Source organism: Chrysemys picta, chromosome 2 (genome assembly GCF_011386835.1).
Source record: "Chrysemys picta bellii isolate R12L10 chromosome 2, ASM1138683v2, whole genome shotgun sequence".
NCBI lineage: Eukaryota > Metazoa > Chordata > Testudines > Emydidae > Chrysemys > Chrysemys picta.
In genome coordinates, this window is record NC_088792.1 from 126,690,098 (window position 1) to 126,818,881 (window position 128,784).

The 128,784-nt window shown below is 45.0% G+C and overlaps 1 protein-coding gene and 1 long non-coding RNA gene across 3 annotated transcripts; one reads left to right on the plus strand and one right to left on the minus strand.

The window, feature by feature from the left end:
* Positions 1-11,466: 11,466 nt before the first annotated feature.
* LOC122172296 (uncharacterized) lies at positions 11,467-19,037 on the minus strand. The gene is made up of 3 exons (XR_006172470.2): positions 18,899-19,037; positions 12,280-12,380; positions 11,467-11,604 (listed from the first exon to the last, which is right to left on the minus strand). It is a non-coding gene; the product is annotated as an uncharacterized LOC122172296 (long non-coding RNA).
* On the plus strand, positions 18,937-110,775 carry CLPTM1L (CLPTM1 like). 2 transcript variants are annotated; one of them, XM_005290064.5, is made up of 17 exons: positions 18,937-19,277; positions 24,098-24,198; positions 26,316-26,505; positions 30,108-30,253; positions 33,855-33,933; positions 37,216-37,333; positions 42,525-42,619; positions 63,335-63,419; positions 66,948-67,051; positions 74,298-74,363; positions 79,000-79,050; positions 96,194-96,276; positions 99,041-99,075; positions 100,173-100,228; positions 100,323-100,367; positions 106,698-106,813; positions 108,118-110,775. In XM_005290064.5, the coding sequence occupies exons 1-17, from the start codon at positions 19,086-19,088 to the stop codon at positions 108,200-108,202; spliced, it is 1,647 nt and encodes a 548-aa protein (XP_005290121.1). In that variant the 5' UTR covers positions 18,937-19,085; the 3' UTR covers positions 108,203-110,775. The 2 variants fall into 2 exon arrangements, with proteins under 2 accessions (XP_005290121.1, XP_005290123.1); XM_005290066.5 differs by lacking the exon at positions 74,298-74,363.
* Positions 110,776-128,784: the final 18,009 nt, after the last annotated feature.

The following is a 128,784-nucleotide window of genomic DNA, read 5'->3' on the forward strand; positions in this document are numbered from 1 at the left end:
GATACCTTCAGAGCGAAGGGAAACTGTGAGTGTGGGCAGGAAGAAGGTTATCGCGTGGAGGGACACTGGAGCACAGGTGTCAGCTATCCACCAATCGTTAGTGGACCCCAAATTCATCAACCCAGAGGCCCAAGTGATGATTCAACCCTTCAAGTCAAACTCTTTTGATTTGCCTACAGACAAGTTGCCTATCCAGTACAAGGTCTGGTAAGGAATGTGGACTTTTGCAGTATATGATGATTATCCCATCCCCATGCTGCTAGGGGAAGACTTAGACAACCATGTGAAGCTAGCCAAGAGGGTGGGAATGGTCACCTGCAGCCAGGCTAAGCAAGCCTTCACACCTATCCCTGTTCCTGAGCTTTCTACAAGGGTCCCGTCTGTGTTACCAGCAACCCAGACTGAGGTGGTGGAACCGGACCCCATGCCAACATCTGCAACAGCAGTAGTGGATCCCGTTGCAGAGACCCAGTCAGAACCAGTCCCAGAACCGGAACTGGCAGACCAACCAACATCAAAACCATTGCCAGCACTGAATCCAGCGCTTGCAACCCTGTCTGCAACTCCAATGCCAGAGGGCACCACTGTGCCTGCATTGGCAGCAGTAGCTAAACCTACATGTAGTGAGGTGGTGTGGCTCCCCGCTGCCCCGGAGGGGGAAGAGCCCATCCGGAGGTCGGAGTGGGCGGAGCTAGGGATCTCTGAGCCCGCCCCTCAGAGGGTCAGGCGGCGACCTGGAAGGATAAAAGCTCACCCTCACAGCTCAGTCAGGCCCCAGCCGCCAAAGACACCAGACGTCTCCAGCCTAGCTCATGGGTGGGAAGACCCCGCGCCCAAGGCGGCCGCCAGGACTGGCCGGGCCTGCCCTGCGCCCGCTATCCGGAGGAGCTGCCGGGCCTGCCCTGCGCCCGCTATCTGGAGGAGCTGCCGGACCTGCCCTGCGCCCACTATCCAGAGGAGCTGCCTGCTGATCAATCCCTGCCCTGATGAACCCATGATCCTGGATCCCGCAGAGACCGACACCAGGACCCAGGTAGGCCCTGAGGGAGAGTGTGGAAGTAGCCCGGGGGCAGCCGACCCCAGTCTGGCTGCAGCACTGCCAGAGCCTATGTCAGTGTGTTGCGGCCAGAATCTCCACTGACATCAGCGGGTCTTCTGCCGCTGCTAGGGCCCCGGGCTGGGACGCAGTGGAGTGGGAGGGCCTGCGTCCCCCCTGCCACCCAACCTGTGGGTGGCAGTCTCCCCCTCTCCCAGGCCTTTTGAGGCTTGGGCCTACTATTGTTGCTCGGGCCTGAGCTTCTGGCTCAGCGTTTGTTGCCCCGCCCTGACCTAGGGCCTGGGGTTAATATTTTGTACTACTGTTACTCAGCTCTGACTGAGGGCCTGAGCCCCTGACGTAGCATTGTTGCCCCGCCCTGAGCCAGGGTCGGGCTTTCTGTGTCTTCTAGGACCGCAAAGGCTGCCGAGGGAGACCCTGCAGCCGGACGAAGTACCCAAGAACCAGTGTGTAGTGAGCCGGTGTGGCTCCCCACCGCCCCGGAGAGGGTCGAGCTCTGGCAAACCCGTGTACACATGGTACCAGAAGTGGGGAGTGATCCCTTCGCCCCTGTGAGAAGAGGTCTGAGGGGGAAAGACTCCCCAAGAGAACAATGGAGATGGAGCAACTGTTTAAGCTGCTGGCCGAGAGTCAAGAGCGATAGCAGGCCGCTCACGTACAGCAGCAGCAGGCCGCTGCCCAGCTCCAACATCAACAACAGCAGGCCGCCGCTCAACTCCAGCAGCAGCAGCAGCTCATTCAGCAGCTTGGAGACCGGCTGCAACAACTCGTGACAGCGCTGCCGCGCCCCGTAGACCTGCGGGGCTGGGTCACCCCGCAGCGCCGTCCCGGTGCGACTAACCAAGATGGGTCCCGACGATGACCCCGAGGCGTTCTTAGTAACGTTCAAACGGGTGGCGCTAGTCGCGGGGTGGCCCAGGACCAATGGGCCACCCTTTTGGCCCCCTACTTAACAGGGACTGCCCAGATGGCATACAGGGAGCTGGCTACGGAAGAGGCAAGGGATTATAGCCAGGTGAAGGCCGCAATCTTGGATGCCTTAGATGTCAGTCCCGAGACTTTTCAGCGGCAGTTCCGAAGCCAGACGTACCCCATGGGCACCAGATCCAGGCTGGCGGCCCAAGCTCTGAAGGAGGTGTGTAGGCAGTGGCTACAGCCGGAAACGAGGACAGCGGAGGAGGTTACGGAATAAGTCATCCTCGAACAGTTTGTGCACATCCTCCCAACGCGAGGACGGGCCTGGGTGCTCCGCCACCGGCCGGCAACATTAGCTGCGGCCGTCGCACTGATGGAAGACTTCCTCGCGGCCGAAACGCCAGTGGGGCCCACCCTCCGAGCTCAAAACCCCGTGCTGGAACGCCCGAACACTGAAAGAAAAAGGGACGCCCCGATCGGACCGCAGAACCTGGCCCGCAGGCAAGAGGCCCACCCAGGACCTCGGCTCAGATGCCCGGAACCTCCCCCTCGGCCCGGACTGTTCAACCCCATGCCGAGTGTCATGAGGGTTTCCTGGAGTCCCCTTAGGAGTCCGAGGGGAGCCCCCCCACGTGGCAGTCGCCCTGAACTCAGGCCCTGCTTCCGTTGTGGGAAGTCGGGACACTTGCAGCGGGACTGCACGGAAATGGACTGCAGCTTCGGTCAGGTCTGTGCAGGGGACACCAGGGCCCGGCTACCACAGGCTCCCAAGATCACGGTCCCAGTAGTTGTCGGTGACCACCCCACCAAGGCCTTGATCGACTCCAGCTGCAGCCAGACACTGGTTCGCCAGGCGGACCCCCACTTGGGAACAATTCACCTGCAGTGCATCCATGGGGATGTCCGGCCTTACCCTAGTGCCTGGGTCTGGTTAACAGTGACTGGCGTAACCCAACAAATTGTTGTTGGCTTAGCCCCTCGACTTGCGTACCCGGTCAACCCAGGCCTTGGAAGGACAGTCCCAGGGGGCCCTACCGGAAGAGGAGCACGGGACCCCAGAACCCGAGGCAGGAACTGGAGAAGCCGACAATCCCCTGCCGGGGCCTGCGGTCGAGCTCCTCCTCCATACCGATTTCTGACGTGACTAGAGAGCTGACCCTACCCTTAGCGGGGCCTATGAACAGCTAGCGGCAGTCGATGGGACCATCATCGATCCCCAACGCGCAACCCAGTGGCCCCACTTCGAACTACGCCGGGACCGTCTTTACCAGATCGTCCGTGACTCCCGCACTAAGGAGCCCCAAACCCAACTGCTGGTACCGCGGTGTCACCGGGTGTGACGTGATGAAGCTGGCACATGACATCCCGGCTGCTGGGCATCTGGGCCAGGAGAAGACCCTCACCCAGATTCTAACGCAGTTCTTCTGGCCTGGTGTTCACCAGGAGGTGAGGGACTATTGTAGCTCCTGCCCGGAGTGCCAGTTAGCCGCTCCGCAACGAGTACCCAGGGCACCCCTGGTCCTCATGCCTATAATAGAAACACCATTTGAACGAGTGGCCATGGACCTGGTGGGCCCCCTCCCAAAAAGTGCGTCGGGGTTCCAGTATGTCCTGGTTATTGTGGACTACGCCATCCGTTTCCCAGAGGCCATTCCGTTGCAGAGCACCACCGCCCGGAGCATCGCTGGGGAACTGGTGAAGGTCTTCGCTCGGGTGGGCTTGCCCCGAGAAATCCTAACAGATCAAGGCACTAATTTCACCTCTCGATTGTTACAGCAGGTCTGCATGCTCCTGGGGGTCAAACAGTTATGGACTCCTGTCTACCACCCGCAGACAGACAGGCTGGTGGAACGATTCAACCGGACCCTCAAGGAGATGCTGTGGAAGTTCCCCCTGGAGCAGCTACACCGGTGGGACCAGTTGCTCCCTCCCCTGGTGTTAGCCATCCACGAGGTACCCCAGTCCTTGACCAAGTTCTCCCCATTTGAACTGTTGAATGGGCGCCGTCCACGGGGCCTGTTGGACCTAATGCGGGAAACTTGGGAGCAGTCTCCCTCTCCAACCCAGGGCCTCCTGAAGTATGTCCTCCAGATGCAGGAGTACTTTGCTCAGGCTGGGGCCCTGGCTCGTGAAAACTTAAAGGCCGCCCAGAACAGGCAGGAACAGACTTATAACCAGGGGACGCAGGTGCGTGACTTTGAACCTGGGGATCGGGACCTGCTCCTCCTGCCCTCGAGCGAATCGAAGCTACTGGCCCGTTGGCAGGGACCCTACGAGGTAGCTCGGAAGGTTGGGCCCGTCACCTACGAGATCCGCCAGCCCAACCGGCGCAAAAAGACTCAGCGGTACTATGTGAATTTGTTGAAACCGTGGCGGGAGCGGGAAGGCCTGCTGATTACTCCTTACCCGCCAGAGCCTGAGTTCGGTCCCCACGCATACCGGACCGAGGACCCTGCTGCTCCCCTGCTCAGCGACACTCTCAGGGAGGAGCAGCGCAAGCAGGCCAAATGTCTCCTGCAGGCTTTTCCGGGGAACTTTCACGGCCCTACCCGGGTACACGACCCTGGTCTATCACTCTGTCCAGACCGAGCTTTATATTTCCATAGAATATCAGGGTTGGAAGGGACCTCAGGAGATCATCTAGTCCAACCCCCTAACAGATTTTTGCCCCAGACCCTTAAATGGCCCCCTCCGGGATTGAACTCACAACCCTGAGTTTAGCAGGCCAATGCTCAAACCACTGAGCTATCCCTCCCCCCCAGGGAGGTAATCCAAGAAACGACCAGACCACTGCCGTACTGGATGTGCCAGGAGGTGGAGGAATTAGTACAGGCCATGCTAGCCTTGGGAGTATCGAGTCATCTCAGAGTGAGTGGCGTAGCCCGGTGGTCCTGGTTCCCAAGCCCGACGGCACCCGACACTTTTGTATACACTTCCGACGGGTGAATGCCATCTCACGGTTCAACGCCTATCCGATGCCCCATGTGGACAAGTTGCTGGGTCGCCTAGGCGAGGCCCGGTTCATCACCACCCTCGACCTCAGTAAAGGGTATTGGCAGATCCCACTCGATGACCCCCTAAGGAAAAGACGGCGTTCGCCACTCCTACGGGAATTTACCAGTTCACCCGGATGCCTTTTGGCCTCCATGGGGCTCCGGCGACGTTCCAGCGGCTAATGGATCGCCTTCTACGGCCCCATCAAGACTATGTGGCAGCCTACCTGGATGATGTCGTGATCTATAGCCGCCACTGGGAAGACCACCTGGAACGGGTGGCAGCGGTCCTGAGATCCCTGTGGCAGGCGGGACTGACAGCCAACCCAAAAAAGTGCCGCATCGGATGGCAGGAGACCACGTACCTGGGATACACTATAGGGGGAGGACGAGTGGAGCCTCTCGTCAGAAAAGTGCAAGCCCTGGCAGCCTGCCCAACCCCCACCACGAAGCGCCAAGTCCGACAGTTCCTGGGGCTCGTCGGATACTATCGGTGGTTCATCCCCCAGTTTGCGTCCATCACAGCACCCTTAACAGGATTGCTGACAAAGGACAGCCCCCGGCAGGTGCGGTGGTCCCCTGACTGTGAAGATGCCTTCCGGACACTCCAGATGTGCCTCTGCCAGGAGCCAGTCCTTTACAGCCCGGACTTCAACCGGGGGTTCATCCTCCAGACAGATGCCTCAGAGGTGGGGCTGGGGGCCGTCCTGTCCCAAGAAGTTGATGGAGAAGATCACCCGGTTCTATACCTTAGCCGGAAACTATTTCCCCGGGAGAAGAACTATGCCGTGGTTGAGAAAGAGGTACTTGCCATGAAGTGGGCCTGTGACGCCCTACGGTATTACCTCCTTGTGGCTCCGTTCACGCTACTCACGGACCATGCCCTCCTCCGATGGTTGATGAGGATGAAAAATAATAATGACCGTTTACTGCACTGGTATCTGACCTTACAGCCCTATGCTTTCACCATCCAGCATAGGGCTGGCAAGGAGCATGCGAACACAGACTTCCTGTCCCGCCTAGAAGGGATGGAAGGGCTTGGCCCCGACGAGCAGGAGCCAGACTTGAGGGGGGGGTGTATGAGGTGGTGTGGCTCCCCGCCGCCCCGGAGGGGGAAGAGCCCATCCGGAGGCCGGAGTGGGCGGAGCTAGGGAGCTCTGAGCCCGCTCCTCAGAGGGTCAGGCGGCGTCCCGGAAGGATAAAAGCTCGCCCTCACAGCTCAGTCAGGCCCCAGCCGCCAGCGAGACCAGACATCTCCAGCCTAGCTCGTGGCTGGGAAGACACCGCGGCCCAATGTGCCCGCCAGGACTGGCCGGACCTGCCCTGCGCCCGCTATCCGGAGGAGCCACCGGGCCTGCCCTGCGCCCGTTATCCGGAGGAGCCACCGGGCCTGCCCTGCGCCCGCTATCCGGAGGAGCCACCGGGCCTGCCCTGCGCCCGCTATCTGGAGGAGCCGCCGGACCTGCCCTGCGCCCGCTATCCGAAGGAGCCGCCGGACCTGCCCTGCGCCCGCTATCCGGAGGAGTTGCCGGACCTGCTGATCAATCCCTGCCCTGACGAACCCATGATCCTGGATCCCCCAGAGACCGACACCAGGACCCAGGTAGGCCCCGAGTGGGAGTGTGGAAGTAGCCCGGGGACAGCCGACCCCAGTCTGGCTGCAGCACTGCCAGAGCCTATGTCAGTGTGTTGCGGCCAGGATCCCCACTGACAGCAGCGGGTCTTCTGCCACTGCTAGGGCCCCGGGCTGGGACGCAGTGGAGAGGGAGGGCCTGTGTCCCCCTGCCACCCAACCCGTGGGTGGCAGTCTCCCCCTCTCCAAGGCCTTTTGAGGCTTGGGCCTACTATTGTTGCTCAGCCCTGCCTGAGGGCCTGAGCTCCTGACTCAGCGTTTGTTGCCCTGCCCTGACCTAGGGTCTGGGCTAAATACTCCTGCCTGTTGCTCAGCCCTGACTGAGGGCCTGAGCCCCTCACGTAGCTTTGGTGCCCCGCCCTGAGCCAGGGTCGGGCTTACTGTGTCTTCCAGGACCGCAAGGGCTGCCGAGGGAGACCCTGCAGCCGGACGAAGTACCCAAGCACCAGTGTGTAGTGAACCAATGTGGCTCCCCACCGCCCCGGAGAGGGTCGAGCCCTGGCAAACCCGTGTACACTACACAAGAGGCTCAGCCAGAGCCTGAAATATAACCTGGTGCACCTGCGAAAAGCGGTTCACAGACAATGGAAACGACCCCATCGTCTACATTGCTGTCAAAGGGACCAAGTCCAGGTTCACTATCCAGTGGGGAACTGATGTCTCCAGCATCAAAGGAACAGTTCCAGGCCAAGCAAGAAGCAGATGACAGTCTCCAGGGAGCTTGGATGGCAGCACAGAGCAAGCCACTCATCTCTTCTAATCGATCCTGGTTTGTTATAGAAAGAGGACTTTTATACAAGGAAACTCTTTCTGGTGGGCACGAGGAGAACTGGCATCCTCAAAGACAGTTGGTAGTTCCAACTAAGTACTGGGTAAAGCTCTTAAGCTTAGCCCACAGTCATCCTAGTGGCCATGCTGGGGTGAACAGGACCAAAGACTGTTTGGGGAAGTCCTTCCACTGGGAAGTAATGGGCAAGGATGTTTCTACCTATGTGAGGTCTTGTGAGGTGTGCCAGAGTGTGGGAAAACCCCAAGACCAGGTCAGAGCCCCTCTCCAGCCACTCCCCATAACTGAGGTTCCATTTCAGCGAATAGCTGTGGATATTCTGGGTCCTTTCCCAAAAAAGACACCCAGAGGAAAGGAATACATACTGACTTTCATGGATTTTGCCACCCAATGGCCGGAAGCAGTAGCTCTAAGCAACACCAGAACTAAAAGTGTGTGCCAGGCATTAACAGACATTTTTGCCAGGGTAGGTTGGCCCTCTGACATCCTTACAGTTTCGGGAACTAATTTCCTGGCAGGGACCATGAAAAGCCTGTGGGAAACACATGGGGTGAACCACTTGGTTGCCACCCCTTACCACCATCAAACAAATGGCCTGGTGGAGAAGTTTAATGGAACTTTGGGGGCCATGATACGTAAATTCATAAATGAGCATTCCAATGATTGGGACCTAGTGTTGCAGCAGTTGCTTTTTGTCTACAGGGCTGTACCACATCCCAGTTTGGGCTTTTCACCATTTGAACTTGTGTATGGCTGTGAGATTAAGGGGCCATTACAGTTAGTGAAGCAGCAATGGGAGGGGTTTACGCCTTCTCCAGGAACTAACATTCTAGACTTTGTAAACAACCTACAAAACACCCTCCGAAACTCTTTAGCCCTTTCTAGAGAAAACCTAAAAGATGCTCAGGAAGAACAAAAGGCCTGGTATGATAAACATGCCAGAGAGCATTCCTTCAAAATAGGGGACCAGGTCATGGTCTTGAAGGCGCTCCAGTCCCATAAGATGGAAGCATCGTGGGAGGGGCCATTTACGGTCCAAGAGCACCCGGGAGCTGTTAACTATCTCATAGCATCCACCACCTCAAACCTAAAGCCTAAAGTGTACCATGTTAATTCTCTAAAGCCCTTTTATTCCAGAGAATTAAAGGTTTGTCAGTTTACGGCCCAGGGAGGAGATGACGCCAAGTGGCCTGAAGGTGTCTACTATGGAGGAAAAAGTGATAGTGGCGTGGAGGAGGTGAACCTCTCCATGACCCTCAGACGTATGCAGCGACAGCAGATCAAGGAGCTGTGCACTAGCTTCATGCCGATATTCTCAGCCACCCCAGGATGGACCAAACGGGCATACCACTCCACTAACACAGGTAATGCTCACCCAATTAGAGCCCAACCTTACCGGGTGGCCCCTCAAGCCAAAACTGCTATAGAACGGGAGATCCAGGATATGCTACAGGTGGGTGTAATCTGCCCATCTAAAAGTGCATGGGCATCTCGTGGTTCTAGTTCCCAAACCAGATAGGGAAATACGCTTTTGCGTGGACTACCATAAGCTAAATGCTGTGACTCACCCAGACAACTATCCAATGTCACGCACATATGAGCTATTGACAAAACTGGGATGTGCCCAGTTCATCTCTACCTTAGACTTAACCAAGGGGTACTGGCAAGTACTGCTAGATGAATCTGCCAAGGAAAGGTCAGTCTTCATCACCCATGTAGGGCTGTATGAATTTAATGTGCTCCCTTTGGAGCTGCAAAATGCACCTGCCACCTTCCAGAAACTTGTAGATAGTCTCCTAGCCGGATTGGGAAAATCTGCAGTCGCCTATGTTCACAATGTGGCCATCTTTTCTGATTCATGGGCAGAACACTTGGAACATCTATGAAAAGTCTTGGAGCGCATAAGGGAGGCAGGACTAACTGTTACGGCTAAAAAGTGTCAAATAGGCCTAAACAGAGTGACTTACCTTGGACACCAGGTGGGTCAAGGAACTATCAACCCCCTACAGGCCAAAGTGAATGCTATCCAAAAGTGGCCTGTCCCAAAGACCAAGAAACAGGTCCAATCCTTCTCAGGCTTGGCCGGACATTACAGGCGATTTGTACCGCACTACAGCCAAATTGCCACCCCACTGACAGACCTAACCAAAAAGAAACAGCCAAATGCAGTTCAGTGGACTAAAGAATATCAGAAGGCCTTTAACCAGCTTAAAGTGACACTCATGTCTTACCCTGTGCTAAGGGCCCCAGTAACCCAGATGCAGCCGAGTGTGGTGTGGGAGCAGTTTTAATGCAGGAAGAACCGGATCAAGAATTCCATCCTATTATGTTTCTCAGCAAAAAACTGCCTGAGAGAGAAAGTCACTGGTCAATCACCAAAAAGGAATGTTACGCCATTGTGTACGCTCTGGAAAAGCTACGCCCATAAGTTTGGGGACGGCATTTCCACCTGCAAACCGACTATGCTGCGCTGAAGTGGCTTCATACCGTCAAGGAAAATAACAAAAAACTTCTTCGGTGGAGTTTAGCTCTCCAAGATTTTGATTTTGAAATACAACACATTTCAGGGGCTTCTAACAAAGTGGCTGATACACTGTCCCGTGAAAGTTTCCCAGAATCAGCTGATTAAAATCGTCCTTGAAATGTGAAAAATAGTTAGTTTTTATATAATTAGTAGTATGTCTAGAGGTGCATGTGTCTTATTAACTCTGTTTTCTCCTAGAGCTCCAGGAAGAAATCACAGCCAGTGTGGAACAGGCTGTCCAGCACCGTCTATGATTTGGGGGGGCGTGTCATAAATATACACAGGGCAGCTGTACTGAATTGCCTTACCTGTAAGGGGTTAATCAGTTCAATTAACCTAGTTGGCACCTGACCAGAAGAACCAATGGGGAAAGAAGATACTTTCAAATCGGGGGGTGGGGGGGAGGTTTTGTTTGTGCTCTCTTTGTTTGTTCCTTCTCTGGATGGAGAGAGGGTCCAGGCAGAAAAAACATCTCCTGGAAACATACCTGAAATGAGCATCTAAGATTACAAAAATTGTAAGTAAGGCAAGGAAATGTGTTAGATTATCTTTTGTTTTAGCTTGTGAATTTTCCCTATGCTAAGAGGTGATTTTATTCCTGTTTTGTAACTAGAAAGCAGAGTCAGAGGGGAATCCTCTGTGTTTTAAATCTTTTTATTTACCTTGTAAAGTTACCTTCCATCCCGATTTTGCAGGTGTGATTCTTTTATGGTTTTTTTTTTTAAATAAAATTCTTCTTTTAAGAACCTGATTGATTTTCAGTGTCCTAAAAACCCAGGGGTTTGGTCTGTGTATTATTCTCAAGCCTCCCTAGGAAAGGGGGGGAAGGAGCTTGGGGGAATATTCTGGGGAAACAGGAACTTCAAGTGGCCCTTTTTCCTGAATTTTTGTCTAAATCACTTAGTGATGGCAGCAATACCGTCCAGGGACAAGGAAAGGATTTGTGCCTTGGGGAAGTTTTAACCTAAGCTGGTAGAAATAAGTTTAGGGGGTCTTTCATAAGGGTCCCCACATCTGTACCCCAGAGCTCAGAGTGGGGATGGAACCCTGACAACTCCCTCAGTTGCCTGCTTCCCCTGTGAATCTGGCTGACTTGGAGTGCTGGCCTCTCCCAATTGGCCATGGGGCTGTGTCAGTCTCAGGATCCTAACTTCTCTTCAGCCCTTCCCCTTTCTCCTGGTGTTAGGAGAGCACCAACCAAAAAACCCCACCAAGTTTCAGTAAGAGTCCAATAGCCCACTGACATTCCCCCTTGCTAAAATTCTTCCCCCACTAGAATGTTCATACCAGCACTTCCAGGTCCGATATTAACAATAACACTTACAAGCATCATATTATATATGAAAAGCATTAACAATTAACAAAAGAACATTTATTTAATATTCTATTTTAACTTCTTTATACTGTACATTGTAAGATTAATTAAAACAATGCATAGAACCAATAACATAATCATCTCTAAGATTAACAGGTGGTACACACTGATTAGTTCTCTTGTACCTTCTTAACGCTGGTGGTTCTATTCCCCTGTCCTGGGGTAACACCAGGTCAATTTGAGGGATCTGACCATTTTCATCACGGTTTGGGTTTGCCACACCCTGTTCTCTTCAGTACTCAGTTTGTGGGATTAGAATCATACCCCATTGGTTTCAGTCTCTCCCAGGCATGTGCCTCTGTGCATCCTATGGTCCCTGACTGGAGTAAAAATACAATGTTTTAGCTGGTCCCTATATACTGCTCTCTCAGGAACTCCTTGTCCAGGCCGAATAGTATACATTGGAAGCTCAGGATTGTTGTGAGCAACTACAATGTGTGGATTTGACTCCCACTTGTCCTGTATTTTATTACATCCCTGGTGTGTATGGTTATGAACTAGTACACAGTCACCAGGTCTGATGAGAGCCCCAATGAACTTGCGATCATAAGTCTTCTTCCTACTTTGGGCTGTGTCTAGAGCTGTAGAGCAACTTCACAGGCTGTCTTCAGCTTTTCATGGTAACCTTTGACCCAGTTGTCCAAATTGGTCACCATATCCTCCTCGTGGCCCTCTCTCTCCAGGATATCTAATGACAACCTGGGATCTCTCCCAAACATGAGATAAAAAGTGACATAACTCACTGATGAATGGACATGGCTGTTGTCGGCCAGCACCAACTCAGGGAGATGTTCCTGCCAGGCTCACTTCTTTTCAGGCAGGAGTGTCCTTAGCGTGTGATGCATTGTCCGATTAAATTTCTTGGACTGAAGATTGTCTTGCAGCTGATAGTGTTTTTCAGCTTTCGACTATACCATACAGTTTGCACAGCCTCTGACTCAAAATTCCTCCCCTGTTCTGAGTACAACTTTACTAGACAAGAAGAAGTGACTCACCTTGTGCAGTAACAATGGTTCTTCAAGATGTGTGTTCCTACGGGTGCACCACTGTAGTTTTGACAGTCCTTCTTGATGGGTAGGGGAACCACTCTTCCTGCCTGGGTACACAAGTTCAGAGCAGGCATTTTTACAGTTATAAAGCAAAACTTACATATTACCTTATAGCATGGAACACAGACATTACAAGAAAAATTAATGCATGCAGCAATTTACAAGCATTTTATAGAGTCTAAACACGTTTTTACAAGTCTAACACGTATCTTGGAACAATAACAACATACAGGTGAGCTGGTCTGATTTCCGGCTATGAGTTTGTCAGTGCTCAGCTGATGTATACAGCGTTGGCAAGTGCTAGCACATGGTTTACCGGTGTCACAGGATATCCTGCAGAAGAATCCACTTCAAAGATTCAATGGACTATAAAGAAAGGGGCAGAGAACCTTTCACCTAAGAGGACAAAGGCACCAGCACCTTTGGGCATCTGGAAGAGATCCTGACTGAGGAGAGGGTCAGTCATCATCTTGCTGGAAGACTGTGGGTGAGAAAGGCTATTTTGTACAAAGCCTTGAACCAAAATTTGCTAGATTAAATTTTAGACTTTTAGAGGCATATTTTCACTATTATTTGCTTGTTAGATTTCTAACTTTATCTCTTACATTTGAACTCACTTAATATCCTATCTTCTTTTGTTAATAAATTGTTTTACTATTAACCTAAACCTACAGTGCTGTGTTTGTAATAAAACGAATGTCAAGTCCAGTTAATGTGGCAAACTGGTAGGTTTTGTCTCCTTAAATGAGTAAACGCATCTTATTATTCCTCTGAATGTTGCAGGAGAGCGCTGGACATATCAGAGCACATCGGTATGGAGAAGTTAGGGACTGTGAGTGTGTTGGGGTCACCTGCTAACACTAGCCAAGTCTATTAAAAACAAAAGTGTGTCTGATAACTGCTGGCAGACTGTTGGGTTCAAAGTGGTTGAATCAGAGCCGTAGAGCATACAAAGTGTGTGCTCATTGCTGCCTATATATATGCCCCAACTAAGGAGCCACAAATACAGGTCTGTTGCATCTTATGCACATTTAACATGCGCAATTTCAGCTTTATGCGGTCAGGGGTGGGAGGAAAAGTGCGGGCAATTCCACCAGCGTGAGACGCGAATCTGCTGTTCCCACTAAAATATTTTTGGGGTGGGACTTGACAGCAACAGCATGTCTTTAGGCCTGTGATAAGGTTCTCCCCTATAATAACCCTGGAGGGTTGGCAAAAAAAAAAAAAAAAAGTTTAAATAGTGTGTATGCCCCGGAGTGAGTGGGAGACGTGAATCTGCTGTTCCCACTACAGTACTCAGTCCCCCTGTGCCTCTCATACTGTGCACATCTCTCCGCGCTGAGATTCTACTGTACCTGTACTGTTTCAAGATACAGTATGTATTTTTCGTATAACATGGCCCCCAAACACAAGCCACCTACTTCATCTGGTGCTCAACTGAAGAAACAGCGATCTGTTCAACAACGCTGGAGGAAAAACTGGCTGTGTTGGACTTATTGAGAGACAGTATGTCCATCACCAACGTGGCGCGTAAGTACGGCCGCAACAAATCTAGATTTGAGAGAGAGAAATTCGTCAAGCCATGGCATCAAGTGCTCCAGTAACTGCTAAGGTGACGAGCCAAGTGCGTGATAAGACTTTAGTGAAGACTGAAAAAGCATTAAATTTATGGCTGGAAGACATGAACCATAAACGTGTGCCTAGCAATGGCAACATGTTGCAAGAAAAGGCTCTTAGCATCTATGCGCTGTTCAAATCTCCTGCCGAAGAGGGACAGCCTTCTGATAAGAAGAAATTCAAAGCCAGCCAAGGTTGGCTTAACAGTTTTAGGAACCGCTTCAACCTCAAAAACGTGCAGACTACTGGTGAAGCTGCATCTGCCAATGAGGAGGCAGCAAAAGCCTACCCCAAACAATTAAAGAAAATCATAGAGGAAAGGGGCTATCTTCCAGAACAAGTTTTTAATGCTGACGAGACTGGGCTCTTCTGGAAAAAAATGCGCACCCGCACTGACGTTTCAAAATCAGAAAGACAAGCCCCTGGCTTCAAAGCAGCTAAAGACCGTGTGACTGTGTTGCTTTGTGGCAATGCGGCTGGGCATTTAATAAAGCCGGGCTTGCTCTACAGGGCTACAAATCTCCGTGCCCTAAAAGGCAAGAACAAAAATCTCCTGCCTGTGTTCTGGCAATCAAATAAAAAGGCTTGGGTGACAGCAGCATTATTTCTGGATTGGTTCCACAAGTGTTTCATTTTGGAGGTCAAGCAGTACCTTGAAGAGAAAGGACTTGACTTTAAAGTGTTGCTGATCGTAGACAATGCTTCTGGCCACCCTGCGGCACTCCGGTTTGCGCATAACCACGTTGAAGTAGTCTTTCTCCCCCCCCCCCCCCCCCCCCAATACCACCTCCATCCTCCAACCTCTCGACCAAGGCGTCATTAGCTGTTTCAAGGCCACGTACACGAGGCTTAAATTCTCATGGATCCTTACCGCTATGGATGCTGATTCCAATGTTAATGTGATGGAGTGTTGGAAGTCCTTCAACATTGCTGATTGCATCACTTATATTAAACAGGCAATGGATGCAATCAAGCCTGAAACAGTCAATTCATGTTGGTGAAACCTATGGGAATACTGTGTGAATGATTTTAAGGGTTTCCCAACCATTGACAAAGAAGTGAAACTCATTGTTCAGGTGGCCAGGCAAGTGGGTGGTGATGGCTTCATCGACATCCTCAAGGAATTAATTGAGGGCCATAGAGAAACATTGAATAACAAAGAGTTAAAGGAACTGATAAAATCATCTACAGAAGACGAAGATGATGACAAACAGGAAGAGCTAGCAACTTGGAATCTTCATACATTTTCTGAAGTGTTCTAAGCAGTGAAACACTTGAATGATTTAATTTCTGAATATGCTCCTTCTATGGAGCGAAGCCTCAAAATCACACGTAGTATTACAGATGATTTGAGACCGTACCAAGAAATGTTTGAGGCGCTCAAGAGACAACAGCGACAGTTACCAATCACCATGTTTTTAAAGAAAAAACGACCAGCAGCAGCAGAGCCTACATAATCAACTTCTCGAGCTGAACCAGAGCCAACCACTTCGTCTACGACTCGCTCTCCGTCACCCAAGCCCGGCCCATCGTCTCCTGGATCGACATCAAGCCCTGATGACTCAATGATAGTGGTGTCAGGGGAAGAGGAAGACTAATCATTGGAGTGTGTACAGTACAAGACTAGCAAGAATACCCAGAATGACTGGTGACTGTTCAGGTTTACTGTACTGTACTGTTTTCATTTTTTTTTCTTTCATTCTTCCGTCTCTCTGTTATTTAAAATATGTAAAATTATATTTTGCATATGTAGTCTTTATTATATACTGTACTGTACATTGCTGTATACAATACATAATATGGACAGGGTTGTATACACAAAACTGTACTTTATGGGTGATTTTAAGGGATTTTCAAGGGTCATTTTGACTATACGCAATTTTCGCCTTACGTGCTGACTGCGGAACGTAACCCCAGCGTAAGATGCGACAGATCTGTAGCAGAAGCTTTTAGGGCACTGAGGTTAAAACACAAGTGGTGACACAACCTGTCACTGGTCTGAATTGCATCCCAGAATGTGACAAACTGTTACATCTTCAATGACAAGATTCAACTTTTGAAGGATAACTATTCTTGGTAGCTCCCAAGTCCTCCCAGTCCCCAGATACATGCAGATCTCCCAACACAGCAGCATATTCTGCTCACAGCTGCTGCAACAGCTCTTAAAGAAGTACCATCGTAGCCTGGCTGCCTATGCCCTGGCCCTGATACTTCTGCCCACCTCCAGGCAAGTGCATGTTTAGGTGTAGCTCTCTGTCTGCATGGAGCCAGCCTGGTCAGCTGCTTACAAAGGCAGGCAAGTAGGTGTGCTCACCACAGTGGACAAGGCAAGACTGGGGTTTTAAAGAGTGTATCTGGGACCCCTGTGCATAGGTGAACATGTCAGGGGGCATGCAAGGTCAAGTGCTGCCCCAGATTTCTGCTCGGCCTGCTGAGAGGGGAGGTCTGGAGAGGGGGTCTGTCCTCCTGCTGTACCTGCCCCCTGGCACATATGGCCCCTCTCCCTGGCAGCTGGGCCTGGGAGGGGAGCAGAAAGGGCAGGACTGAGCCGTTTTTCATGCTGACTGAGGGTGGCTGCTCATGGGTGCTGCTCTGTGCAGGGTGGAGGCTGCCTGCCAGAACCCGGTTGGGGAGGTGGTGGCAGCCCACCTCCTCCACTGTCCACCCGGGCCCGACTGTTGGGGGCCGAGCAAACCAGAGCTCCTCTCCCCCCGCCCCCCACACCCCCCAATCACATTTCTGGCTAGCTCAGACCCCATCTCCAGCAGCCAGGCCCAGGCGGGTAGCAGAGGGGCTGGGCCACCGCCATCTCCCCAGCTGGACTCGCTTTCAGGTAGCTGCTGCGCTGCACGGATGCAGTGACCTGGAGCAGCCACCTTCAGCTGGCGTGAGCAGCGGCTCCATCCTGCTCCCTGCCTGGGCCTGGCTGTCAGGGGGAGAGGTTGAACAAGCCAGAAATGTGCCGGGGGGCTCTATCCTCTATCCAGCAGGAGGATAGAGCCCCCACTCCGTAGGTAAATCTGGTGGGGTGTGGAGATCACAGTGGTCTCCGGGTTTGGGTGCAGGGTGTGGGGTTGCTGGGGAAAGCGCCAGGAGCAGGCTCCTTGGCCTCTGCTCAGCTGGAAGTAGGGGCATTGCCTGTGCCCCATGTCTCCCCTGATGAGGTATCTGCGAACGCCGGAGAGACACTGGTGCTGTGAGACTCCGTGGCCAGGACTGGCCGCAGCTGGGCCCAGAGACACATGCTCCCTGCTCCTGTGGCCCCAGCTGTGGGGTGGTCTCATGGCCTCCCCTTTAAATTTTCCCCTCCTCCCCCATCCCCAGTATCAGGGGGCACAAGTCGTCTATGCACCTGGGCAATGGAGTTCAAAAATTGGGCCTGGAGCAAACAATGTTGTGGGTACAGGAGCATCTGCTGGAGGACCGTTAGGGTCAACAAAGCTAATGCAGTGTTTAGACTTGTATTGTGTGGACAGAAGTAAGTTGACTTTCACTCTGCATCATTGGGGAGGTGGTATTATTATGTTGATTAAATGGGGTGTTTATGTTGATAGGAAACTAATTTAGGTGCGGACACATACAAATCTATGTCAAAAAATGTGGATTTAGGATGATCCAACTTTGTAGTGTGGGAGGCTGCATGTGAGCGCAAAGAGTGGAAGACTCTATCTGCATAAACTCTGAGTTTGTGAGACCAATAACTAAACTTGATATCCTTTTTGTAATAATTTGTCTGTAACATATCTTTTCAATGCTACATCCAACCAACTCCAAAATTTCAGGGAACATTTTAGGTATCAATGGCCAAAATTCTAACAATTTTTTGGGAAAATGGGGGGACACAGAAGCCCCCTATCTGTTTAGTTCAGCAACAACTACAAACATTTTTGCAATTGTTTATAGATCAAACAACTGATTGACAGGTCCCATTAATACCTTCCACCATAAAACAATACCCTGCCCATCCTCCCTTCTCTCAGATAAATGATAATAGTGAGGGGGAAGGGTGGAAGACAGTGTGAACACACCCCTTTACATGGGGGAAGGGGAAAATGTGGGAAAGTGGGGACCCTGTTATGGGAGAGGGGGCACACAAAGCCCCTAGCTCAGGGGGCAAACCATCTGCCATGGTGTGGGAATGGGCGGTCTTGGTGTAGGGGAAGGGAGGATGAACCTTTGGCAGGGAGAAATTGGAAGACCCTCATAGTGGGGAGGATGCACACAGAGCCCCTAATAGGAGCTGGAGATGGGAATGGGGGACAGACAGAGCTCCTGGCATCAAGTGAAGTGAGGGAATGGTGGAGACAGGAGGACACATATAATTGCTGACATAGGGGAGCGAATGAGAGACTCTAGTACAGGAGCAGGGGAAAATGCTGGGATGCAGAGAAGCCCGGGTAAGGGGGCAATTAGAGAGCGATGCAAGGAGGCCTCCCACTACAGGTGGCTGGATACAGGAGCATTGTGAGAAAGCTGCATAGGAGGCTGCCTAGCTGTCATGAGTTAATGACCTGGGGCCTCCCCCGACTGGTGGTAACTAGACTTTTGGTGTCAGGTCAATATAGCTGACTGGCCACTATACAAGTCCCCTTTTGACCAGACTTTCCAGACAAAAACCAGGCACCTGGCAAGCCCAGCTGCACAGGGGGTGACTGATCGGGCGCCAGGGCCCAGGCACATAGCGGCCAGCGGGCAAATGCGTGGCGGGGACTGGGCTCGCAGGGAGGGGGCCCGGAAAAGTCTCTGTCCGCCCTACAGACTTTGGTCTGGTCGCGCTGCCGCCAGAGCGGCAGCAGCGGGACCCAGCATGGCACTGTGCGAGGCCCCGCCGCTGCTCCGCGAGCTCGCTGGGTGACGGTGCGGGTGGAACGGGGCGCGTCAGCAGTAGTTGGGGGGTGGGATCGATGCTGGTGGGGGCGGGGCTGTCCTCCCAGCAGGAACCAGTTACCTTTCCCTGAGGCCTCTTGCGGGGAAAGGCAGGTCACGTGTTTCCGCTGTCTCTCGGAAGTCGCGACGCGCGAGGAGGGACCGGGCGGTGCCGGGCGCGCGCTGGGTGCCGAGGATGCCGGCGTTCTGTGGCCAGGGGCGGCTCGGGTGACCCCGGCGGCGGTTGCGCGGACGGTGGCGGCGGGGCCATGCTGAGCCGCAGCTCGTTCACCAGCCTGGTGGTGGGGGTGTTCGCGGTATACGTGGCGCACACGTGCTGGGTGATGTACGGGATCGTCTGTACGCGGCCCTGCCCCGCCCCGGGCCCGGCCAAGGAGGAGCAGGCGGGAGGCGCGGCAGGCTGCATCTGGCCCTATCTGGCCCGCCGGCCCAAGCTGCAGGTGAGACGCGGGCTGGGCTCTCCCTCACCTTCCCGTGCCCGAGGGGCTTGCTGCAGCTCCCCGGCCCTTCGCCTGCCCCCGGGTCGTCGCTTCGCTGGCCACAGATGGTTACCTTCTTGGTCGGCCGGTCTGCGGGCTCCGGCGGGGGTGAACGCGTTGGCTGTGAGCAGCTTAAGGGCTCTGCCGGTGTGTACTTGACGGGCACCAGCTCTGCAGCAGTTAGACGTAGGGCCAGACCCCGTTATCAGGCGAGAGTCTTTTTTGTTTGTAGTTTATAATCTATGCTTCCAGCGTTGTTGTGGGGCGGGGGGGGGGGGAGAGAAATGAGACTAGGGGACATCGACGTGGTATAGAAAAGAATAAGGAGCAAGTGGAATATAAAATACCGTGGAAAAGAGAGTGGCTCAGTAATGAGGCTAATATGTAAGAATCTAAGAATAAGGGAGATCTTGTGTATTGAAGGAAAATGGGATTATGAAAGAGCAATTGAGGAATAAAATAATATGTAGTTGAAGAGAATGAGTGGGAATAAGGAAAGAAGAACAAATAAAGAAATAGAGCAGGTGACCCAGACAGGCACAATTTCATTAAACTAGAAGAACTTTATGTTCCTGTATTTTGTATTTCCCAAACATCTTCCAGTATTGCCAAGGCTAGGAGAAAGAGAGCAAATATTCTAAGTACTTATACAGAATTATGTACCAAAAAGCATTTACACTTAAATAATAGTTGTAATAATAATGGTTGTGAAGTCAAGCCCTCAGAAGATAGTCATTAATTACATAATCATACACTTTGTTTTCTAGGACCTCTGTGTCATACACTAGACTGTATGGTCGGTACTCAGTGGCTTATCTATTCATATGTTGTGTTCAATATTCCCCTATTTAATGTGGTCTTAGGCCTTCATTATTACACACAGGTTAAACCTTGAACTGAATACGGAATTATTAATGTACTCATGGGCTTTTCTGTAATGATCTGAGCATACTGAGGGCTTCACAAACATTAATGAATTTAGCTTCAAAACATTCTAATGAGGTGGTGGCATAGTAGATTCCTCTTATTAGCAATCCCTTTGATTGCCAGCAAAAAATTGCCATTATTCTGTGGTTACTAATAAGTGGAAGACAGTTTGGCAGCCAGGAAAGAAAGCACTTCAATATGCCATCCCTGTCTGCGTGCCTCCAAATGTGCCTATGGGCAGGGTAGCAGCAGAGTAGGAGGTTGCAGCCTAGATGGTGTGGCTTTTTTACAAGGCACTGGGGCCCACAGACATACCTCTACCTCTCTCCAGGAGTCCTGGCTGAACACATCCCAGCACTTCCTTCTTTGACTGCAGCACCCCAGCAGAACACAAGTGGATAGAGCCCTGCAAATCCACGGGTATCCATCCACTTCATATCTGCAAAAAGAACGAGGAGTACTTGTGGCACATTAGAGACTAACACATTTATTTGGGCATAAGCTTTTATGGGTTAAAACCCACTTCATCGGATTCATGCAGTGGAAAATACAGTAGGAAGATATATATCTGTGGACCATTTCTGCGGATACCAGTACGGATGCAGATACAAATTTTGTATCCACGCAGGGCTCTGACGATAAGAGCAGGCGGTTGCGGATCCTCCACCTGCCCTGTGCGGAGGGCTTGGGGGTCAGGGGGAGCTGCTTGGGCCCCATGTCCAGGGCAGGTGGAGGGTCCACTGTGGCTCTCCACAGCTGCCCACCCGGCTCTTATCGTGGCCGGGCTGTGGTTCTGAGCCGCCCCCCTCCCTGAGCAGAGCCTGGTCGGGGAGAGCCATGCTGGCAGCTGTGGGGAGCCTGGGTCCCTCCACCTGCCCTGGGCGGGGGGCTGGGACACTGGGTGGGGGGCTGCTTGGACCCTGCAAATCCACAGATATCTGCAGATAATTTCTACGGATCATAGATTGGATGAGGATAATGTGCAGCTCCTGCATCTGGGCAGCAACCCCCCCCCCTTTCCCACTAATGCCCTGCCCATAGCAGCCTGGCCTGCAGCCCCTTAGCTCATGTAGGCAGGTTAGTGGAGCTGCAGCCTTAGAAGGAAGCACTGGGACATGCCGAATGCTGACCCCTGGCTGTACATCTTAGTGCTTCCTTTCCCGGTTGCAGCCATGCAAACCTGCCTGCATCTGGGATCTTTCTTCCAAACTGCATTCTTAATAAGTAGCATGCCTGGTGCCAGAATCCAAATCCCATTAGCCTTAAAGTCAGTGGGACAGGATTGGTTCCCAGGAAAACACTTCTGTCAATGGGAAGTTGTTAATGTCTAAGCAGAATGTACTCTCTCCATTGTGCTGATGCACAGAGACATTAGGGCCAAAATTGTCAGTACAGTAGAACCCTGTTTAACCGAGTCTCCATTTCCAGCTCTCCATATTAACTGAACCACCAGCTATCTGCGGCTGATAGCAGCTGGGTCTCCTGCTATTAGCAAAAACAACAAGGAGTCTGGTGGCACCTTAAAGACTAACAGATTTATTTGGGCATAAGCTTTTGTGGGTAAAAACCTCACTTCTTTGGATGCAAGTGAGGTTTTTACCCACGAAAGCTTATGCCCAAATAAATCTTAGTCTTTAAGGTGCCACCAGACTCCTTGTTGTTTTTGTAGATACAGACTAACACGGCTACCCCCTGATACTTGCTATTAGCAAGAGCCCTGTCGCCCGGGGCTGACAGCTGGAGCCCCACCGCCCATTCTCCGGTTTATCTGGATTTTTGGTTATCTGATCTGGCCCAATTAGATTGGATAATTGGGGTTCCACTGTATCAACTAATTTGGAGTTCCTCATCTGAGACACCAAGGTCTTGATTTTTCAGAGTAATTAACATTTGTACTTGATATGTTCAAGCACCATTCCAGTTGACTTGTTTTGCAGTTGAGTGCTCAGCACTTCTGCAAATCTGTATGATTCAAGTTGGGCACTCAGAAATGAGGGGCACACAGTTAGCTAAATTTGGTTAAATAACTTGCCCTGTATTGCATAGGACTTGTATAGCAGACAGACGTCTAGAATCTAGCTGCCTCAGTCATGAGACCATCCTTTGTCTGTTCATCTTTCAAGTTCTTTAACAAATAGATTCAGAGATGCCAAGGCCAGAAGGGACCACTGTGATGATCTATTCTGACATGTATAGCACACGCCCTAGTACTTCCCTAAAATAATTCCCAGAGCATAGCTTTTAGAAAAATATCCAATTTTGATGTAAAAATTATCACTGATAGAGACTCTCTGATGATCTTTGGTAAATTGTTCCAATGGTTAGTTGCTCTCACCGTTAAAAATGTACACCTTATTTCTAGTCTGAATTTGTCTAGCTTTCAGTGAAACAGAGGCTGTACACAGATGATAACTTCATTCACTACAAAGCCTTCATTCATTCCTTGAGCGTGGTCCAACCTGTGTACAGAATGAGAAAAGGGTTCTGGGGAGTCAATGTGACCTTGTGGCTAGAGCGCTAGACTTGTACTCAGGGAACCTGTGTTCTCTTCCTTACTCTGCACTTGGCTTGTTGGGTGACCTTGGACAAGTCACTTCTCCTCTCTGTGGCTCAGTTTCCCCATCAGTAAAATGTGGATAATGTTACTGGCATCCTTTGTAAAGTGCTTTGAGAGATATCTCAAAAGTTAATATATTAGAGCAAGGTCTTCTTCTTCTTCTATAGAAAAAGTAGCATGTGATTTAAAATTGTATCATAATGAATACATAAGCACAGGGGGACTGAATTAAAGATGCACAGGCAACATTAATTCTGGCATTTCTAAATTTTGGGTGTTTAATTTTGCAACCTTCGTTTTCTTTAAATGTGTTTTGTTGTTTCCCAATTTTTTAAAAAAGCAATCTAGAAAAATAAATCAGATGGAACCATGGAGCCCAGAAGGGTTGGAACCTTTAGATCTACAGCACAGACCTCTAACAGTTGACTAATGGAGTAACTGTTAGCTGTAGTAGGCTCTATATTTCACCTATAGCAGCAGAGAGTGGTGCACAGCCTGATAATTCACCTGATTTAATGTGAAATGTCTTTCAATTTGGGGGAGAAGGCATCTTTCTGATCCTCCCAGAGGACTGCCCCATGGCCAGTGGTTTTCAAACTACGGGTCTCAACCCAGTACTGGGTAGTGAATGTAACGCACTGGGTCGCGGCAGCTCTGGTCACCACCGCCAACTGGGCCTTTAAAAGCCCCATCGGCGGTGCTGCCCGTCTAAGGCAGGCTAGTCCCTACCTTTTCCAACACCACACTCCGCCCTGGAAGCGGCCAGCAGCAGGTCTGGCTCCTAGGTAGGGGGGCAGTACTTGCGTGCGAGAGCCTCCACCTAGGAGCCGGACCTGCTGCTGGCCGTTTTCAGGGTGCAGCATGGTCTGTGGTGCCAGGACAGGCAGGAAGCCTGCCTTAGCACCACCACTGACCAGGAGTCGTCCAAGGGGCGCCCAAATCCCCTTCCCCAGCCCTGAGCCCCCCCAAACCCTGAGTTGTTAATGTTTTATTTTAGGGTCTGTATTCAATTTCTAGCCTCTCTTCCCCACAAATATTCTGTTGGTATTCTTGTATTATTCCTGTAATGATCAGTGGTGGTCAAGTCATATGTATTTTTATTTGGAAATGTTTTATAATTTATTTTTCTATGTGGATCATATGTCTTCTCTTCTTTATTTTCCTGTGATGATGATTATGCCACCTGATATGGGCAAACTTAGAACAGCTTTGTTAGAGATATGGAATGTGCCCTTGCTAGCATGGAACAAACAGTTCTTTGTCCATGCACTGACTGTTTTATCCTTTTTTTTTTTAGTTAAGTGTATACACTACCACACGGTCAAACATTGGTGCTGAGAATAATATAGATCTGATTTTGAATGTGGAGGATTTTGATATTGAGTCCAGATTTGAAAGGTAAAGTATTATTATAAAGTTCTTTAGTGTTTCTTCAGAATTATTGTATCTAATAGATAATAGTTATGTGATGCATGTTAGTGCCAGTGAATTAAGGTAGATCTGCCATGCACCACAGTGTTTTCACGTTGAAATAGTGATTTGTTGTTATTAACTCTGCTTGGTGGCTTTTCCACCATCAAAGTTAATGCAGTATACAGCATATGGAAATTCAGGCTTTATTTAAAAGAAAATCATAGTGAATAAAAGTTTTAATGTTAAGTCTGTCAAAATGTCAGGCCTTATTGCAAATTTAGTCTAAAGTTGAGAATGAAGTGCTGTTTTACTTTTGATTGCTGTACTGGAAATACATGTACTTCAATCAATGTTGTATCAATGGCAGTTTGAAACTCATCTTGTTTTTGACTGTATACTAGTTTTTCATTTTCTAATACTTTAATATTTTATAATCTCTTGACATCTCCAATTCATTTAAAAATAAAGGGAAACAAAGAAGGGAAAATGTAGTTGTTAAGAAGAAATATAATCCACTCTGGCCCCACTGATGGGCTTCATGTATTTTTGCCTTTATTACAGTCCAGGAACCTTGAAGCTTAGTCGCCTGCTCTGGACCTAAAGTTTTACCAACTTTAATGTCCCTTTATTGTGCAGATTCAATGGTATATAATGTGCCAAATGTTTAAAGTACTTGGATAGTTTGGATTGTGCAGCCAGTATTTAAAACAACTGTTTTCAGCAATTTAAGTAAATATTTTACAAATGCTAATCAAGATGCCTTAAAGTATAGCTCTGCGCTGAATAGTGAGTAAAATTGACATGGAAATCCAGGTTTGTCCTTCAATAACTTCTATAACATATCTGCTCAGTTTACATGTCAGGTGACTTTTTGCAACTTTGCCTAGAATCTGAAAGTCAAGCTATGTTTTTAGCTTGCACATCACCAACTCACTTTTCCATGTCTGTGTTAGTTCTACATTTCTAACAGAGTAATATAAACTAATTCTTTGTTGCTGAAGTAAACAGTTAAGACTCTGTATACTTATGAAGGAACGTCAATTGGACTAGGAAGATGTCCTTTTTATTTCAGAGTAGAATCACACTTTTATGACTTAAAATGTTATGAATTTTTTATATTTAATTTTTCTAGAACTATGTCAATATTCCACTTCAAATCATCAGTTTAAAGAGAAACTATTTCACTTTTTAATTAAAAAAAAAAAAAAAAACAAAAAAAAAAAAACCACCCTGCCATTTTGCTTTTGGGTTGTCTATATCAGATTCTGCTGTGTTTTCAATTTTTTTTTTTTCTTGTAACTCCACTAATTGGAAAGCCTAACCGCTGGTCATATTATGCTTCAGCTCAGATGGGTAGTAAATATGTTTCTTTTACTGTGATGTAATTTGGTTCTGTGATCCATGGAAGTGTTCAGTGAAGTGTTCAGTGCAGTGCTAGTCCCTGGTAGAATTAACAGAAATACAGTTGGGGCTATGTAATCCAAGATAAAGCAAGAATAGCTTTTCCGCATTTAAACACACTGATATTACTATTACTCTGAGTTGAAAGTTTCATTGTCTGACACTGACAAAGTTAGAGAAATATTTAAAATTCGTTCCTGGGGAATCTGAAGAAGTTAGATGGAATAGCTTAACAATACATTGAATTGTTTAGAACTTCAAATTTGTTCGTAATTTGCTGTCATGTTTTATAATGATTACGTTGTGTGGAACTTTAATCCATGCAACTTCAGTAGTAATTGGGAGTAATTTTAAACCAAAGCTTGTCAAAGAAAAGAAAAATTAAGCATTCACAGCTAGTACAAAATGAAAACATGCTGTTTCTTGCTACACTCTTTCCAGAGTTCTGTGTTTGTAATTTACCATGGCTGAAGAGGAATTTCATTGTCACTAAGTACTTGACAAAAGATAAGTTAGTGATTTATACTGAATACATTTTGCTGAAGATTTGTTTGTTACATGATGATGAAATTGACTTTTTTGGTTCACCCTTTCTAAATATTTTTTTAAAGCAAGTTCTAATATAGCATTTAAAAGTAGCAAGAATTCTGTATTTATAATTGACTTCACTATACTATTTTATAATGTATTTTGTATTTTAGAACAGTCAATGTCTCTGTACCAAAGAAAACTCGAAATAATGGCACACTGTATGCATACATATTTCTTCACCATTCTGGCATTTTACCTTGGCACGATGGCAAACAGGTGCATATAGTAAGTCCTCTGACCACATACATGGTCCCTAAACCAGAAGAAGTTAATCTTATCACTGGAGAATCCACCACCCAGGTAGGCTTTTTTCCTTGGTGGTAAAAATGTATAAAAAGAGCAACTGAAAACATCTTTCTTATCATGTCAAGATAGACATAAAGTAGGTTTCTTAAACAGAAAAAAAAAACCTTAATAAAATATCAAATGACTTTTTAAAATGGTATGGGCAGGTGCGGGGTAACATGTAGGAACTAGAAAATATTATTTAGGTGTGTCAGAGAGGAGTGGGCGGAAGAAGGAGGGCTGATCAGAGCAGAAGGGACTCAAAAGGGAGGAGGATGGATGTAGTTGATGTCAGCAATACAGCTAACACCTTTGGATATTATTAATCAGCTTGACCTCTGCGGGCATGGGGAGTCACAAAAAGCAATTTGGGATTGTAAGACTTTGAAAATTGTAGTATAGTCTAAAAGCAAAGAAAATCTCGCTCACTCACACATCCTTACCTTTCAAGATAAAGTATTTTTTGAAAGTTTGACAGTGTTCAAATTATATAGGCTTATTCTTATCATTGGATTTTTTTTAATTTTGTAGTAAATGTAAGGGGTGATTGTGCAAATTTGACTGTGAATAAGGGGTCGCCAATGTGAAAAGTTTGAGAAACACTGCAGATGAGAGGTCTCAACTTGGTGGTTGCAAATAGTTTGGTGGTGATTGTAATCACCTTCCCTTTCTCTGTGAATGGGGACAGGGGAGTCCTGAAACTGTTTATTGTAACATGAGGTCACAGTATGGATAAGGTTAAGAACCACTGCTTTAGCAGAAGGAACTGGACCTGAGGAGCAGAACATTGCTGATCATCTTTTTGAATGTCAGTGCTCTGATTAGAAATGTGTGGGGAGGGGAGAGATTGGGGCTGGGTGTTTCAGCTACAGTCAAGTAGTTCAAAGGCAGTTATTTTTGCCAGAAAGCAGGTAACAGTTGAATTTTCAAAGTAAGCTGTACAGCAACATTTAAAATATTTATTGTAAATTTAACAACATCGGTTTCTGTATATCGCATCTTATTTTGAGGGGGATACTGAAATTTGCATAGGCAAGTGAGTTTAATTTGCTGGCAAAGCCACACTATACTTTGTAGGAGATTCAAAAGTTTGACACTTAGCTTAATCCTGATTATATGATCAGTAAACATCATTTGAATTTTAAAGTTTTGAATAGTTTGCAGGCTGGAAAGAGCCTTTTAATCTTAAATCAAACTGAACTGAAATGTTATAGAGGCACTTACAAGATCTGTAAGGAAGAGTCTCAGAAAGCTAGGTTTATTATTGTGCTTGCTTGCAGACCCATGAATGACTTGGTGTAAATCAGATTTGTGAGGTGTTGGAAATATCATTCTCTTTAATATTGAAGATGTGGAGTCTGGTACAGTGAGTGACATCACACAGAAAATAAAAAATACCTTCAGAAGTTGTGCGGATTAAGGCTGAATTCATCAAGTTAGAACTGGCTGGCCTGATTGTAGATGGTTTAGCAGTGAATATGTGTACAGGCTTACTTTAGGCAAGATACTCCCCATGTTGTTGTTGTGAACCTTGCCAGCTACAACCAAGGAGAACGTCACTGTAATTTTGAAAAATATTTTCAAATTTTACTGGTTAAATCCACAAAACAAGTTCTTACTGACACCTTTCAAGCTATTTGGACACATGCAGCATATGAGAGGGAGCCTGCCTTAGCCCCAGGCCCCTACTGCGCTGCCAACCTGACTTTTAATGGCCCGGTTGGCGGTGCTGACCGGAGCCGCCAGGGTCCCTTTTTGACCGAGCATTCCAGTCAAAAACCGGACACCTGGCAACCCTAGCCACTACCTCCATGGGCAGCTTCTCGGGCTTGGCTGTACTTCCCCCAGCCACACCCACTGGGGTTGGTACCAGGCTCACCAGCAGCTGTCCCTGATCGAACTAATGTGTGCAAGCAGCTCGCACACCTCTGGGCAAGAGATGCAGAGCGCTGCATGGAAGGGACTCCTGTCCGAGAGTGTGCGAGCCGCTTGCACACACTAGTGCAACCAAGGACAACTGCCGGGGGAGAGCCGAGCTGTGAGCAGTACAGCCATGCCCAGAGAGCTGCTGGCGTGGGGTGCTGGTTCCTGGGAGCAGTGACCTGTGATGCGGCTGCTTTCGCCGCCGTGATTCCCAGTAGAGCTCTGCAGCTCCGTGATTTATCTCTGTGCAGAGCTCTACTCTTCGCCCCCTACCCCAAAGCCCTCCTCTCCCCACTAGCGCTTCTTTGCCCCTTCACCCAAGGGTGGCCCCCTGTCGTTCACACTGGAGAGGCGTGAGCGGCAGGTGGGGAGGGACTTCAGGGAAGAGGCAGAGTGAGGGCAGTGCCTGAGGGAAGAGGTGGAGTGGGGGTGGGAAGAGGAGCAGTGCAGGTGGAGCCACGGCCCAAGCACCCTTTCCGCGGCAGCACTGTAAAGGTGGCAGGCCAATGCGCCTCCAAAGGGAGGAGCGCAATATCCTGTTTGGGGAGGCTTAATCTCCTCTGGCCTATTGTACCTGCCACCCATGTTGGACAGCCTGAGTTATCCTTGTTCTTAAGGAAAAAGGACAGGCAGATTTTGTGGGCACAGTGTGTTTCATGATGGACTTAAAATGCACTTGTGATTCAAGTCCTTTTTGAAGAGGGATTCTTTGCAAAAGCTAAAATATACTGTACTGAAACTTACAGCATGAAAGATAAAAGTTAAAAAACGTATGCTTGGTGATGGTATGTTTGAACTTCTGGGTCAGGCCAGAAAGCAATACATCTTTTAAGGATATATTGATTTTGGTGGAAATTTGTTTTGTCCTGTAGCAAAGCAAAATCCAGAACTTGATTCAGATGTTAGTGACTGGCCAAAGTGTAGACTCTTTCCAGCTCCATTAGTCTGCTGTTTATTTGCTTGAAAGCGGACCAAGAAGAAAACAAATCGTAGCAAGTATTCAACATCAAATAAAGAAAGCATTAATGGAGGAAAGACTGAGAGTCTTGCATAATGATCCAAAGCAAAACAAACGGAATGGCAACTGTATCTCTTTAATTTACTTGAGAGAATGAAAAAACAGCCGGAATATTGGTGGGTTTTTTTTTTTTTTTGACACCCAGTTCTGAAGTCTTAGTTGCTTGATAACAAGTGATCAGATTTTTTTTCTTTCCTAATGGAAGCTAAGATCTTTTTACAAATGTCACATGAAAGTGGTGTTGAGACAGCACAAACTCAGTGCAAGTAGTGTTATCCCCACGCTCCCACATCCTTATACAGAGCAAGCAGATGTCAGTGTTCTGGCTGTTTCAAAATAGGCATGGAGAGTAATCAGAAAATCAGTGTTTTTTTTAATTAACTTTTTTCTGAATTGGCTTCAGATTTTTAAAAGTTTAAGTCTTGAACCAGAGAAGTATAATATTTCCTCTTTTCTAAGCATATGTTTTTCAGTTTTAGTTTCAAATAGCAATGGGCATAGGATTCCTTCCAGCACAGTTAGAATAATATTGCTATGATGTCTGGTCCAAGCTGTAATAGTGCTAATTTTCCACATGTTCATGTTTCTGGTGTAGCTAATTGTAATCCAGGGTTTAAGTGACTTATTGTTTATTTTTTCTAAAATGTGTACAGCTTGTTTCCTTTTTATTTAAAAGCAAATTGAAGCAGAAAAGAAACAGACCAATGCCTTAGATGAACCTGTCTCACATTGGAGGTCAAGGTTAACTCTAAATGTTATGGTGGAAGATTTTATTTTTGATGGATCCTCTCTCCCTGCTGATGTTCACCGATACATGAAGATGTAAGTTTACAGAGATTTTATTTTGTTAGACTTAAAGCTATTCAGTTTATAGGGCTAATTTCTCCTTTTAAATAACCTCTCAGTGAAATATTAAAGTTGTACAGTTAAAATCACAGAACTCATTGTTGGGAAAAGGGTATTTTAACATCAGACTTAAACTTCATCAATCACAATGAGCAATATTTAATAGTAGTAGCCCTTACACTATGACCCAAGATTGCACCACATCTTAATTGTGGCTTGCTTGTGCTTATGTATGATGATGTATTCTTTAACTGCATGATCACATCCGGTTTCCATAGAAACCCATCTCATTCAGTGCATAGATTAGACAATTGTGGTGGTTTCCAGGGGTACCCAGGACTGTGAGTCACTTTGTTACCCCCAACCTCCAACAAGAAAGAGTCTTGCGTATGGTGGTGGGGTGTCATTGCCCTACCACCACCAGCCTTTCAATCACTCAAGCATGCTCCTGTGAGCTATGCCAGCCATATCTGCCTTGTAGGCTAACAATACATACACTCCAATCCCTCAGTCCCTTTGAAGAGCTCCAGTCTCAACACTGGCTACTCACAGAATTCCCAAATCCTCTGCTCCCAAAGGTGCAGTGTATCCCAGTTTTCCCTTAAACCACTGTTCTTATAAAGTCTCACAGGACTTGTGAACAATTAAAGACTAGAATTTCTACTAGAAACGAGAAGGTGATGGAAACAAATGGGTACAATATAAAACAAAATCATAAGTGAACCTGGGTCAATGTTTATTAATAGTTACCTTTCCTATCTAATAAAGTAGGTCCCTCCACCCTACTCCACCCCAAAGTTCAGTCTGTTGCAGAGCTGGCTGGCTTCACAGGAACCAGGGTCCAGTTTTTCATGAGAACATTCCTGCTCCAAAGATGTCTTCTCAGTGAATGGAGACAGAGTGCTTTCCTCCCCCTACTCTCTGTTATTCTGAAGTAATCTCTTGTTTTTATTCTATTCTGACTGTTGTAATGTTCCTTTTTTATCTCCAAGTGATTTTGATTGTTTGCATTTGTCTCGGATGGTTTTCTATTGAAAGTCTTGCGTTGGAGCAAGGCTAGACCATTGATCCTTGTATCACATCACCAGCTATGCAGGACAGGATGACTATGAACTCCCTCCTGTTTGAATGGGCCATTACAAAGGAACATCCCCTGGTGACTCACTTCTATTCGAAGTCCATAAAGCATACTTTTAACATAATTATACTATTCCTTATTTGTTACCCGTACGTACATATTGCAATGATTATGCATCTTTGCAAGTTATGAGCTTTCTGTAGCTTTCTTATATGCTGTTCTTCATGGATAAATATCCTGCAAGATATGTTTAGTGTAGTGAGTGAGTCAAGTTTTAGGTCAGTTGTTTGCCACAAAGTTTCTGTGTCACAACAATACACAGGGCATGAGTCAGGAATGTTAGCATGTGATTGTATAGTTAAAATTTTGGATCATAATTCCTACAAAGGGTCAGAATTAAGGTTGCACAGAAACATTTGGCATTTAATGCCCTGAAAGCTTAACATTCTCAATGTAATTTTTTACTTATACAGCTCATCAAAAAAAAAAAATTTTTTTTAAATAATAATAAATGTCTCATATGGTAATTTTTTTTATGCTTCGGCATCTTCACTGCCCTTCTCTGAACCTTTATGCTATATCTGTTTTGAGATGGGAAGATAATAAATGAGTGTTCCTTAAACGTGCCGTTGATTTATGATTGTAATATGCTGCTGGAGATATCCAGAGCTGAGAGCACTATATAACCTCTCTGCCTCAGCAAGAGTTAGTTTTGCTAGCAACAAGACTGGTCAGCTGCCTGCCACAGCAATCAATCTTCCTCACGAGCAAACTTCTCAAGGCTCTCCTAGCCCAAACGATCAGGTTGCCAGGTGTCCAGTTTTTGACCAGACTGTCCAGTCAGATGTACTGACCTGACCACAAAAGTCTGGTTACTATGCATGGGTGGGGTGGGAGCCTCATCAACCTGCACCAGCCCCTGCTCAGCTGGGGCCACCTCCTATCTGCATCTTGTGGCCAGGCAGCAGGCTCTGCGTCAAGCTGCAGCTCATGTCCCAGCCCCAGAGCAGAGGGAGTCCATCTTAGGGGGAAGGGGGAAGGGGGAGGGAGGTGGAGAGGATCAAGTGATTGGGGGGGGGGGGGAGCGAGTGGGGAATAGGGCCTCGAGGGAAAAGGCAGGACAGGTATGGTATCTTTGGGGGAAGAGGCGGAGCAGAAGAAGGCAACTATGTCCTTGATCTTACAGATGCTTAAATCTAGATAAATTGCAAGTGCAGGATAGTTCTTCATAGGGGATCAGCAGCACCAATTCAATGTACTAGAGAGTCAAGATGGTCTTGGGGTTAGGTCAATAGATGGGGACTCCAGAGTTTTAGATTCTATTCGGAACTCTGCCTTTGGCTTCCTGTGTGACTTGGGGTACGTCACTTGGGCCTGGTTCTGTCGCCCATACTTTGAATAGTGTTCTATTCTGCAAGTACTCCCACTGTGTTCAGTGTAGCTGTATTTACTCTGGCAAAGTTTGGACACTCATGGGTGCACTTCTACAGTTCTACCGGCAATTGTAGAAGCTGTAGTCTTGACATGGCACTGGGTTTTTTACCACCATATCATCTAGACCACCTCTGTTTAGATGACCTGGTAGTAAATAGGCCTGTGCCTTGTGTATGGTTTGTCTCCCACCATTACTTACGCCAGTGGAGCTGCCCCAGCGACTAATTATACATGCAGTTTTTCCTAGTGTTTACAAGGCACAGGGACTTCACTAATATTTGTGATTTATAGTGTAGTTGTAGCCGTGTTGGTCCCAGGATATTAGAGAGACAAGGTAGGCAATATCTTTTATTGTACCCACTTCTGTTGATGAAGGAGACATGGTTTTGAGCTACACAGAGCTCTTATTTTGACCTAAAGAAGAGCTCTGTGTAGCTCAAAACTTTCTCTCTTTCACCAACAGAGGTGGGTCCAATAAAAGATATTGCCTCATCCACCTTTTCTCTCTAATGTTTGAGGTATTCAAATTCTGTGGTGAGTGCTATGAAAAACTCTTTAAGCTGCACTGGTTTCATAGACTAACTTATTTTTACAATCAAGTAAATTTTAAATATGGGTAATCCCCAGTCTCTCATTACTGGGATACTGTTTCTTGTCTTCACCAGACATTGTAATGTCTGCTCCCACTTCTGCATGCTGTAGATACCTCACTACCAACTTCAAATGATAGTTTTATCCATCTTTTGTTTCTTTCGTTCTCTATCCTTTATATTGCATGTGTATCTGGAACTCTTCATTTATCCTGTCTTTCTGTATTGTTAACCTTGAAGTTGAAACTGCAAAAAGTGAACTGAAAAGGATGAATTCTCATTTGCACCAAATATACTACTCTGATAGGGTAAAGAGGTCCAGTATGGAAATTTTCATGGCACACATTAAAGTTAAATATGTGTGAAACTATGTATAATTGATTCCAGAAATTTATTTTTTGTGCACTAATATGATTAGAAAAAGTTTTCTCTCTGGAGTAACGTAATCATAAAAATCCATGTTTGAACATCATAGGGTTCAGTTGGGGAAGACTGTGCATTACCTTCCAATATTATTTATTGATCAGCTAAGCAACAGAGTGAAAGATTTAATGGTGAGTAACAAAATGCCTTTTCACTAAATTTTGAATTACAGTTTTACGGAAATCTCTAGTACTGCTGTATTTAAGGCTTTGTCCTTGTTTCCATTACAGCAGCCCACCTCACAGAAATTCAGTGGACACAGCTAATACGTTGCTAATCTAATCTTCAGATTAGATGTTGATTAAATGCCCCCAAAATTTGTTAATGCAGAATTAAGGGTGTTCTTTCAGAATGTGGAAATTGGCTAAACCAGAAAACCTCCAAGTTAAGATACACACTGATTGCCAGGCTGGCTGCATCTCCTGCTTTGAGCAGGGGGTTGGATTAGATAACCTCCCGAGGTCTCTTCCAGCCCTAATCTTCTAGGATTCCTGGTCTCTTTGAGCACCCTCAGTAGGTCTCAAGCCTGTAGCTGGTGCCTCTGATTTAGGGTGGAATTACATGGCCCTTCCATTCTCAGGCCAGGCCCTTGGTTGCAGTCACCTGGTACTAACCATGGTTACCTTAGTAGGTCTAACTTAGCCTCAGACCCTGTTGTTCTGTTTTATCCAGAAGCAGCGACAGTGGTAATCAGTGACCAAACCGCCTCCTTAGAGAAGATTTATTTAGAACAAAAGCATTTCAGGGAAAAACAGATCTGAAAACAACATAGACTAGACATCTGTCTATTTTGCCAGGTAACTAATTATATTCCAGGTGAGGATCCAGGCAGGTCTGTAGACCTCAGAGACCTCTAGGGTCTGACTGGAATAGTCCATTCCCTTAACTCACAAACTGTTTCTCTCCTTTGCTTCAGTGAGAGTCCTCTTTTAAAAGCTGTTCAGTCTTTTTGATCTCCAAGTTCCTAGCCTGGCAAAACAATCTTGCATCTTCCTTGGAGACCTTAAATCTCCTGGCTTTTCACATTCTTTTAAGTGTCCACAGGGCTGTTCTTATCAGGGGCCATTATCATTTTCCTGTTCTTTACATAGCTCCCTATTAAGTTACATCAGTGCGTTCATACAGGAAAGTCTTAACACAGTAACTTCCTCTCATTAACCTGGTCATATATGGTATTCATAAAATTATTACATCTCTGCATTCTTAGATTACATAGCAATTCCACAAATGCTGTAATTTTGTCCACTGTTCACATTTCTGGAAAAGCATGAGGCAACTCTGGGCAAGTTTAACTCTGCACTAACAAATTCTTGGGCATTTAATTTCTCTTTTTTTTTTTTTAATAACTTTTCATCATCTCATGTACCACAGCCCAGCCCTTCCATTCACTTTCTCTGACTCCTTGCAGTGATTACCTTGTACACAGAATGTGTTGGCCATACATCATCTCTTTGTCCTCCCATTTCTGTGCCTGTTTTGAGCACCTGATTCTTCCTCCTCCCAACGTTGGCAGGGATCCCAAAGGTTGAAAAGCTGAGGAGCAAATGCAGGAACTAAAATGGAATCAGTGGGGAAGCTTTTAGAAGAGGGGACCGACATGATGGATGTGGATGATGATGGGGAGGCTTTGTCTCTGTCCCCCCCAAAAAAACCAGCTTTTCAACTCTGATCCCTTCCTTCCCACCCTGCTATTCCCTGCACTGTTCTAATATACTCTCAGATAGCCCCTCACTGCTCCTACTCCCCAAATTTCCTCCAATTGCTCAGACCCCCACCACTGCCTCAACATCTCGTCCATGCTTTCTGTCATGTCCCTGGCTCCAACCCCCCCGCATTACCCCTGCTGCTCTGAGCTACCACACACCAGCTCCTCCTTCTTCCTTGCCACTCCATGCCCCTGGTAAGCTTGGAGAGGCCCTGAGGAGGTAGGAAGGTAGCACTGGTGGAACGGTAAGGAATGCATTCATCAGCAGGAAGCAAGGAGGGGCAGGAGAGTGGAGATAGAGATTTGGGAAGGACCTCTGTGTCTAATGTTCGGGGAAGAGGATCTATACATCCTTCTGCAGTATAGCACACTCAAGAGATATGAAGGGGCCCAGATGTTCTTAAATGAATGAGAACACCCCATGGAGATGAATACAGCCTGAAATGATAGTTCTGAGAGGTGTGAATTGCTTCATTCATCTCAGTGGGTTGTCATGTCTCCCCCACCGCGGGTGCTTAAGATCATAACTAGCAGATGGGGTGGGGGAAGAGGCTCAGGATCCTCTGGATGATGGTTCACATGGGGAGTTAGGGAGAGGGTCACAGGACCCCCAGATCACAGCACAGACATGGGACATGGAGAAGGCCTCAGACTTGATTCCATACAGGGGCGGGGGACCCAGATCTACGCTTACATATGGGAATCCTTAGTTCGTGGGGGTAGGATTGCTGCTGCCCCATTCCCCTCTCTCCCCACTTTGTGAGACACATTCCTTCTCAACCATAGCCCAGAGAGATGGGGTTGTGTGTGGGAGTCATGTCCCTCTATCTGGCCAGGACCAGAGAAGTGGGAAATGGGCAGCAACTTCAAATGGTAGTGGAGAATGTGGGGGAGGGGCCTTGTTAGCTTCAAATTGCCCATTCCTAACCCCATAGTTGACACTGAATTATTATACAGAAGACATCATAACCCAGTCACTGTGTTAGATTATTACCTCACTAAGGCAATAGTTTCAGGGCTTGTCTACACTACCGCGCGGGGTCGATCTAAGATACGCAACTTCAGCTATGTGAATAGCGTAGCTGAAGTTGACATACTTAGATCTACTTACCATGGTGTCTTTACTGCGGTAAGTCGACAGCTGATGCTCTCCTGATGTTGACTCCGCTTGCGCTTCTCGTTCTAGTGGAGTACCGGGAGTCGACAGGAGAGCACTCGGCGGTTAGTTTATCACATCTATACTAGACGCAATAAATGGACCCCCTCTGGATTGGTTGCTGCCCGCCAATCTGGCAGGTAGTGTAGACAAACCCTTAAGGTCAGAGATCTGCCTGCTCCCAGGCAACAAAACAGACCCACATATGCATAAGGAAGTAAGATGGAGACCCTTCCAAAACAAACACAACATTGCATACCCAGTCGCCCCTCTTGAGGTGATGAGAGAATGAGTCATGTGGGAAATGTTAGTTATGTTGCTTAATGCATTTATCAGAGGTGCTTAGATGCTTCAGAGATGAGGGTTGTATAAGAATCTGAATGGAACAAACTACACATTTAGTATATTAACACATGGAGTTTTAAATACTGCTTTATTGATTTTTTTTATGAAAATTAAACAACCCCTAAGTATTAGCTGTTATTTCCATTTGCATTCCTATTTGTATGTATATTAACTTTGTTGTTAAGACTATTTTCTGTCCAAATGCAGATAATAAACCGTTCAACGACAGAGCTACCTCTTACAGTGTCATACGATAAAATATCTCTTGGAAAGCTCCGATTTTGGATCCACATGCAAGATGCAGTGTTCTCCCTGCAGCAGTTTGGTATGTTTACTTTTTCACAGCAGAACTTCTAATTTATAAACTACATATTGACTGCATTTACAGTACTGTAAAATGGTGTAGTTCTTTTGTCTTGTTTGACACACTATCAGAAAAATCTGTGGGTTTCTGCAATATACATCTTGAGTTTGTACATATAGTATGTTGTGGTTAAAATTAAGCAATAAAATCAGCTGAGACTAATATTGCAAGGGAGCAGTGATCCTTCCACTAGTTGTTAGGGGCTTTTGCATGTGAAAGTCCGTAAGTGCTGCTTTTAAAAAAAAGTCACTATTTGGAGTATACTTGTAAAAAATGTTTTATCTTGAACTCTCGAAAAATAAAATCTTAAATAAAAATGGCACTTCATTATATTCACTTAGCTAAAAATAAAGTATACATAAAAGAAATGCCCTATTGCTAACAGGCTGGTAAACTATGGGAGGTAGTTCATGCTTCTATAGCCTACTTTAATTCAAATTACCTCAATTCTCAAGTTGTTAACTTGATACACAGATCCTAATCTTAAGAAATACCTCCGTTCTCCAAATGACTTCATTTGGAGTTGCGTACCTAAGACCTGAATTTAAGCTGCTAGGGATGGATATCCAGAATGAGTGGAAATTTTAGAAATCAAACATTTAACCTCCAGATAGACTGGTCATTGGCAGGCCAATCATGTCTTCTCCATTCCCTTGACTCTGCCCTGTCTGTGGTGTATTTTGCTCACCAGTAATTTTTCTGCCTCACTACAGCAGTGCATCCAACCAGCTTCAGGAACACTGCCTGCCATTCTACTCAGGATTTCTTTTGCAGAGTTTTCAAAATTGTGTCTTTGTTATAACATAAATTCAATAAAATATTTTCAGTAAATATAATACATGAGGTTTTTGTTTTAATGAATAACACCGATAAGAAACTTTCTGTATTTTGTATCTTCAGACGGTCAGATACAAAAGTCAGGACTGTAAATCTCTTTAAAGTAACACAATTTAGGCAGGTAAAAAAGAAAGGGAGAGCCATTCTGGACAAAGAAATAGAAAGTAAAGGGCAGCTGAGTAAATTAACCAGCTTCCCCAGGTTATCTCTTAAGTGAACATTCCAGTTGAGACAATTTTTTTATTAAAATAATTTGTGAAAAAAGCATCTAAACTTGCATGCTTTCTCAAAGAGTAGCTGTGCAAATTTGTACAGAGTCACAAGATTCCAGGCATGCTAAATCTATGCTTTTGTGAAAGGGAGAGTCAGGGAGTTAGATAACGTTTTCACCTCTCAGCTCTATTACACTATCTTCTAAAGGCGCTGCACAAAACTCGCATCTCTGGGAGAGGAAGAACTAAAGTACATTTAAGCTACCTTCTCACATTCCTGGTTCTGGGCTGCAATTGTGGTCCCCAGCGTCTCTTAAGTAGCCTGTCCCCAGCTGCATATGGGTGGAAGTTCCTCTTCATGCCTCCTATCCTGGGACTTGTGGCAGAGGCATAATAGGCAGCATAAATTGCCCTGTGCAAATCCTGCAGCAGGCAGGACTTTCCCAAGCCAGATCTGGGCTGTAAAGAGTCTTCTGCACTACAACAGCAGCATAAAAGGGCCAACAGTGAAGGAGTGAATTCTTCTCAAGGTTTTTTCTCTCTTAAAAATAATAGAAAAAGTATCCAAAACCAAAACCTGAATCAGTATCTGATGCATTCTTTATAGTTCAGAGACCTCAAGATAACAAAATTTAGGAGTTTGTTTTCACTGATGCCCAGTACTACTATTATGATCTTATATTTCAACTCCAATAGATTTGTTGAAACAGGACAAATATGTATGAAACATTTTAAAATCCCATACATCTATCTTGAGAGGATGTGATGGCTCTTTCCCATTTAATAACTAACTTTAATGGGTATAGAAGACACAGAAATTTCCCTGTACAATCGTCCCACAACATTCTGAGTTGCCTTATTTAAAAAGAAAATTTGCTCATTAAGAAAGGGCTCTCTAATACTGGAAACGTTAAATTCTGTTCAATAAGAAAACCCCTTTCCTGAAAATATAGGATAAAGGAAAGGCATGGATTAAGGTCAGAAAGGAAAATTATGATCTAGGCTAATCTGTATAACACAAAGCATAGAATTTCATCAAGTAATTTCTGCATCTAGCTCAGTAATTAAGACTGGATGTAGTTTAATCTTTCTGAATACATCCAGTCTTAATTTAAAGACTGAATGATGGAGAATTTACCACAAACCTTGGTAATCTGTTGATTATCCTCACAGTTAAAAATGTGCATTTTATTTTCAGTTTGAACTTCGTTGACTTCAGCTTCTTGCCATTGGATCTCTTTGTCTTTTTCTGCTGGGTTAAAGAACCTTCTAGTATCAGTGTCTTGTCCCTGTGTTGGTATTTATATACTGTCATCTCTTAACCTTTTGAATAAACTAGATCAATTGACCTTCTTAAAATCTCTCTCTGTAAGCCCTGTTTCTCAGATTCTCAATCATTCTTGTGGCTTTCCTCTGAACTCTTTCCAGTTTTTCATCATCCCATTTAAAATGCTGATAGATGCAGTAGTTTCACAAGAGCCATATGCTGGGATGATATCATGTCCCTCCTCAGTATTCCTGTTTGTCTGATTGTTAGCCCTTCTAGCTAGAGCTGGGAATATATGTTCAGTTGGTTATCCATCATCGTTTCTTAAGTCCTTTTCAGAGTCACTTTTGAGGATTATAGTCCACTATCTTGTAGGTATAACCTACATTGCTTATTCTTTGAGTGGTTGCAGATGGGTATTTCACTCATGTGCATTTGTGCTGAGGGCATCAGAGTTGGAGACTTTTCCCCACCATGGTACCTATTGGAATGGCACGCCCACCCTGTGTTGCCTTTGGCCCCTTCTGAAACAATATAAGGGTGATGCTACCCTAATCCCCCTCAGTCCCTTCATACCGCCAGTATCCTTAGTCGGAGCCCCCCCTGTGCGAGTCTTCTCATGGCTTTTTTTCTCTGCATCACACTTGTCACTGGGACTTCTCTTGTAAAGAATTTTTAATCGTATCTGTAGTGTAGTATAGTTTGTAGCTAATTTAGTTTGTCCTTATAGTAATTTCTGGTGCTCAGCACTATAGGGCATGCAGCGTTGTCCAGGCCTTCAAACGTTGCTTGTTAGGTGGACTTTCTATTCCCAACAGTTGACTCCTACACTTACTGCGTGTAGGTGAAAGTCACATTAAGGAGAATGTATCATTTGTTGGGAGAACACAGATTGCAAGAGACCTTCACCTGAAGCAGCTTTTGTTGGAACAGGCTATGAGTTGCACTAGCACCAAGACCCTCTTCCGCTAGCAGGACTGGCAGTCCTCAGCCAGCCACCTTCCGCATCAATGCTGGTAGACAGACCCCTGGACTCTGACTCTTCCCCACGAAGAGAAAGGGGTCGATATGTGTTCCCTGAGTACCCCAGAAGAGACCTACAAAACAGATCAGGGATGTTCGAAATTGAGGAGAGAGTCGTCCTCTTTATCAAAGATAGTTCCTCAACATTCAAAAGATCCAGGGTACAGCCAAGCTATCGATTCACCTCAAGGCTGGAGATTCCCAGTACTGTACCACTGACTCAAGGCTCACCTGGTGGACAACCATTGAGTCTGGTACCTATGGTGCCACTGCTTTTTGGAATCAACAATCCCACAAGCCTATATGGTAGTAACAGACTTATTCTGCCTGTCTGTACCAGCCTCCCTGCTTTCTCAGGAGGCGGGTGTACTATCAGCACTGCCAGCTGTTTCAGGCCCCTCAAATTCTACAGACTCAGGGTTGAGGCCGCTACTGTTGATGCCCTCAGTACCAGTGAAACCACAGGCACATTCCTCGGTGTAGATGCCTGTGGGGCAGCACCTTTTGTCCTTGGTGCCATCTCTGTCCTCTGTTTAGTCACCATTAATTTCAGTTAACACAGGTGCCCTTTGAACCCCCCAATTCTGTTGTGCTCTTTGGTACTGTCATGGAAGATTTTCTCATACTGACAACAGTCCCATCCCTGATACCAACTTTGCCCTTCTCTCATTGGACTGTGGATAAATTGGGCTATTCTGTGGTCCTGCCGGAGTGGCCACCAAGAGTGCCCAAGGACTTCTGTTACTCTAATATGGAGTCATCCAGTTGGTCTTTGCCTTGGCGAAAAGTCCCAAAGATCTTGCAATGGGCAGCAAAGGGAAAGTGTCTGCACCAAGAGCACAGCTGTTCTAACAGTAAGGGCAGATCCTTGGCATCCTCAATGTATTGAGCCCCTACGCCATACTCTCTCACACAGTGATCACCTTGGGACCTGTGGGGTACTCCCTGCTTGAAGAGGTCTAGATTTCTACTCCAGTCCAGAGAGCGATTCCCTTAATCCTGAGATGGACCAGCCCCAAGAGTGGCCTCTGTTACAGATGCAAGAGGAGGTCTGTCCTCTTGAGACACCTCTTTTTGGGGCAGCCTTTGCCAAAGGAGCAACCTCTACCCCAAGTGATGCCAGCAGTCCCATCCTCTCCTTTCCCGGACAACTCTGTAATCCCAGATTCCTTGTCTTCCCTCCTAGAGGATTTTAAATCTTACCAGGACTTACTTTGGGCAGGTCTACACTAGGATTCTCCATCAGTGACAATTTATAATCAAGATTGGATGTTTTTCTAAAAGCTATGTTTTAGGAATTATTTTGGGGAAGTTCTGTGGCCTGTGTTATACAAGAGGTCAGACTAGATGAGCACAATGGTCCCTTCTGCCTTGGAATCTCTGAATATTCTTCAGGCAGCAATTCTGGGAAGGGTTGCCTTCCTGATTAATGACACCTTATTACAGTCAGCAAAAGCTTTGTGGCATATAGGTGTATAAAATGTTAGTTGCCAAGCTTCCCCTTTCCTTATTCATTTTGGAGCTGATTTTAAAGACTAGACAAACTCTTGTAGGACCAAATTTAGTGACTGGTCAAGATCAATATCTTATAAATTACTAGCTCAAAATGTTTTAGGTAAAACATACAAAAATTGATTTTTTGTCAGCAAAGCTAGCATCTGGTTTTTATTATTTATCCATTTATTATTTTTAATTATTATTATTAAAACTTGTGTCACTTAAAATGGGTGTCCTTTATACTTGAATCTACTATATTAATATCTAGAACACTATTTTTTTGGTACTTTCACATTTTACCTACTCTTTCTTCCAGGCTTTTCAGAAAAGGATGCAGATGAAGTAAAAGGAATTTTTGTGGATACTAACCTATACTTTTTGGCTTTGACATTCTTTGTAGCAGCATTCCATGTAAGTGGATCACTTGCTGTTTTTAAACAGTATACACTTAAGTATAAGTAAATAATAAAAGTAAAGGTACTTTGAGCATTGACACTCACATTTCTCTAAATACCAATAATTGTTTTTGGAAATGTGTGTGTATGTATGTGTGTGTGTGTGTGTGTGTGTATGTGTATATATATATATATATACATACATACATACATACACACACTATGCCAATTTTTCCTTCATAAATACAAATAGAAAATTCAATAGCAAAACGTCATGTTCTGCAAGGGAACATCTATGCAATATGTTTTTAAATTTAGGCCAGAAAAACTGATTTCTACTCCCAAATCCAATTTCAAAATTAGGGGTTAAACCCACCCTGTCCAGTCCTTCCCAGAAAGAGAATTACTACATTTCCTTGTGTGTCTGGCTATCCTCTTACCTGGGCTGTTTGTGGATCACACTTCACCAGTGGATAATGGAAAGGTTAATGACTTCAATGGACAGTGGAATTCTTATTTGCAAGCTGGCTGGCAGCCAGCACTGAAAATTGATCACCCATCCTCATAACAAAACAGCAACTTGATCTGCTGTTGAATATACATATTGGTTTAAAAATTAATGTAGACTGTAATTAGAAATCAGTGAAGGGTTAAAGATACAATTGATACTTGTCTGATTGTTAGAAATAAAAATTTTATCTCCTGGAAAGAATTATTAGTTTATAAATTATCAACTTTTCTATAAAATTCTTAATTGACATGTAAAAATATTTAACTCTTAAGTGAAATAATGTAGTGTCAATTTCTTTATTTAACCTGAGTTAAACTAAAACCTGAAAATCATTGCATATGAATGCTGACTCAGATTTTCTGCTCTGAGATTTTCTAGCAGAGAGGAGGGAACGTAACTGTCAGGGAACAGGTTACAGTTCTGATTCTCTCACTGATTCTGTACAGACCATGTCCCTAGTGGAGTCTGAATAGTCATGGGTCTGCTCTAAACTTGCTAGATGGTACCACCGTCAAGGGCGCTGTCTGCCAGTTCGAAATTGCCAGAGCACGCCGTCTCTGGGTGTCATTCTTCGTGCCATTGACACATCTTATGTCATTGTTACAAGGGCATTTAGGGGCTGGTTATACCGACTTAGTTCCTCTATACCAGGAGAGTCCTCAGCTGGGGAGTTGTGGCCATTTTTTGCCTAATCAGAACAGGGAGAGGAATGAACCAGAGAATCTGGACTGTTTTGTGTTAATACTGTCTTGGCCTTCAAGCAGCAGGAGATTTGTGTTCTCCAAGAGTGGTTTATATCCTTGTTAGAGAAATGTGTGCGCACATTCAGAATTCTCTATTAGGCTAGGTCTACACTACGGGGGGGAGGGGGGCGGGGGTTAGGAGGGCCGACCTAAGATACGCAACTTCAGCTACGTGAATAGCGTAGCTGAAGTTGCATATTTTAGGTCGACTTACCTGGCTGTGAGGACGGCGGCGAGTCAACCGCTGCCGTCGACTCCGCTTCCGCCTCTTGCCGCGGTGGATTTCCAGAGTCAACGGCAGAGCCATGGGGGATTGATTTTTATCACGTCTTCACTAGACACGAGAAGTTGATCCCCAATAGATTGATTGCTACCTGCCGATCCGGCGGGTAGTGAAGACGTGCCCTTAGTTTGTTTACTGTTTCGTGGCTCAGCAACAAACCTTACAAATTCATAAAACTGTCATTAGGCCTTCACCAGGTGGTAATGCTTTCTTTCTTCCTCTGAAACACTGTTCTATCTCTCATGTGACTCTCTGAACTCATTCTCCAATAGTAAAATTCTTTCTGCACCTACCCATTTAACAGTATGGGCCAACTATTCTACTATTCCATTTTGATGTAGTGACCAGTCATCTGAGATCATTACCCTACCCATGAAGCACCTGCACCTTGTTGCTGCCAGCAAGATGCTTATTTCCAAGCAGATGACTTTAATACTTAATGGAGCAAAACATTGAAGAAAAATATCTTTATTATTCATTTGCCCATATTCCTTCAGCAGCAGAAATGTGCAGTGAGGGTGCTCCTCATATTGCCTGTCCTCGTGGGGCTGACCAGAGTCAACTCAGGCTATTGTTATACTTCCAGTCTTGGGGCAATGGCTCCGACAACATGCAGGTCTCCAGCAGCACTCTGGAAGAATCTCCACCTCACCTTCCCAAGCCTTTGGTGGCTAGTTTGTCCACTCTATATAACCTGGTATATAGATGGCCAAACTTCCTGCATGGCATTTCAGGCTACCACACTGCTGCTATTCCTCCCCTTTGCTACTCAGCAGCTGCTGAAGAAAGTGGCCCATCAGGGTTTGTCTGCACTGCAATGTAAGCCCAGAGTTAGTGGGACTCAAGTCAGTGAACCCTAGGTTAGAGAACCCAGGGTTTAAGCCATCTACATTGATTATCAACCCTAAGTAAAGAATTTTCTAACCTGGGCTTGAACCCAGGGCTCTGGCGTCCACACTGTATCATGCAGACCAGATTCCAACCAACCACATCCCAAACTTAGTAGCGCCTTTGCAAAACATGGCCTCTGTAGCTCTTTGACTGTGATTCAGTCTGGGATCCATCCTGCACGTGACAGGAAGTTTGACCATCCTGCAAACATCTTGCCAAGCCATTGTTTTGTCTGTGTGCTCTCAGCAACCAGAGCCAGCAATATCAAGGAGGTGCCACTTGAAGAATTTCTCTTGCTGTTTCAAGAAATGGGCAGAAATTCTGTGAGACGGTGGACATTTCAGCATCATTTTCTGACCAATCAAAGGTGCCTGAGAGAACTTCTGATGGAGCAGGATACAGACATGGCAGACTTGAACTGGATGCTGCTGCTCATGAGTCTCGGGATAGCCACGGATACCCCCTACTGGCACTTCTAGAGCAGGGCCACAAGCTCAGATTGGTGAGCCCAAAACATTTTGCAGATCTGGGATGACCAGTAGTAGGTCCAGAACTTTCACATGAAGAAAGATACAGCCTCTCCTGACCCTCCCTAAAGACACGTGCATGAGGGTGGCCATGCCAGTCGAGACACAGGTTCCTATAACCCTCTGGAAGCTGGCTACCCCACACTGCTGTAGGTCCATTGCCAACCAGTCTGGGATTGGAAAGTAGACTGTGGGTACAGTGGGGATGTAGGCTTCTGAGACGTTCAGGTGTGTGTGGTTTTCCCTGAGGGGACAAGTATAAAAGATATTCCTGAAGTTGCTGGCTGTTAGAGAATGTATTTCCAAAATGCACGAGGGCCATTGATGGGACTAGTGCCTATAGTTTGCCTTCCTCAAAGAGCACATGAGTACGTAAACTGCAGTATTCCATTGTTAGTCAATGCCTCGTGGACCACAGAGGTCGATTTATGAATGTCAATATAGATTATATTGGGAAAATTCTTTTGAGTGCTTGCTCATGTTGATTCCATTCTAGGTGTGTGTGCGCCCACGTGCGTGGTCGTCGGAGATTTTTGCCTTAGTGGTATCCGTAGGGCCGGCTCTGGCGCCCTCTGGAGTGCCGTGCTCATGCGGCGCTATATCAGCTGCTGCCAGCCCCATGTCCTCTCAGTTCCTTCTTAGTGGTTAGTTGGAGCACCTTTTCTTGTCTAGCAAAGGCTAGCATTTTTTTCCTCCTGCGAACTTTGTGACGTAGGGACTTTTGTAAATAATTTGTGCATAGTGTTAACTACTTAATTAAGTGTAGTTGTTAGTAGTAGTCCCAGTGGGGACATCACCCCAGGCGGGGCATGCCCCGATCTCCCGAGTTAAAGCCCTGCTCAGATTGCAACAGGCCTATACCTATTAGCATCCCCTATAACAGCTGTCTTAAGTGCTTGGAGGAATCACATGTTAAGGATCGGTGCCGGATCTGTAAGAACTTTCATCCCCAAACTCAAAAGGAGCGGGATATTTGTCTCAGGGCCATCCTGATGGAGTCCTCCCTTCGCCCAGCTTCGAAGCCATGCAGACAGTTCACACCGAGCGCCTCGGCCTCCGTGCGCAGCATTCCACCGACACCAGTCACCATTGCTGGTGCCAAAAAAGAAAGCAAAAAGACACAGCTCCCCGGCTCTGAATAAGAAGGCCCAAGAGTCATCGGCCAAGGGACCTGTGCCTGGCCGCCAGCCTACTCCGGAGCCATGTCCTCCTGCCTCCCTGGGTGGAGCCTCTAGCGCCCTTAACAGTCCGTCACTGACTTCTGGGAAAGGTATAGGTTCCATGCCCCTGCCAGCACTGTTGTCCTCCCAAGCACAGAGAGCACAGTCTCCACATACTCCCATGACAACTCTGGTGCCGCAGGACTCTGTTAAGGCTCCCCAAGAGAGCAAACCAGCCGCCAAGACCCCTCAAGGATTAGGGGAAAACTGATGATCCCTGGGGAGGGGGTGACGTTCCTCTCCACCGCGCCGAGGATCCCGGGACAGGTCTGAGACTCGTCAGTGGTTGCCCAGACTAGCGTCCAGATCCCCTCAGCATCGCTCACCTGATACTCTCTATGCTATTCCCAGCACCGGTCATCCTCTTGTTTGTCGTCCTCTCGACGTCAGTCCCGATCACCGGCACGGTGTGTTCCCCATCTCGGCACCAGTCTTCCTAGCACCAACACTGGTCTTCCCGCATCTGGTCATCGGTAGCCACGACCAGTAAACAAACCCAGGTGTCAACGGCCCCTTCCTGGTCACTGGAAAGTGATTCCGCTCGCCCGGAGGGACAGTTCAGCCCATCGCACAGGCCCCACTGGTGGGATTGGGCACTGGAACCCACACTGTCGGTGGTGGCACTGCAGTGGCAGCACGGCCAGTGGCCAGCGTAGTGGCCTCATTAGAGCACATGGGGCGTACCGGTCATGAGAATGCCCCCTTCACAGCGTTGTTTGGTCAGCGCATCAGAACACTCGTCGGTGGCACCGGGCTCAGTGCCGGGGGCGCATTCAGAGGTTGCAGTGGAAGAGCCTGTGCCCATCCCTAAGCCTCCCTCTCTGGCGGTAGTGAGGAGCAGAAGAGCCTTGATCTGGTGCATTCCACCTGCTGCGACCTGGTCCTGATGTGTTAACATGGACTTTTCTATGTTTATCAAGTTCAATGCATAGAGTTTATTGAAGCGGTTCTTGACTCCACACAAGCCAGGGCCTTCCTCCTGGAAGCACGTTTTCAGGCCATGTTGGACCTGATCTCCCATGTAAGGAGCCATCTGCTCACCATGGCCCACACCTGCCTGCGACTGATTGGCCACATGGTTGCATGCACGTATGTGGTCAGCCATGCTTGACTTCATCTATGGCCTCTGCAAGCATGGCTGTCCTCAGTCTATATCTCCAGCAGGCACACCCTGGACCGAGTGGTCATGGTGCTGAACCACATCCTTTTGTCCCTGAATTGGTGGCTGGATCCCAAGTCAGTGCTGCAAGGAGTTCCCTTCGCAACCCCGTGCCCGTCGCTTACCCTGCTTTCAGATGCATCGGATCTGGGCTGTGGAGCCCTCCTGGGTGAGCTCAGCACCCAGAGTTATTAGTTTCAACACAACTTAGCCCTTCTAAGGTGCTGGCCTTCTACATAAATAGAACGAAGCTGTTCCGTAAGTCAATGCCGTTGTTCGTTGCTGTCACAGACAGGATGAAGGTGTGACGGGTTCCGCCCACGGTGCCACTTGGAACTGAGATACCACTGAGCCCGCCTGTCCCATCAGCTGGGGTTCCCCTTACTCTGTGCTGCTGTAATAGTCTCTCAAGCCCCCTTCCAGCACACACACAGGTAGAGAGACACCCAGCTGCAACTATATTCCCACAGATGTTGAGATCAGCTCTGCATGGGAGAGCTCAGCTAAGGAATTGCCCAGCATTCAAGTGCACTCCCCCTCTGGAGAGTAAACCCAAAGTTGTATTGTCTTGCACTGCACAGAGAACTGTACAGCGTAAGCTAATTGAAATTCGCCCTCTCCCTCAAAGCTTTCCCGCTCTTCCCCACACACACACACACACGCACACGCCAGTTATTAATTTCACAAACTGGGTTTAAAACAAAAACAAGTTTATTAAGTACAAGAGGTAGATTGTAAGTCAGGGGTCGACAACCTACGGCACACGTGCCAAACACGGCACACAAGCCGATTTTGAGTGGCACGCTGCTGCCTGCCCGGTGAGAGGGAGAGGAGGGGCAGGAAAGCACCACAATGGGGGAAGAAGTGGGGGAGGGGGGAAGCTTGGCTGCCGCAAGACCAAGCTTCTGTCTCCTGCCCCCCCGGGGGAGAGCGGTGTGGAGGAGGGGCACCAACCCTCAGCCCCACCGCTCTCCACTGCGGGGTCAGGAGGCACAAGCTTGGTACTGCGGCACTTAAGCTTTCCCCCTCCCCCGCTTCTTCCCCCAGCGTGGTGCTTTCCTGCCCCTCCTCCTCTCCTTCACTGTGCCGATCAGCTGATGGCCCTTGCGAGGGGGAGGGGGACGAGTGGCAGCGTGTTCCCTGCTCCGTAGAGGAGGCAGAGAAGAGGTAGGGACGGGGGCTTGGAGAAGGGGGTGGAACAGGGCATATCCCTTCCAGCCCCCTGCCCTGAGCCACTCAGGGCAGGGGGCTGGGAGCACACCCACAAGCCGAGCACCCAAGCCTTCTGCCCTGAACGCCCCCCACACCCAGCCTTCTGCCCTGCACCCCCACACCCACCCCAGCCCTCTGCCCTGACCCCTGAATGCCCCACAACCCCACTGTCCTCTGCCCTGACCCCTGAACCACCCCCAGCCTTCTGCCCTGAACCCCCCCACATCCCTACTGCCCTCTGCCCTGAACCCCCTACACCCCCAGCCTTCTGCCCTGCACCCCCACACACCCCCAGCCTTCTGCCCTGAACCGCCCCACATTCCCCCACACACAGCCTTCTGCCCTGCACCCCCCACACACACCCAGCTCTCTGCCCTGACCCCTGAAAAACCCCCCAGGTCTGGGGTCCCAGGCTGGAAGCGGGCTGGCGGCGTAAGATCAGCATTTTAATTTAATTTTAAATGAAGCTTAAACATTTTGAAAACCTTGTTTACTTTACATACAACAATAGTTTAGTTATATAATATAGACTTAGAGAGAGAGACCTTTTAAACGTTAAAATGTATTACCGGCACGCAAAACCTTAAATTAAAGTGAATAAATGAAGACTTGGCACACCACTTCTGAAAGTTTGCCTACCCCTGTTGTAAGTGATTATAAGGGATAGCCAACAGATCAAAGCAGATTACCATAGTAAATAAACAACTCGCAAACTGAGCTTAACACACTAGATAAGTAGGATTTAAATTAGCAAATTCTCACCCTGAGTGATAAACAGGCTGGCAGGGGCTTATGGCACAAGTTGCCAGGGCTTTCCCAGATTTTCATACATAGGCTAAAGATCCATCACTTCCCACAGTTCAATCTTTGTTCCTCAGGTGCTTCCGGGTGTGGTGGTGTAGGGAGAGTGGGTTGCCCCCATGATGTCATTTTTCCCCTCTTATATCTTCTCCCCACTTGCTGGAAAACTCATTTGCTGTGACCTGGGTCAAACAGTTCCCATTGTGTAGTGCTGTCTCTCAGAGCTTTCTGTGGTACACAGTTCCTGGGGTAACCCTTCTGCTTGCAAGCATTTCCACAAAAAGCCATTAGCATTGTTTGGCCTTTTTAGTGTCATACCTAAAAAGCTGCTTGTGGGTGTTTTCAACCTCACAACATGTTTCAGTAACACATACATAGCCAAACTTCATAACTTCACATACGACCATAGCACATACAATCCAACGAGATATTACTATCTAGCACAGGGGTAGGCAACCTATGGCACATGTGCCCAAGGTGGCATGCAAGCTGATTTTCAGTGGCACTCACACTGCCCGAGTCCTGGCCACCGGTCCAGGGGGCTCTGCATTTTAATTTAATTTTAAATGAAGCTTCTTAAACATTTTAAAAACCTTATTTGCTTTACATAGAACAATAGTTTAGTTATATATTATAGACTTATAGAAAGAGACCTTCTAAAACCATTAAAATGTATTACCGGCATGCGAAACCTTAAATTAGAGTGAATAAATGAAGACTCAGCACCACTTCTGAAAGGTTGCTGACCCCTGATCTAGCAGATCAAGACTTTTAGAATGACACCTCATAAGGCATACTTTGTATAAGGCTGTGATGGGTTTGGACCACCTACCCTCCCCCCATCTGGGATGCCATCTGATGTGCTGGAGTCCCACTGGTTCCACCCATTCCACCAGCCTGGGTTTCCTCACCCTGTCCTAGCTGTACCAGGCCCTCAAGCCTTCTCTAGCGCACACACAGGTAAGGCCTCACCCAGTGGCAGATACAGACTGAAATCACTGTGTGGGAAGATTCAGCTCGGGAATTTACTCAGCACTCATGTGCACACCTCCTTTTGAGTGTAAACCCAAAATAATAATGTCTTGCGCTGCATAGAGAGATCTGCTCTGCACAGCACAAGCTCATAAAAATTTGCCCTCTCAATGTGGAGAGAGAGATGCTTCCTCCCACCCAGCCACCCCCATATGAATTGTACAAACTGGGATTTGTAATAAAAAATAAGTTTATTAACTACCAAATGTAAATGTTAAGTGATTATAAGGGATAGCAAATAAAACAAAACACACAAACTAAGCTTAATACACTCAAGAAACAGGTTACAAAATGTAATTTATCATCCTAAATGTTGTTGTAGGCAGGTTGCAGAGTTTCTGTAGCTTAGAGTTCCAGTTATTTTTCTTTACAGACTGGACCAGCCCCTGCAATTCCCTTCAGGTGTTTTTTAGCAATCTTCCTTCTTGGAGGGGGAGGCAATGGACAAGAGTCCTGATTGACTTCCCAGCCTTAAATAGAATTTACATAGAGCAGGAATCTTTTGTTTCCCAGTCTGAATGGAAAAACACTGAAACCCCAATATGGGGGTCTAGTACAAAGTGACCCTATCGTGTCAAAGCAGCAACCCTAGGAGCTTCTCAGGAAGGCGGGAGATTAGTATCTTCCAAGTCTTACTGTTTTTCCTAATGGCCCATTGATGCTGATTGCCTACTGAGTGGTGGGCATTCCCCCAAGCGCGCACACAGTTATAAGTGTTACATTGTCAATATTCCTAACTTCAGCTACAGAAATGATACATCCATACAAATTGGATAAACACATTCAGTAGATCATAACATTTTCAGTGATATCTCACATACCCATATTGCATAAAATAAATCTTAGTTATGCCATATTCGTATCATAACAATATTTCTATGAAGAATATAGGGTGTAATGTCACAAAGGCCTATCCTAATTACATGACAGTGATGAATATTGGGGTGTCAGGGTGTCACAGTGGGTTGCCCAATGTCTGTCCAGATAATATCGTCGTGGATCACAGCCTGCATCCACTACTGTTATGAGTTGGCAAAGGTGCCCCCACCGGTGATGGTGATGGCTCACATGACTAGGGCGCAGGCGTCATCAGCTGCCTTCCTGGCGCAGTACCATCCACACGTTTGCATCTCATTGTGCGCTTACCCAGCAAGCTCGGGATGACACTGGCTTTGGCAGAGCAGGGATGTAAGCTGCAAGACCGTGAACTCCAAGCCCGCCTCCATTGATACTGCTTGTGAGTCACCTAGAATGGAATCGACATGAGCAAGCACTCAAAGAAAAAACTGTTACCTACCTTTCGTAACTGTTGCTCATGTCCATTCCATTACCTGCCCTTCTGCCCCTCTGTCGGAGTTGTCTGCAAGAAGGAACTGAGAAGGTATAGGGCTGGCAGCACCTGATGTAACGCCACATGAGCGCGACACTCCAGAGGGTGCCACAGCTGGCCCTACCGCTAAGGCAAAAATCTCCGATGGCACACGTGGGCGTGTGCACCTAGAATGGAATGGACATGAGCACCACATCTCACAGAACAACAATTATGAAAGTTAGGTAACAGTTTTTTCATGATGCCAGTGTTTTTCACCAAGTGCGAGTCAAGATTCATTAACAAGCTGGGACACTATTTGCACCAAATGACATTGTCATAAATGGAGTTACTGTCTCCACAGTTATTTTGGGGGACCCCGTGTACCTCCTTTTTCTTTGGCTTATGAAACCACACGGATATCAGAGGCCCTGACAAATGAAAGTATAATTACATTCTCAGCAGGTGTTGAATGTGCTTTTGGCAGATTGAAATCCCGTTAGAGATGTCTACAGAACTGTTTGGATGCCAGTGTCATCAATGCTATCTGCATTACTTGTTTCTTGCTGTGCTCTTCACAATCTTTATGATGCCAGAGGTGAGCTCTCTCCCCCTCCCCCGAATGGAAGCATGGCAGTGATGGACTGCTGAATTGGTAGTCATCCAGAAAGTGCCACCCGGGCAGCAGAAGTTAGGGAAGTCAATCAGTTTCTCTGCCCTCCAAGCAATATACTTAGGAATGACCTGACCGCTTATCAAATGAGAGCAGGGGGGTGATTCATAGTATGGTGTGATTGATTGATGAATGGATTGATGTATCTAATTGTGTATGAGGAATAGTATTTGTATATAAATTGCCAGTTGTCCCTGATCATGTGTTTCCATTTATCATCAGAAATACACATGGTATGATAAACTTCCTTGATAAAATAAAAAGCTTTATTTATAAACATTTTTTTTAGAAAAGTACAAAATTAACCCATTGCCCTGCACGCTAGCTGCCACTACCACACCAAAACCTTAAAAAGCAAGATAAAACAAATGCCAACAGTGAAACATGTACAAGACAGAAACTCCCTAATGTTGCATGTCCCCAGCCTCTCCATTCTCCTTTCCCTTTCTTCCATGTTTGCTGCACACTTGGCACCGGGGGAGAGGGTGAGGGGGTCAATATGGAGCACTGCATGGGCACAGCTCTGCCCAGCTGCTCTTAGGGCCCGATTGCATGGGCCACCCAGCCATGGAGTTGTCCAAGCTGTTCCAGGATGGCATCACAGGGTACTTTGGAGGGGACTCAGGCCCTGGTGCATGTGCAGCAGGAGCCAGTACTCTTGCAGCTATTCGTGATAGCAGCTGCTCAAATAGTTGTTTCTGTTGAGCTCTGTCATCCTCCATTCCTGTTCCAGGAACTGCGAAGCAAGTGCCTGCTCCTGCACTGAAGCTCTGTGCTCAAGCTGTGCAGCCAGGCTGAGCCTTTCCTCTAGCTATAAGTCCCTCTGTCTTTGGTACTGGAGGTGCTTGTTGGCCCTCTCTACAACTTCAACTAAGTTCGTCACGGAACTGCTTCATCTTGGAACAGTCTGTACAAGTACATTGACACAGGCTTCTGCTGCATTGTGGGCAAGCGGTGGAGGTACTGTAGCCTGTAGAGGTTGAGGACAAGACACACAGAGTTATTGTCTCAAATAGCTCAGTGCAGGAGCACAGGAAAAGTCCTTGTGGAATTTCAAGGACATAAAATGATACTTTTCCAAACTGAACTTCAGTATATTGTGAGAGGGATGTGACAGACCACAGAAGCTTCTTGGACACAGTCAGGTTAATTGTAGTGACGGAAGTGCAGACATAAGGGTAAGGATAAAAAAATCCCGACTGCTTTTCCACCTCCATCTCCCAAAAAGTGCAGAACAGCTTGGGTTCGGAGGGGGTGGGGGGGTGGAGAAGTTAGTTGACCATCCCAACAAAAGGTTTCTATATCATTTCAGCCATTCCATAACAGTTCTTTTTGGTGCCTAACTGGCAAAGGGAGATGTTATTCTAAGCTGCTAGTGGGAAACCAACAGTGTGTGCAATCGAAGTATTCAAATGTATGGTGACTAAACAGCACATCTATGAGTGGAGTGGGCTAATCAAATACCAAGGTGGCCCTGGAAAATACACGTGTCGCCAAAATGTGACTACCTAGCTGGAGTTCCTGCTACAAGGAAAGTTTACAGCTATCAGCACCCTGGATTCATTCAGGATTCATGAGGGAATCAATTGGATGCTGTGTTAGCTTCCACATGGCTTACCCTGTTATACTTGCATCCAAACACCCAGCACTCAACTGCCATTCTCCTTACTCCCTCCTTCTGGCACATTTCTGGACAAAATTTCAAACCTCAGTCATGTTTGGGAAAAATTATTTTGTCACCTATGGACTATATTTAATTGAAATGGACTAGATTTGTAACTAGAAAATGTTTCTACCTCTTCTCTCCCCAGTTCTGTTTCCTGGTGCCTCATTACAGTGAGTGGTTATAGAACAGTGTACTTCTGGGGATGGCAATATAAAGTTATAATTTTTATGAAACAGAAATCTCTAGCCAAAATGTGCCCCTTTCCAATAAAAATTCACTTTTAAAGGCTTTTTTTACTGTTTGCATTTCCTGGTCGCCATTTTGAACTCCACATGGTGTGAGGAGGGAGGGGGTGGAGGATGTTGAGGTGCTGGCATACAGTTGCCATTAGTGGATATATGCTGCTAGTCAGGGCTTGTAATACCATTTGCATTGGTTCATAGAGGGGAAATGTATATTAATAAATATTCAAATGGAGCCAGAAACTTACCAGGCTCGGGGATGGCTTCTGTCCCTTCCATTTCTGGTTCTGTGGCGAGCTGTTTCTCTGAGGGGGAGAGTGTCAGAAAGTACGATCCCAGGATATACGGCAGTTGCTCTTGCAGCAAAGCCTTCTCTGGGACCAGTGTCCGCAGCACCACTTTGCTGGTCTTATTTGGCACCTGCTGCTGGCTCCCATCAGTCGCCATGCTGTATTCTGGGGCCAGCAGCTTGCCATCCCAGCTGACCAGGTCATCGTGCATCACCGTTCTTCGTTGTTTGCTAATATGCACAGTCATCCCCTGGTACTCTTACTAAAATCCACTGTTTTGCTGGCCTTGCGCCAGAGATTAACTGAAATCTGGCTGTGCTTCGGTGGCCGAGGACTTTTTCTGGTCAGTCTCCATTCCAAATTGCAGAAGGTGGTGTGCTTGCAGCTCATCAGTCAATGAAAACTGCTGCACTACAACAAGGGAAGGATTCCTTCTGTTTCCCTGGAGTCAATTGGTGATTTATGGGATAGAGGAGACAAAGGAAGTTGGCCCATGTGACTGTGGGATACTCATTGTGGGTTCCAAGGACCTGAGTCTGGGGGAGAGAGAGGGCCTGCATCTGCACTGCAAAGCAATAGTGTTTAAACCCTCCACCCCTGCAGTGTCCTAGGATTGTAGGTCCAAGCCCAAGTCAGAGATTTGTGTGTAGATGGAAGTGGAGTTTGTCCTCAAGCCTGAGTCTGAGCCTGGGCTTACATTGCAGTGTAGATATATCCACAATGACCTTGGCTTTGATCATTCAGATCATCTTAATTGTGGTGACAACAGATGACAACTGAAGTAAGAGGAAAGATGCTAGAATATTAGTGGCAGAAGTATTGGAACAAAACTGGTGTATTGCAGCATAAAGACTTCTCAGATTCTCATTCCGTAGTTACGTGGGGAGGTCAAGAAAAGGGTTTTTGCTTCCATAGCATCCACAAAGCCTTGATCATATTTATTCTGGATTGTGGACAGTTTCATAAATTCTAGCTTCAAGAATATTTGTTGGGAGGAAATTGTCAGTTTTGTCAAGGAAAATTGTTCAGATTCAGCCTAAACTTTCATCATCCATGGAAATAGTATTGTCATGGCAGAAGTCTCCAGCTAGCACAGTTAGTTACACTCAAATTGTTTATCTTAAAGTGATTGAACACTGTTCAGTGTTTAAAGAGATTCTTGTATTTTTGTTGTTTTTTCCCCAAAGTTATGGCAAACAGTCAGAGTTGGCTCTCTGCCTTAATCTCTTAACTAAAATATGTTCTTGGGGCCAAATTGCTCCTATAGGTATATTAAGTATTTTGGCTGAAATTCCTGAAAGAGGATTGCCTGCTTATTTTGACTGACAACCTCTGTTCAGACTGGTGTATACAGTGGAAAAATAAACAAGTTATGTTAAAAGAACAGGAGTACTTGTGGCACCTTAGAGACTAACAAATTTATTAGAGCATAACCTTTCGTGGGCTACTGCCCACTTCTTCGGATGCATATAGAGTGGAACATATATTGAGGAGATATATATACACACATACAGAGAGCATGAACAGGTGGGAGTTGTCTTACCAATTCTGAGAGGCCAAGTAAGTAAGAGAAAAAAATTTTTTTGAAGTGATAATCAAGCTAGCCCAGTACAGACAGTTTGATAAGAAGTGTGAGAATACTTACAAGGGGAGATAGATTCAATGTTCGTAATGGCTCAGCCATTCCCAGTCCTTATTCAATCCTGAGTTGATTATATCTAGTTTGCATATCAATTCCAGCTCAGCAGTCTCTCGTCGGAGTCTATTTTTGAAGTTTTTCTGTTGTAAGATAGCCACCCGCAGGTCTGTCATTGAATGGCCAGACAGGTTAAAGTGTTCTCCCACTGGTTTTTGAGTATTAGGATTCCTGATGTCAGATTTGTGTCCATTAATTCTTTTGCGTAGAGACTGTCCGGTTTGGCCAATGTACATGGCAGAGGGGCATTGCTGGCACATGATGGCATATATCACATTGGTAGATGTGCAGGTGAACGAGCCCCTGATGGTATGGCTGATGTGATTAGGTCCTATGATGATGTCACTTGAATAGATATGTGGCATCGGGCTTTGTTACAAGGATAGGTTCCTGGGTCAGTGTTTTTGTTCAGTGATGTGTGGTTGCTGGTGAGTAGCGCGGCAGCGCTGTGAATCCGCAAGTGTAGCCAAGGCCTAAGGTGCCACAAGTACTCCTGTTCTTTTTGCGGATACAGACTAACACAGCTGCTACTCTGAAACCTGAAGTTATGTTAAGAATGTACCTAGACTCTTCATCGATTTATCCTTCAATGGGAAGTCAACCTATAATGTTTCTATGTGTTTTGTTCAGCAGAGCGATGAAAATACATTATATTGGGGTGATAAATAATATGTCTTCATTGAAGTTTCAGCCATTGCCTCTCTGAGGTTCTAGGTATTTGGGACATTTGGGGTGGAAAGAGGTATTTCAAATTGCTGAGAGCTAAGTAATTATCTCCAAAATTACTAAAAATATCTAGAGAAACAAGAAGTGGTAGGCTATCTCTTCCTAATTATTTCTCTTTCTGCCAATTCAGGGATGTGACTCCCACTCTTCTAGTCACAAGGGTTCTTTTATATACTTCAGAGACATCACCACTAAATCCTAGCAAAATCATCAACCATCAAATCTCTTGCATTATTAAAGGACAACATAAAACCGAATACAAATGATAAATGATTACTTCTGTTACTGTCTCTTCTGAGTGCACCTCTTTGGAAAGTTTTTAACAAATATTATATTTTTTTGTAAGTTAAGACCAAAGTATTACTTTCCAAATTGAGTCCAGTCTTAGTATATCATAGATATACTAAAACTGTTTATAGATGAGCAAAATAATTTTAGGGGCAGGTAAGTCCAGTTTGGTTTATTAAGGATAATGGTTTGTGAATGTTCAATGTAAGTAATCTTAACTTAATCCTCTGAAATCAAAGGAAGTATTTAAATCATTTTTTAAAAAAGAAGCCATTTAAGGAGTTGTCTTAATAAGGCCAATTAGTGATTATTAAGAATCTTAAATCCAAATTAAATCCCATTATATTTTTGTTTACCAATATTCAGCCCGTTTCCTTTCCAAGAATACATGGTCTAATGAAGTGGTGATTAATAGGAGAAGCTGCTAATATGTTACAATAAAATTTCAATATTCCAATAAAATCATTTCACAAGGTTTTTTAATCTTGGCAGTTCTCTAGCTATTTTCATATTGTACTGAAGTCTTAATGAAAGGTTTCAGAGTAGCAGCCGTGTTAGTCTGTATCCGCAAAAAGAAGAACAGGAGGACTTGTGGCACCTTAGAGACTAACAAATTTATTAGAGCATAAGCTTTCGTGGACTACAGCCCACTTCTTTGGATGCATATAGAATGGAACATATATTGAGGAGATATATATACACACATACAGAGAGCATAAACAGGTGGGAGTTGTCTTACCACCTCTGAGAGGCCAATTAATTAAGAGAAAAAAAACTTTTGAAGTGATAATCAATCTAGCCCAGCACAGACAGACAGTTAGATAACAAGTGTGAGAATACTTACAAGGGGAGATAGATTCAATGTTTGTAATCTATCTCCCCTTGTAAGTATTCTCACACTTGTTATCTAACTGTCTGTCTGTGCTGGGCTAGCTTGATTATCACTTCAAAAGTTTTTTTTTCTCTTAATTAATTGGCCTCTCAGAGGTGGTAAGACAACTCCCACCTGTTTATGCTCTCTGTATGTGTGTGTATATATATCTCCTCAATATATGTTCCATTCTATATGCATCCGAAGAAGTGGGCTGTAGTCCACGAAAGCTTATGCTCTAATAAATTTGTTAGTCTCTAAGGTGCCACAAGTCCTCCTGTTCTTCTTTTTTTGAAGTCTTAATGATGTCAACTGGGCTAGAAGGTTGCTTTTTGCTACTGTTGTGTGGCTGCTGTTTGCCTTTTTAGCTATCTGTAGCAGTTTGCTCTCAAAGATAAACAGGATGAGTTGTGTTGAGTTCTGTTGAAGTTGAGTAGGTAGTAGACAAGAGTGTGCTGCTTCAGGATCACACCAGAGTTTTTGTACTCTTTTCCTTTCTACTTTCATGAATTCATAGGAAAACACACTTCTCTCGATCTTGTCTAGATTTAAAATTGGATGCTCTCATCCTTTGGTTCAGTGCTGTTGGAGGTTAGCTTTCTTGACATCTTTGTCTTGTGAATATGCGGTCTACTTAATAAATATGCAACACTTCTAATTGCCTTTGTTTTTTTGTGGGAAAGTGTCTGATAATATTTGAAGAGTTTAAAGTCTCTTCCATTTTCTGAGAGAGTTCTTAATTTCATCAGGGTTCAACAGGAATTGACATTCTGATTTCAAAAAATACATACTTTTATTTTCTGTATAAAACGTCTTAGTTCTTAAAGTAGTCCTTTAAAATTAAATAAGTCTTAGAGTGTTCATACAGGAATAGTTATTCAAGATTGAGAAAGGACAACTTCTTTGAAGAGGTGATTCTTGTTCTTCTGAGTTGTATGTGGAGTTGCTCAAGCTGCTAAATAATTTCTAGTTAATGTAAAGATTTCATACTTAAATTGCTGCTTCTATTAGTGATCAGTTTAGCAAAGTCATTAAATTCTATTTTGATACATAAAGCATTTTACCATTGGTTGTATGAAGGAAACTGCACAGATGGTGGATTACTTGGCCTGACTGCCACACCCATGCTGCAGCACACAATAATCCCAAATACACATTTTCCCTCACTGCAGCACACACTCCTCATCTGCCCCCTGCACAGGTCCACACAACTTTCCCAGCACAACACAATCAGCGCATATAATAACCAGAAACATCACTCGGAAGCTGAAAATGTCTGTGTAGTATGAAGTGATGGAAACAGCCACAAGCACGGTTTAGTGCTTTTTGTTTAGAATTGTGGCACCTTAGAGACTAACAAATTTATTAGAGCATAAGCTTTCGTGGACTACAGCCCACTTCTTCGGATGCATCCGAAGAAGTGGGCTGTAGTCCACGAAAGCTTATGCTCTAATAAATTTGTTAGTCTCTAAGGTGCCACAAGTCCTCCTGTTCTTCTTTTTGCGGATACAGACTAACACGGCTGCTACTCTGAAACCTTTGTTTAGAATAACACCAGGTTCAATCATTGGGATTTGTAGTCAAATATCATGCAGTTTTTTTAGCTCTCAGCCATTTTTTATTTTAGTGAAAAGCCATTACGACAACATGGGTTTTCAACTACAAGTTGGTGCTATAAAAACCCACTCAAGTGGTAATACCTGTCCTAATTTTTTTAATACTAAGCATTATTAATTCAGCCCATTAGTGCATTTGAAGTTTTAGCCTTGTCTTCATGAGGAAAGTATTTTTTTATCTGAGTTAGCCAACACATGGTAAAATGTTAGGCTTCATCTAAACTTAAAAGTTATTTCAACATAGCTGTGTCAGTCAGGAGTGTGAATATAATGTACTGACCAACATAGCCATGCTGGCCAAACCCCCAGTGTTGATTCAGCTATGTCAATGAAAGAGTGCTTCTGTTGATGTAGATAACATCATTCAAGGAGGTGGAGGTGTAATACCAATAGAAATAACTTCTTCTATGAGCTGAATCTACAGTAGAACCCACAGAAAGTTGTTGAGGCTGAAAAATTACCAAGATTCATAAAGGGATTGGACACTTACATGGCTAACAAGAATATCCGGAGTTATACTAGATAATGCTTAACAAATTTTGGAAGGTATATTCAATCTCATGATTCAGGAGATAAGTTGGGCTGTTATTATTATAATATTATTATTATAATCGCAGTTAACTCATGCAATTAACTCAAATCGAGATAAAAAAATCACAATTGCACTTTTAATTGCACTGTTAAACAACTGAAATTTATTAAATATTTTTGATTTTCTATGTTTTCATATATATTGTATTCTGTGTTTTAAATTAAATCAACGTGTATATTTTTATTACAAATATTTGCACTGTAAAAATAATAAAAGAAATAGTATTTTTCAATTCACCTCATACAAGTACTGTAGTGCAACTCACAAATGTAGATTTTTTTTTTTTTTGGTATACTATAGAATCATAGAGCATCAAGATTGAAAGGGATCTCAGGAGGTCATCTAGTCCAACCCCCTGCTCAAAGCAGGACCAATCCTCAGACAGATTTTTGCCCCGATCCCTAAATGGCCCCCTCAAGGATTGAACTCACAACCCTGGGTTTGCAGGCCAATGCTCAAAGCACTGAGCTAACCCTCACCCTGTTACATATCTGCACTCAAAAACAAAACAATGTAAAACTTCAGAGCCTGCAAGTCCACTCAGTCCTACTTCTTGTTCAGCCAATCACTAAGACAAATAAGTTTTTTGTTTACATTTACAGGAGATAATGCTGCCAGCTTCTTATTTACAATGTCATCAGAAAGTGAGAACAGGCATTTGCATGGCACTTTTGTAGATGGCATTGCAAGGCATTTAGGTGCCAGATATGCTAAACATTCGTATGCCCCTTCATGCTTTGGCCATCATTCCAGAGGACATGCTTCCATGCTGATGACGCTCATTAAAAAAATAACATGTTAATTAAATTTGTGACTGAACTCCTTGGGGGAGAATTGTACGTCCCCTCCTCTTTTACCCGCATTCTGTCATATATTTCATGTTTAGCAGTCTCGAATGATGACCCAGCACATGATGATGTTCATTTTAAGAACACTTCCACTGTAGGTTTTACAAAACTCAAAGAAGGTACCAATGTGAGATTTCTAAAGTTAGCTGCGGCACTCGACCCAAGGTTTAAGAATCTGAAGTGCCTTCCGAAATCTGAGAGGGACAGGATGTGGCGCATGCTTTCAAAAGTCTTAAAAGAACAACATTCTGATGCAGAAATTACAGAACCTGAACCACCAAAAAAGAAAATCAACCTTCTGCTGGTGGCATCTGACTCGGATAATGAAAATGAACATGTCGGTCTGCACTGCTTTGGATTGTTATTGAGCAGAACCCATCATCAGCATGGACTCATGTCTCCTGGAATGGTGGTTGAAGCATGAAGGGACATATAAATCTTTAGCACATCTGGCACGTAAATATCTTGCGATGCCAGCTACAACAGTGCCATGAGAATGCCTGTTCTCACTTTTAGGTGACGTAAACAAGAAGCGTTATCAGCATTATCTCCTGCAAATGTAAACAAACTTGTAAGAGTGATTGGTTGAACAAGAGGTAAGACTGAGTGGACTTAGTTTTATTTTTGAATGCCTTTTTTTTACATAACTCTACATTTGTAAGTTCAACTTTCATGATAAAGAGATTGCACTACAGTACTTGTATTAGGTGAAATGAAAAATATTTCTTTTGTTTTTTTACAGTGCAAATACTTGTAATCAAAAATAAATGTAAAATGAGCACTGTACACTTTGTATTCTGTTTTGTAATTGAAATCAATATATTTGAAAATGTAGAAAACATCCAAAAATATTTAAATGGTATTCTATTATTGTTTAACAGTGCGATTAATTACGATTAATTTTTTTAATCGCTTGACAGCCCTAGAGATAAGACAGTCTCTAACTAGTAGAGATCAGAATGAGATGGTTTAGGAGAGCACGTTATCCCACTTTTACAAAGTTTTTACATTTTCCTCTCAAGCAGCTGGTATTGGATACTGTCAGAGATAAGATACTGGAGTAGATTGGCTTCAGGGCTGATCCACTATGGCAGTTCCTGTGTTTGTAATGTAAGGCTTTGGAACTCTGCAAGATTCTCAGCCCTCTTTAGTTCTTGCAGTACTGAAGAATTCATGAGCTCTGCAAGTTTCTTAGCTCCGCACATGAGCTACTGTCCTGCAGAATTCACAAGATGCATGGAGTCCCTGGCTCCCTTTGTCTTCCTGTAAGATGAAGCTTTGTAGTTCTGTCAGTCCATGGATTCCCTAGTTAGTTCTTCCTTGCAATGTTTTGTGGAACTTGGGTCTTAACAACAGGGTTCACATCTCTTAGCTTTTCCTTTCTGCATCTAGACTATCTCTCTTTTTTATTTAATGAAATCATCAACTTACATTAAGTATGTAGTTGTAAATGCATGTTTTTATTAACTCAATTGATGTGCCGGAATTAGTGCAGGTTTCAATCAAATTAATGGTGCGTATCTTCATATTTGCAGCTTCTTTTTGATTTCCTTGCATTCAAAAATGACATCAGCTTCTGGAAGAAAAAGAAAAGCATGACTGGAATGTCTACAAAAGCAGGTATGGCATATATGAGGTAAAGAGGGTGTGAATTGATCTTGTTTTTACTCTTGTATATTAGAACACATATGAATATCTGACATGTTTTAGGAGATGTGGCAAAATGAAAACAGTTTTTGTACGATCGTCATGGGAAAGTGTGCTGTGATTTAATCAGTGTTCAGTTATTTAGCAGATTATATATAATCTCTGATTATGACTTTCTTCTAAAGAGGAAAAAGTGTGACCACAAGAAAACTAAGACATTACTTCAAAAGCTTAATTGGGAAAACCTCCCTATTTTTTATATAATGTTATCAAATGATTAAGTATGGGTAATGTGGTTGGTTGTTAGGAATTAAAATTGTTGTATTTGAGAAATGTAAGTTGTCATTTTGTTCTTATGCAAAAATCTTTTATTCTTGGTTACAATTGGAAGTGTCCTCTCACATGTGATCTTAAATCCTTGCTGATCTTAAACGCAAAAAAGAAGCTTACAAGAAGTGGAAGATTGGACAAATGACCAGGGAGGAGTATAAAAATATTGCTCAGGCATGCAGGAGTGAAATCAGGAAGGCCAAATCACACTTGGAGTTGCAGCTAGCAAGAGATGTTAAGAGTAACAAGAAGGGTTTCTTCAGGTATGTTAGCAACAAGAAGAAATCAAGGAAAGTGTCGGCCCCTTACTGAATGAGGGAGGCAACCTAGTGACCGAGGATGTGGAAAAAGCTAATCTACTCAATGATTTTTTTGCCTCTGTCTTCACGAACAAGGTCAGCTCCCAGATTGCTGCACTGGGCAGTACAGTATGGGGAGAAGGTGACCAGCCTTCTGTGGAGAAAGAAGTGATTCGGGACTATTTAGAAAAACTGGACATGCACAAGTCCATGGGGCCAGATGCGCTGCATCCGAGGGTGCTAAAGGAGTTGGCGGGTGAGATTGCAGAGCCATTAGCCATTATTTTTGAAAACTCATGGCGATCGGAGGAGGTCCCGGATGACTGGAAAAAGGCTGATGTGTAGTGCCCATCTTTTAAAAAGGGAAGGAGGAGGATCCGGGGAACTACAGGCCAGTCAGCCTCACCTCAGTCCCTGGAAAAATCATGGAGCAGGTCCTCAAGGAATCAATTATGAAACATTTAGAGGAGAGGAAAGTGACCAGGAACAGTCAGCATGGATTCACGAAGGGGAAGTCGTGCCTGACTAACCTAATTGCCTTCTATGATGAGATAACTGGCTCTGTGGATGAGGGGAAAGCAGTGGATGTTATTCCTTGACTTTAGCAAAGCTTTTGATACGGTCTCCCACAGTATTCTTGCCTCCAAGTTAAAGATGTATAGGCTGGATGAATGGACTGTAAGGTGGATAGAAAGCTGGCTAGATCGTCGGGCTCAACGGGTAGTGATCAATGGCTCCATGTCTAGTTGGCAGCCAGTTTCAAGCGGAGTGTCCCAAGGGTCGGTGCTGGGGCCGGTTTTGTTTAATATCTTTATTAATGATCTGGAGGATGGTGTGGACTGCACTCTCAGCAAGTTTGCAGATGACACTAAACTAGGAGGCGTGGTAGATACACTAGAGGGTAGGGATCGGATACAGAGGGACCTAGACAAATTAGAGGATTGGGCCCAAAAAAACCTGATGAGGTTCAACAAGGAGAAGTGCAGAGTCCTGCACTTAGGACAGAAGAATCCCATGCACTGCTACAGACTAGGGACCGAATGGCTAGGTAGCAGTTCTGCAGAAAAGGACCTAGGGGTCACAGTGGACGAGAAGCTGGATATGAGTCAACAGTGTGCTCTTGTTGCCAAGAAGGCTATGGGCATTTTGGGCTGTATAAGTAGGGGCATTGCCAGCAGATCGAGGAACGTGATCGTTCCCCTTTATTTGACATTGGTGAGGCCTCATCTGGAATACTGTGTCCAGTTTTGGGCCCCACACTACAAGAAGGATGTGGAAAAATTGGAAAGAGTCCAACGGAGGGCAACAAAAATGATTAGAGGTCTGGAGCACATGACTTATGAGGAGAGGCTGAGGGAACTGGGATTGTTTAGTCTCCAGAAGAGAAGAATGAGGGGGGATTTGATAGCAGCCTTCAACTACCTGAAGGGGGGTTCCAAAGAGGATGGAGCTCAGTGGTGTTCTCAGTGGTGGCAGATGACAGAACAAGGAGCAATGGTCTCAAGTTGCAGTGGGGGAGGTCCAGGTTGGATATTAGGAAACGCTATTTCAGTAGGAGGATGGTGAAACACTAGAATGCGTTACCTAGGGAGGTGGTGGAATCTCCTTGCTTGGAGGTTTTTAAGGCCCGGCTTGACAAAGCCCTGGCTGGGATGATTTAGTTGGGAATTGGTCCTGCTTTGAGCAGGGGTTTGGACTAGATGACCTCTTGAGGTCCCTTCCAACCCTGATATTCTATGATTCTATGTGCACATGGTCTACTGCACTCGATTTTCAGTGATACTACACATTTACAATGATGATCCAGTGAGTTTCAAGGATTAGAGTTCTAGGTTAACATGAGAATATTTGCTAGCTGCTACCCGCATAAGTGTGTAAAACCAAAGTAGAAGGATTCTGAGGGACACTGGATAGTTTTGGTTTCTTGGTACTAAAGTAATGCCGTTTTCAAAGTGTCTTCTCGGTTCCAGCATCTCTATAGTTGGGCAGAATGGTTGGGAGTTTAAAGATGTACATTTTAAATACTACTTACAGTTACACTATTTGAAGGAAATTAGAATTGGAGGACATGAGAATTCTCTTTCTTTTCCCAGGAGAAAAGAAGGAATGTCTGTGCTGTGTTTAGCATTTAAATGGGACTGCACTTATTATTTGTCACTCAAATGTTTTTGAAAAACACTCATATCTGTTTGCTTAGCATTTTTTAGTGTCCAGTTCTTGCTCTTTCTTATGCCTTTTCCCTCTTCTCTAATATAAAAATCATTGGGCAGGAAATGGTGCTATATATAATTGCGAAGTTTAACAGAACCTGAGAAATTGCATACATGCAAAGTGTCTTATTTTAATCAAATACCATCAAATGTATTTTGTTCAAGGATTTCATGGCAGTTTTCACAGGCTAAACTTTGAAATTTTCATAGCTAGAAAGTTTTATTGTCTGAGGTTTTCTTCTTAACAAGAATCACTAACATATATTTAGTAATATCTTAAAGTACTGCTGATACGTTGTTGTATTGCTACCAATATTCTATTATAGAAATACTTTTCTTATTGCAAGTTTTTTGTTGATTCAAGAATATTTCACTCCTTATGCATTTTTTTACTTTGCTTACTCTGAATCCCACTGATCAGGTTGTTGGTTCTCAGCAAATTCTTGCTATTCAAAATCATAATTCTGTTGTGACATCACTTCCTAAAATCATCTATAGTCTCACAAGAAGCTTTATCTGGGGAAGCAGCTCATATAGCCTGTTGTCATTCTTCTTTCTATCTTTATCTTATAATAGTTTAACTGTAACATTCTTTAATCAGATATCACTTATTCCTTTAATATCTAAATTATATTAACTCACATTTCTATTTACTTATTCAGTGCTTTGGCGATGCTTCAGTACCGTGGTAATATTTCTTTTCCTTTTGGATGAACAAACCAGTTTATTGGTGCTAATTCCAGCAGGTGTTGGTGCAGTGATTGAGGTGAGTTCATAAAGCTCTGAAGTCTGCTTATGTCTTATAGGTTTATTGCTGACGTTGCTGCTATTTACATCTACAGTCCTATGGGGACGATGTTAAACTGTTCATTTGATATATATATGAGTATGTGTGTGTATTTATCCATCTATCTATATATAAAAATAGTCATTGTCAGTTTAAATTTTAAGTGAACTAATTTAGAACAATTCCAGTTTAGATAGAATACACTTTAAATAACTTATCCTGAATAACTTCTGTTTAATGTGTTCTCTTCAAGGAACTCTAATCATAAAGGGTAAACAGTAAAACTGTCCATATATAAAGTGCTGTAAAGTACACAAAGTAAACAAATTGGAAAAAAAATCTTTTTACCAACTTTGCAGTTCCTGTAATTTTGGAGTATTATTTCTAATTAGAAGCACAAGATTTCAAATGTGACTTTGATCTGGAATCCCTTAAGATTGCAAAAAACACACACACAGGTTAGGTTTCTAACAAACATTAACTAGGGAGCTCACGGTACAAGCATTTAATTGTTAAAGGTTTAACTTCATTATATGTGTCTATGTTCTCCAAAATTACCACATTTACTTTTGGAATTCTGAACTAACTTTCTGAGACTGTTCAAGGAAACCCAGTAATTAGTTTTAAAATGGGTCCTTTAAGAAATTTAGCATTGGGTCCTGACTGTCATTTGTTCTCACTAGAGCTGGTCAAAATTTTCTGACTGAACAGTTTCTGTCTGCGTTGATTTTGTTAAAACATTCAACAAACAAGGCACACTGTATATGGTGGGTGTGCCAGCCTGCCTGGCTGGCAAATAGAGATGAAGTTCAAGAGAGCCTGCCATGCAGGGAGCCAGGAATTCTAGGGACCATATTTCAAAATTTCTGTCCAGCAAAAATTTTAGTTTGACTTTTTACCCTATTCAGAACGAACAAAACTGTAAAAATTCAAATATGTTCACAGGATAAAAACTGTGTCTTGGCTAGCTCTAGTTCTGACTCAGGATCCCATTTTCTACTAATATATAATATTGTGTAAATATTCAATTTAAAAAAAATTGATCAGTAATGAAAAGTAGGACTGCCAGAACTGACTTTCAGATTTCCTGTTTAAAAATGTATGAAGAAAAACTAAACAAAAACTACAAACAAAATTCAGAAGGCATAAAAAGTTCGACTGTGTGAAGTATCATACTGTTAGGGCACTACTTACAAAGACCATAATTTAGGACCCGTTTTTAAGTATTGTCCCATGCAGTCCAAACTGGGGAATGACTTTCACAATACGTATTTACAATCCTTAGCTGAGGTTTTTATTACCTTGAAAGCTACAGTAAAAAGGCGACGAGTGCCTCTGGGTTTATTTGTACTGTTCACTTAAATGCTGATACCTTTATTCACTGATCCAATGAATTCATTTAACTCATTGACTTTAGTGGGACTACTGAAGGAGTAAGATATTGTTCAAGTGATGGTCCCTATATGTCAGGGGTGGTCAAACTGTGGCTCTTTCACAATTAAAGTGCTGCTCGCATTCTCCACCTACCAGCCTGTGGGGAGGGAGGAGTGTGTGGCTGCTCCATCTACCAGCCTGTGGGGGAGAAGGGAGGTTGGTTTCTCCACCTACCAGCATGTGGCAGGGTGATGAGGCTAGGGGCTTCTGCCAGAAACAACTGGTGCCTGCTGAGAGTGGGGGGCACAGTTTACAGGTTTGCTCCCCCAACAGCTTGAATCATGCCCCTCCAAGCACACATTCCCTGTTACCCTCAGCGGCCCCTCCCTCCAACTCCCAGGTGTTAGCTCCTTATGGAGAGGCAACAACAAAGAGCTGGGAGCTGCAGGGAGGGGCTGCTGCTTTAGTTCCGTGGGGAGAAGCAGCAGCAAAAGCAGTGGCTCTCCTTGCAGCTCCCTGCTCTTTGTTGTTGTCTCTCCCCACGGCCGCAGCTCCAAGCTTGCCAGCTCCAGCAACTACCATGCAGGGAGGAGCCTGGTGGCACCATGTGACTGAGTAGGGCCAACTAACCCTGGAAAAAATCGGTGGGGGGGAGAGGGTGACCCCATGTGCCCCCTCCACGTGTCACCTCTGGACATTCTGCCCAGCGGGGAGGGGTGTCCTGGGGCATGCCTGCCGGGGTTCAGGGCTTCAGACCTGCAGGGTGCACCTGCCGGGGCTTGGTGCTTCAGCAGGAGCAGGACTGAAGGTGTGAATCCTGGCAGGTGCGCCCTGACTCTTGAACTTATGAAGATTGTCATATGCATCTCGGATGGTCAGTAAGTTTGGCCACCCCTGCTATATGTATTCCAAACGTGGGTGTGCAGGCGTGCTATGTGTTGGAGCCAGAAAATTTCTGTAGCAGTGTCCGTTGACCCGCATGAGCAATGTCCGTAGCCACATGGTCAGGCAAAGTTATATGAGGCTGTGCGGAGCGACGCCCTCTGTTTCCTTGTACCATCACATGGTTGAAATCAGAATCCCTCTTCCTCTGCGATGGTAGTTTTGGCTAACAAAGCCCTTTCATTCATTTGTAGTAGCCTTCTTCTGTTTTTCTCTTTAGTTTGCTGTGCGTAGTTCTGAGTGTAGTGTAGTCAGTTTTCTGTGTCCTTCCCCAGGGACTATGCCCCATGTTCCAGGGTTCAAAAACTATGCATTATGCCCTCTCTCATTCTCAGTGAGTGACAAGCACCAATGCTGTCTCTACTGTCTTGGGGAGACTCATCTTGCTGCAAGATCTGTTGCTCCTTCCATCTGTAGATTCGGAAAGCGTGCCAACTTCACCTCCACAAATTTCTTATGAAGGATGCGCTCCGGCTGCATGCACAGTCCAACCCCAGAGGGGCGGAACCATCGGTGCAGCACCCTTCACTGGTGGCGAATGCTCCTCCTAGCACGTCCCATGTCCCAGGTCTGGCAGCGCCAGCGGTCTAGGATAAGCCCAAGATTGAGAGCCAGAAGCTCTTGCATGGGTATCGCAGCAGGTCCCCTTTGCAGGCTGCCTCCAAGCACAGCGCTTCCTCCCTGAACTGCCCCAGGTCGGTTGAGACATTGAGCGCAGACCCCGCCACACCACCAGCTAAGCTTCCTCTCTCTGAGGGTAAGGTGAAGAAGGAGAACTCGATGGCCCACCACCCGCCATGCCAGTTACCTGCCTGGAACTCTCCCCAGGGTGCCACCACCTGTCCCACCTGCATTTCAGCATCCGTCGGTCTGTTCACTGCACACACCACCTCGCTCTTCGACTTCTCACAGGGACATTTCCCAGACCTTGGGACAATGTGAGCCCCTTCTCCAGTCAGCACATCTCTAACTGCCCTACCCTCATTCTTCGCTGCTCACTTCGCACGAACCTCCCACTCCAGCAGAGGCACCGCTACTGCTCCAGGAGGGGTGCTTCAAGCCTATGCATCCCACCAGTACCGATGGCCTCACCATTCCCAAAGGCTTATACCACTCATACTCTTACCTCCTGACAATCAGAAACAGTATCAGTACCTACTACAGTGGGTGGCCATGGACCTGGGTGTACCCCTGGAGGAGGTTGCAGGATCAGCACCATCAATTGGTGGACACCCGGCAACCCCAAGGGCCATCTGGGTGGCACTGCCTGTTCACAATGCTATCCTGCAACCTGTGAGAGCGGTCTGGCACACGCCGGCTTCCTGTGTCCCCACACTGAAATGGACAGGACATTGGTACTTTGTTCCAGCTAAGGGGGCAGATTTCCTCTTTTCCCATCCCACCCCCCCGAAGTCATGCAGTGACTGAATGCGTCTGCCAGCACACCCATAAATTCACTCCTCCAGAGCGGGTGGGCAAGCACCTGGACTTTTGGGGCAGGAAGGTGTACTCCTCGGCAGCATTGCAATTTCATATTGCCAACTACCAGGCTCTGCTGGCGAAGTATGATTTCCACAATTATGCCAAGCTCGCAGAGTTCCTGGACGACCTGCTACAGGACAAGCAACAATACTTCTATGCCCTTCTGGAAGAAGACTGCCGACAACTAAGGTGAGCCTCCCAAGTGGCCATGGATGCTGCAGATACGTCCTCTCACTCTTTAGCAACTGGGGTCATTATATGCCGAGACTTATGGCTGCAGTTCTCCTTTTTCCCCTGAGAGGTCCAGAACACCATCCAGGACCTCCCCACTCTCGTTCCATCTGTCATACCTGGGACACCTCTCACTGGGATCTTTTCATTACACAAGACAATCACAAGTTCCCTCTTTACTGCTCCCAGGGAGCCCAGGGGCTCAACTCTCAAGGCAATGCTCTCGTGCCCTGGCAGGGAGAACTTCGTTACGCCTTTCCCCCGTTCCTCTCCTTCCCCAGGTCCTCTGCAAGATCTGCCAGGGCCTGGCTACGGTCAGAGAATCATAGAATATTAGGGTTGGAAGAGACCTCGAGGTCATCTAGTCCAATCCCCTGCTCAGAGCAGGACCAACATCAACTAAATCATCCCAGCTAGGGCTTTGTCAAGCCAGGCCTTGAAAACCTCTAAGGATGGAGATTCCACACCTCCCTACAGAACCCATTCCAGTGCTTCACCATCCTCCTACTGAAATAGCGTTTCCTAATATCCAACCTAGACCTCCCCCACTGCAACTTGAGACCATTGCTTCTTGTTCTGTCATCTGCCACCACTGAAAACAGCCTACCTCCATCCTCTTTGGAACCCCCCTTCAGGTAATTGAAGGCTGCTATCAAATCTCCCTTCACTCTTCTCTTCTGCAGACTAAAAAACCTCAGTTCCCTCAGCCTCAGTTGAACCTCATCAGATTTCTTTTGGCCCAGTCCTCCAATTTGTCTAGGTCACTCTGGACCCTATGCCTACCCTCGAGCGTATCTACCTCTCCCCCCAGCTTAGTGTCCTCTGCGAACTTGCTGAGGGTGCAATTCATCCCATCATCCAGATCATTAATAAAGACGTTGAACAAAATCGGCCCCAGGACCAACCCCTGGGGCACTCCACTTGATACCGGCTGCCAACTAGACATCGAGCCGTTGATCGCTACCCGTTGAGCCTGACAGTCTAGCTAGCTTTCTATCCACCTTATAGTCTGTTCATCCAATCCATACTATAACTTGCTGGCAAGAATACTGTGGGAGACTGTATCAAAAGCTTTGCTAAAGTCAAGTTATATCACATCCACCTCTTTCCCCATATCCACAGAGCCAGTTATCTCATCATAGAAGACAGTCAGGTTGGTCAGGCATGACTTGCCATTGGTGAATCCATATTGACTGTTCCTGATCACCTTCCTCTCCTCCAAGTGCTTCAAAATGGATTCCTTGAGGACCTGCTCCATGATTTTGCCAGGGATTGAAGTGAGGCTGACCAGTCTGTAGTTCGCCAGGTTCTTCCCTTTTTTAAATATGGGCACTATATTTGCCTTTTTCCAATCGTCTGGGACCTCTCCGACCGCCACGAATTTTCAAAGATAATGGCTAATGGCTCTGCAATCACATCAGCCAACTCCCTCAGCACCCCTGGATGCATTAGATCTGGGCTCATGGACTCGTGCATGTCCAGCTAATACTGATAACCCCGTTCTGGTCCTGCCAGTTTTTGTTTCTGGACCTCCTCAGGCTCTCTGCCTGCCCCTCTCCTCTCCAGTTCCACACAGTTCCGGACCATCTCACTCACGACCAAGGCAGTCTGTCATACCAGTCCTGGCTCCCTTTGCCTCATGGCCTGGTTTTTGGTTTGGGCTCCTGTGTATACAATGCTTGTTTGCCGCTGGTGCAGCACATCCTTAAATGCAGTAGGTGGACCTCCATAAGAGCTTACTATGTGGCAAAATGGAAATCTTTCACCTCTTGGGCTCAGCACCACCACCTCCCCCTTGAGGCCATCTCCATCCCTACCATCTTGGAAACTTCCTGGAACTTAAGACCTCAGTCGTTAACTTCAGCTCTGTCCGGGTGCACCTGACAGCGCTGAGAGCCTTCCTTACCCCTGTGGATGGCCGCTCGGTGTTTACCCACTCCACCACCGCCCGCTTCTTCAAGGGCCCGCTTAACAGCTTTCTGCCAGTGTGCAAGCCCATACCCCCCTGGGACCTCAATCTTGTCCTCTCCAACCTCACCATACTCTGTTCCAGCCTCTGGCCACATCCTCCCTCTTCCACCACTCCATGAAAGTCATCTTCCTTGTGCCTATCACTTCTGCTCGGCGGGTCAGCGAACAGGTGGCCATGATGGTCTACCTCCTCTCCCCCCTATCTCCTCAATACAGTTTTCCATAAAGACAAGCTTTCCTTGCACCTCCACCTCAGATTCCTCCTGAAGGTAGTCTCAGAGTTTCACCTCAACCTGTGGATTCACCTTCCGGTCTTCTGTCCTAAGTGTCAGCCCTGCACGCCACTCCTGCAGACAGGACCCCGCATTTCCTAGATGTCCACTATGTGCTGGCGTTCTACCTTGACAGAACCCACACCATTCATGCCTCCCCACATCTCTTCGTGGCCACTGTAGACAGATCCATGGGCCAAGTCCTGCCCTTCCAATGCATCTCAAAGTGGGTCTCTGCATTCATCCACATAGGTATATGCTATCCAATACCCTGCCGCCCAGCACAATTACAGTGCACTCAACGTGGGCACAGGTAGCAACATCTGTCTCCCTGGCAGACTTCTCCTCGCATGACATCTGCTGAGTGGCAACATGGCATTCTGTTCATACCTTCACTACCTATTACGCAATCAACTAGGCGGCAGCAGACGCAGCTGTGGGCCATGCTGTCCTCCAGACTGCAATGCCTCTTGCATCCTCGCACCCGCCTCTGCGCTGATCACTGCTTGATCTTACCCACATTTGGAATACATATAGGGACCATCACTTGAAGAAAAGGCGATTACTTACCTGTAACTGAAGGTTCTTCAAAATGTGTTGTCCCTATTTGTATTCCAATACCTGCCTTCCGTCCCATCTGCTGCGTGCCACGCTGCTCAGCGTTAAGATGGTGACCGAGAGGGCGTCACCCCACACAGCCTCATGTAACCTCACCTGGACCACATGGCTACATACGTGTGGGTCGATGAATACTGCTACTGGAATCTTCTGGCGCATGGCGTCCTACGCCCCCACAGTGGAATACAGATAGGGACCACACATCTCGAAGAACCTTCGGTTACAGGTAAGTAACCTCCTCTTCAAGTCTAAGAACTAGATTTTGATATCCTTAGTCATGATGAATAAGTTGTTCTTGATATATAAGCATTGTATTTTTGTAACTTAAACTACAGCTCTGGAAAGTGAAGAAAGCACTGAAAATGACAGTTATATGGAGAGGCATGAGGCCAACAATCCAGGTACAATACCTTTGCTCTTTCATAATGACTAGAGTTATTGAGCACTCTGCTCCCTCAGAGATTAGTGAACAGCTTACTTTAAAATAAAATTCAAATAAACAAAATATGAAGATGTATAATGTCTAGAAGTATACAAATGGGGGAGGGATAGCTCAGTGGTTTGTGCATTGGCCTGCTAAACCCAGGGTTGTGAGTTCAGTCCTTGAGGGGGCTGCTTAGGGATCTGGGGCAAAATCAGTCCTTGGTCCTGCTAGTGAAGGCAGGGGGCTGGACTCGATGACCTTTTGGGGTCCCTTCCAGTTCTATGAGATAGGTATATCTCCATAATGCTGCTGTGTTCATCCATTTGTATAATATCAGGGGGGTAGCCGTGTTAGTCTGTATCTACAAAAACAACAAGGAGTCTGGTGGCACCTTAAAGACTAACAGATTTATTTGGGCATAAACTTTCGTGAGTAAAAACCTCACTTCTTCGGATGCATCCGAAGAAGTGAGGTTTTTACTCACGAAAGCTTATGCCCAAATAAATCCATTTGTATAATATGATTCAATAAAAAAGTTGCAGAATTAGCTACAGAAAACCACAGATCAGTCTTCCATTATTACTGCTGGAGGATAGAAATGTTATTTGCTACTGAATTGAGAAGATTAAGACATCTTCTGCAAAACAGATAGTTCTTCGAGTGCCCGGTCCCTGTGTGTATTCCACTGTGGGGTGTAAATGCACTTCACATGCCTGAGACCAGAGAATTCTTGCAAGCAGTGTCAATTGGTCTGTCTGCACCCTTGCTCTCCTCATACACCATGGGTATATGGGGTGCTATGGACTAACCGCCTATCCAGTTCCTTTTTACCACTGCATGGCTTAGTTTGCAATTTCCAGTATCTAGAGCCCTTCTTTCTGTCTTCTTTGTCTTCAAATCTGTAAATATTTCAAAGTTGTATAGTTATTTTTACTGTAGTGTACTTAGTGTTAGTAATTTTAAAGTATACTTAGTAACAGGTATAATCCCCACCTCAGTGAAGCGTTTAGCTTTCCCAGTATAGGGTTTAGATTATCCCTAGGATACCAGGCTTCAAAAATTGTCATGTCCCTGATCCTTCTCAGTCAGTGATGCTTCCACTAGGTGCAGTATCTGTCAGTCCTTTCCCACCTGGGCCTGCAGGCACAAGAACTCTGGCTTAAGAAGCAACTCAGGAAGAAAGCAATGAGGCCCCAGTTGGACCCTGCCCCCATACATCTGCCTGAGTTATAGACGAGTGCACCTCCTAGCACAAGATCTGACACAGAAGGGGGAAACAGTAAAGTCAGGGACCCTTCACTGGGCTTCTACCATGAGAGTAAGCGCTGTTTTCATAAGCACAAGAGCAGGGCCCCACTGACAATGCAAACTCAATGTGTTATGTGAACAAGCCAGGAGGAGCACGCTCCCTATCTTTGTCAGCAAGCAATAAAGTTTTGGCAATTGTGCATCATGGAAAACCTCATTTATACAATTGCTTACTTGCCCAGGTGCTCAGAATCACTTAGCCAGTCACCTCAGCAGAAACTTCTCTCAGAAGCATGAGCGATCTCTGAAGAGCGATGTGCTGAGATCCATTTTCAAGGAAGAGGCATTCTGACAGTGGACTTATTTTCAGTGAAAGACAACAAGAAATGCAGTCAGTTTTGCTCTCAAGTGGGTCTCCGTCTAAGGCTCATTAACTGATGCTTTCCATTTCAATTGGGGATCAGTCCTCATGTATGCCTCCCCCCCCCCCCCCGATACCACTCATCCCTCAGGTGATTCTCAGATTGGATCAAACTAACTTAATACTCATTGTGCCAGCTTGGCCAAAAGAGTGTTGCTCCTCTGACCTTTACAGTCTGTCTATTCTACCTCCCAAATTTCTTCCTCTCGTTCCTGCCTGCTGACACAACACCATGATCAGATATGGCATGTAGCTGTGAGCAATATGCACCTAACTGAGTGGATGCTACATGGTTAGATGACCCGGAAGAGCAAGCAGTGCAACAAGTTCTACTTACTAGCAGAAAACCTTCTACTAGGTTTTTCAGTTTGGTTGTTGGCAAGGGGAGTTCAGCCAACGTTAGCATGTATTCAAGACATTTTGGGTTACCAGTGACTTCTCAAGTCCTCAGGTCTATCGCTCAACTCACTGATGAGGGCCCACTTAACGATTTCAGCATTTCACCCTCCAATCTAAAGGGAGATATTATTTTCCATGTCTCCATGGTGGTTAGATTTCTAAAAGGTGCTGTCTTCCTCTTTCTGTCTGTTAAAGAATTGATTCCTTTGTGAGACCTCAGTACCATACTGGCTGCCCTCATGGGTTTTCCATTTGAGTCCCTAGCCAGTTGCGCGCTCTCTCTCCTTTCCCAAAAGACAGCTTTTCTTGTTGCCATAATTTCAGCAAGGAGAACTGGTGAGCGGCAGGTCTTAATGGCAGATCCTCCATATACTCAGTTTTTCAAAGGCAAGATGACCTTAAAGTCATACCCTTAAGTTTTTGTCTACAGTGATGTCACAATTTATCTTAACCAAACAATATACCTACCTGTATTTTTTCCTAAGCCATACTCAAATGCTGATGAGCAGCATCTTCATTCCTTGGATGTGAGATGATCAAAGTTATTCTATCTGGAAAGGACTAAACTCTTTTGGGCATCGCTTTGACTTTTTTTATCTTATGCAGATCGGATGAAGGGTCGGGATGTTTCCACACAGACAATCTCCAGGTGGATTACTTCTGCATTACTACAGCATATGCGGTAGCACAGGCCACACCTCTACAGAGACTGGTGGCTTATTCTGTGAGGGCTCAAACGGCTTTTGTCATGTTTCTTCAGTGACGTTTCTATATTGCATGTTTCTAGGGATGCTACCTGGTCTTCCATATATGCTTTTCGCAAGCATTACGCTATTACGACATCTAGATCAGATGGAAACTTTGTCCAGGAAGTTCTTCAGTCATTATTTAAGTAGACTCAGAGTCCCACCTCCATTGGTTACTGCTTGTGAGTCATCTATGGGGAGCATCTGTCTGCAACCACTCGAAGAAGAAAAAAGGTTATTTACCTGTACTGTAACTGTGCTTCGAGATGTGGGTGCAGACGTATATTCCACACCCCGCCTCCTGTTCCCTCTGCATTGGAGTTTTGAGAGAACTGAGGTGGTTGGGACAGCGCTGCCCTTACTAGCATAGGAGGGGGCATAAGGGCCAGAGGAAGCAAGAGCTGCCCCAACAGGTAATGCTAAGTGAAGTTCTCTGGCTTTGATGCATTGGGCTCATGCACACCTGAGTGAAATACACATCTGCACCCACATCTCAAAGAATATCATCTACTGTACAGGGTAAGTAACCATTTTGTCTCCATCACTTAAATTTTGAGAATAGTTAGTTTTCATTCACAGATTAAAATGAGACTGATATTTCTAGTATCCAAAAACTTCCAAATGTTCCATTAACAAATATTTGAGTATGACAAAATCAATAAAAGGATGGGAGGAAAGGAAGAAACCTGGAAAACTCACCAGATGTGGGATTGTATTTTAAAAACCCACGTTTTTCACAATTCTTTCACTTAGCAAGCCAGTCTTGCTTGCTATGGAGCTAGCAGTGGATATGTCCTGCTGGATAATGCCATTGGCTGGCGGGGAAAAAACATTTTGGTTTCACAAACAATATTGGTTGTATTGAATTTGACCAGCAGAGAATGTTTTACAATGTGGTCTTGCTCTTCTTTATGAAGTATAAAGACTTGAAAAGTGTGTTTTATCAAACCTTTTTTTCTTGCTTATGTTCTACATTAACAGTATAAGAAATATTAACTCTGGTCTGGGCTTCCTTTGCATTTCTGGGGGACATTATTCATGGGTCTCTGTTAACTGAAGGTAGGTGGGAGTGGAGATGTTTAACTTGTAATTGATAATTCTTTTGTCCCAAATAATTATTGGGCATTAAAATAAGACCGGGGTGTGATGCTGCTTTAAGGACCTTTACCTGTTATTTAGGTCTTTAAGTGTAGTTTTGCTTTGATTTAATCAGTTTCTGTATAGGCTATTGTACAGTCAGTGGCTGAAGGGCTCAATTTTCTGTCTGCATCATGTTGAAGAGAGTGACGGTTGTAGCTCTGAGTGCTGTATGCTCTTTTGAAGCATTTGTAGATTTGTATTAACTTTTATATTGTATAAAGAAAATTAGGAGTAAGTTTTTTCATTTTTACAAGCTGAGCTTTAATCAGTGAAACTTGAGCCAACTGCAGTATACCCTTGGGCTCGACAGATCTCTTGAACCTTTGTAGCTTTCTTCTGTCAAGAATGGTATTGAAAAATGAGTTGTCTTATGATGGTTCATGTAGTATTTAGCAAAGAAATTCCAGAGCAAACTCCTCGCCTTGGGATAGTGCTTTATATTACATCTTTTTTTTTTTTCCAGCTTCAAAAATCCTGTTGCTAGTTGTCATCTTCCTTGTATTAGATTGCAGTTAGACCTAATATCATTGGAGTTTCCTTTGAATTTTATGATAATCCTGACCTTTTTTTCCTAACAAAGTACTGTATTTCCCCCTTCTTCTTCTGTTTTATTTGTCTAAACCAATTATGATTTCTTCTCTCTATTAAATCTAATACAGTTTGGTGCATACAATGAATCTGAAAAGAGAACTGAGGAATATGATACCCAGGTAAGACACAATCCTGTAATATTGTTGACATGTGGGTTATTTAATCAAATATGTAGTGGGACTTATTCTCCAACAAGCAGATTGCACCTTTCAGCCTTCTGCTGGACAGCAAAAAGATAGTGTGGAGAATTAGATCAAATATTAACTTGAGTCTTCCTTACCAAAGCAGACAGAAACAAATACAATTATTGTGTTCAGTGTCCATGGAATTCATGTATTTTTTTAGGCTAGCAGGGGCGATAACAGCCTAGTCTGACCTCTTGCACAGTGGAGACCATAGATTTTCACCCAGTAGTTCCTGCATCTATCCCAGTAACTTGTGGCTGAACTAGAGTGTATTTCTTGATTTAAAGGTTATCAGTGATCAATTTTTTTTAATGTCCCTTCATTCTACAAAAACCTGTGTTTTGGTATGCAGTTTTAAAATAGCATTGGTGTAGGTGGTCTTGAGAGTTCATTATAATTTTGAGGTAAATCTTGAATTTTAAGTTGCTTCAGCATGTCACTGCACTTTATTGTGGCAAACCTGAAGAAATTATTTAAGTGGTATGCTCTAAGGCTAGGGATTTTTCCAGTCTGATGCACGCCAGTTGTCTTTTTGTTTTGGGGAAACATATCCTCTGGACAGATGAAGTCTGCCGTGGTTTATCTCCCCAGGGCTGGTAGCTCATGCATCAGATCTTTTTGTTATGGCAGTCCATAAGGATGAAATCTAAAGAGCCCTCAGCTGCTGACTTGGGCACTGCACATGGTCCCCACTGGTCTTTGTCAGTCTCCAAAGATTCCTCTTTAGGGCTTCAAAAGCTGACTTTGGCACTCTCCCTCTTCTCTTTTTGAAAAGACTCTAGTATGGTAGCGAAAACAAATCCTTGGTAACTCGTGATATTTTGGGAGTGGTCTGGTGCTGAAAACTACAAAGGTGCCTTGGACTTCAATTACTTCCTTTGGTTCCCAGTCTCTGCCAAAGAGCTCATTGACTATGAAGTCGAAAAAGACTTTGGTCTCCAGTGCTGAGGCACTCTGTGTACTAATGTTGAGACCTTCAAATCTCATTCCAGTGCCAAAGTCTTAGTGCTGCCTTTACCTACCCTACTGCCAGGAGGTTTGGACATGCTAGTGCCAGTTACCCACACTTGTCTCCAATGCAGACTATTCCATCTTTTCTCTCCCCTGAAATGAAAGGAGAAGAGGAAACACAGTGAAACAGTATTAGCCTCTGTTACCTAGAAGTGTGATTCCACCTCTGACCAAAGCCATATTATATGTTTTCATAGTGGTAGCATTGTCTTGTTCTTTGAATAGGAGCACTGGGAGTCAGGAGACCTGGGTTCCAAGTCATTATAGAATTGCAAATAAATTTGGCTGAATATGTGAATATCTCATCTTCAGTTTTATTTAAGATATGCATGTAAAATGTTTAGCTGTCCTTAATTCTTACGCTAAAGCTAGCCAATTCTTTTTGAACTAATCAAAGTTGTCATTAATTTGAACAGAGAATACACTGTTTTTTATGCAAATGTGCATGTTAGACCATGACTGATTGTAAATTATATCTGAGTCTTCATCAGTTATGAAGACCTAGTCTGTCTGTTTTGAATGACATCATACTGTAAGATCCCTTGGAAGCATCAGAACCTACATCTCCTTCCAGTGATTGTCCATATGCACATTCCACTTCTGATATGCATCCACTGCAAGCACTTGAGACTTTTGGCCAGCATTATCTGTACGGCATGCCTGCACCTTGAAGCTTCTCTGGTTCTCCAGCAAGGGCATGTAAGGGCAGTGTGTGTCAACTGCCATCAGTTCCTCTCAGCTGCTTCCTGACATCGATGAGACGGAGCATTTGTGGTCGGTAACACAGACCCTGCCCCACCCCACACAATCCAGCTTGTAATTGCTAGTTGTTCCTCATTAGCCTCTTAGTTAGCATAGATGATTTTCTGCCTGTTGACCAAAAAAACCTTACAATGACTGTAAGAACTGCCCTTCATGCGAAAGAACTATGCTCATCAATGAGTACTAGAAATGCCTCTGTTGTCTTGGAGAGTCATACGTCCCAAGGAAGTGTTCCACTTGCAAATCTTTTATTTCAAGTATATATGAGGTCAGAGAGGCAAGGCTTCAGGTATTCCTTCTGAATGAATCTGAGACCTGCCTTGGATCAGGCTGTCTAGACCTCTCTCTGTGAGATCCAGCACCAAAGAGCACAAACACTGGTTCGTTTTCATATGCATATGAGCATTTCATGGGAGAGAAGAAGCATTCTGATCAATCCCAGAGAACAAGGATCTCCAAGAGCAGATCACCCACCAGCGGTTGCTTGAGAAGATCCCCCTCTGCATCAAACTGTCAAGATGCCTCAACTCAATGAGGTTTCCACAGAAGGTCACTCAGTTTAAGACACTGACTCAGAGACTAGCCATCATGAGATATCTAGTACCAATTACATCACTGACTGCTTTGGACTTAACGGCAGCACTGCAAACCATGAGCACCACAACCTACCACTTTTACATTGGCACTCTCTGGACTGACAATTTCTGTCACCAGGTGGTCCAAGCACTCCACAACTGCAGCTAGCACTGACAGGATTCATGGCATTGAGAGGTCTAGAGCTTCTACAGGAGCTAGAGTCTCCACCTCGCTCCTGTTAGCAGGATTGTACCCATGGCACTATCCACATCTGCACAGCCACTGATAACACCAAGGCCCTCTGCACACCACCTCTGGATCTACTTTTGTAGGGTCAGAGGAGATGGATCAGCAACACACCACCTCTCCTCCAGCCTCCACTCCGCTGTTGTGTGTGTCCTGCAGGAGTACATGGGGCTGCTCCAGAGACAGACATTGGGACTCAAACTGATCCCAACCCTCCTGGTTTCTGACACCATGGCTATGTAGAACTTACCAGATCAACATATGGTCATACTGGGGCTCCTGGGCCATCCTGAGAAGCTTGCAACTAGGCGGACAGACTTTTATGTCCCCAGGACATCCCATCCACAGATACAGTCCCCCTAGCTGCACCTTCTCTTTTACCACTGCAGCCAGCCCTCCCTAGTTCCAGAGTATAAACAGTGAGAAGACACTCCTCCACAAACAGGGTTCCAGCTGGTGATGGCTCTGTTACCTTCCTCTCCAAACAAGTTGTCTCCTCATTTGGGTCCCCAACCTGATGTTCTGAAGGTGTTCCAAGGCCTTTTAAAGAGGATAGGGGAGGCACTTTAAATGCCAGGACTCAACATGTGTGTATTGATATCCTGCAGTCTACGTCTTCTGGGAGAGTGGCTTTATTCACAGGGTATATAATGGACTCATCCAGGTGCTGTGGTATATCCCTGCAGCAGTACCCACACCTCTCAAAAGGGGGACAGAAAATAACAAGTTCCACCCAAGGGTGCTGAATATTTTTATACGCATCCTGTTCTGTCATCTCTGGTAGTTACATTGGCTAATGAGAAAGCAAGATAAAACAGGGCAACAGCAAAGGAGGGAGAACCAAAAAGATTAGGTTCATTTGGCAGAAAATCTAATCAGCAAGCATGCAGTTCTGGCTTGCTAATTATCAAGCCCTAATGTTGAGGTAAGATTTTTTTTGTATCTTTGAGAAATTCACTGTTTTTCACAAATAACAGTCTGACTGATTTCCAGAAAGAGCTTGCTTCTCTGATCACAGCAGGGCAGTTAGTGGTAAAACCAATCTCCAGGCAGCTCTGGATACAGCTGATATCACTTCCCGCCCTATGGGAAGAGTTTCAAAGGGATCTCACAAAACTGGGTGACCGGGCAATAAAATGGCAGATGAAATTCAGTGTTGATTAAATGCAAAGTTATGCACATTGGAAAACATAATCCCAACTGAACATACAAAATGATGGGGTCTAAATTAGCTATTACCACTCAAGAAAGAGATCTTGGTGTCATCGTGTATAGTTTTATGAAACTGTGCTTAATGTGCAATGGCAGTCAAAAAAAACTTAATGTTAGGAACCATTAGGAATGGGATAGATGGATTATACGACATGAAATATCATAATGACACTATATAAATCCATGGTATGGTGTTAGCCAAGATGGTCAGGGACACTGGGTGTCCCTAAATCTCTGACAGCCAGAAACTGAGAATGGACAACAAGGGATGTATGACTCAATAATTGCTTTATTCTGTTAATTTCCTCTGAAGCATCTGGCACCGTTCTTATTGCCGCAGCCACAATTATGCATAGGTCATCGTGGCTGCAAGGGTCTGGATTTCCCAGAGAAGTTGAATACACTGTGGAGGATCTTCTGTTCGAAGGGGCTGAACTCCTTAGTGCCACAGCAGATGAGGCCTCAAGGGTGGAATTGCTGGGGGTGTACACTCTGGCCCCTAAAAGAAAGCATTACTGAAAGCAGAGATGCACCATAAAAGTCTGAGCTCACTATCCCATGTCTTCCACCAAAGATCTAGCAAGTCTCCAAGGAAAAAAATGACACTTTCACAGGAGAAGGTAGCACTCTGTTGACCCAACCATCTTACACACATACACGTACGCACTGGTCACAAAAGCATCAGTTTTGACAGCCTGGTCAGAGGTGTATTCATTCCCCTAATTCTGAAGTCTACCCCTCTTTTGGGAAATTGTCTTTCTTCTTTGAGTGATTGCTCATGTGTATTCCACAATAGGTGTGTGTGCTCACCACGTGCACCGGTGCCGGAAGTTTTTCCCCTAGCAGTACCCGTAGGGGAGCGCCCTAGCCACCCCTGGAATGGTGCCTCCATGGCATGGTATAAGGGGTGCTGCGCACTCCCCCCACCCTCAGTTCCTTCTTGCCGCCAGTGAAGGTGCTTCAGAACGGCTCTGCTCTAGCTCGTCCCCAGAACTGCTTGTTCGTTCAGTGTATGGTACCTGTAGTTAGTTAGTTGTTTAGTTAGTTTAAGTTAGCTAGAGCGCCTGGGCCAGGGCATGCCCCAGTGCCCCGGGTTTTAAGTCATGCGACACTTGTAGGCGATCTATGCTAGTGAGTGATCTGCATGCGGACTGTTTACGCTGTTTGGGGGAAACCCATCTCAGTGATTGCTGCAAGATTTGCAAGTCGTTTAAGCCTTGGACCAAGAGAGAAAGGGACATTAGGCTCCAGGCTATTCTGATGAAGTCGGTGCTGACCGCAGCTCTGGCACGCCGCTCCGAGTCGGCACTGGGCACCACGGTATTGGTGCACGGCAACCCTTCAGTGCCATTGACTAGTTGGCACCACTCCCTGTCCATGGGGCATGCCAAGAAGGCTAGGAAGAAGCCTTCTTCGCCGCGGCACTGGAGTAAACCAGGGACAGAGGCTAGACTCATGTCGGCAGTCCTTGATCCCCTCCAGACTCTAGGCCTCCAACTCAAGTTGAGCGGAGTAGCCCAGCCTTTTCAGAGCAGGCCTCCCCAGATGTCCAGATGCCCTCCAAACCAGAGGCCCTGCAGGCGGCCCGGGATGTTATGTCCATGCGGGTACCAGGAACACCACTAATGTTGGCCCCGCACTCCAGAGGCAAGCCACCGCTGGGATCTCCGCAGTCACCCCCAGCTCGGTACCGGTCTCGGGAACGTTCTCGATGCTGTTTGCCGCTCAGCGACCATTCAGGGCAAAGTCCACGTGTATCGCCCTCGAAGCCCACCAGGCTGGCTGACTGGGTTCTGTCTGACCGAGACTCTTGGCACCGCTCCGCCTCGAGGAGCAAGCACTGACTGGACCGAGGCAGACGACACCAACGGGCCTCTTCTCAGAGGGGCTATCACAGCCGGTCACAGCACGAACGTCGACGTCGTTCCCGTTCATCATCCCGCTCCAGGACTCCGCCACAGGACTGCCTCCGCAGCCCCAGGCGCTGATCGCCGGCATCTCGCCGTTGCGGGTCTGCCAACTGGAGCCGATCTCAGAGCAGCTGTTACCGACGGTACCAGTCCTCCACCTCGGGATCGCGGTCCTGTGGTCGGCATCGCTCCCGGCGCCGCCGCTCCTCCTGGTCCAGGGACAGCAGCAAGTCGTATGTCAGCCCGGCCTTTCTTCGTAGTTGTCCATCAAACAGCCAGCTCCGCCGGTGCCACAGTAGGTGCAGTAGTGCCAGGCTCCGTGGCCGGCCCAATGGTACCAGTGAGCACTGTGGCCCCTGATGCAGCACCCGGCGGGGAATCGCTCAGTGGCCGGAGCCTCAGAAGGGCCATCGGCCTCCCTCTCCAGACCCCCGAGGAAGGAGTGGTGGGATGTACTTCCTTGGCATCATGCCTGGAGACCAACCAGGTGGTGGACCCTCTCGTGCCAGTGGAAATACAAAGTACCATGCTGGCCTCCTCACAGTCCCCAGATGAGGCGATTAAGGCCCCTCCTCCCTCCGTCCCACAGGAGGACTTTAGGGCATATCAAGAACTCTTAAAAAGGGTGGCACCAAGCAGAGGAGATGGAGGAGCCCTCGGACTCCCTGTTTAATGTTCTGTCCTCCTCGGCACTGGGCAGCGTGGCCTTGCCTCTCCATGAGGGGGTGGCAAACTCAAGTATTTTGTACCTGCCGAGGGGCATGAATACTTATACACCCACCCTACTCCTAACTCCCTGGTGGTCAAGTCAGTCAAACACAGGGAGTGGCAGGGCCAGCCAGCCCCTACCCCAAAAAATAAAGATTCAAGGAGGCTGGACTCATTTGGAAGAAAAATTTATTCGTCCTCGAGCTTCCAGTTATGGGTGGTGAACCACCAGGCTCTCCTGGGCCGGTATGAGTTCAATCTGTGGGGCTCCCTGCCCAAGTTCAAGGACTTCCTCCAGGCGTGCAACAGGAAGGAGTTCAAAGCGCTGGTGAAGGACGGTACACTGGTTGCCAGGGCAACCCTGCAGGCAGCTTCGGATGCAGCGGACACGGCCACGTGGTCCATGGCCTCAGGTGTCCATGAGAAGGGCGTTGTGGCTTCTGCTCTCTGGGCTGTCCAGCAAGGCGCAGACCTCCCTGCAGGACCTCCCGTTTGATGGCAAAGCTCTGTTTGCGGAACTAATCGATACAAAGCTGCATGGCCTGAAAGACTCCCGCACGACCCTGTAGACTCTGGGTCTCTATGTTCTGGCTCCGGCTAAACCTAAGTTCAAGCCGCAGCAGACTCCCGCTCAGGCCACCCATTCAAAATACGAGACTACTTACAGAGACAGTCTCAGCCTACCCCCAGCCTGGGTCCTCCAGGGGCAAGCGGGGAAGAGGCAGTTTTGACAGGATGCCCGGGTGCACCCTGCCAGTTCTCATCAGGGATCCACCCTCAATAAAGCTTCCCTTCTCCAATCAGTTGTATGCTTTCCTCCCGGAGTGGTCGTGGCTGACCTCGGATCGATGGGTCCTCAACACCATATCCCGGGGATACACCTTCTAGTTTACTTCCTCCCCACCCCTCGCCCCCATCCCTCCTGGGGGACCCCTCAATCTGCAAGACGCGTACTTCCACATTTATATATTCGAGGGGCACAGACGCTTCCTCCGTTTCATGGTGGGGCAGGAACACTACCAATTTACGGTCCTCCCATTTGGCCTGTTCACTGCCCCCAGGGTATTCACGAAATGTATGTCGGTGGTGGCAGCCTACCTCAAGCGCCGGGGGGTCCAGATCTTCCCCTATCTGGACGACTGGTTGGTCAAGGGCAGCTCCCGGTCACAGGTGCGGGATCACGTGGCACTCTTTCTGTCCACGTGCACCACTTTGGGCCTGTTGGTAAACAACACCAAGTCCACGTTAGTCCCGGTACAATGCATAGAGTTTATCGGGGCGGTCCTGGACGCCTCGTTGGCCAGAGCCTCCCTCCCACCGGACAGGTTCGAGACCCTGAGGGGGCTTATCGACACGGTCACAAGGTTTCCGGTGACAACAGCCAGAGTGTACCTCCACCTCTTGGGTCATATATCGGCATGCATGTATGTGGTCCGTCACGCCAGACTCAGGATGAGGCCCCTGCAACTCTAGTTAGCCTCTGAGTTCTCCCAGGCCAGGGACGGGATGGACAAAGACCTCACGGTGCCCGAGCCAGTGATCACCTCCCTACGGTGGTGGTCCTCCCTGAGCAATATGCTCCAAGGGGTCCCGTTCAGGGGCAGGGCCCCATCGCTGGAGCTAGTGTCCGATGTGTCAGACCTGGCATGGGGGGCCCATGTGGGGAATGTTCAGACCCAAGGTCTGTAGTCAGCTGACCATCCACATAAACGTCAAGGAGCTCAGAGTGGTATGGCTGGCATTCATGGCCTTCCGCTCGCACCTGGAGGGCCAGGTGGTCAGGGTCCTCGTGGACAACACGGCCTCAGTGTTCTACATCAACAGGCAAGGCAGGGCCCAATCCTCTGCCGCGAATCCCTCAGCCTGTGGGACTGCTGTATAGCCTACGACATCTGCCTGTAGGCCTTCCATCTGCCGGGCACCTGGAACAGATTGCTTGAGCAGGGACTTCTCCTCTCAGTACGAGTGGCCTGACCACCTAGAGGTGGTGCACAGACTTTTCCAAGTGTGGGGAACTCCCCAGGTGGACCTGTTTGTGACTCGACAGAACCATCGCTGTCCCCAGTTCTGGCAAAGTGGTCTCGGTTTTCCAGATGAGCGGACAAGCGGGCGTTTCCCCGGTGGCCGCCCTGATCCAGCTTACTCTGGATTACCTCCTTCATCTTAGAGCCCAGGGTCTGGTGCCCTCATCAGTCAAGGTGCACTTGGCAGCCATATCGGCTTTCCATCCGCCGGTGCAGGGCCACACGGTATTCTCCCATGATATGACTGGCCAATTCCTTAAGGGGTTGGATCGTCTCTTCCCATATGTTAGGCCCCTAGTCCCACCGTGGGACCTAAACCTGGTGTTGGCTCGTCTTACGGGGCCCCCGTTTGAACTGCTAGCCATGTGCTCCTGGTCACACCTCTCGTGGAAGTTGGCCTTCCTGGTTGCGATCACATCGGCTAGGCGGGTCTCGGAACTCAGGGCCTTGACCACCAAGCCCCCGTACACGGTGTTTCATAAAGATAAGGTCCAGCTCCACTTACACCCTTCGTTCCTCCCGAAGGTGGTCGCTGTGTACCACATGAGTCAGGACATTTTTCTGCTGGTCCTCTGCCCCAAGCTCCATGCCTCCAGGGAGGAGCGCCACCTCCACATGCTGGATGTGAGACGGGCTCTGGTTTTTTAACTGGAGCGGACTAAGCTGTTCAGAAAGTCCTCGCAACTGTTCATCGCCTTGGCCGAGCGTATGAAAGGTCGGCCAATCTCCATTCAGCGATTCTCCAACTGAATCAACCCATGCATCTGTACCTGTTTATGACCTGGTCGTAATCCCTCCGCCACCAATTGTGAAGGCACACTCAACTAGGGGGCAGGCCTCGTTGGCTGCCTTTTTGGCCCATGTCCCCCTTCAGGACATAGAGCTGCCATGTGGTCTTCAGTTCACACATTCACCTCACATTATGCAGTTGTCTCTCAGACCAGGGAGCACACTGGGTTCAGCAGGGCCGTTCTCCATCCCAAGAGTTTCTAAACTCCTTCCCACCTCCAGCAGATATAGCTTGGAATCACCTATTGTGGAATACACATAAGGAATCACTCGAAGAAGAAAAGACAGTTACTTTTCCGTAACTGATGTTCTTCGAGATGTGTTGCTCATGTCTATTCCACATCCCGTCCTCCTTCCCCTCTCTGAGTTGTCTGGCAAGAAAGAACTGAGGGTGGGGGGAGCGCGCAGCACCCCTTATACCATGCCATGGAGGTGCCACTCCAGGGGTCGCTGCGGTGCTCTCCTCTGAGTACTGCTAGGGGAAAAACTTGGGGGGGCTCACCTCAGGGAGCACCATACCCAAGGCCTGTGGAGCGCATCCCAACTAGCTCTGCACATCAATGTTCGGGAGCTCATGGCAATACGCCTAGCCTGTCAGGCATTTCTCGGTCTCCTGCATGGCCACTGCGTGTTAGTCCTCACAGACAACACCACGGCCATGTTCTATATCAACAAGCAAGGAGGAGCCCGGTTGTCTCCCCTATGCCAAGAGGCCATTCGCCTGTGGGAGTTCTGCATTGCCCACTCGATACATCTCATGGCATTGTTCCTCCCTGGAGTCCAGAACACTCTGGCAGACCGTCTCAGCAGATCCTTCCAGACACACAAGTGGTCGATTCACCCGGACATCATCTATTCCATCTTCCAGAGGTGGGGATTTCCCCAGGTTGACCTATTCCCCTCATACTCGAGTATCTCCTGTCCCTGAGACAGCAGGGCTTGGCGATATCGTCAGTCAGAGTTCACCTGGCCGCTATATCGGCATTCCACCCAGGAGAACACGCTTCCTCGGTCTTCTCTAACCCGATGGTTGTCAGATTCCTCAAGGGCTTAGACCGGCTATACCCACAGCAGCGCCAACCCGTTCCGGCGTGGGATCTTAACCTGGTTCTCTCCAAGCTCACAGGGCCCCCGTTCGAGCCATTGGCTACCTGCTCACTCCTTCACCTATCTTGGAAGACAGTCTTCCTCGTAGCCATCACTTCAGCAAGACGTGTTTCTGAACTCAGGGCGCTCACGCCTGAACCTCCGTATACAATCTTCCATAAAGACAAAGTGCAGCTTCGCCCCCACTCTGCCTTTCTTCCCAAGGTGGTATCAGCTTTTCATGTGAACCAGGATATATTCCTCCCGGTCTTCCATCCTAAGCCACACTCCACGCGTCAAGACCAGCGTATGCACTCCTTGGATGTGCGCAGGGCCCTTGCTTTCTATATTGAACGTACGAAACCATTCCAAAAGACGACGCAACTTTTTGTTGCACTAGCCGACCGGATGAAGGGCCTACTGGTCTCCTCCCAACGTCTCTCCTCTTGGATCACGTCCTGCATTCGTGCTTGTTATGACCTGGCCGGTGTCCCGACTCCGCGCCTCACTGCTCACTCCATGAGGGCCCAAGCCTCCTCGACTGCCTTCCTGGCTCAAGTTCCGATCCAGGATATTTGTACAGCTGCAGTTTGGTCATCAGTCCACACCTTCGCCGCTCACTACGCGCTTGTACAGCAATCCAGAGGCGATGCGGCATTCGGATCAGCGGTTTTGCACACGGCAATGTCTCACTCCGACCCCACCGCCTAGGTAAGGCTTGCTAGTCACCTAATTGGAATCAATATGAACAAGCACTCGAGGAAGAAAAGACGGTTACTCAACCTTTGTAACTGTTGTTCTTCGAGATGTGTTGCTCATATCCATTCCAAACCCACTCCCCTTCCCCACTGTCGGAGTAGCCGGCAAGAAGGAACTGAGGGGGCGCTGGGTCGGCTGTGGTATATATTCAGCTCCATGAAGGCGCCACTCCAGGGGGCTCCACAGCCGACCCACCGGGTGTTGCTAGGGTAGAAAACTTCTCCGATCGTGCACGCGGCGCACACACACCTAATTGGAATGGATATGAGCAACACATCTCGAAGAACAACAGTTACAAAGGTGAGTAACCGTCTTTTCTTATTGTGACATAGTGAAAAGAGATCTGCCTGCTGTGTTAAAGGTTCATTCTGCTACAGCCCAAGCAGCCTCAATAACTTCCCTGAATGCCTCTATTTTAGACATTTAAGGTGCCACCTAGAGTTCTATCCACATATTTACCACGCACTAGTCACTTAGGGAGGCATCTCACCCGTGTCTCTTCTCCTAGACTCCAAGTTCCTACCTACAGTGTCATGGTCCACTGCTTGGGAGTTATCGTTAGACAATTTCCCAAAGCAGAATGGGAAGTTAATTACCTATACAGTAAAGTGGAGTGCTTTGAGATGTGTTGGTCATATGCACAATCCCTAACCTACCCTCCATGCCCTCTAACTGCTGTTGAGAGGGAACTGATGGTGATATTGCATTCTGTCCTTATATGCTGTTGTGGTGGTGCACAAGGAGAATCAGGGTGCATGTGCACCATAGAAATACTGCTGGCCGGGGAGCATATGCACAGTACAAATACTGCTGGCCAAAAGTGTCTGGTCTTGCGCGCATGAGGTGCATGCACACCAAAAGTGGAATGTGGACAATGCATCTCAAACTCCAGTTACTATATAGGTAAGTAACTTCCCAATTCAGAGTGTTCTGTGCCTCAGCAATGCACTTCAGACAAAGTGGACTCCTGAGTGTAGTGAATTGCACAAATGCCTTTAGACCTTGCACACACGTGGTGAGACTGGGGTTTTCTGAAACATTATATTATATTGGAAACTAATATTTTCTTCAGTTGTCTGATGTGACTTGCCTGGCTGATCTCAGTTAATGCTTGTGTTTGCTTACTGGCAGGTGTTCCAGCTTGATGTCATTCCTCTGTTCTTTTGACATCCTAGGGAAGTGAGATTTTCTTCCTGCTTCTGACTTTGATAATTTATAGTTAAGCTTATTACTTGACTTTCAGTCAACCTAAGGTTGCTCAAACTCTTGAAACAGTATTTCTTAGGCTCTCTTTCAGGTGCCATATACCTGCGTTCTATGAGATTACCTCATTCTCTGACTTACCTTGGCCAAGGTTTGTCCCAGAGATTTTTTTCTAGTTGGCATATTGTTTCTGTATCAAGTCTTCCATTGAAGATAGTTGTCCAGATCACTTCTTTCCAGTATGTAGCATAGAGTTGAGATTTGTATCTTGCTTCTAGCTCAGAAATCCACGCTTCTTGCATCCTGGACAAGTTCTAAAGATTTTTGATTTAGTCCCTAACATTTGTGCAGGAGATGAATTGGTGCACTTGTTGGTGTTATAGTTCTTTCTCTAAGAGAAGGCGTTTCTTTGGTGTCAATGACACTTTTGGTTTAAAAAAAAAACCTACAAAAAGTCACGTAAGTGACTTTAACTGGTGGTACCTAATGTCCTCTTCATGTTTATTCTTCACAGGTATTCTGATGAGGGTATTTGGTGAACTAACCCTTTTTCAAGGCTCATCTTTGGCATTTGAGGCTCCTGTTACAGATACTGCAACCACACAGTGTCTTTGGGAACCATATTGTATTAAGTTTATGAATGTTTTATTTTATCATTGTATGCAACTCCATGTGGGGAGGGTTACCACAGCTCCGCCAAGAACTAAAAACAATAGGGAGTGATTACTACAGTCCCTGAGAATTGTCATCAAATCCAGAGAAGTACGAAACTACATGGTGGTTTACATATACTGGTTCAGACTGCGTTTTCCAGATACTAGGAAAAGGGCTTTTGGTATATTCAGGCTGAGTTTGGGGATACTGTCTTCCTTTTGATTCAATGGACAGGATTTCACCAATCCTTGCCAAAAGTTTGGAAGACTGTCTAATTAAGGCCCCAAGAGATTGATTAATGAGTCCTGGTATATGGAGTGAGCGTATCAGGACTTTTAAAAATGTGTTCTCTGTGTACTTTTTATGTCCTTAAAATAAATGTACTCTGCTGAGAAGGAGTTGTGTGATCACTGATAAAAACAGTGTCATAGCCATTGGAGAGAGAGCAATGCACAGAGGCTGGCCGTTAGGTAGACTGGCTTGCTGGGGATATCACAGTATATAATGGGGCTCCTGAGACTTAAAAACCCAAATCAGGAGGAGGAGATGCAGGTCTCAGCTCGAGAGGTGACAACTGTGAACCTAAAACCTTAAGTGGGACAACAGAGTGGAAAATATAGGTGCAGTTATTGCTAGTGCTGCTGTTCCTGAGCCTCCCATGTTTCTGTATCAGCGTAGATTGTAGGATATTGACTCAGCAGACCTTGATGTTAATCATAAGGAAAGACCATAGGCTCAATTCAGTGGCGAAGGCTCGGCCAGGTTTATTGTCAACAGAGCAGGTTATCAGTGCCCCGGCTCGCTGGTTACAGGTACATTAACATGTATATGCCAGTGACAAGTTATCAACTCAATGAATATAACGTTTTCCCTAGGCCAATACAAATATACTCCTCCTATTACTCCTCTTTTTTACGTTGATCAAAACAAGTTATGTATTGCATTCCAGATGTTATTAGTTACCATTCTTATGCCTTGTACCTGATAGATCAAACAAAACATCCTCATCCATTATCCTGTCATTCCCTCCTTTTCTTATGTCGGGTCTGTGTGTTCCTGAACCATCTTCTCAGGAATGTGCTTACTCGTTTAGCTGATGCCTAGTTCTGTTATTCTATCAAGGTCTGCTTTGGTTCAGTCTCCTTTGATTCATGCCTAGGGCTCCAGCAAGGCCTACAGTAGTTACTCTGATATTGTACCAGCTCCTTTCCAGGATTCTTTTCTGATTACTGAATACAACACATTTTCCGCCTTCTCAACATTTAGACTACATTTCAATAGTCTTGTTAGATGGGGCATCATAATGGATGTATGGATTCATGAGATAGATTAACTGTGGCTGGGTCTCTAGAACCAGTTCTACCAAGTTGTCTGTTGTAATGCTAGAGAGTCTCAAACAATCGCAGTCATTTAGTGTGTTACCTTTCTCAATTGCATGTAGAAGGGAATGGCTACAGAGTGTAAAAGATGTTTATTGTAGTCTTGGTCAATCCTAATTCAGACTGGAAATAAGACACATTTTTAACATTGAGGGAAGTTAACCACTGGAACAATTTACCAATGGTAGTAGCGGATTCTCTGTTACTGGCAGTTTTTAAATTGAGATTGGATGGTTCTCTAAAACATATGGTCTAGTTCAAATGGGTATTATTTCAGGGAAGTCCTATGGCTTGTGTTATCCTGGAGGTCCGACTAGGGGATCACAATGGTCCCTTCTGGTGTTGTGTATGAATCTAATCTGTGAATCAGTTTGAGTCACATACCCTTCCTGAACAAGTCTTTGGGACTTGCTTGCTGTCAGAATTTTAGATAACTTAAGACCTTGATTCTGAAGTTTTTTAGCATCCACCTTATTTCCAAAGAGAAAACACTCACTAGTACATGCAGGAAAACTTGCTAAATCTGTTTAACACTACTAGGTTATTCATATAGTAATACAGACAGATGATTGCACTCCTGTGCAAATTTTGTTTCTTAATATGTACGGGAAATAGACTATATTTTTTCCTCCAAACTCTTTTCCCAGTATGTAACCAGGGTTGTTTTATCCTTGGAACCAATGTTCATTTGACAAGCCTTGCCTAGGACTCTGTGTCTACATTGCATCTGGGAGCAAGCCACCCAGCCCATGTCTACAGACTTATCCTGGTGGGGCTCATGCTAGTGCTCTAAAAATAGCTGTGTTAGATGTTGCTGTGTTAAGATCAGCATGGTCTCTCAACCCACCCCACTGCCCCAGGCTTGAGATCCCAAGTTGCAACTGAGCCCCAAGAACAAAGCAACATCTATACCAGGGGTCTCAAAGTCACCCGGCAGAGTCAGCCATAAAGGCACCGTCACTTTTTTCCACAATGAATATAAACAAGTCGAAATACTGAACACAACTATCTGATGCACACCTTGCTGCAATCCTGAAGGTTTCAATTGGTCAGTCACTGAGGCCAAACATCAGCAAACTGACAAAACTAAAGCGTTACCAGGTGTCTGGTAAACACTAAAAACTCTCTGGCAGGCGAAGAATTCTATAAAGCTGTATAACAGTTTTATTCTTTCTAAGAAATTTGAAATAAAAAATACAATATAAATGTTTTCTTTTTTGAACACCATCTTCAGTGGCATTATTGGTCCGCTGGGAGAATTTGAGGACTGGCACTGGCCCTAAGGTAAATTGAGTTTGAGGCCCCTGATCTATGTGGCTATTTTCAGCGTACTAGCACAAGTCTCTCAACCCAGGCTGAGAGACTCACTCCCAGATTCAGAGTAGACATACCATTGATTTCTGGATGGAGGTCACCGCCTTAATCTGAAGGTAGTCTTCTCCCAAAACAGATGGGCAGGTGGTTTTGCTTTCTTAAGCTGGTACTTTATATTTGATTACTGGAACTGTATGAATGTATTCTGAAGCATCTTGTGCATGTGTGGTCTGACATCTCAACTTAATGATAATGCAAAGGACCATATTCTTTCATTTGTCTTGCTTGTCATGCAAACTGCATTGTCCTCTTCTTGAGAAACATGTAAACTGGCTGTTTGCCTCCTTTTTTAGTGATGTATTTTGCGAAGTCACCAGCAATTCTCTTGGATCTGAAACTGTTTTAGAGAACTTTTGTTCCTTTCTAATTTGAAAAAATTGACTTCATTCAAGCATTTTAGTCTAAGATTAGGAATCCAATTAAGATGGTATTTCTTTACAGAAAGTAAAAGTATTTATCTGTATTTCTGCTTCTTTGAAAATATTAGATTCCTTTTCACCAGCTACTTTTCTCTTCAAATTTGGTAGGTAAAAATATGTAAATACCAATTTTAACCTTCCAGTGGGGAAATAAATAAGTGCCCACTCAAATTATAGTCTTAAGACTAAAAGCTTGACTGAAGTCTTCATATATGGCAAAAAATATATTGTTGTGAAACTTTGCTTCCTACTAATTAAGGGACTTTAGTTCTAGAGTTACTAAGGCATTGGCAATTGATCTATACATGAAATATACTGACTGATATATAGCAAAGGGCCAAAAACTTTTAGAGTTAGGAGAATTCCTATCTGTCTTGTAATAGGAGCACAATCTAAAAGTAGGAATCTGGTGAAAATGTTACTTCTTGAAAAGCAGGTTTGGAAGTAAGTAAGTAACCTTCTGAAGATATACATCTCAGTGGATTACCCTTTATTCTCATCCTCACAGACTTTGAGACAGTAAAATTTCTGATTTTTAACTGTTCTGTTAATTGGAATGTGTTTGGGGGCTTTTCACTTGCTGGCATGACAAGGGCTGACCATGGTACATTGAGATGGCACCTTAGGCACTCTGTAAATGGCTGCCTGGGACTCGCTCGTCTGTCTTCCTCACCCTGTGTCTCCCTCCTCCCGCTGCCTTCCACCCACCCCCATGTGCCTAATGGTCTGAAACTAAGAACTAAAGGAGTTCACACCTTGTCTTGCATTGGGAACACACTGAAGTGAGAGAATTAACTGAGATGTAGATCTTTAGCATTCAGGAAATACAGGTATGTAACTTAATTTGCATGCAAATAAAGAACCTACAGATATTGTGGATTCAACTAATTCCCATGAAAAATCTCTCTAAAACATACTGATATACTAACTCTAACTGAAAAAAGCTGTCGTCTTGTTATCAACAGGCTATGAAATATTTGTCCTATTTACTGTATCCACTGTGTATTGGAGGTGCAGCTTATTCACTTCTGAATGTGAAATATAAAAGGTAGGGTGCTACAAATTGTTATAAAATATGTAATTAAAGATTAATCACCCTTTTAAAAATTGTAATTACCCTTTTTTGGTGTTAATTGATGTGAGATAATGGGGTTGCAGAAGTCTTTTGTCCTAAGGGGCATTTGATCAGTCAGGTAGGTAGTGATTGGAAATTGGTGGCTGACAACCTCTTTGAAGTCTTAGTTTTATTCTTAGGGATATTCACATTACAGCCATCTTCTCTGTTCTGGGGTCTGTGATATTGGGTGCAAGTGTACTACCTCATTCTCAGTACACAAAAAATTAACTTCCACTTCATTCCTTACTGATAGGAAGAGCCATAAGAAGAGCTGCTGGAGAGGCCAGGAGAATGTGTCAGTAGGAAGTCAGGGGTCCACACTTATGTGCTGAGTTCTGGATGAACCCCAGTTTACAGAAACTTTTTGCTATGTTTGCTTTTGTTAACTCATTCTGACTTTTTCCTGCTGCTTATTACTTTTTATTTCTGCTGAGTTTGCCCACTAGTTTACAAGCACCCGTAGTCACCTCAATGGACAGGTCAAGGATTGAATGGATATGGAGACTGAACTACCTTTATCTCCAGAGGCTGGCCATTCCCTAAATTATGTTGGATTGAATGTTGAAGATTGAAATTTTACCTTGGTTGTCTAGGGAAGCTTGTCATAACGGTCTGAGCAGTTGCTTTTCTGTAGATAAAGAACTTCTGTCTCTACTGCTTTCACTATGGTATTTTTCACAAGCATTAAATCCATGCTTTTAAAAAGGAAAATATTGAGGTGGGTATGTAAGAATGCAAAAATGGAGAATGCAAGTCCGTGCACTCATATTGCTTTCCAATTAAATCATCCAGGAGTCATTTAAAAATATTTCAAAAGATCTTCCTCATGCCCAAACTTGTTCTGAGTGCTCCAGCCTATGCTGCCAGCCTCAACCCACTACAGTTTATAGAAATATTAGTAACTGGTTAATTAGAAAAACTTGTGAATTAGCCACTTATATTTGACTGGATGTTAAAAATGAGACATATTTTAGAAAAAGCAACTTCATTTCCCAATTTGAATATTAAGCCCTGTCTACATGAGAAATTTGCACTGCAGTAACAACATAGATGTAATCTTAATGGAGCAAATTCTAACATAGAGACATATTGCACCAACGTCAAGTGAGTCTTACTCTAATACAATAGAGTAATTTTATCACATTAAGTTGCACCAGTGTAAACCCCATGTAGTAGCTATGCAGATTAGAGTCATCTGCACTGATGTATCTACAATGTAGAATGTGCCTACAGGAAAGATAGTTTTGTGATTTTAAGGCACCGGACTGGGACTCAGAAGACATGAGCTCAGTTAGTTTTCTGTCGTAATCTGCTTATATCACCTTGAGCAAGTCACTTAATCTCTGCCTCAATTCCCCACCTGTAAAGTTGGGAATAATATGTCCTTTGTTTCCTCTATTTAGATTGGAACAAAGAGTTCTGTGGCACCTTATAGACTAACAGATGTATTGGAGCATAAGCTTTCGTGGGTGAATACCCACTTCGTCACCCACGAAAGCTTATGCTCCAATACATCTGTTAGTCTATAAGGTGCCACAGGACTCTTAGTCTGGATCTGTAAAAAGCAACAAACATAGCTACCCCTCTGATCTATTTAGATTGTAAGCTTCTTAGTGTTTGGGACTTTCTGTTAATATGTGTTTGTACAACACCTAGCACAGAGGAGCTCCTATCTCAGTTGGGAAAATAAAGAAAAAATATATAGGCTTCTAAGAACAATTTTTTGGATCTCCTTAATTACCGGAAGATTATTTAAATAATTATTAAATGTTGAAAAATGACAATGTTTGCCATTTCCTAGAACAATAAATTACAAAAGACATAACTCATCAAAACTACATCAGCAAGGAAGTGCCATAGAACAATTAACCATAGTTTAATAATGGTGTAACTTAATTTGTAGGCTATTGCAAATTCTGTTAATCATTTTGTGACTACTCACTAAGGCCAAAACTTCACTGTAAATATATTTCTGCTAATATAGTGGAACATAATGTAATCTGTACAATGACGCTGTGTTCTCTTACATTAAGCTTAAAATTCATATTGACCTTTTTACTGCTCTATTACACTGCAAACTCAAGTCTTGATTTGCTTTCCATCACCTGTAGCATTACTTATTTCTAGCTTTATGTACTCACTCCATTGGACATCTGTTTTTGTTAGCTTACATTTTTCCCAGTTGAATCTCATTTTATTCACTTCTCATGTTTCCAGTATCTCTACTGTAAAATCCTATATTCCTTCTATCTTCATTAATATTTGCAATTTTGTATAATCTGCAAACTAATAATCCCTATGTGTCTCCTGGTCCTTCCCCCATGAATATACCTTCACCCGGTCCTTTACTGAGTTTTCATTGTACAATAGCATTCCTTTCAAAGCCAATTTGAATCAATGAGTTTTTCAAAATCCTGAAAAGTTATTCACTCATTGATACAGCTCCCTACTTGTGCTGGGACATTTCATGTCACAGTAAAACACTTCACAATACAGCAAAATACCCCCTCTGAAATCTTATCAAATTAAAGAGGTTAATGAGATGTCATTTTTGTTTTTAAAAGTTTTTAACTTCATTCTCTTCCATGTTAAACATTTTCTAGGAGATGATGATCTCTGAGAGTTGTCGGTTTAGTGTTGCATTTTGGTTGAGGGGAGGAAAAGGAAAAATAATTACACTGTCTCTTATTTTTAGCTGGTATTCTTGGTTGATTAACAGCTTTGTTAATGGTAAGTATCTATGTATTTTCATCTCATAATATACGTATATTTATTTATTTAGTTTTATATTAAAGCCAGGAATTTCAAAAATAGCCTAAAATTGGTCTGACTTCAGTAGGTGGTGTTGAGTGCTTAACATTTGAAAAAAAAACAAAAACAGATCACTTATTTAGGTGCCTAAGTGTAGATGTAGTAGCCTGAGTTTGTTCCTATTTTTTTAAATGCTGGCCTAGATTTCTTTTCTTTTTTTTTCTTTTTTTCTTTAATTTTACAGGTGACATTTCAAAATAAAATTTGGACATCTCAGATTTTGTAACTGTGTGATATGGGGTTGTCATGATTTGGCTGTGCGTCCCAAAACAATAGCAGTCAAATAGAGGAGCAAACAGGGAGGAAAAAAAGACCTTAAAATAGTGGTATAATAGAACATAGTCCATTAGAGCAGGGGTTCTCAAACTTCATTCAACTGCGACCCACTTCTGACTACAAAAATTACTACATGACCCAGTGTCCTGTATTACTCTAGATTCTAGAATCTAGAATCAGAGCCAGTGTTAAGGGGTGGTAAGCAGGGCAATTACCACATTCCACAGGGGGCCAAGCGAAGCTAAGTTGCTTGTGCGTTGGCTTCAGTCCCACCCTTGGCAGCAGAGAATCTTAACACCAGCCCTGGCGACCCTATTAAAAAAACTTGCGACCCACTTGGTGTCGTGACCCAGAGTTTGAGGACCGCTACATTAAAATAAACCACAGGGTGAGGATGATTACACGTGTATCTTGCACTTGTGCACCTCCCTTTAGGATACGTTCACACTGCAGCTGGAAGCGTGCTTCCCAGCTAGGGTAGACAGATGCACACTAGCTGTGCTTGAGCTAGTGCTATTTTTAGCGCGTTGGCTCGAACAGAGCTAATATATGTCTGTCTACCCAAGCTGGGAAGCACACTCCCAGCTTCAGTGTAAATGCTTCAGTGTTAATGCTGAGGAGACTTGTGTACATGAAAAGGGAAAACAGATGTCTATCAAACAGAAAGTATTCATTTGAATGGAATACTTACTTGCTCTTTGTGGTATATACCTTAAAATATGTTCATATTGTATCTTCAGGGGTATATGCTTTTGGATTCCTATTTATGTTGCCCCAGCTGTTTGTGAATTATAAGGTATGTCTAAATGTTTATAATGGGATATTTTGGGCTTTCAGTATCTATAACTTATTCTCATTTTTGTTACAAATTATGTTTACATTTCTTGTAGATGAAATCAGTTGCACATTTACCATGGAAGGCGTTCACATATAAAGTAAGTAAAGCTGTAATTTCAAAAACTTGTGCTACCAAGACAGCAATTGTTTTTTACTTGAGAAGGGGACAATAATGTGTAGCTTAAATGTGAATTTTTAGTATTAAACTACCAGTTTAACCCAGCACAAATTTAATTTTTTTTGTAATTTTTTCTATTTGCTAAGAAAGTTATGACTCCTTCACTTTTTTCATTGTGGCTTTCCTATAATGTAAATTGTTTTAGTTTCCTAGTTTTGATGGAGTTGACTGGTTTTGCCTGGCTGCAATCTTTCGTATTAGTAAAATACTTAAAATGCATATATTCAATAAAATAGTAATAGAATTCCATTGATTTGCTAAATATGTTGCAAACTGAAAGACAGTTCTGGGAAAAAGTCAAGACCTCATGTACTCTACAATACCAAGGAGTTCCCCACGTTGCAGCAATACTGTGTTCCAAAATCTCTGTTCACATTATTAAACAGTGTAAATTAAGCTATTTTATTTTTGTAAACCAGCAGAAAGCTTAAAATGGTAGCCTTACTCCTGGGGGAATTCTGCACCACTTCACAATGCAGAATTTTGCAGAAATTAATGTGTGCAGAGAATTTCCTTTCTCCCACAGAAATAGGCTGCAGATCTGGTGACTGCCACAAGGGGCTGCTGGACCCGGCAGAGCCCAGCTTGCACATAGAAGACACTGCCAGGGGGAGGGAGCGGGAGCTAGAGGGCTCCCAGCAGCAGCAGTTCCCTGCCTGCCCTGTGGGAAGGAATCATGGAATCATAGAATATCAGGGTTGGAAGAGACCTCAGGAAGTCATCTAGTCCAACCCCCTGCTCAAAGCAGGACCAATTCCCAACTAAATCATACCAGCCAGGGCTTTGTCAAGCCCTTAAAAACCTCTAAGGAAGGAGATTCCATCACCTCCCTAGGTAACCCATTCCAGTGCTTCACCACCCTCCTAGTGAAAAAGTTTTTCCTAATAATCAACCTAAACCTGCCTGTAGAGGAGTGGACTCACCCCTGCGGCGCCTCCTGCTGGTGATTCCCAGGAATTAGCTTGTTCCAGTTCCGGAGCACCCTCTGCAGGCCGGTGATCTGCCTGTCCTCTGGCCCCCATGTCCCTCCCTGGACCCCGGTGCCCTTGTACCTGGGGTGCTGCCCCTTAGCAGTAACCCTTCAGTCTTAGGGTCTCCCCTCTCTGGGGATCCCCCACCCACTATTCGCACCTCGCCTCAAAATAAGGCTAATGCCAGCCATCGTCTAGCCCCACGCCCTGGGGCAGACTGCAGTATCAGCCTACTCATCACTGGCAAGGTTGGGTTTGGACCTGCTGCCCTGGCCTACCCCTGGGCTGCCCTCTGCAACCCCCAGTACCTTTTAGCCCAATGCTAGGCCATAGCCTGGGGCTTTCCTAGGCTGGAGCGCCCCAGCGCCTCTGCCTTTCCGCAGCCCTGCTCCACTCAGGTACCCTGTTTAAACTCCCTGCATCCATGCCCATCTCCCTCTACATGCAGAGAGAGACTTCTTCTGGGCCTCTAGCTCACAGCCTTTTATATAGGGACCAGGTGGGCCTGATTGGGGTATGGCCCAGCTGCGGCCGCTTCCCCAATCAGCCAAGGCTTGCTGCTTTCCTAGCAGCAGCCCTCTCCAAGACTGCTTTTACCCCTGCAGCCCTCTTTCAGGGCTGATTTCAAGCCCTCCAGGGCAGGAGCGGGTGTCCACCCCGCTACATTCACCCACTGCAACTTGAGACCATTACTCCTTGTTCTCTCATCTGATACCACTGAGAACAGTCTAGATCCATCCTCTTTGGAACCCCTTTTCAGGTAGTTGAAAGCAGCTATCAAATTCCCCCTCATTATTCTGCAAACTAAACAAGCCCAGTTCCCTGAGCCTCTCCTCATAAGTCATGTGCTCCAGCCCCCTAATCATTTTTGTTGCCCTTCGCTGGACTCTTTCCAATTTTTCCACATCCTTCTTGTAGTGTGGGGCCCAAAACTGGACACAGTACTCCAGATGAGGCCTCACCAATGTCGAATAGAAGGGAATGATCACGTCCCTCGATCTGCTGGCAATGCCCCTACTTATACAGCCCAAAATGCCGTTAGCCTTCTTGGCAACGAGCACACTGTTGACTCATATCCAGCTTCTCGTCCACTATAACCCCTAGGTCCTTTTCTGCAGAACTGCTTCCTAGCCATTCGTAACAGTGAATGGGATTCTTCCGTCCTAAGTGCAGGACTCTGCACTTGTCCTTGTTGAACCTCATCAGGTTTCTTTTGGCCCAATCCTCTAATTTGTCTAGGTCGCCTACCCTCCAGCGTATCTACCACTCCTCCCAGTTTAGTGTCATCTGCAAACTTGCTGAGAGTGCAGTCCACGCTATTCTCCAGATCATTAATGAAGATATTGAACAAAACCGGCCCCAGGACCGACCCTTGGGGCACTCCGCTTGAAACCGGCTGCCAACTAGACATTCAGTCATTGATCACTACCCGTTGAGCCCAACGATCTAGCCAGCTTTCTATCCACCTTATAGTCCATTCATCCAGCCCAAATTTCTTTAACTTGCTGGCAAGAACACTGTGGGAGACCATATCAAAAGCTTTGCTAAAGTCAAGGAATAACACGTCCACTGCTTTCCCCTCATCCACAGACCCAGTTATCTCCTCATAGAAGGCAATTAGGTTGGTCAGGCATGACTTGCCCTTGGTGAGACGGCAGCACGCAGTAAGCTCCACACAGCCTGATGCTGGGTCCCAGGCTTGTTTCTCCCTCTGGTTCCCTGGGCTCTGGGGGGGGGGGGGGGGGGGGGGCTGTGGCTGGCCACTAGGGAGGAAGGGGTGTGGGTGTCTGGGCAAGGGTGGGGCTGTAGCTCAGCACTGGGTTGGGAGGGGTGCAGGTGTCTGGACGGGGGGGGGGGGGAAGAGGGTGCGGGTATCTGGGCCAGGGAGGCTCTGAGCAGGAGGGGCTTTGGGTGTTTGACACCTCCTCCCCCCTCCGGCTGGGCTCTGGAGTGGGGGAGGGGGCAGAGAAACAGGAACTGGGTTGTCGTCAGAGTTTCTTTAATTCTCTACTCCTGGAGGGATTTTTTTTTGTGTGTGTGTGTGTCTGTATTGTTACATATATACTTGCTGACAGGTATTTTGGAATAAATTACCAAAATAATCAAGACTGGCATGATAATGTAGAGTTATTTTGACAAATAAAATTTGCAGAATTTTAAAATATCATGTGCAGAATTTTTATTTTTTTTTGGCGCAGAATTGGCACTTTTTCAATATTGATAACGATAGCAAAAACATCCAACAAGTGTGTTTATCCCATCATAGGTTGCCTTCCACACTTACCTAGATGGAAACCTAATGTAAAAATGAATAAGACAGAGGCATCTTTACTAATTATTTATTTTCATACTTAATCATTAAAACAACCATTTTAATCTAAATGAATCTGCCACGGAGTTTAGGATGCAGAATCAAAATGCAAATCTTAATAATGTTAACAGACACATGCACACAAAGAATTCAAACAAGACAGCAAAAATGTTATAAACATCAAGCACTCTTCTGCGTTATGTCAGATCATGGGGAAAGAATCACCTAGGCCATATAAAGAATAAAATTAGACTTGCAGTATTGTATTATCTTCTGTAATTTTCAATAAAATTATCTACATTTCTGATAGATAACATGATCTCCTGAATAAACAAAATCAGATATAAGTGCAGGAAGGACTCCGAGTCCAGATCTATTGTAGCATAGTAAATCACACTGTCCTTTTGAGCAAAACATAAATCTGTCTAGAGAGTCCCTTCTTGTCCTATTGAGAATGTATAGACTAGGGGTGGGCAAACTTTTTGGCCTGAGGGCCACATCTGGATATAGAAATTGTATGGTGGGCCATGAATGCTCACGAAATTGGATATTGGCGGGGGGGGGGGCTCCAGCTTGGGAGGTGGGGCTGGGAATGCAGGATTTGAGGTGCAAGAGGGTGCTCCGGGCTAGAACTGAGGGGTTTGGAGATGGGGAGGGGGATCAGGGCTGGGGCAGGGGGTTGGGTAGCGGGGCGGAAGGGGTCTCAGAGGTGCAGGCTCTGGGCGGTGCTTATCTCAAGCAGCTCCCGGAAGCAGCGGCATGTCCACTCTCCGCCTCCTATACAAGGAGGCATGGCACCAGCCAGGCAGCTCTGCGCGCTGCCGACCCGCAGGCGCTGCCCCCGTAGCTCCCAGAAACAGCAGCAATTCTCCCTCCGGCTCCTACATGGAGGCGTGGTGCCAGCCAGGTGGCTCTGCGCACTGCCCCGTCTGTAGACGCTGCCCCTGCAGCTCCCGTTGGCTGCAGTTCCCGGCCAATGGGAGCTGCGGGGGGCGGCGCTTGGGATGGGAGCAGCGCCAGAGCGGGGCAAGCCCCTACCCCTCTCCCCTGCAGAAGCTTGAGGGCCAGATTAAAAGTTCTGATGGGCTGGACCTGATCCACAGGCCGTAGTTTGCCCACCCCGGTATAGACCATGCCTTTACCACACACTTTATTTTTTCTTTCTATTCATGGTGAAATGTGTGTGCTTTGGGATGCTGTGGTAGGTGTGTGCAGTCTGAATGTGTGCTTGTTTCCTCAGTGAGGATGAAGTCTCATTCTGTCTGTGAGCACATTATGTCCTTACAGATAATTCTTCCTAGTGCTTAAGTAATTTCCCAAACATCTGATCATAGTCTTAGTCATAAGGGGGAGTTGGTTGGTGACATGTATAGAACATAGAGGTAGATATTAGAATTTAAATGCAGAATATCTTTGGATATTTTGACCCACAGATTGGATTGTTGTCTTGCATAGTAGTGATGTATTTTTGCTAGTTCTTTGAGACAAACAAGGAAACCAGCAGAATTTCACCCACTTTGGTTTCTTTAGGGTGTGTACTTTGAATTTCTTATACCCACTGGAGCGGTACATAGTAGACGATTTTGCCTGACCGGTTCTTTTGTATTATAACTGCGATGATATGAGAAATTTGGGGTTTGTTTCCAAAAACTGATAATAAACTTTATATATTCTAGCTACTTGTCGTAACTGGTCATTTTATCGATATTAGAGTCTTATGATTGGAGCTCTGAAGGTGCACATATCCATGTGCTATGAAGGTTGTCTGTGACCATAGTACAGTTTTTAAAACCAATATAAAAAAACTGCAAAACTATTTACATATGTCATACCTGTCAGTCCTCTATAGCAAAGGTTTCCTGCTTCCACAGTAAATGTCTTTTCCAGTTGCTTACAACTCTCTCAAACATTCACTTATGGGCTTAAACATTTTCAGGCTTGGTTTTGCCTTGAGGGGGGATTTTATTTGGAATGAATCAGCAAAAAATTTTGGCTCTTAAACAAAAGCAGCAAAAAGCAATCACCAAAGAAAATGTTTTGCCATTAACCATTTAAAAAAACCCTATATATATATATATATATATATATATAATATTTTTTTTTTTTGAGAAGCTAATACCTAAATGGGAGGAAGTAGACAGTTTAAATGTGGCAGAGAGGTAATGGTTTTGATGGACACACTTTTTTTTGGCAGACCAAGGAAAATACATTTTGGTTTAAGAGTTTAATAAAGATTTTTAAATTACATGTTGTTCATGTGTAATTTAAGGATTAATGGGTAACTGGTTCTCCACAAAGTGAAAGTGATCAATGAGGTATTCATGAATCCTCACATTTTCAACCGAATCAGGAATGTGGCATCATTGTAAACCTGTGGGGTTTTTTTAAGTTATGATAAAAAATAAAATATTTAGACGATGAACAGGGCCGGCTCCAGCGTTTTTGCCGCCCCAAGTGGCCCCTCTAAAGGGATCAAGATACAATAGTTTGCCATCTCAAATGGAGTTACACACACTGTTCACAAAACTGAATTAGTTTTTATTAAAGAATAAAATAAGTTTATTTAATTACAAAGAGAGAGGTTTTAAGTGAGTACAAGTAATGAGGCATCAAAGTCAGAAATGGTTACAAGAAAAACAAAGATAAAATACTTCTTAAACCTAACAAACTAGACTGGTGACATTGCCAATACAGGCAGGCAGACCTTACGTTAGCACCTCACTGCCAAATGCAGATACTGGTGCAGGCAGATCAATTTTTTGTCTTTAACCTGGCTGTAACTTCTCCGGTTCAAAGTTCTGGCTGTTTTTTGAGGTTTGCCTATTAGTTCTTAAATAGTGCACTGTGTTCTCAGATCTGGGTAGTAGCCCAAGTCCTGGTGTGATATTTGAAACTGACAATAGAGTTAATGTGCTACCAACTGAACTATACTTGATACCTTTGCTGAAAATATTTCTTATATTTATAGGCATTCAACACCTTCATTGATGATATCTTTGCTTTTATCATCACTATGCCAACATCGCATAGGCTGGCATGTTTTAGGGATGATGTGGTATTCCTCGTCTACCTTTACCAAAGATGGTATGTTTTCCCTCCATCCCTACTCCTCTTTTTATCCATTTTCACTGTTGTTTGTCAACTGTAGATCCATGCAGCTATGTCAACAGTAATTAGTCCGATACAAGAGACGAAAAATAGTTTAGGGCTGACTTAAGACTTCTCTCTTAGTATGTTAATGTACAGTGTAATGTGTTTTGGAATCTGATAGTCCCAAGCTATACTCTTATCAATCATATAGGGCCTCTTAGGAGTGAGTTACTCATGCTTTGAGAATTAAACATAAATAGCTCATGAGTCTGATTACTCACCCTTATTTGGTGAGGGAGGAACCTACACCATCAATTCTAACAAAATCTAAGCTTGCTTTCTTAAAACTTAAAACTAACATTCCAAAAGTGAACTAATAGCATAATCTTCCTGAGTCTGCAGACAGCTCCAATACTTCTGCTACTTAGTTTGCCATGCAGCAGAGTGATATTAATAAGATTCCTAATTTTCACTGCTGCTGCTGTGCAGAACTCTGTGGCAGCAGGGTAGCTGTCAAGAATTCATGTCAGTTTCTTGTTGTTGGATGGGAATATTAAGAATAGAAGCAGATTTTGGAGTTATTCACTGGGAAATAGGACGGAAAAGGAGACAGAGAGGGAAAGACATTTAAACTAGCAACAGAGATGTCCCATTCTGTTGACAGCCTTTTGTAGTATGCAGGGGAGAGGAGACTCAAGGCTAAAGGTGAGTAGAGCTTCAGATTTGCAAGGCGAAGACTGATCTGAAAGATGAATCATAGGGCTGGAAGGGACCTCGAGAGGTCTAGTCCAGTTCCCTGCACTCACAGCAGGACTAAGTATTATCTAAACCATGAAGTCTCCAGGTAGGGTCTAGAGACAGCACAAAGCAGCTGGTGACGGTTATTGGCCTTCTCAGCAAGGCACTTCCAAGTGCTAGTTGGTGGAAGTTCTCCCTTCATGACTACCTTTTCTTTCTAGCTTTGAATAACTAGTGGGTTTTAGTCCTCCAGCTAGTAGGTATCTGGTATGTTTTTCAAGTCCTGTATTATGTAAACAAAGTTAAATTTAGAATAGAAAATTAAACTCTATTTAATGTTTTAAGTAAATATTATATGGTGGTTCTTTTAAAGTTTTAGCTTTATTTAAACTGATTTAGGAGGACTAAAACAGGTTAAGGAAAGTGATATTTAAAACAGTCCAGCTTCTTCTGATTGATGAACAAAGAATCAATTTTTGGCAGATTAAACAATGGGGTACACTGTCTTTTACCACGAATCATTGCATCATGTAACTAATGTGTGTTATTTTATCTGTAAGGCTATATCCTGTGGATAAGAGCAGAGTGAATGAATATGGAGAGTCTTATGAAGAAAAGCTGAAAAGAAAACCCCACAGAGAATAGTTAACAGTAGAAGACTATTTCTGGACTGCTGCTGGCTATGTGTATTATTTGATCTTAATGAAGAAAAAAAGATTGGATTATTTAATAAGAGTATTTTTTAAAGCTTTGACAGAACTCCATGGACAATACATCTTCTGCGTTGCCAAAATCTATTTTTGATGGTTCTTTGATGTTTCAAGATCCCTTTTATGTCTTTATGAAGAAGTCTGCCAATGTTTCTGCCAGATGTCACTTAAACAATAGTTAAACATATTTAAACTTCTCTTACATGAAAATTTAAACGAATATTAATTTGTCTTTATTGTTATGATGAACATTTTAGTGTGTGTTTTGAGATAGCCCAATTAACTGGTCATGTGGTACCTTTATTGGTAAAGGGCTATTAGGCCATGAAGAGTACAGGTAGGCTGTGATTGTTATAGCAGAATAGAGCATCACTGCTGAACCAGGGATTGTTAGAATTTAAAGGTATAACTTCTGGAATATACACTTTAAACTGCATCACACAACACCATTCTAGGTTGACACCGGACATGGAAGGGCTCAAATTGATGGGGGGTTAAAATCTCATGGCTGACCTAAGTTGTATGGAACTTCGAAATAAGAGTCCTCTGGCTTAAAATAGTCTTCCTGGAAGGAAGGGGAAAGTAACCCAAACAGTTACACTTCTTAAAATATTGTCACGCTTTTAGACCATGATATGACTTTAAATCTTAATTTATTTTTAAATGGCAGAGATTTTTATTGTAAAAAGCTAGTGAGCATGTGGAGCAACTGTCAGTGACTATTTTTAGTACATATATAAAGTTGCATAAACCTTTCCTGCATTGCTAGCCAGGGTCCATTGATTCCCCATTAAAATGGGTATTTATATGACTGACACAAAGCATTTTGATGTACTAGGAAAATACCTCTCTGAATCAGTCTTGCAGCCTTACATATTTGCATGATAGACACCATTGTGAACTATTGTGCCAACTCTCATATGCTTTCACAGGCAAAAGTTTCCTAGTCCTCTTGATTTGTATTTTAAATTAGGTAAAGAAAACATACAGCATTCAGCTAATTGGAAGGGGATTGCTTGAACTGATACTTGCTCAGAATATTATTTATAGAAAAAGCATAAGTAAAACAACCTTCAAAATGCGCCCATAAGTTAATTTTATTTCCAGTAGCAACAATGTTTAAAGGGTGAAGTGTCACTCTAGCTTCCTATCATGTTATCAGTTTGGATAGTGTATTTATCACTGAAATTCAGCACTTCTTGCAAATTGTTAGAATATGCTAAAATAAAGTATATTCAAATGGTAGAACAGTATGCATTTAGAACCCCCATTATGCAGTTTTATGAAATAACAACTTGCATTTAGTGAGCACTATAGTTAAATAACCTGCATTGAGTAACACTGAAAATACATGTTGCTTTCCTCGCATTAATAAACAAAACATTTGATTCCCAGAACCAGCATTAGCAGCTAAAGCCTAGTTTAATTAAATGCTTTGTTTTAAAGTTAAATTGATTAACTTCTAGAGATTTTATGTGGAAAAAAACAACACTGCTGACCAAAGCTACGTCTTTCTTTTAATTTACTGCGTATTTTTGGTGGGCTGTCAGAACAGTTTTTTGTTGTTTTTTTTGTTTGTTTTTTTTACTTCAATATGCCACTAAATCAAAATGTAAATAGTTCAAGTGAAGAAAATGTTGCTCTAATTTTGTCATAAATAGAAAACAATGGTTTGTTTTATACAGTAGGCTTTGTCAAATCCCAGTGTTGCAGTGGTTTGAAAGCACAAAGGCTGTCGTCCTGTAAAGACGAGGCATGTGCCTAATTTGACACACTGAGTAGTCCTACTGGATCTTAACTTCACTTACACTGAGGCCCCTTTACACCATTCTGATAGTATAAAGCTGTCATAAAGTGGATATTAGTTTAATGCCCACTTTAAGGCCACTTTACAATTCAGTAGTTCCAAGGGCCTGATTCTCATTTCTATTAAAATCCTTTTACACTGCTATAGCAATGTAAAGTTACACATGTGCATAAGATTTTGTAGGATTGGGATTGAAGTTGAGACAACCAAGATTTTTCTCATGTTGCCAGCTGCAGCTCTGCATTTTTATGCAGACTGCTCTAGGACTCCTATTTCATAGTAGTAAACATCTAGTTTTGTATGTTGAAAATAACTTGTCCTGATATTTAGTAACTTTATACATTGGTCCTTTTTGTGCCATTTTAAAATGAATTTGAGTCATTAATTTTTCTGAAGTGGCCTCTGAAAGTCTAATTACTGCATTCAGGTAATTTACATTTATATTCAACATTCCTTTTTTGTGGGTAATTGTTTGAAAATCACTCTTACATCTTTATGTACTGTTAGTTTATTACCCTTCATAACTTTCCATGTCTTCTGGTGATATAAAAGATGAATAATTTCCCATACAACAATGGTAATGCTGAATGGAAGGTTAGAACATTTGATGTTGTAATAAAGCAACCAGGCTTTTTCAGGCTTTGAATCAGTGATTTGTTTCCTGCATTCCATTTGCAAATAAAACATGTGTGGGATGAACAGTTTGAGTTTTGATCTATTATTAGAAAGACTTAGTTACTGCATTTGTTACATAACTTAATGACGGATGAAACAGGAACTGACATTTCTTTTTTAAAAGCTTTTTTTCAGTGCAATAAAATAGTCTTACAAAATGATGAAGTGGTGTTCCATTGAATACTGCATGTTTTGAGCTATCGTCCTCTTGGTTTGAAATAGATTTAAAATGTGTCAATCTTTTCCTCCTGAATTTTTCAAACATAAATGGAAAGAGGAGAATACTATTGAAGTGCAAGATATTATATTTTAAAATGCAGGATTATAGATGTACATTGTATTCATGATAATACATGTGTTCTTCTGGCACACTCACACACAAGATGAGCTAAGTAACCACCATTTTAGTATAGATTGTATATGACAAATCCTATGGTCTCTGTTGGATTTTAAGGGCTACATTTAGAACTTCCATAATTAAATCCCAAGCATTATTTTAAAAAATGCACAAATAAAACATTTGAGTTAAGTAGGCTGTCTTGTGCAACTTGAGACAAGCTCACCACATCTTAAATCTCCCTTAGTAATGCTCTCTCATTTGCACGGTGGCAAGAAATTGAACTATATAATGTCACAAACTATTAATAAAGGATTATCAGAATTAGGAATAGACAGTGGGATTTTAAAAGTTGCTTAAAATATTTGAAAATATCAGCCAGCATGTTCAAGGTGGACATGCAAGGAGTTATTCCTGATTTCTTTTTTCTGCTGCATTGATGTTATTGTTATCCTACCTTCCCACACCTAAAACTCTGCAAGGGTGCCCTACTCTCTACCCACCCACCCCAAAAAAAGAAAAATTCCAGGGATGCATCAGGTTCTGGGGCCAAACAAACTCAAGCTGCAGAAGCAAATTAAAACGCAGCCTCAGCAGGGACAAACTGCTTCCTACCGTTTTTACTCTGGAAATTCCCTTGTGCTGATTGGGTGTTTGGTCCTTCTGTTCCCATCCCCTTCCTCAGTTTCTTCACCTCACCATCATTCTACTTGCTCTTCAAGCTGTCCTGTTTCCTCTCCCTTTCACTACTTAGCACATCTCCTTCCTTTTGTCTTTTGTTTAGCTAATTGCCCATAACAAAACTATACCCAAAGAATGTTATAAGAACTCAATCTTGGAACTAGCATATTAGCAAATCATCACTTTGTTCACTCGCCCTGTAGGTTGTATCCTTTTCCTACTTCCTTTGTCTTGTCATAAAAACTGTCATATTGGATCAGACCACTCTTTCATCTATCCTGTTTGTGACAGAGGCCAGCAACAGATGCTTTAGAGAAAGGTGCAAGAAATCCTACAGTAAGCAGATGTGGGATAATTTTTCCACTATGAAGGTCTCAGCCTAATAGTTAGAGATGCCGTGAAGTATAAAGCTTTTTCTATCCCTTCCAAATTTTTTGTTAGCAATAGCTATTAGAACTCTAGATATGTTATACATATAAATGCCCAGTATCCTGACTCTTGCTAGCATTTGGTCTTAATATCCCCCTGCAATAAGTTCCAAAACCTAACTATGCATTTTGTTGAAAGTATTTTAGTTGGTTTTGAATTTCTCACCTTTTAATTTCTTTGCCCCCTTTGGCTTTATATTCTGAGAAAAAACAAGTATTATAGAAGGAACTGGTAGGAAAACCTGTAAATTGAGGTTGCCTGACCCTTTCCATTATAAGACCCTGTTTTCAGTTGCTTAAACTTGGCCAAAATGTAACCATTTGGACTGAAATTTTCCATGTCTGCTTTAAACTGATTTTTGGGGGGGAGGGGGGAGAGTTGCAGTTAACAGTTAAACTATTTTAGAAGGAGATGAGGAGAAAATATGTTGAATCCTTACAACTGTTTGTAAGACCAAAGCAGACTGCGAAGAGTTACAAAGGGATCTCCCAAAACTGGATGACGGGGCAATAAAACGGCAGATGAAATTCAATGTTGATAAATGCAAAGTAATGCACATTGGCAAACATAATCCCATCTCTGTATATAAAATGATGGGGTCTAAATTAGCTGTTACTACTCAAGAAAGAGATCTTGGAGTCACTGTGGATAATTCTCTGAAAACACCCACTCAATGTGCAGTGACAGTCAAAAAAGCTAACAGAATGTTGGGAATCATTAGAAAAGGGATAGATAAGACAGAAAATATTATATTGCCTCTATATAAATCCATGGTATGCCCACATCTTGACTACTGTGTGCAGATGTGGTCACCCCATCTCAAAAAAGATATATTGGAATTGGAAAAGGTACACAGAGAAGGGTAACAAAAATTATTAGGAGTATGGAACAGCTTCCCCATATGAGGAGAGATTAATAAGACTGGGACTTTTCAGTTTGGAAAAGAGACAACTAAGGGGGCGATATGGTTGAAGTCTATAAAATCATGACTGGTGTGGAGAAAGTAAATATGGAAGTGTTATTTACTCCTCATAACACAAGAATTAGGAGTCACCAAATGACATTAATAGGCAGCAGGTTTAAAACAAACAAAAGAAAGTATTTCTTCACACAACACAGTCAACATGTGGAACTCTTTGCTAGAGGATGTTGTGAAGGCCAAGACTATAACAAGGTTCAAAAAAAAAAAACCTAGATAAGTTTATGGAGAATAGGTCTATCGATGGCTATTAGCCAGGATAGGCAGGGATGAGGTCCCGACCCTCTGTTTGCCAGAAGCTGGGAATGGGTGACAGGGGATGCATCATTTGATGACTACCTGTTCAGTTCATTCCCTCTGACGCACCTCGCATTGGCCACTGTTGGAAGACAGGATACTGGGCTAGACAGACCTTTGGTCTGACCCAGTATGACCATTTTTAGATATGTTTAATTGAAAACCTCTTCCAACTCCATGCATGAAGTTGGAGGGAGACTACTAGTGGAGTTCCTCAAAGATTGGGACCGGTCATATTTAACATTTTAATGAATGATTTTGGCACACAATGTGGGAGTGTGCTAGTAAAATTTGTGGCTGGCACAAAGTTGGGAGGTATTGCTAATACGGAGGATTGGAATATGACACACGAAGATCTGGATGAACTTGAAAACAGGAGTAATAGAAATGGGATGAAATTTAATAGTACAAAGTGCAAGGTCATTAATTTTTGCTATAAGATGGGGACATATCACTTGGAAGCTACAATCAATTGTGATGTGGCCATGAAAAAAGCTAATGCAATCCTAGGATGCTTCAGTCAAGGTATATCCAGCAGAGATAGGGAAGTGTTATTCCTATTAAACAAGGCACTAGTAGGCCCTCATTTGGAATACTGTGTGCAAATCATCGAATCATAGAAGATTAGGGTTGGAAGAGATCTCAGGAGGTCATCTAGTCCAATCTCAAGGCAGGACCAATCTGGTCTCCTGTGTTTAAGAAAGATGAATTCAAACTGGAACAGGTGCAGAGAAGGGCTACTAGGATGATCAGAGGAACAGAGAACCTACCTTATGAGAGGAGACTTAAGGAGCATGGCTTGTTTAACCTAACAAAATGAAGGCTGGAAGGAGATATGATTGCTCTCTCTCAATACATCAGAGGGATAAATACCAGGGAGAGAGAGGAGTTAAAAAATTAAGTTAAGGGCCAATATTGGCAGAAGAACAAATGGATATAAACTAGCCATCAATAAGTTTATACTTGACCTTAGACAAAGATTTCTAATCATCAGAGGAGCGAAGTCCTGGAACAGCTTTCCAAGGGGACTAGTAGGGGCAAAAAACCTAACTTGTTTTAAGAGTGAGCTTGATAAATTTATGGAGGGGATGGTATGATGAGATTGCCTACAGTGGTATATGGCTCATCCACAACTGCTATTGGAAAATATCTCCAGTGACTAGAAATAGGACACTAGATGGGGAGGGTTCTGAGTTACTACAGAGAATACTTTCCCAGATGTCTGGCTGGTGGGTCTTGCCCAAATGCTCAGGTCTAACTGATTGCCATATTTGGGGTCAGGAAGGAATTTTTCCCCCAGGTCAGATTGGCAGAGACCCTGGGGGATTTTCACCTTTCTCTGCTGCATGGGGCATGGGTCAAAGAGCCAAGGAGGTGGGACAGGAGCACTGAGATTGGATAAAGAGCCCAAGGAAGGAAATTGTGACTGGGGACACAATTGCTGGTTTGAACTAGTGTAAATGGTGGCGTGTCTGTAACTTGAAGTCTTTAAATCAAGCTTTGAGGACTTCTGTAACTCAGCCAGAGGTTATGGGTCTATTTCAGGAGTGGGTGGGTCAGATTCTGTAGCCTGCAATGTGCAGGAGGTCAGATTAGATCATGAAGTCCCTTCTGCATGTAAAAGTCTGAGTCTATATTTTGGAATAGGAAATTTGGCAACAGGATCATCCCAGTCTGAGGGATGGACCTTTTGTCATCGGTCAAAATCTGTGCAAATTTTGCCAAGTTAAAGACCTGTATGCATTGAGCATGCTCCATACCCTCACAGCTCCTATGTGCTGATTGGATTGTGCAAACACCATTCCCATAGAGTGACTGAACATGGTCCATCCTGCGCTGCTGAGGCTGAACCAGATTTTCCCTGTTTTTTCTCCTCGTGGAGGGTCACTGTGGTACAAGGCACTAGAAGAGGTGGGAGGGATAGCTCAGTGGTTTGAGCATTGGCCTGCTAAACCCAGGGTTGTGAGTTGAATCCTTGAGGGGGCCATTTAGGGATCTAGGGCAAAAAGTATGTCTGGGGATTGGTCCTGCTTTGAGCAGGGGGTTGGACTAGATGACCTCCTGAGGTCCCTTCCAACCCTGATATTCCATGATTCCATTCCATGATTCCAAGAGAGAACAGGAAGAGTCTTTCCTGTGTTTTCAGTGCTCTGTCTGCTTGTGCTCACCCAGCATGAAGGTAAAGAAAAGAGAGCAGCAGATGTGAGCACAGGGGAAAAAAGGACAAAGAGTCTATAACTACTAGAATATACCTCCAGAACCTGATGCTGTCAGCAAATATATCTGAAATCCACTAGCGAAGTATGTCTCGTCCACAAAGCTGTGATAACCTATTGCTGCTACTAGTTACTCTGATAGCTCAAGGGGTAGAGGTCTATGTTGCAGATCTAAAAAGTCTGGTTCTGTTGATGATCCATGTCAATATGCTGCCACAAAATGAAATTTCTGTTTGCTTTTTCAAAAACTTTGGCGGGGGTGAGAGGGAGCGTTAAGTATAACTTCCTACATTAAAAGAATGTTAAGGTAACAAACTGAAGTATTCAAAAGTTAGGAACTTTGCCTGTGCAATCTTAATTCAGCCCCCTTGTGTATGTATTAAGTCTAATTAAGACATGATCACATACAGTTTTTTCCACAAGACCCTGCATTGTTCAGTGCACAGAATGGACAGTGCTCAGGGAATGAATCGGGATTGTGTAAAGGAGACTTGTCTGTAGGATCCATTCTTTAGTTGTTGCAGAAGTTTGAAGGTGTGTAGCGAATGAAGCAAGGGATAGGAAGAGAAACGACGGTCTCATGCCTTGTCCTTGCCTCAGTCCTTTCTTTTTTCCTACCCCTGGCTACATCCCAGTTCTGTTCTCCTCACAGAACCAATCCCAGTCTCAACTCCTCAGGTTTCTCATTCCGGTCTCCATGCCCGGCCAATCCCAAATCTTCCCCTTCCCCCTCAGTTCCCAGTCTCCAGTATCTTTGACTAGCCACTCCCAGTTCCCCACCCCCCAGACCCTCATCAAATCTGAGTTTCTGTCAAACTTTGCCATCCCCACTGCCTCATTTCCTGTCCCCAGTCACAATTTCCTTCCCTGGGCTCTTTATCCAATCTCAGTGCTCCTGTCCCACCTCCTTGGCTCTTTGACCCAGTCCCCCCACCAACTCATTTTAGCCCATGAAAGCTTATGCGTCAGTCTCCCTCCACCTATGGGGCCCCAATACCTCTCCATTTCTTTCCACAGATCCCAGTCCTGGTATCTTTGCCCAGCCAGTCCCAGTGTCCACACCCCCCCCTGTTCCCACCTCCAGTCCCAGTCTACTTGCCCAGCCAATCTGTCTCCACATCCACCCTAACTCAGTCTTCCCTCTTCAGTCCCAGTTTCTGCCCCCCCCAACCCCCAGGGGCTTCTTGTCCTAACGTTCTACTCCCATCTTTCCCTCCCCCCTCCATCAGGCTCTTATCCCCTCTGCATTCAGATCAAGCAGATTTCTCCATCATGCTGCCTAGGTTTAGCAGGAGGTGAAAGACCAAAGGAGAGACAGGCTCCCTGCTCTAAATTCAGGTGACCAGACCAGGCACAGTCCACAGCAGCCCATATTGTTGCCTGCAGCAAATAAACTGCACTCTGCACACAACTCTTCCAGCTGCTTTCTGGTGTGCTTAATGTGCTTCTCTGCTCATCCTGCCTTTTCTGCTCTTCTTTTCCTTTATCTGAAATATACAAACCGAATCCAACAAACAGTGGGTGGGAAGAAGGTTATCGTGTGGAGGGACACCGGAGCACAGGTGTCAGCTATCCACCAATCCTTAGTGGACCCCAAATTCATCAACCCAGAGGCCCAAGTGACAATTCAACCCTTCATGTCAAACTCTTTAAACTTGCCTACAGCCAAGTTGCCTGTCCAGTACAAGGGCTGGCCAGGAATGTGGACTTTTGCAATCTATGATGATTATCCCATTCCCATGCTGTTGAGGGAAGACATGTCCAACTATGTGAAGCTAGCCAAGAGGGTGGGAATGATCACCTGCAGCCAGGCTAAGCAAACCTTCACACCTATCCCTGTTCCAAAGCCTTCTACCAGGGCCCCGTCTGTGATACCAGAGACCAAAACTAAGGTGGTGGAACCGGACCCCCTGCCAATGACTGCAACAGCAATAGTGAATCCAGTCCCAGAGACCCAACCAGAACCAGCCCCAAAACCAGAATGGGCGGAGCCACCAGCACCAGAACCATTGCCAGCACTGAATCGAGCGTTTCCAACCCTGTCTACAACTCCAACGCCAGAGAGCACCACCAACCCTGCACTGGCAGCAGCAGCTAAACCTGCACAAGAGGCTCAGCAGGAACTTGAAATACCGTATAGTGCACCAGTGGAGAGCGGTTCACAATTGTCGGAGAAAAACAGAGTTCTCACTCTCAGCAAATCAGATCCTTTCTTTATCTCTAGCAATTGCGTAGCGGGAGAGAGCTAAACAGGTCTCTCTCTAGGTAAACAATTACAGCAAGCATTTATACCTTTGTTACATACAATAATGAGCAACAGCTGCATTTTGTTTATACATAGGTCATCCTGATATCTTATTTTTCTCACCTATAGTTAGACTATAGTCTACATTCCATACTTATCTAACACAAGGTCACAACAACTTCTCACACAGTTCTTTCCCACTTGCCTCACACAATCCTCGCCTCTACAAATCTCGCGTTATTAGGGTTACAGCTAGCCTGACTCTTGCTAACAGAGGGGACTGTTTGACTATGAAATCTCCTTCAAATCCCTGTCAGTTCTTTCTCTACTTCCACACAGTCAACGGACACAGCCCCATCACCTACATCGCTTCCAGAGGGACCAAGTCCAAGTCCACAATCCATTGAGGAACTGATGTCTCCAGCATCAAGGGAACAGTTCCAGGCCAAGCAGGAAGCAGATGACAGTCTCCAGGGAGCTTGGATGGCAGCACGGAGCAACCCACTCAGCTCCTCTAAGGGCTTGTCTATACTTACCGCGCTGGTTCGGCGGCAGGCAATCGAACTTCTGGGTTCGATTTATCGCGTCTAGTCTGGACGGATAAATCGAACTCAGAAGTGCTCCCCGTCGACTCCGGTAATCCTGCTCGCCGCGAGGAGTACGCGGAGTCGACGGGGGAGCCTGCCTGCCGGGTCTGGACGGCGGTAAGTTCAAACTAAGGTACGTCGACTTCAGCTACGTTATTCACGTAGCTGAAGTTGCGTACCTTAGTTCGATTTGGGGGTTTAGTGTAGACCAAGCCTAATCGATCCTGGTTTGTTGTAGAAAGAGGATTTTTATACAAGGAAACTCTTTCTGGTGGGCATCAGGAAGACTGGCATCCTCAAAGACAGTTGGTAGTTCCAGCTAAATACCAGGTAAAGCTCTTGAACTTAGCTCATGATCATCCTAGTGGTCATGCTGGGGTGAACAGGACCAAAGACTGTTTGGGGAAGTCCTTCCACTGGGAGGGAATGGGCAAGGATGTTTCTACCTATGAGGTGTGAGGTGTGCCAAAGAGTGGGAAAACCCCAAGACAAGGTCAAAGCCTCTCTCCAGCCACTCCCCATAATTGAAGTTCCATTTCAGCGAGTAGCTGTGCATATTCTGGGTCCTTTCCCAAAAAAGACCCCAGAGGAAAGGAATACATACTGACTTTCATGAATTTTGCCACCCAATGGCCGGAAGCAGTAGCTCTAAGCAACACCAGTGCTAAAAGTGTGTGCCAGGCATTAACAGACATTTTTGCCAGGGTAGGTTGGCCCTCTGACATCCTTACAGATTCGGTAACTAATTTCCTGGGAGGGACCATGAAAAGCCTGTGGGAAGCTCAGGGGGTGAACCACTTGGTTGCCATCCCTTACCACCATCAAACAAATGTCTTGGTGGAGAAGTTTAATGGAAGTTTTTTTTATTTAGTTAGTTAGTTAGTTAGTTTGGGGGCCATAATACGTAAATTCATAAATGAGCAATCCAATGACTGGGACCTAGTGTTGCAGCAGTTGCTTTTTGCCTACAGGGCTGTACCACATCCCAGTTTGGGCTTTTCAACATTTGAACTTGTGTATGGCCACGAGGTTATGGGGCCATTACAGTTGGTGAAGCAGCAATGGGAGGGGTTTACGCCTTCTCCAGGAACTAATATTCTGGACTTTGTAAACAACCTACAAAACACACTCCGAGACTCTTTAGCCCTTGCTAAAGAAAACCTAAAAGATGCTCAAAAAGAGCAAAAGGCCTGGTATGATAAACATGCCAGAAAGCGTTCCTTCAAAGTAGGGGACCAGGTCATGGTCTTAAAGGCACTCTGGGCCCATAAGATGGAAGCATCGTGGGAGGGGGCCATTTACGGTCCAATAGCGCCTGGGAGCTGTTAACTATCTCATAGCATCCCCCACCTCAAACCTAAAGTCTAAAGTGTACCATGTTAATTCTCTAAAGCTCTTTTATTCCAGAGAATTAAAGGTTTGTCAGTTTACAGCCCAGGGAGGAGATGACACTGAGTGGCCTGAAGGTGTCTACTATGAAGGAAAAAGTGATGGTGGCGTGGAAGAGGTGAACCTCTCAATGACCCTCAGACATATGCAGCGACAGCAGATCAAGGAGCTGTGCATTAGCTTCGCGCCGATGTTCTCAGCCACCCCAAGACGGACCGAACAGGCATACCACATGTAATGCTCACCCAATTAGAGCCCAACCTTACCGGGTGGCTCCTCAAGCCAAAACTGCTGTAGAATGGAAGATCCAGAACATGCTACAGATGGGGGTACTCCACCCCTCTAAAAGTGCATGGGCATCTGCAGTGGTTCTAGTTCCCAAACCAGATGGGGAAATATGCTTTTGCGTGGATTACCGTAAGCTAAATACTGTCACTCGCCCAGATAACTATCCAATGCCACGCACAGATGAGCTATTGGAGACACTGGGACGTGCCCAGTTCATCTCTACCTTAGACTTAACCAATGCGTACTGGCAAGTACTGCTAGATGAATCCACCAAGGAAAGGTCAGTCTTCATCACCTATGTAGGGCTATATGAATTTAATATGCTCCCTTTGGGGCTGCAAAATGCACCCGCCACCTTCCAGAAACTGTAGATAGTCTCCTAGCGGCATTGGGAAAATCTGCAGTCGCTTACTTTGACAATGTGGCCATATTTTCTAATTCATGGGCAGAACACCTGGAGCATCTTCGAAAAGTCTTCAAGCACATAAGGGAGGCAGAACTAACTGTTAAGGCTAAAAAGTGTCAAATAGGCCTAAAGAGAGTGACTTATCTTGGACACCAGGCGGGTCAAGGAACTATCAACCCCCTACAGGCCAAAGTAAATGCTATTCAAAAGTGACCTGTCCCAAAGTAAAAAAAACAGGTCCAATCCTTCTTAGGCTTGGCCAGATATTACAGGCAATTTGTACCGCACTACAGCCAAATCGCGGCCCCACTTACAGACCTAACCAGAAAGAACCAGCCAAATGCAGTTCAGTGAACTGAAGAGTGTCAAAAGGCCTTTAACCAGCTTAAAACGACACTCATGTCTGACCTTGTGCTAAGGGCCCCAGCCTTTGACAAACCTTTCCTAATAACCCAGATGCATCCGAGAGTGGTGTGGGAGCAGTTTTAATGCAGAAAGGATCAGATCAAGAATTCCATCCTGTCGTATTTCTCAGCAAAAAACTGTCTGAGAGGGAAAGCCACTGGTCACAGAATCACAGAAAAGGAATGTTACACCATTGTGTACACTCTGGAGAAGCTACGCCCATATGTTTGGGGACGGCATTTCCACCTGCAAACCAACCATGCTGCGCTAAAGTGGCTGCATACCGTCAAGGAAAAAAACAAAAACCATATTTGGTGAAGTTTATCTCTCCAAGATTTTGATTTAAAATACAACACATTTCGGGAACTTCCAACAAGGTGGCTGATGCACTCTCCCGTGAAAGTTTCCCAGAATCAACTGGTTAAAATCGTCCTTAAAATGTGAAAAATATTGTTAGTTTTTATATAATCAGTAGTATGTCTAGAGGTGCATGTGTCTTATTAATTCTGTTTTCTCCTAGAGCTCCAGGAAGAAATCACAACCAGCGTGGAACAGGCTGTCCAGCACCGTCTGTGATTTGGGGGGCGTGTCATAAAGATAAGGGTAGCATAAAATCCCTCCTGGGCAGCTGTACTGAATCGCTTTACCTGTAAGGGGTTAAGAAGCTCAAATAACCTAGTTGGCACCTGACCAGAAGGACCAATGAGGAAAGAAGATAATTTCAAATCTGGGAGGGGAAGGTTTTGTTTGTGGCTCTCTTTGTTTGTTCCCTCTCTGGACGGAGGGAGAGACCAAGCAGGAACAACATCTCCTGAAAATATACCATCTAAAATTACAGAAATTGTAAGTAGGCAAGGAAATGCATTAGGTTATCTTTTGTTTTAGCTTGTGAATTTTCCCTATGCTAAAGAGGTAGTTTTAGTCCTGTTTTTGTAACTGTGAAGCTGAGTCCAGAGGGAAGTCCTTTGTGTTTTAAATCTTTTTATTTACCCTGTAAAGTTACCTTCCATCCTGATTTTGAAGGTGTGATTCTTTTACTTTTTCTTCATAAATAAAGTTCTTCTTTTAAGAACCTGATTAATTTTCAGTGTCCTAAAAACAAAGGGTTGGTCTGTGCTCACATTGCTAACCAATTGGTTGGTAAATTATTCTCAAGCCTCCCCAGGAAAGGGGGTGAAGAGGCTTGAGGGGATATTTTTGGGGGATAGGGATTCCAAGTGACCCGTCCCTGAATTTTTGGGTAAATCACTTGGTAGTGGCAGCAATACCGTCCAAGGACAAGGAAAGGAATTTGTGCCTTGGGGAAGTTTTAAACCTAAGCTGGAAAATATAGACTTAGGGGGTCTTTCATGCGGGTCCCCACATCTGTACTCCAGAGTTCAGAGTGGGGAGGGAATCTTGACAGCACTTGTGAGCACTTAAAATAAAATATAACTTACTTAAGAAAGAATGGAGAGTTAACTAAAAACAAGAGAGGGTAATGGAAACAAATGCTTAGAATACAAAACAAAATATAAAACACGAACCAGGGCCTACACTTCTTAATATTTACCTTTCCTAGCTAATAAAGTAGGTTTCACCCTCAAAGCTTAGTCTGTTCCAGAGCTAGCTGGCTTCACAATAACCAGGATCTATTCTTTAATGACAACACCTCATGTCTCAAGATGTTTCCTCAGTAAAAGGGTACAGAGTGCTTGTGCTCAACTTCGATTATACTGAAACAGTCTTTTGTATTCATTCATAGGCACGGTGATTGTCTTTTGTAATGTTCCTTTTTTTACTCCAAATGGTTTCAATTGTTTGCTGTTATCTTGGATTTTCTGTTGAAAGTCTTGGGATGAAGCAAGTTTAGACCAGTGATCTCCAAAGTGGGGTGCGCAAGAGGATCCTTGGGATGCGCGGCAGGAGGAGCACTTTTATTCTTTTTTTTTTTTTTTTTGCGCTTTGTCAGGCGGGAGTCCGAGCGGCTTGCGCACCACTATCAGTAAAAAAAATTTGAGCACGCAACATTTTTTTTACTGATAGTGGTACGCAATCAAAAAAGTTTGGAGACCACTGGTCTAGACCACTAAGTCTTGCATTTACTATCCTCCGGAGATACTAGTGGAATGTCAAAAGTGTTATCATCACTAGATGACACTATATCATCTGTTTTTTCCCCCAAATACAGAACAGAAATAATTATTGAACACTTCTGTCTTTTCTGCATTGTTACTGATAGTTCTACCATTTCCATCTACTAATGGACCAATACCAATGTTAGGATTCTTTTTGTTCCTAATATATTTAAAAATCTCATTCTTATTGTCCTTAACTCAGATGGCCACATATTGCTACTTGTGTACTGTTGCTTCCCTTATCAATTTTCTAAAATGTCTACTCCTCACCTGTATTCATTACAATCAACTTCCCCTGTCTTCCATTTGTTTTATATTTGTGTATATATATATTTTTATAGCTGCCTTCACTTCCCCTCTAAACCATGTTGTTTTTTTAATCAGTACAGCCTTCTTCCTCGATTGTGGCTTTTTGGGCGCCTAGTAAGGTGTTTTTGAATGATTCCCAATTTCCATTCACATTTTTCTGATTAAATTCTTGCTCCCAGCTGATTGGCTCATAATTGTTTTCAGCTTTGTAAAATTAGCCTACACCAAGTATATGTATTGCTGGTCTGGACTTTATTCTATTTGCACATTATAAATGTGATCGAGTCATGATCACATGTACCTAAACCACCATTAACTTTTAGTTCTGTGATCAGTTACTCTTTATAAAAAAGCAGTCAGCAGCAAACCAGCTGAGCGGTGAACAGTGGAGGCTAACAGAGGGAGTTTGCCTGGGATCTGTCTGAGAGAAGGTATGCTAAGTGCTGCATTAGGAGGGCTGTGTTGGTGAGTATCTGAGTGTCTGTTGTGGGGACAGTTTGTCAGTTTGACCGTGTGCTTGATTGTTTGAAAAGTGTGAATTGGGAGTGCTTTGTTCCAGGTGGGCCTTGAGTGGGCCTGACTGTTATAAAAAGGCAGTCAGCAGCAAACCAGCTGAGCGGTGAACAGCGGAGGCTAACAGAGGGAGTTTGCCTAGGGAAAGCGCACTGAGGCTTTCATCTTGCAGGCTTCTCTGAGTAGGTACTGCAACAGCTGAGGAAGCTCTTAGAAGGAAGGTAATATGGATGGTGACCGATCAGCTGTTGTTACCTGCACAGGATGTGCCATGTTTGTCTTTCTTCCACAGGACAGAAGCAACTTTGTCTGTACAAAGTGCAAGCTGGTCTCTATATTGAAAGAGAAGGTTCAAGGTCTGGAGAAACAAATATCAACCCTGCGTTCCATAAGAGAAAATGAAGATTTCCTGGACAGACATCAGGATATGCTTCTACGGGCACAACATTCTGAAGACTCAGAGCAGGCTGCACAGCGGGGACAGAAGGACCGTGAAGAAATTTGGCAGCATGTGACCTCCAGAAGAAAGAGGAGCGTCCATGTAACAGAAATGCAGATACAGTTGAGCAACCGTTTTCATGTTCTCTCCACAGGTACTAATGTGGAAAGTGGACTAGATGATACATCTGAGGGAAGGGAGCAGAAAGTGACTCCACCGATTGGAAGGCATGAGATGCACTGTCCTAGGGATGGGGGTTCCACAACCACCGCTCCCAAGAGAAGGAGGTGGGTGGTGGTGGTCGGGGACTCCCTCCTCAGGGGGACTGAGTCATTTATCTGCCACCCAACCAGGAAAACCGAGAAGTCTGCTGCTTGCCAGGAGCTAGGATTCACGATGTGACGGAGAGACTGCCAAGACTCATCAAGCCCTTGGATCGCTACCCCTTCCTGCTTCTCCATGTAGGCACCAATGATACTGCCAAAAATGACCTTGAGCGGATCACTGCAGAATACGTGGCTCTGGGAAGAAGGATAAAGGAGTTTGAGGCGCAAGTGGTGTTTTTGTCCATCCTCCCTGTGGAAGGAAAAGGCCCGGGTAGAGACCATCGAATCGTGGAAGTCAACAAATGGCTATGCAGGTGGTGTTGGAGAGAAGGCTTTGGATTCTTTGACCATGGGATGGTGTTCCAAGAAGGAGGACTGCTAGGCAGAGATGGGCTCCACCTAACGAAGAGAGGGAAGAGCATCTTCGCAAGCAGACTGGCTAACCTAGTGAGGAGGGCTTTAAACTAGGTTCACCGGAGGAAGGAGACCAAAGCCCCTGAGGTAAGTGGGGAAATGGGATACCGGGAGGAAGCACGAGCAGGAGAACGCAAGAGAGGAGGACTCCTGTCTCATACTGAGAAAGCGGGATGATCAGCAAGTTATCTTAAGTGCCTATACACAAACACAAGAAGCCTGGGAAACAAGCAGGGAGAACTGGAAATCCTGGCACAGTCAAGGAACTATGATGTGATTGGAATAACAGAGACTTGGTGGGATAACTCACATGACTGGAGTACTGTTGTGACGTTGCACTCTATATGATTTTTTGAAAATATGCTAATGTAACTGGAATATGCTTCATGCAAAAGGTCTCTTGTAAGGTATCATTACAAAGCTTATAATCTACTGAGTGTGATCATCCTATTTGTATAAATGTACCACTCTTGTATCTGAAACTAGAAATATGAAATATAACTCTGAGGCCCTATTGTAATTATGCAACATGTGGGCCATTAATGGTGGTTTGGAATCTTGATGACTCCCATTAACCAGAACAATTGACTGAGATGGCTGTGTTTTACCTGTAAGTCTTCCTGTATACGTGTGTGCTGGCAAGTGGGTAATGAAGTCTTACAGTGACATGTGATCATGTCACCTGAACTGGAATCCATCTTTAACCTGGTGCTTTTCCATTGAGAAGGGTGGGGTGGGAACCCAGATGGACAAAGGATTCCCACCTTATGCAAAAGATATATAAGTGGGTGGAACAGAGAAAAGTGGGAGCCATCATGAGGAATCCCCTAGCTACCATCTGAGTTGGAACAAGGGCTGTACCAGGGGAAAGGACTGTGCCCTGACTATGAAGGCATCCAGTCTGTGAAATAAACTTATTGAAACATCTCTCAGGGTGAGATTTTATCTGTACTCAGTTGTATTACTGTATTAGGCTTAGATTTGCGTGTTTTATTTTATTTCACTTGGTAATTCACTTTGTTCTGTCTGTTACTACTTGGAACCACGTAAATCCTACTTTCTGTATTTAATAAAATCACTTTTTACTTATTAATTAACCCAGAGTATGTATTAATACCTTGGGGGGGGGGGGCAAACAGCTGTGCACACCTCTCTATCAGTGTTATAGAGGGTGAACAATTTATGAGTTTGGATTTATTTGGGTTGTAGACCCCACCGGGAGTTGGGCATCTGAGGGTTAAAGACAAGAACACTTCTGTAAGCTGCTTTCAGTTAAGTCTGCACCTTTGGGGCAAGTAATTCAGACCCTGGGTCTGTGTTGGAGTAGATGGGCGTGTCTGGCTCAGCAAGACAGGGTGCTGGGGTCCCAAGCTGGCATGGAAAGCAGGGGCACAAGTAGTCTTGGCACATCACTTGGCAATTCCCAAGGGGGTTTCTGTGATTCAACCCGTCACAACTGTCATGGATGGATATAAACTGTTCAGGAATGACAGGCAGGGCAGAAAAGGTGGGGGAGTTGCATTGTATGTAAGAGAGCAGTATCATTGCTCAGAGCTCCGGTATGAAACTGCAGAAAAACCTGAGAGTCTCTGGATTAAGTTTAGAAGTGTGAGCAACAAGGATGATGTCGAGGTGGGAGTCTGCTATAGACCACCAGACCAGGGGCATGAGGTGGACGAGGCTTTCTTCTGGCAACTAACAGAAGTTACTAGATCAGAGGCCTGGTTCTCATGGGAGACTTCAATCACCCTGATATCTGCTGGGAGAGCAACACAGTCCAGAAAGTTTTTGGAAAGTGTAGGGGACAATTTCATGGTGCAAGTGCTGGAGGAACCAAGTAGGGGCAGAGCTCTTCTTGACCTGCTGCTCACAAACCGGGAAGAATTAGTAGGGGAAGCAAAAGTCGATGGGAACTTGGGAGGCAGTGACCATGAGATGGTCGAGTTCAGGATCCTGACACAAGGAAGAAAGGAGAGCAGCAGAATACGGACCCTGGACTTCAGAAAAGCAGATTTTGACTCCCTCAGGGAACTGATGTGCAGGATCCCCTCGGAGAATAACATGATGGGGAAAGAAGTCCAGGAGAGCTGGCTGTATTTTAAAGAATCCTTATTGAGGTTGCAGGAACAAACCATCCCAATGTGTAGAAAGAATAGTAAATATGGCAGGCGACCAGCTTGGCTTAACAGTGAAATCCTTGCCGATCTTAAACACAAAAAAGAAGCTTACAGGAAGTAGAAGATTGGACAAATGACCAGGGAGGAGTATAAAAATATTGCTCAGCCATGCAGGAGTGAAATCAGGAAGACCAAATCACACTTGGGGTTACAGTTAGCAAGAGATGTTAAAAGTAACAAGAAGGGTTTCTTCAGGTATGTAAGCAACAAGCAGGGCCGGCTCCAGGGACCAGCTTACCAAGCAGGTGCTTGGGGCGGCCACTTCGGAGAGGGGCAGCACATCCAGCTGTTCGGCAGCAATTTGGCGGACGGTCCCTCACTCCTGCTCAGAGCGATCGCGGCTTTTTTTTTGTTTGTTTGTTTTTGTTTGGCTGCTTGGGGTGGCCAAAACCCTGGAGCCGGCCCTGGCAACAAGAAGAAAGTCAAGGAAATTGTGGACCCCTTACTGAATGAGGGAGGCAACGTAGTGACAGAGGATGTGGAAAAAGCTCATGTACTCAATGCTTTTTTTGCCTCTGTCTTCACGAACAAGGTCAGCTCCCAGACTACTGCACTGGGCAGCACAACATGGGGAGGAGGTGACCAGCCCTCTGTGGAGAAAGAAGCGGTTCAGGACTATTTAGAAAAGCTGGACGAGCACAAGTCCATGGGGCTGGATGCGCAGCATCCAAGGATGCTAAAGGAGTTGGTGGATGTGATTACAGAGCCATTGGCCATTATCTTTGAAAACTCATAGTGATCAGCGGAGGTCCCAGATGACTGGAAAAAGGCTAATGTAGTGCCCATCTTTAAAAAAGGGAAGAAGGAGGATCCGGGGAACTACAGGCCAATCAGCCTCACCTCAGTCCCTGGAAAAATCATGGAGCAGGTCCTCAAGGAATCAATTCTGAAGCACTTAGAGGAGAGGAAAGTGATCAGGAACAGTCAGCATGGAGTCACCAAGGGCAAGTCGTGCCTGACTAACCTAATTGCCTTCTATGATGAGATAACTGGCTCTGTGGATGAGGGGAAAGCAGTGGACTTGTTATTCCTTGCCTTTAGCAAAGCTTTTGATATGGTCTCCCACAGTATTCTTGACAGCAAGTTAAAGAAATATGGGCTGGATGAATGGACTATAAGGTGGATAGAAAGCTGGCTAGATCGTTGGGCTCAATGGGTAGTGATCAATGGCTCCATGTCTAGTTGGCAGCCGGTATCAAGCAGAGTGCCCCAAGGATTGGTCCTTGGGCGGGTTTTGTTCAATATCTTCATTAATGATCTGGAGGATGGCGTGGACTGCACCCTCAGCAAGTTTGCAGATGACACTAACTTGGGAGGAGTGGTAGATACGCTGGAGGGTAGGGATAGGATACAGAGAACCTAGACAAATTAGAGGATTGTGCCAAAAGAAATCTGATGAGGTTCAACAAGGACAAGTGCAGAGTCCTGCAGTTGGGACAGAAAAATCCCATGCACTGCTACAGACAAGGGACCGAATGGCT

Coding starts and splice junctions, on each gene's coding strand:
- CLPTM1L (XM_005290064.5), top strand. CDS start 19,086: ATGCTGAGCCGCAGCTCGTTCACCAGCCTGGTGGTGGGGGTGTTCGCG. Junction 74,364..78,999: donor GCATGAGGCCAACAATCCAG/GTACAATACCTT, acceptor AATCTAATACAG/TTTGGTGCATACAATGAATC. Junction 106,814..108,117: donor GTCTACCTTTACCAAAGATG/GTATGTTTTCCC, acceptor TTTATCTGTAAG/GCTATATCCTGTGGATAAGA.